This window comes from Pleurodeles waltl, chromosome 7 (assembly GCF_031143425.1).
Source record: "Pleurodeles waltl isolate 20211129_DDA chromosome 7, aPleWal1.hap1.20221129, whole genome shotgun sequence".
Classification (NCBI taxonomy): Eukaryota; Metazoa; Chordata; class Amphibia; order Caudata; family Salamandridae; genus Pleurodeles; species Pleurodeles waltl.
The window spans coordinates 1,302,680,466-1,302,824,644 of record NC_090446.1 but is presented as its reverse complement, the minus strand read 5'-3'; the positions used below and the strand labels follow the sequence as shown (position 1 = coordinate 1,302,824,644).

At 44.2% G+C, this 144,179-nt stretch overlaps 1 protein-coding gene across 1 annotated transcript; it reads left to right on the top strand.

Annotated features, from left to right (window-relative positions):
• The first annotated feature begins 61,609 nt into the window (after positions 1–61,609).
• On the top strand, positions 61,610–129,669 carry LOC138246216 (germ cell-specific gene 1-like protein). Its single transcript, XM_069200605.1, has 5 exons — positions 61,610–61,968; positions 91,692–91,739; positions 98,988–99,140; positions 108,646–108,757; positions 129,121–129,669. Exons 1-5 carry the CDS (start codon positions 61,647–61,649, stop codon positions 129,458–129,460), a joined length of 975 nt encoding a protein of 324 aa, XP_069056706.1. The 5' UTR covers positions 61,610–61,646; the 3' UTR covers positions 129,461–129,669.
• The last annotated feature ends 14,510 nt before the right edge of the window (positions 129,670–144,179 follow it).

Here is a 144,179-nt window from a genome sequence, read left to right as displayed (position 1 = left end):
CAGCAGCGAGGAGGTGCCACGGCAACCCAGTCCCCCATCAGAAGATGCCCTCAGTGATGACAGCAACTCTGGAGGTCCTGATCTGGATGAACTCCCTGGCCCATCTGGGACCACTGGTCAGTCGGCTACCACATCCCAAAGCCAGTCCACCACAGGGCCTCCCCTCAGACTCAAACACCACAGCAGGCAGCCAATTCCCCTAAACCTCTGTCCCCAGGACATGTCAATCAGTGGTGTGCCCACCTGTACAGGGACCAGAGTCGACACCACACAGCCAAGACGATGAAGGTCCTGGTGGCAGTAGGAGTGGGCACAGGCACAGGGGGCCAGGGACAGTGGGAGCCGTGCACCAGGGGGAGGCCAGGCTCAGGGAACCGACTGCCTATGAGGCACTCACAACTGTCCTGGGGGCATACCAACAATCCCAGGACAGCATGGGTCAGGTGCTCAACATCATACAGGAGAACCAGCGGCTGCAGGGGGAAACAACACCAGAAGGTCATGCAACAATTGCAGGCCTTGAATACCACCATGGCCTCCATTGCAGGGGTGCTGCATGACATGGCGAACATCATGCATGAGCACACAGCACACCAGCGGGCCCCTTCCACTAGTCAGTGTACTGACCAGCCCTCCACATCTGCTGCAGGTAGTGGACAGGAGGCCCTGCCACAGGACTCACAGGCCACCAGCACCCTTCCCCCTGCAGAAGGTGAACCACCCCGCAAACGTTCCCTGCGACCCAGACACCAGAGACAGTTGCCAAGATCAAGACCACTGCCAAGCGATGAGCCTCTCAAGAATGTCCCCCTTGTGTTCCACTCAGTCACCTTGATCACTTTGGATGGCCACTACTCCTCTTCTATGGCCCCATGGACACTGAACCCATGCTACAAACAGACTAGGCCTCTAGACTGGACTTTTCTCAACCATCACCCCACACTATTGCACTTTCCATTGTTATTTTTGTTATTCAAATAAACACCCTTGAACACAAATTGAGTAATAGTGCTTTATCAGAAAGAAATGTGCAATGTATTGAATTGTATTGAACTGCATGATCCTGGGCAAATGTTCTGTAATGTGTGAATCCATCCAACAAATGTGTCTTAGCAATCTGTAGTTATCACATCAGTACACTTTTGTTACCACACCAACATCTGCAATAAGGGAAGGCATGTATAACAGTCAATTGTGATGCAAAGGTAGTGACTGGCACAACACAACCGCCTCACAGCATTTTACTAAAATGGAGACATGTAAAGATCAACAGTCTTACCTGAGTGTCATTGGAAGTACTGCTGAATGATATGTTTCCTGTTTTCTACATCCTCCTTCTCTTCCTCCTCCTCACTGTCCTCAGTGTCCACTGCTGCCACAGGTGCATTGTGTCCCCCCTCCTCCTGCAGATAGGGCAGATGGCATCTGAGGGCCAAATTGTGCAGCATGCAGCAGACCACCACAATCTGGCAGATCTTCTTAGGGGAGTAGCACAGGGATCCACCTGTCAAATGGAGGCACATGAACCTGGCTTTCAGGAGACCGAAAGTGCATTTCACAATCCTCTTGGTACGCTCATGTGCATCATTGTACCGATTTTCAGCCCCTGTTCTCGGATTCCTAACATGGGTCAACAGCCAGGACAGGTTTGGGTAGCCGGAGTCACCTGGAAGAAGTGAGGGACACACATTAGCCATGTACAATGGCATGGGGTATGACTCCAGTAGGCATACACTGACATACATTAGGTGGGGACTCAAGCTCACCCATAAGCCACACTCTGTGCCTCTGTAGTCATGCCATAACCTGTGGGACGCTGCTATTCCTCAAGACATAGGCATCATGCACAGATCCAGGATACTTGGCAGTGACGTGGGAGATGTACTGGTCAGCAAGGCACACCGTCTGGACATTAAGAGAGTGGAAACTCTTCCTATTTCTGTACACCTGCTCATTTGCCCTTGGAGGGACTAAGGCAATATGGGTCCTGTCAGTGGCCCCAATGACACGTGGTATGTGTCCCATTGTGTAGAAGCCTTCACAGTGGGCAAATCATCAACCTAGGGGAATGCGATGTAGCTGCTCATGTGTTTGAGCAAGGCAGCCAAACCACTTCCAAGCAAAATCGAGAACATTGGCTGTGAGATTTCTGCAGCCAAAGTCACCTGGAAAGAATCAGTTGCCAGGAAATGGAGCACTGACAGTACCTGCACAAGAGGCGGAATTGCTGTGGTGCTACGGATAGCAGGTATCAGATCAGGCTTCAATTGTGCACACAGCTCTGTGACTGTGGCCCTGCCCAGACGATAGGTGAGTATGATGTGCCGGTCCTCAAGTGTAGCCAAGTCCACAAGAGGTATGTACATGGGTTCTTGTCTCCTCCTCCTATTCCTCTGCAGTGGTTGGTATCTAAGTGTACTGCCATTTGATAAGTTTTGTTTTGACCAGTGACTTTGTGTTTCACCACTGCGCATATTAGTTGCTCAATGTTCACCAGTAGCACATGGTATGTTTTGTTCAGTTTAGCCGCCTATGGGCTTTGACATTGCATTAGTCATTACATTCTGTATTCTGCCTATTGGCTTTGACATGGCATTAGCCATTACTTTCTGTATTCAGTTGAGCCGCCTATTGGCTTTGACATTGCATTCCTATTGGCTTTGACATTGCATTCCTATTGGCTTTGACATGATGTATTCAGTTTAGCTGCCTATTGACTTTGATATGCTATTAGATATTCTGCCTATTGGCTTTGACATGATATTATATATTGCATTTTGTACTCAGCTTAACTGCCTATTGGCTTTGACATGATATTCAGCTCAGCTGCCTATTGGCTTTGACATGATATTATACATTGCATTTTATATTCAGCTCAGCTGCCTATGGGCTTTGACATGATATAAGACATTGCATTTTGTATTCAGCTTAGATGCTTATGGGCTTTGACATGACACTAGACATTGCATTTGATATTTAGGTTAGCTGCCCATTGCCTTTAACGTGGAGTTAGACATTGCAGTTGAGAATCCAAGCTGTATTTTTCCAAGCTGTGTTTTTGCACAAGATGAACCAAGATGTTTTGTTCTCACAGTAGACTAGACCTGATAAGAGAGAGTACATGGGTGTTTTTCTCTTCGCTTGAGCTTGGGAACAGGAGTAGTCTTGGAGACCTGGCCAGTCTCCAAAAGGCTTGCTCAGTTTCCCAGGTCTGAGAGGAGGGGGCACACCTTTGTAACGAATGACACAGGCTGCAGAGATTCAGATTCGAATCTGCCGGACCTCGTGCTGGAGCTTGGCGCCAGCTGCCAGCAATCCCGTGTGGGTAGATGAATCTCTTTCTCGCGGCTGACAGGGGTCATCAGCTTGCAGACCTTAGAAAGATGAAGCTGTAGATAGTTCCCACACGGTGAAGTATTTGTTTTGCTTTGCATTCAATATCTTATAAATATAACCTGCTGTGTATATTGCAAACTGATATATTTTGTTTGATTAACGCGGACTTGAAAGCTACTAATTCGTCATTCATAAATATTGTGGTTGGGGAAGAATTAACAACAATAAAAGTCTTCTTTGACCTCAGAAGTGCATTTCTGTTGTGTTATGTTAGTGCTTAGAAACTAGATAAGAGGAAAGCACTACAATTGGTACCAGGAGTCGTGGGGTCGGTCATTAAGAGGTGATTAAGAGGGTGTTGACGAGTTAGTAGATTTCTAAGTGCACACTTTAAAAGTGTAATTGTTTTTGTTGTTTGGAGAATTACAGAAATTGTTTTTTTTTTGGAGAATCACAGTAGCACGGCAGACCATGTCTGAGAATGCATGTGTTGATAAACTGCCTGATGGTGCTACGAAAAACTGCGAATTGTTTTCTGTTTGGGGAATTACAGAAGAAAATGGATGTGTAGCTAAAATGCCTGATAATGCTTTGAGAAATAATTTCTGTTGTACATATGTAGAAAACGTGTGTTTTGGAAGTAATGATGACAGAAAAGTCTGGATACCTTTATCTGCTTACAGAGAAATGCAGGAGAAATGTAGGAAGTTGGAACATGAAAATAGGAATTTACGTGAGCAAATTAGCCAGGATACAATAATTCAAAATAATGCTGAAAGTTATAAAAATGAAGAATCTTTCTTGTCTCATTCCAGTAATGAGGGGGTTAAGACAGCTCCGAGCTGCACTGAGTTTTCGTGTAACACGGAGGAGAGAGCAAAGAATGTGATTTACGAGTTACCTTTGCAGAATGAAGTAAAAAGAAAGGTTTTAAAGGAAGAGACACCGAGTTTCATTAGCTTGTTTGATTTTTGGAAAAAGAATAGCTCTCATTTGAGTGAAATCCTAACACTTTTGTATATGGTCACTGTGAAAAATAATATGCAGCTGCGCGCTTGTGATTTGGCAAATGAAATAATGCAGACTTTAGGTTTCTGCGCAGTGCAAGAAGGAAATACTTATGTACATGTAATTCAAGAACAAGGGAAGAAAATAGTGCCCCTAGCTAGAATCATACAATGGATCTGGTACTTGCAAGACAGGGCTAGAGTACCACAGGTAAAAGAGTTACCAATGAAATTGTGTGCACCATTTGAATTCGTGTCCACTGGAGATAAAAAGCATGTTTGTTTTACTAATGATTCATTGACTGAAATGTTGTTTTCTGGCACAGTAGAAGGAACAGCGTTGTATAATGTGTGTCAGATTTTAAAGCAAGAGCTACGTGAGATGTGTCATTTTTACGCTGATTTTTGGTTCATTGCTAATGTTTTAGCACCTAACTGGTTCAATTACCTTGCAGATGTTAATGAGAAAAATTCAGAGAGAGAAGTGTTCACCCAGAATTCTGCCTTAGTGGGGATGGCTAAGTGGGTGCCCCAGAAATGTGAACAGCTGAGAGAAAAAGCCACTTACAGGTGGGCAGAGATGAGAGAGATGCACATTCCCCTAGATTTGATAAACACTGTGCAGCACGCACAAAAGCAATCTGTCATGCAAGCAGTCACAGAGCAGTTGGGGAGAGGAAAGTTACCAGGACAGAAATGGCAAATTGATCAGGTTTTAGGGAGAGTGATTGCTGCAGATTACCAAGGAAAAATCGAAATTATGCTGATACCTAGAAAAGAATCTGATTTATTCATACAAATTGGAGACAGAATGGCCCAAATTGGCAAAAGTGCAGTGAATGGAGGTTTGGTAAAGAATGAGTCTGCCCCAGCCCTTCTGACAGTGCAAGAAAAGGGAAGCTGTGGCGCAGCAGATAAAAACCTCAGTACTGATGTGTGGGCTGAAGCCCCAAGTGATCCTCCAGAACCTGCAGTGAATATAACAAAGGCCCCCAAAAACGTCCTGCTGATTATAAAACAGGGAAAGAAAGAGGAAGGGTGCAGTTTAAATGAAAAATGTTATTTGCAAGAAAAGTCATACTTGTTTCTTTTGCAGATCCTACCACGTTTCGCCACTGTCCCTGAGTGTGCTGTGTGGTCCTCCTTCCGGTGTGTGCGTGTGGGGTCGGGGAAGGGTCCGAACCCCCAACCTGAACCTGGCTGAGTAAAGTGCCAGCAACATGGATCCATTTTGCGCAAACTGCGCCTTCAGTTCAAGTTCAACTTGTTTGATTGCATTCTTCCACTGGAACTAAGCTGTGATTTTTTTTTTTTTTCCCTCTCGTATGGAACTCTGACTTTTGCTTATCTTCCAGCAAACCTTTCAGGTGGACCGTGCACCTTTACATGAGCAGAACTCATGCCACATCAAATTGCTAACACTGTTGAATTAGAGACTCATTCAGAGAAAAAAAATTGATCAGTCTTTTCTATGTAGATGTATCTGATGTGAAAGGTTATGAAATCAATGTGTTAATCCACTTCTATTGCTTTACAGGGATTGCTTTGATCTGATGTTTTTTTTGTTTTTGTTTGAAACAAGAGATATGTGAAACAAAAATTCATTGGTCAAAGGGCGGAATGTACTGCCATTTGTTAAATTTTGTTTTGACCGGTGACTTCGTGTTTCACCACTGTGAAACAAGAGATATGTGAAACAAAAATTCATTGGTCAAAGGGCGGAATGTACTGCCATTTGATAAGTTTTGTTTTGACCAATGACTTTGTGTTTCACCACTGCGCATATTAGTTGCTCAATGTTCACCAGTAGCACATGGTATGTTTTGTTCAGTTTAGCCGCCTATGGGCTTTGACATTGCATTAGTCATTACATTCTGTATTCTGCCTATTGGCTTTGACATGGCATTAGCCATTACTTTCTGTATTCAGTTGAGCCGCCTATTGGCTTTGACATTGCATTCCTATTGGCTTTGACATTGCATTCCTATTGGCTTTGACATGATGTATTCAGTTTAGCTGCCTATTGACTTTGATATGCTATTAGATATTCTGCCTATTGGCTTTGACATGATATTATATATTGCATTTTGTACTCAGCTTAACTGCCTATTGGCTTTGACATGATATTCAGCTCAGCTGCCTATTGGCTTTGACATGATATTATACATTGCATTTTATATTCAGCTCAGCTGCCTCTGGGCTTTGACATGATATAAGACATTGCATTTTGTATTCAGCTTAGATGCTTATGGGCTTTGACATGACACTAGACATTGCATTTGATATTTAGGTTAGCTGCCCATTGCCTTTAACGTGGAGTTAGACATTGCAGTTGAGAATCCAAGCTGTATTTTTCCAAGCTGTGTTTTTGCACAAGATGAACCACGATGTTTTGTTCTCACAGTAGACTAGACCTGATAAGAGAGAGTACATGGGTGTTTTTCTCTTCGCTTGAGCTTGGGAACAGGAGTAGTCTTGGAGACCTGGCCAGTCTCCAAAAGGCTTGCTCAGTTTCCCAGGTCTGAGAGGAGGGGGCACACCTTTGTAACGAATGACACAGGCTGCAGAGATTCAGATTCGAATCTGCCGGACCTCGTGCTGGAGCTTGGCACCAGCTGCCAGCAATCCCGTGTGGGTAGATGAATCTCTTTCTCGCGGCTGACAGGGGTCATCAGCTTGCAGACCTTAGAAAGATGAAGCTGTAGATAGTTCCCACACGGTGAAGTATTTGTTTTGCTTTGCATTCAATATCTTATAAATATAACCTGCTGTGTATATTGCAAACTGATATATTTTGTTTGATTAACGCGGACTTGAAAGCTATTAATTCGTCATTCATAAATATTGTGGTTGGGGAAGAATTAACAACAATAAAAGTCTTCTTTGACCTCAGAAGTGCATTTCTGTTGTGTTATGTTAGTGCTTAGAAACTAGATAAGAGGAAAGCACTACACTAAGTGAGCCAAAAGTAAAATGGGTGTGACAACAGGATCTATGGACACACACATCATGGTTCACAGAGTATGTATGTATGTAGGACACTAGAATTGTCTAGGTGTGTACAGTCGACACCAATGACGCACATATACATTTTAAAACTTGAGTACTAGCAGTAGGAAATGGCAACCGCCTGTCCTGTATGCAGGGACAGGTGGAAGTGACCTCACTCCACCGGCATTAGGCATCATGGCAGAAGGCGGTCTTTACCGCCGTGCAATTCCTCATTGGCTAACATGGGGCTCTATCGAGTACAGAAACCAATAATGATAATGATCATCGCCGGCGGTGAGAAGTGACCGCCATTTTCTTTCTACCACTTCACTTGATTCCTGCTTTCTACTCAACGACATCTCCACTTCCACTACGTGTGCTACTGTGGCCTGTGTCTGGAACATTCCATGGCCCGTGCTACAGGCGAAAGGGCCCCAGCCTTCCAGTCGGAGGAGTTGGAGAGGCTCGTGAAATGGGTCCTACCCCTGCATGGTCTGTTGTGTGGGCCTCCAGACCAACAGGTGAGTACATCCTGGGTACATTGCATGCAACATGGCTGCATGTAGATGTATATGTGTGCTAGCAGTGTGTCATTTAGGGGGGTGTGGCTGCAGGCAATGTGTGTGCTTGATGAGGAAGAAATGCAGTATTGTAAGCCATTTGAGTTACAGGCTGAATTATATGGTTCATGGTGTCCTTCTGTCTGTGTTTCCTCTGCAGGTCAGCGCCCATCAGAAGAAGGGGTTGTGGCGTGCCATCTGCAAGGACATGTGGACCGTGGGGGTCCATAGCCGGCGGAGCACTTACTGCAGGAAACAGCAGCAGGACCTGAGACCCTGGGCCCGGAAGACCGCGGAGGCCCAGCTGGGGACGGCCTCCCAATGAGGGAGGAGTGTCCATCGGAGCCTGACCCCCCTTATGGCCCGCATCCTGGCAGTGGCCAATCCTGAGTTAGATTGGCGCTTGAGGGCAGCATAGCAGCCACAAGAGGTCAAATACAGACTGTCTAGTATTTTGTATATGTTGCCTGCCATGGGTTTTGGGTGCAAGGTTCTAGTCAGTGGATTCCCCAATATGTCGGTTTAGCCATTCCTGCGTGGTCCTGCTTAGCTATGTAGGGTGGTATGCAGTTTTAGGTATTGCTAGGTAGCTAGCATACCATGGCAGACAGGGTGTAGTTGGTCCCAGTAGGTGTGCAGATGGTAGTGTTTGGGTTCCTTTCTGCTGTAGTACCTAGGCAATGGTATGTCACTGTGATCTGTACTGTGCAATTTAAGTCCCAGGGAGTGATGTGTATGCCATTTGTGCTGTTGGTGCTGTGATTGACCCTGGGCTCCCTTTCATTCTCCTCCACACTCTCTCTTTTTGTCATCCTGTCCATGTGTGCATTAGCATCATCTGGCGAAGGAGCAGGGGCACTGGCGAGTGAGGGAGCTGCAGCCCATGGGAGCCAGGAGGCAGAGTCCACCAACGCCGAGGGGACCAGTGGGTTGGAGGGCAAGGGGAGCACCACGGGGGAGACTGGAGCAATGAATACAGACTCAAATTCCTCCTCCGATGGAAGCTCCCAGGAGGTGGCGGAACCCTCTGGGACCACCCCAGCTACTTCATCTCCCGCCACCCCTGTGCCAGCACCGCCCTCCCAGTAGCCCCCCAACCACTTGCCCGTGCCCGTTTACCCAAGAGGGTGGGCGTCTCCTTTGCCCCAGGCACCTCAGACCTGCCCCAGTCAGCCCTGCTGCCCTCAGTGAGGAGGCTATTGACCTCCTGAGATCTATCTCTGTAGGGCAGTCAACCATAGTGAATGCCATCCAGGGGCTGGCATCCCAGATGCAGCAATGCAATGCCTACCTGGAGGGCATTCACGGTGGCTTGGATGCCCTACAGAGATCGTTTCAGGCTCTGGCCTCCTCTCTGATGGCAGCCAGTGTCCGTGGTCCTTCTATACCCCCTCCAACAACCTGTTCCTAGACCCAAAGCCTTCTCCTCCAACCCATCCCTCGCACACAGTCAGACAAGCATGCACCCAAAACAACAGACAGGACTTGCACAGACAAGCACAGGCAGCACACTTCACTCCACAAGTACACACACAGCCAACACACAGAGGCAAATACTACAACAGTCACTGCCTCCATTGTCTCCCCCTTCTCCTCCTCCCCCCTCACAGTCACATCAACACTTACACCTGCATGCACTGCATTATCAGTCCCAGATCCTGCCACCTGTACAGCCTTGCCTGCAGTCACCACAACAGCAGACACACAGACATGGACCCCACACACCACATGCACAGACACCACCACCACCACCTCATGCAGCACACCCACCTCACTTGCAGACACCACCACAACATGCATCCACACTTCCTGTTCGTCCTTCCGCACCCTGTCTGCCCCCCTCCAAAGACACATAAACGCTCCCACTCAGACACCCAACAGCCATCCACTTCACACACGCTCACTGTCCATGCACCTGCACCTAAGTCCAGAACACCTCCTCCTCCTACAACCATTCCCTCTACCTCCACTCCCATTCCTCCTCCCACACCCCACCCCACTGGTCCTAAGAAACAAATCTTTTCCCATATTGACCTCTTTCCTACCCCCCGTCCTGCCCGTAAGAGGAAAGTCCCCCCAGCCCTGTACCTCCAGCTCCCATTCGACTCATGGTCCTCCCCCCAAAAGTTCCCCCGCTACTAAAGGGAACAAGAGTGGCACTCCGGCTCCCAGTTCCAAGATCACTCCTCTGCCCCTACCCAGAAGGGCAAGGATCTGCCCCCTCCCAAACCCAAGCCCAAGGACTTCCATTGCAAGAAACCCCCCCACCCCACCTGGCCCCTGAGGTGCCTGCCTGTCATCTCCATGAAGCCCCTGCCCAGTGGAGTGCCTAGGATGTCAGGAGTCAAGTTGGGCCTTGGACGTTGCACTGTGGCCATTAATGACTTTGGACTGGCCAATCGCCCTTTCTGTACATATTTATATTTATATTTTGCTCTATTAACAATTGAGGTCGCTGTTCCCACCTAATTACAGTGGTTGGACAACAGGTATGTGTACTGGCTTTCTTTGCTCCTGGGTTATGTTGCTGTAGATTTACTCTGCAGATTGTTCTGGGTGTGTGGCATGTGTGTTTGGTATGTGTTGTGTGTGTGTGTGTGCCACTCTCCCCTCCCTCCCTTGTGTGCTAGGCAGATGTACTCACCGTTGTCATCTTCATTGGCGTTGGTCCTCCTGGACGGCCATCGCCTGGTACAGCATCGGGAACACTTCCAGTTCGGGTTCCATGGCGGCCGCGGACTCCTCTGTGTCCCTGGAGGTGAGTATCTCCTTTTATATGATGTGTTTCCACCAGGCTTTTGGTGGCGTTGCTAATGCCCCAGAAATCCTGGTGGTCTGTTATGTCATTATATGGTGGGCAGATGTTTGTCTTCCGCCAGCCTATAGGTGGCTACCGCCGTGGTCAGTGGCCGTACCGCACTGGCGGTTGGGGTGATACATTGGCTGTCTATGGGAGGGATCACCGCCATGGTCATAATTTGGTGGTCATTACCGCCAGCCTGGAGATGGTACTACTGCCATCACCGGCATGGCAGTCACCTGACCGCCAATGTCATAATGAGGCCCAATATGTCTTGTGACAGACAGCGCATGTGCTGTCTAGTAGTCTCAGCCTAATGAAGACCTGGCCACATGGCTTACAAGTACATTTCTGGAAATCCTAGACTGATCTATGCCACACTGATGAAATACAAAATGCACTACTCCATTACCATCTCCAGCAACTACAAGAGTGGGGGCTGACCCTGCTTTAAAAATTATGTGAATATTTTTTTTAAACCCAGAGTTCTTTGGCAATGTCTTCTTAGCAGCTGGGTAGACGGCTGATCTCCTAAAGGTGCAAGATGTCATGGCAATGCATCAATCCTGTTGCAGGCACTAGGTCCAGCCACACAAGTGGGGCAACATTTATATCGGCACAAGTGGGATACTTCTGGGTGGTAGGAATTTTGTGGATTCCTGCTGATTCTGGAGGTTTTGATGACAGAAATTTGAGGAAAATGTGTGATTTCAGGCAAAGTTTGACATTTGCATGGCATTGTGGATAAATACAAATCTCATGGGATTCACACAAGGCACCCCACCCTGGACTACCCTAGTTGTTAAGGTTTGAAAAATGTGCAGGTTTGCTAGGTTTCCCTAGATGCCTGCTAAGCTAGGGCACAAATCCACAGCTACCCACTTTGCAAAAAACAGGTCAGCTGTGCAGTTCTGCATCTTTATTCAAGCCTTGTTTCACAGTATTGAATTTCAGGATCAATTCATGCTCAGTTTCTGAAGAGATCCTGGTTACCCCCTCACAGGTTTTTCTTTTGTTTTTTCCAGTCCATAACAGGCAAACGTTTGTTGATGTTGGTGATTCGTTACAAAATGACTGAACAGCAGTAGTTTGATATCAGAGTTTTGGATACGTCTTTAATGTTCCTGGATCCTCTGTTGGAGTGGTCGAATGATGCTACCTATGTATGTTTTGTCACACGGACAGATGATCACGTAAATAGCAGAAGGGTTCTCACAATTGACCCATTCTCTGATCAGATCATTAATGATTGGAGTTTATATTTTGTTCTTTCCTAGTGTAGGAAAATGGCTCCCTGTTGCAGTTCCCCCCCCCCCCCCACTTTTTGCCTGATATTGATGCTGACTTGACTGAGAGTGTGCTGCTAACCAGGCCCCAGCACCGGTGTTCTTTCACAAAAAATGTACCATTGTTTCCACAATAGGCACACCCCTGGCACACAGATGAGTCCCTTGTAAAAGGTACCAGTGGTACCAAGGGCCCTGTGACCAGAGAAGGTCCCTAAGGGCTGCAGCATGTGTTGTGCCACCCTAAGGTATCCCTCACCTAACACATGCACACTGCCATTGCAGATTGTGTGTGTTGGTGGGGAGAAAAAGGCAAAGTCGACATGGCATCCCCCTCAGGGTGCCATGCCCACAAAACACTGGCTGTGGCATAGGTAGGTCACCCCTCTAGCAGGCTTGAAGCCCTAAGGCAGGGTGCACTATACCACAGGTGAAGGCATAGCTGCATGAGCAATATGTCCCTACAGTGTCTACGTCCATTCTTAGACATTGTAAGTACAGTGTGGCCATATTAAGTACATGGTCTGGGAGTTTGTCAAAACATACACAACAGTTCCATAATGGCTACACTGAATACTGGGAAGTTTGGTATCAAACTTCTCAGAATAATAAACCTGCACTGATGCCAGTGTTGGATGTATTAAAAAATGCACACAGAGGGCATCTTAGAGATGGCCCCTGTATTTTACCCAATCCTTCAGTGCAGGACTGACTGGTCTGTGCCAGCCTGCCACTGAGAGACAAGTTTCTGACCCCCTGGGGTGAGAGCCTTTGTGCTCTCTGAGGCCAGAAACGAAGCCTGCACTGGGTGGAGATTCTTCACACCTCCCCCCTGCAGGAACTGTAACACCTGACGGTGAGCCTCAAAGGCTCAGGCCTGGTGTTACAATGCTCCCAGGGCACTCCAGCCAGTGGAGGTGCCCTCCCCCCGGACGAGCCCCCACTTTTGGCATCAAGTCCAGAGGGATAATGAGAAAAACAAGGAGGAGTCCCCCCTCCAGCCAGGTCCACCCCTAAGGTGACCAGAGCTGAAGTGACCCCCCTACTTGAGAAATCCTCCATCTTGCTTTGGAGGAGTAGGACCAATAAAGATAGGCCCAGAGGGAGTGGGCACAATGAGGGTGTATCCACCCTCAGGGACAGTACCCATTGGCTACTGCCTCCTGACCCTAACACACCCCTAAATTTAGTATTTAGGGATGTCCCTGAACTCAAATCATCAGATCCCTGATGATCTACAAAGAAGAAGGACTGCCTAGCTGAAAAACCCTGCAGAGAAGAATGAAGACGACAATTGCTTTGGCCTACTTCAGAGAACCTGCACCCCAGCGATGCATCCTGCGGGCCCAGCGACCTCTGCCGACTCAGAGGACTGCCCTGCAACTAAAAAGGATCAAGAACTCCCGTGGTCAGCGGACCTGTCCAACCAAGAAAGAAGAAACCATCTTTAAAGGGACTCTCACCTCACTCCACAAGCATGAGTCCCCACCACTCTGCACCCGACGCCCCTGGCCCGTGTCCAGAGAAACCTACGACCCAGAGAGGACCCCCAAGTGACTCGACGATGTGTCCACCCTGGGCTGACCTCTCTGCACCCCAATGGCGACACCTGCAGAGGGAATCCCGAGGACCCCCCTGGCTGCGACTGCGTGGGACAAAGATATCCGACGCCTGGAGAAGCACTGAACCCGCAGCCCCCAGGCCAGTGAGAAACCGAACACCGGTGCAGCAGCATGTGAAAAAACCTTTAGGAAGTGGCTGCTTTTTTGGCTTCTGTCATCCAAATCTGCCATTTGGCCCTACAAAGTTCATTTTTAGGGTCGAGCCTGCGAGTGCATGCGCTAGTGTATGCATCTCCCTTGCGAGACTCTGCTGTGTAGATTAAAGGACTTGGAGCCTAACTGACACTCACCATCTGTTGGCTTGCATAGAACTCTTCTTTACTGCTTCGTAATTCGTCAAGGCAGGCCTGGCATAATTTCCGTTCCTCTGTGTGGAGCAGGGACCAAGCACTGATTGATTCACCCTAATTAATGCCCGTCTGTTGCTCCCAATGTGATTGAGGTACTACTTTGCTCTTTTTAACTTCTAGTGCCCTGCAAACAAAAGGCATATGACGGGCAAAAACATGCCCAGCAGAACAAACAAAATTGCAAAGTTTTATTTTTTAAAGCTAACTGTAGCCGGGTGTCAGAAACCCTGGCTACCTGCTGCGGTGACCCCCAGCCCGGCCGGTGCCCCGGGGGTCCCGCGGAAGAGGAAACGACGAAAGCAGGAAACCTGGATATCTGGGTTTCCAAACTAGTGAAAAGAGAAGATGGACAACGCGCAGCGCGCGTAGAGGAGGAAGAAGACGCCGAGGAGGAAGACGGAGCAGACGGAGGCGACCGGACGAGCGACGATGAAGATACAGGAGAAGCAGAGGTTACCGGCAAAGGCTTCCAGAACGTCAGGGAAGGACGACCCGAGAAGCAGAAACTCCGCCACGTCCCTGGAGGCGCGTGGCTCCAGCAGGTACGATCCTGCCTAAAGAATAAAATAAACGCTGTCGTGGGAAGGGAGGGGTGCGAGGAGGGAGAGGCAGAGGAGGGAGGGAGGCAGGGAAGGGATACCTGGGAGGAGGAACGCCTGCGGAAGCACTAACCACCTGCACTGGCTATCTAGGGAACCCAGGCGGCTCAGAGACCAACCAATAACCCAAGGACGCCTTGGGTTTTCCCTCAACTTTCCTATCACGCTAAACACGGTGTGGTGATAGCCTTATCATTAGGAGAAAGACGTTTTTTTTTCTGTTCTTCCCACCGAGGTGTAAATGGGACGGGACCCTGTCGTGCTCTACCTAATTCCTTTCCCTCAGAGCTGGAGCCCCGACACCAGACCCTCATCACTCACACACTCTCTCTCTTTCTCTCTCTCTCTCTCTCTCTCTACCCCCTTCCACCTCACTAACACCATCCAAACCTCACCTAGACGGACGACTTACCTACCTTTCTTTCCTTTTCCGATCAACCTAACGACGCCATCACCCGGGAGAATAACCACCAACCTCCGGGAGCCATAGGAAGGAGAAGAAAGAAGAGTTCACCTACACATAAAGACAAAGACACCGACTGTTATGAGGGCACCTGTACACTAAAATAAACCACTTCCATTCAATCACCAACCTGAGTCGCCTCATTAATCCCTATCGCTACACCCACTGCCACACTAACTTTCTTTTATTTTGCCAAGGCATCTTTTCTCACTTTCCACTCATGCTCTCTTTTATTTTAGCTTGTGAGGGCTCTTTTTAAAAGATGATGATTAACTTGTTTGAAATTTTGCAAAGCGACATTGTTTCTTTATTATGTGTAATTAAATTTTTTCTAGCAAACGTAAAGGAAATTTTCATTTCTATTAAGGACACGGAGGCAAGCAGCAGTATTTAGCAAGAACTACATTTCCCAAGATGTCACAGAAAGAGGCATATCACAACCAATCAACAGTCAGAACGACAATCTATATAATCCGTCATCTTCCCCTACACTTCCTCTTTCTTGACACACCAGTGAACCATCAGTCGCCTTTTGCTGAAGTGTTACTGAGAGGAAATCAATAAACACAGGGCAACCACCTTATCTGGAAGAACAACTCACCTCTTACAAAATTAGCGAGAAAACAACAGCATCAAATTCCAATTGGTGACAACCAGGCAAACATGCAACCAGATAATTCAAACAGTATACTTAGACCTAAAGGAGAAGCCTGACAGATGGACATCTGTAGAAAAATGTTGTACCCCCTCTGGGTTGGACGCCTTTTCGGCTGGGAGGGAATAATCCATGCCTCCTTGTCCTTAATAGAATTGAAACTTTCCTTTACGTTTGCTAGGACATTTTTCATTCTATGATAGGACCAAAGGCAAGGATTATGCTTGTTCAAAGCTTGTCCACCACCAAAGCTCCCATAAAAGTCACAGGTTTGAAGTAAAACCTCTTAAACATGGGGTCTGAGGACCAATCAGCCGCATTCAAGATATCCTTTAGTCTAGCCCCTAGAGAAAAGGTTTTAGAGGCCATGGCTCGTCTGACAGGATGGGCTCCGAACTTTGATATATTATTGCCCGTTTCTTGCATTATCCATCGGACCCACTGAGCAATGGTGAGAGAGGGGATCACTTTGAAAGGCTTTGTCAGGGAGATCAATATCTGTTGTTCTCCCGGAGGGAGATAATCTAACGTGAGCTGCTCATATGGCTTCAGACAACGGACCACGTAAAGCTTCGGTTGCTTGTCAAAACTTAGGTAAGAGACTATCTGTGAATCACTCTTTGTGCACCTAGAAACATAGAACACTACCCCTCAAGGGGAAAACACGACTTGAAACATCCAGGGCTTGGATGTCCGAAACCCTGCAACAGGACACCAGACACAGCAGCATCGCTAATTTCGAAGATAATTGCTTGTCGGAGAGAAACTCATTCCTCAGCCAAGATGGTGGAAATGTAACACCAAGTTAACATCCCAAAGCTCCAGATAATGAGGTTCCAGAGGCAAAGAGAGCCTGATCCCCCCAGCAATTTGAATATTGGCAGGTGTTCACCCACCAGGGTTCCTTGCACAGGCAGATGTCCTACCAAAATAGCTGAACGATATGAATTCACCGTCCTATAGGCAAACCCTGATCTGCCAGGGAGGCCAAGAAATTCATGATGGGTATAACGTCACACCCCATGGGATCCTCACTGCCTTGAAGACACTAACGTACCCATCTGGACCATGTGGATTTGTATCGCCTGGTAGTCCCGTTGGCCCAAGTTGTGGTAAGCAGTCACTCAGTCACTTGTGAAAGTCCTGGGTCTCTCCATCTTTTCTGGTAATCCTCCTTGCCATTAGAGGTAGACGGCCTCGGAGGACTAATGGGTGACTCTGGCCTAGAGGTTTCCATAAAATATTTGGAGCGTGGAGAAGATGGATTGGATAATTCCAGGAAAGTTCCAGAAGAACTGAAAACCACGCTTGAGATATCCACACTGGCGTGATCAACACCACTGCTGCTTGTTGCCTCCAGATTTGTGCAGAAAGTCTTGTGATCATGTTGAATGGGGGAAACGCGTGTCCCTACTCCTTCAACCGGTCCTGCAGGAAGGCATCCGTCGTCACCACCTGCGGATCCGGCTTCCAGCTGAAGAATCTAAGACATTGGTGGTCAAGGCATGAGGTGAAAAGGTCGACTGAGAAAGGACCCCAGAGTGAGTTTAGCTGCAAGAAAACCCCAGGATTTAACTGCCACAAACTTGTGTCGTGCCATCCCCTTGAACACCAGGCCGCAATGTGAATTTATGCCCCCAGAAGTTATTCCGCTAGGACTGAAATATTGCTATCCAAGCAGTAACTCAAAAACTCCTTGGCCAAAAACTGCAAGGAGTTTCGACCGGGTGCCCCCTAGGTGAGTTATATATTGTACTGCCAAGAGGTTGTCCATCTTCAACAGGACGCAACAATTCACCTTCTCCCTGGTCCAGAACCTCGCCACAAATGAACCTGCCTTTAGTTTTAGACAATTGGAATGCAGGGCCTGTTCGTCTGCCGACCACTTTCCGCTGGTGAGAGAGTCGCCACAACATGCCCCCCATCCGGACTTGCTTGCATCGGGCTCGATGATGAGGTCTGGATCGGAGCCAAAGATGGCTCGACCAATCCACGCCTACATGTGGGTCAGCCACCATCGCATTTCCATCTTCACTTCATCGGTGAGAGGAATCTGCACCGAGTATTGAAAGCCCTTGTGTAGGAGGAAGGCTTTGAGGCACTGAAGGGCCTTGTCGTGAAAGGGACCCTGAAATATGGCCTTGTTTCGACGATGAGAGAAGGCCCACTATCCGAGCCACCTAGCACAGAGACGTGGAGCATTTGGACAAGGTCTTCCTTAGTTCCTTGGAAATCTTGGCCACCTTGCTGAAGGAAAGACTGAGGGATTTGTCCACCGAGTTGATGATGAAACCCAAAAAGGTGGTTTGTCTGGAAGGCACCAGCAGTGATTTCCTGGAATTTATGACGAATCCCAATCCTTCTAAGAGGAGGACCGCGTCCTGTAGTTGGCACTGTAAGCGCAACAGGCATTGGTGCATAATGATGAGGTCATTGAGGTAAATTATAAGGCGGATTTCCCAAGACCTCAGGTGCTCCATCGCCGGCTTGAGGACCTTGGTGAAGCACCAAGGGGCAGAGGAAAGCCTGAAAGGTAGGGTTTTGAATTCGTAAGTCATAGCCCTGCACTGGAATTGCAAGAACCAACGGTAGGGAGGAAATATGGGGATTGTGAGGTACGCATCCATTAGGTCAAAGCGCACCATCCAGTCGTCCGGACGTAGCAGATCATGCAGAAGGTGAATCCCCTCCATTTTTAAATGGTGGTAGATCAACTAACGATTGAATTCCCGCAGATTGATAACCAGGCATTGGCCGCTGTCTCTCTTCTCCATTAAGAAAATGTAGTTTAAAAACCCTCTGGGATGCGGCTGTGAGTAAGCGATTGCATTGTTGCAAAGCAGATCGTCCACCTCCAGATCTATGAGCAGGTTATGATCTAGGGAGAAAACTAGGGGGCGTAGGCGTGAAGTTTGAATGGGAGAATCATAGAACTCTATGTGAAAGCCCCTTACCATTTGTAGAACCTAGGAGTCTGAGCCATTGGTGCAAAGACGTGGAGGATTTGGACAAGGTCTTCTTTTGTTCCTTGCGAATCTTAGACACCTTCCTGGAGGAAAGACTGAGGGTTTTGTCCACTGAGTTGATGCGGAAACTGAAGAAGGTGTTTTGTCTGGAAGGCACCAGCAGCGATACCTGGGAATTTATGACAAACCCCAAACTCTCTAAGAGGAGGACCGCGTCCTGTAGTTGGCACTGTAAGCGCAACAGGCATTGGTGCATAAGGATGAGGTCATTGAGGTAAATTATAAGGCGGATTTCCTAAGACCTCAGGTGCTCCATCGCCGGCTTGAGGACCTTGGTGAAGCACCAAGGGGCAGAGGTAAGCCCGAAAGGTAGGGTTTTGAATTCGTAAGTTATAGCCCTGCACTGGAATTGCAAGAACCAACGGTGGGGAGGAAATATGGGGATTGTGAGGTACGCATCCTTTAGGTCAAAGCGCACCATCCAGTCGTCCGGACGTAGCAGATCATGCAGAAGGTGAATCCCCTCCATTTTTAAATGGTGGTAGATCAACCAACGGTTGAATTCCTGCAGATTGAGAACCAGGCATTGGCCGATGTCTCTCTTCTCCATTAAGAAAATGTAGTTTAAAAACCCTCTGGGATGCGGCTGTGAGTAAGCGATTGCATTGTTGCAAAGCAGATCGTCCACCTCCAGATCTATGAGCAGGTTATGATCTAGGGAGAAAACTAGGGGGGGTAGGCGTGATATTTGAATGGGAGAATCATAGAACTCTATGTGAAAGCCCCTTACCATTTGTAGAACCTAGGAGTCTGAGCCATTGGTGCAAAGACGTGGAGGATTTGGACAAGGTCTTCTTTTGTTCCTTGCGAACCTTAGACACCTTCCTGGAGGAAAGACTGAGGGTTTTGTCCACTGAGTTGATGCGGAAACTGAAGAAGGTGTTTTGTCTGGAAGGCACCAGCAGCGATACCTGGGAATTTATGACAAATCCCAAACCCTCTAGGAGGAGGATTGTGTCCTGTAGTTTGAGCCGTAAGCTCACCGTGCATTGGTAAATAATGAGGGGGTCATCAAGGTAAATTATAAGGCGGAATCCCCGAGACCTCAGGTGCTCCACCACTGGCTTGAGGACCTTGGTGAAGCACTACGGGTGGAGGAAAGCCCAAAGGGTATGGTTTTGTATTCGTAAGTAATGCCCCTCCACTGGAATTGCAAGAACCGAAGGTGGGGAGAAAATATGGGGACTGTGAGGTACGCATCCTTTAGGTCAAGGTGCACCATCTAGTCATCCGAACATAGCAGATCACACAGGAGGTGAATCCCCTCCATTTTGAAATGGTAGTAGACCAACCAACTGTTGAATTCCTTCACTAGGAAAATGTTGCTTAAAAACCCTCAGGGATGCAGCTGTGAGCAAGCGATTGTGTCTTTGCAGAGAAGTTCATCCACCTTCAGATCTATGAGACGGTTCTGATCTAGTGAGAAAACTAAGGAGGGTGGGCATGATGTTTCAATCGGAGAACCATAGAACTCTGTGTGAAAGCCCCTTACTGTTCGTAGCACCCAGGTGTCTGAAGTAATAGCCTCCCAATTGTGAGCAAACAGGGCCAAATGACGCCTTACCTTTAACTGAGAAAGAGAGGAAACACTCACTGGTTGGAGCTCCTTGAGGGAATCCCTTGAAGGAACCTCTGAATTCTCTTCCTCGATGGCCCCTTCTGGTTGGGACGAACTCCCCAGCACAGGATGATTCTTGGCCTCTGCGGCAGTCTGTCCCCTTGGAGGGCCTTGGATATAGAAGCGGCTGGCCGGGCGCCCCCTGCCTCAACTGGCCCCAATGAAAAGGTGGGGTTGGAAAACCCTTTTCATGGAGGACTGGGTCTTATCTAGGGATGTGAAAGTAGCCACAGATTTGGCCAGCTCCTTCACAGAAGGTTCGCCAAACAGTCATCCTTGTGCCAACACTCCTGCCTCAGTAGAAGCAAGGCCGCTCAGCTTCGGGTCCACCTTGATAAGCAGCGAACTGCGCCTCTCTGTCAAAAGAGCGCAGTTAGCGTTGCCCACGACGATGACCGCTCATTTGCCCAGCCGGAGATGACTTCGGGGTAGAGCATGCCCTTGATGACTTCCGCTAGCTCAAGAATTTTTGTGAGCTGGCCCACCATGTCAAGAAGCTTGTCTTGGCAGGACTTCCACAATCTATCTATCTCTTTCTTGGGGTGCCAGATGAATTTTCGGAGGAACGTGGCCATGCGTACATTGATTTCCAGAGTGGATGCCACTTTTCCTGTTAGGGATGGCCAAGGGCATTCTGCCCTAAGTTTCACACAGATATCTTTTTCAAGAGGCATCATGAAGCGATTAGCTAAATAAGCACCAACTTTGTCCGAGCTAAACCACTCGCAGAACGGGGGTGGATCTAGCATGTCGGACATTTTCCGTTGACCCTGTAGGGGATCAACCCCCAAGGGGGCTGTCACAGGATTAGGGCTCCAAGGCCTGGAAGGGCAGCCTTGTCCGAAAAGTCCCCCTGAGAGTCAACCTTATCTGCCTCCCCAGATGGCAGGATTCCTGTGAGATCTGCGGCGTGCCTAAGCGTCCCCTGAGGTAGTCAAGAGAGGAGGAGACGGGTGCTCCAAAAGAGCCTGTTTAACCCTGTCGAAGGCCGAGAAGCCCATTACAGCCTCTATCATGAACTTAGGATGGCGCTGTATTTGTTGAACTATCTCCACCAGTGGGTCTTTCGACAGGGACTGAGGCCCTGGGAGATTCATGGAAACTGGGCACGTATAGGCCAGCTGAAGAAGTTGCCGCTCAATGGCAGAGGCCACAGCATGGTGTATAGAGACGTCCATTGTCTCACAAAACTCCGAATCAATGGGAAGGACTGAGATGGCCTCTTCCTCTATATACTCACCATTTGCCTGCATAGTGCCCAAGCGCTGTGCCAGAGCGTGAACGCACCAATAAAATAGTGTAAGTATATGACTCTGAGGTCACAGGGAATTTTGGTACCCTTAAAGGGAGTGCAGAGGTACAGAGGCAGGTCAGGTAGTCAGACTCCAATCCAGTAAAATTGGACAGGGCCAGGTTCTTTCACGTGCAATATAGACTTTGTAGCAAAAACGGTCAAGTCCTGAGGCTCCCTCACTTGGATATGTCAGGAATAAGTGCGCCTGGGGAGGGCCCAAAAAGCGGCCTCGCGCGATGTGTCAGGAGCGCAGTACAGAACTGCAAGATGGGCATTGCTGCTTCTGAATTATTAATTATGGAGCTTGAGGACTGCATACCTTGTCATATTATCAAGATATCAACAATGTAACAGCCCCAAAAATGATATTCTTACAACAATATTCAAATCTTTCATTCCATCACCAATATTAGTCCATTTCTCCCATGCTGATGCAGGTGTTGGGAGGCGCAAATTTTGGGTCCATCAGTGTCCTTTGTTGTTGGCGATATATACTTTTTTAAAAAACAAATACGTTATTAGTTAGGCAGAATTCTACCTGAGTGTTAACCCCATTGGTCTGTTTGTCGGCCAATAGAGACACACGCACACCCTCCCTGGTGCAGGCCACGACCATTGCCCGACACCAGGGAGGGGTTTAAAAATCCTCTGGTGCAAAGCACCGGAGAATTTTTTTTATTTAAAAATCTCTCGGGAGACATGGAAGAGCTTCCGTGTCTCCCTCCACCCCCGCCCATCTGTGACATCAGCGCACCGCGAGGCACGCTGACGTCACAGTTGGTTTTCCCCACCAGAGCAGGAAGCAGCAGGTAAAGCCGCTTTCTACTCCTGTGGTGAAAACAGACCCAAAAGGGCCTTCCCACCTTTCAGGAAGGCCTCATTACATATATATATATATATATATATATATATATATATATATATATATATATATATATATATATATATATATATATATATATATATTTTTTTTTTTTTAGGCAGCAATAAAAATAACTCTTGCAATTATGTTCCTGAAAGAGATCTGACTTTTGTTTAGTGGCAGTTTTGATGCCATAAAGAAGCACAGAAGGTTTATATGCCTGCTGCAAAGAACAGATCTGTATTTTATGTGAATTGCTGAGTGAATTAGTAAAGCCAGCGTTTCCTGTGCTTTTAAACAAACAAAATGTATGTGGAAGGGGGGCTGTGGAGAGATGAAGGGCAATTTTGCTGGGCGGTAGTGAGGTAATCCAAGGAGGAGGCCATGGGAGAGGGAGCCGCAAAAATGCTTGTCTCTCGGGGCGCCACCAGCACTAAAGGCTGTGATGATGGATATGTGGCAAGGTGAAGTAATAGTGTGTCTTTTTTGTTTTTTTCAGTGTCTTCAGAGAACCTGCTGATTGAGGGAAGAAGCGAAGGTAAGGTGACTGATATTTACTGTTTCACACATCACACACACACATCCACTAGCAATTTTGTCACCATATCTGCCACCTACGTAGGCTAGTGTTTTAGAAGGACAGTTTAGCTAGTAGCAGAGATGGCGTCTTGTTGGATGACTGATGCTGAAGCCAAAACTTGAGTTATGGCGGACAGCTCTGAAGCAGGATCAGAGACAGCAGATACTGAGACAGCATCTGAGGGACAGGACAATGGAGCAGAAACTGGGAGTGATTTTTTAGTTGGTGGAGTCCCATCCGACCACACCTCTTCCACTGATTCTGAGGGAGACGATGAGGACAATTGTGCTGTTTCTTCACAAGCACACTCTGTGCAGCGTGAGAACAGCTGGTTAGCCCGAACCAGAGACCAGGTGCGTGCATCGGCAAGCACAAAGAGAGTGCTCTCCTGGCAGCCCCCAATTTAGTTGAGTCCCAAATTCCACCTTTTACTGGTGACGCTGGATGTAAAGTCGATATTGCCAACTTTTTGCCAGTCGACTACGTCCATCTCTTTTTGGATGCTGACTTCCTTCAGCAAATTGTGCAGCAGACAAATTTGCATGCAGAACATTTCTGAGGGAGCATGGAACCACTCTAGGTCCCCGTTCTAGGGCACGCCAGTGGACTCCCACTTTGCTGGCAGAGTTGAAGATAGTTTTAGGAATTACGCTCAAAATGGAGTTAGTGCAGAAACCCACCTTGCAGTCCTACTGGTAACCCCCATCTTCGCACAGGGCCACGACAGGGTAGGGCCTAAATAGTATTGTGGAGACATCAGAATTATCTATCACAAAACAACCTGGTTTTGTAAGGCAGGCAACTGCATTTTGGGTCCTTGGCTCTGCGGCCATATAGGGAAACCTACCAAACCTAGACATTTCTGAAAACAAGACACCCAGGGAAATCCACGGAGGTGTGGCTTGTGTGGATTACCCCAAGTTTTCTTACCCAGAATACCCTGCAAATGTAAAACATTTTTTAAAAAACCTTCCTTGCATTTTTGTCACGCAAACTACAGGAATATGCAGGGATCCACAAAATTCCTACCACTGAGTGTTTCCCCACTTGTCCTGATAAATATGCTATCCCACTTGTATGCCTGTGCAAAGTCCCTGCATCAGGAATGGATCACCCCAGGGCCAACAGTAGCCCTCATGTAAGGACTACCATTGATCGTTGTGTTATCCATTCCTGTCACAGGCCCAAAGGCCATGCCCACCAGTGGAGTAGCGTTTTTATCGGGACAAGTTGGGGGACACTGGGTGGGAAGCAGTTTGTGGATGCCCGCATATTCCTGCAGTTAACGTCACAGAAATGCAAGGAAAAATTGTGTTTTTATTCAACTGTTTACATTTGCAGGGATTTCTGGGGGAAAGCACTTTGAGGAACCCTCACAAGCGATACCTCCCTATATTTCCCTTGATGTCTACTTTTCAGAAATGTCTGAGATTGATAGGTTTCCTTAAATGGTTCCCGATCCCAGGACTAATTAGTACACTCACCTTAGTTATCATTATCGCCACAATATGTTTTGAGACCTTGAGCCCAAAATCCACAGCTAGGCACTTTACAAAAAACAAGTCAATTTTCAATGGAAAAAATGTGATGTGCCCACGTAGTGTTTTGGGGTGTTTCCTGTCGTGGGCACTACAGGGTGGGTGAGGTACCATTTTTATTGGGAGACTTAAGGAAATGCTGGGTGGGAGGAAGTTTGTGGCTCCCCTCAGATTCCAGAACTTTGCATCGCTGAAATGTGAGGGAAATGTGTCTTTTAGACAAGTTTTGAGGTTTGCAAAGGATCCTGGGTGACAGAACCTGGTCAGGGCCCCACAGGTCACCCCATTCTAGATTTCCTTAGGTGTCTAGTTTAGAAAAATATATAGGTTTGCTAGGTTTCCCTATGTGCCGGCTGAGCTAGAGCTAGAGCCCAAAATCCACAGCTAGGCACTTTGCAAAAAACATGTCAGTTTTCATTGAAAAAATGTGATGTGTCCACCTAGAATTTTGAGGCGTTTCCTGTCGCAGGCACCAGGTGTACCCATACAAGTGAGGTACCATTTTTATTGGGAGACTTGGGGGAATGCTGGGTGGAAGGAAGTTTGAGGCTCCCCTCAGATGCCAGATTTTGCATCGTTGAAATGTGGGGAAATGTGTTTTTGGGACAAATGTTGAGGTTTGCAAAGGATTCTGGGTGACAGAACCTGGTGAGAGCCCCATAAGTCAACCCATTCTGGATTCCTCTAGGTGTCTTTTTTTATAAAATATACAGGTTTGCTAGGTTTCCCTATGTGCCTGCTGAGTTAGAGGCCAAAATCCACTGCTAGGCACTTTGCAAAAAACGCGTCTGTTTTCATTGGAAAAATGTGATGTGTCCACGTAGTGTTTAGGGGTGTTTCCTGTTGCGGGCACTATGCCTACCCACACAAGTGAGGTACCATTTTTATCAGGAGACTTTGAGGAACACAGAATAGAAGAACAAGAGTTATTGGCAATTGTCTTTCTCTACATTTGTGCCTTTCAAAAGTAAGACAGTGTGTAAGAAAGAAGTTATTTTGAGAAATGCCCTGTAATTCACATGCTAGTATGGGTACCCCCGAATTCAGAGATGTGAAAATTACCACTGCTTCTAAGCTCCACATCTTGTGCGCATTTCAGAAATAAATAGGTTTCCTTGATATCTATTTTTCACTCTTTATATTATACCAAATGAATTGCTGTATACCCAGTATGCAATGAAAACCCAATGCAAGGTGCAGGTCATTTGTTGGCTCTGGGTGCCTTGGGTTATTGATGAACCTACAAGCCCTATATATCGCCATAACCAGAAGGGTCCAGCAGAGGTAACAGTATATTGCTTTAAAAAATCTGCCATAGCTGGAAAAAGTTACTGAAGAAAACTTAGACAGAAATGGCTGTGTTTTTCAACTCCGTTTTTTTTTATTTCAACTGTTACTTTCTATAGGAAAACCTTGAAGGATCTACACAAATGGCCCCTTACTGAATTCAGAATTTTGTCTACTTTTCAAAAATGTTTAGCTGCCCGGGATCCACCATTGGTTTCACACCCATTTCTGTCACTGACTGGAAGGAGGCTTAAAGCACAAATAATAGTAAAAATGGGGTATGTCCCAGTAAAATGCTAAAACTGTGTTGAAAAATTTGTTTTTTCTGATTCAAGTCTGTCTGTTCCAGATGATTTTTTCTGCAGCACTTTTTTCCCATTTCCCCCCCCAAAAAAAACTAATTTTAGCTGTATTTTGGCTAATTTCTCAGTCTCCTCCAGGGGACCCCACAAACTCTGGGTACCTTTAGAATCCCCAGGATGTTGGGAAAAAAGGATACAAATTTGGCGTAGATAGCTTATGTGGACAAAAAATGGCTCAGCACCTGGGAGGGAGTGGAGGTCCAGTAGCTAAGGGGTTAAGTTAATAAGCAGCAATTTGTCAGAAGGCCCAACCCGGCATATGATCTCTCTAATTAAAAAACACAAAAGTGAAAGTTGTCTTCATTGCTCATTCACCTTCTGAACTCCAGCATGGGTGTTTTGGGGGTGGTGCTCGCACTTCTACTTCCAGCGCCTCTGGTCAGGACGGGTGGGGAGAGGCTCTAGGGGGAGGCATCGTCGGAAAAGCCCACTGATTCAATTGCGACCGGGATGTAAATCTCCCACAGATTGTCGCTCTCCCGCGTTGGGTAATGAAGGATATTTAATCAGCTTTGCGCTCATCTTCTTGATAGTAAATACTGCAGCCGGAAAAGGGAATCCTACGAAGGGGAGCCGTGGAGGGGGCGGCATTCTTCAAGATGCGGGGGAGGGAGGGGATAGGAATCATTAGTCATTGGGCCACCTGGCATTCTTCGCTTCAATAACGAGACGACCGTCTACGAGACCCCTCCGTCCGACTGCGCGTCCAGGTAAGGGACTGGGAGGGAAGAGACGGATGAGAGAGTGAGCCGCCCCTTCCTTTCCCCCTCATATGCAATGCCCGCCGTATTATGCAACGCTTCTATCGGACAGTGCCCTACTTCTAATTGCTCCATATTTTGCCAGGGAAGCGTACGCAATTCTAGATAAAGCGATATGCCCAAGATCACACAACGCGGTAAAGGGGGAAGCCGGAATTAGAATCCCAGTTCCACTTTCTGCAACTTGACCAATAGACCACGTGTCAATAGCAGCAATTAGTTTTCATTTGTATAAATTTCATTTCTTAATTGTTAATACATTTAAATTAGATTTGTGCGTGACTAACGCCCGTAGAAATAACCAACTGCTTACAAATAACGAAGGGGTTTGTGCAGCCTCACAAATGAATATACCGGACCGTGTTTGTACTGCTTTTGTTGGTCCTGTTGGAAATCATCAAAAATACAGACAGTTTCAGGAGGGAAGAACCTCAATTTAAAACAATGTTAAGAGATATATTTGAAAACACGTGCTAGTCAACGTACAATTCATGCATTTTTAGAGCTTTGTAATCAGAAACCGAAAGGTGAAATGTCTCAGAAGAGGCAGGGAGGAGAGTATATTGTAGGTTGCAGAAGCTCTCTTCTGTAGGCTCACTAAGAACGGGTCCCGCTTCAGTGATGGTGTCGCCAGTGAGTCTTTGGTCAGTGCCCTTCCAATGACCCACACTAAAGGTGATGGGAGGAATGCTTGCAGTTTGTCCACCCACTGCAATTTCTCAGGGTAGCATTCTAGCCCATGCTTCTTTTGCTCACCATGCCACCTCAGTGTAGACCCAGCCATATGCAAATCAGTTTTGACCCTGCTCCGCCTGGCAACAGTCAGTCCGAACAGCTAAACCAGGTCCTCCCTGAACAGGAACACAAGCAACCCAGGACTGGTTCTCCTTAGTTATGGGCTCATCAGCCGGGGTACAGTTTGGTACCACTGACACAGTGAGCAGAGACAATGAGTCATACAAGTGTGCAAGTAAGTGTATAGGAAATATTACGTAAGACAACGAGGGCATAGGGCATAGGAGTCACATGTCATCCATACTGGTAGTCATTATCTGAGTGCTATTACGTTTTTACTATGCACAGTAACGGAATTCGCATAGTGCAAGGGTGATTCAGTGATGTTTTATACTTGAAGGGTACCCTTCCAGCACAAAATTCTAAGATTGACACTTTAACATTACCCCTACCGCAATGAGGTGTAATATCTTTATGCCATTACCTTTCTACCAAAGTTAGTAGCTATTGATTAGTGCCAAAATCTATTGCTATGTGTATCAGAATGTCTATCCACCACCCAGGGTATTCCTCCTTGAGCTAAAGTAGCGCATAGTGCTACTTTCTGTTAATTTAGGACTACAGTTCAACACAATTCAGGATTTGTCCTGGAAAGTACACCATATGTAGTAGTGTTGTGATGCAAACCAGTTGCAAACTGTTAGTAAATTCACCACATAAACCTAACACAATGACTAGGGTATCAAACAAATGATATTGTATTACTACCCAAAGGAACCCTTTTTAGTAACCCTAGAACAACGAAAGATTGAGAAGGAAAAAGCAATAAGTTTCTAAACCTAAGCCTGTAAATCTGCATGCAGTGCTTTGATACCAGGGCATAGCTCAATGTGCTCTAGCAGTAGGATTGTTAGTTATGAATTCCAATTAACAAAAGGATATTTGTGCTGTGACTAACGCAATAACCCACTAAGCTATTTACATAAGATATGAGCCTTATGTTCTGCCTGGTGTACTCAACAATTTATAAGTCCAAAAGATGTTGATACATACCCTTTGATGACAGTCTTTGATTGCACCCAGGCTCTACCAGAAAGGTGGAGCAGCTAAAGTGTACACTCACCCATAGTTGAGGGTGGCAGCTGAATATTGTTTAGGAGCATAGACCTTTTCACGTGTCCCTTTGAGGATGTGTCACCGGCCTTGATTGTGCCAAACCCACTCTGGCCCACTTACTAGGGTCCTTACCTCCCATGTGATGTATGAGGTGTGGTGTGTTGCATGCACTCAGCTTGTGAGCACAGGAGTCCAAATGCAGGATGGAGGGCACAGTGTGTTGGCATGGTCTGTGGACATGCCAACCTCTACGTTCTCTGTTTGTTGGTCTCTGACACAAGCTATAGCTGTCTGGTGGGATTGGGGCAACAAGCTCTACTGTACATAAAGCTACCTATCTCTTTCCTGTGTTGTGATGGGTGTTGCCTAGTAACCAGGGAAACTTGGCTACGGATGTCTGAGGACAATCTTGATACCTCTATAATGGATGATAACCAGTCCTGGCTCTACCTTCTAGCCCAAAACACAAATAAGGATAGAATAGCCTGGGTGGAGGGGTGTCATTGTTTCTGAATAACGTTCACACTTTGATTGGCTCTGGTTCCTGCCACCAGCCCTGATGTAGCACAAATGTTACCCCCTTAAGTCAGTATCTTGTGATTCTTCTCCTGTGATTCTTCTGTACTTTAAGGAGGCTCCGTGCACGAGCCCAAAGAGGACACTTGCCATGGATAGGATCTTGCTGGTAGCTGTTTCCCCCTCCAGGCCTGGGACAGGTTAAGATTTTGGAAGAGATCTTGTTACTGCCTCTTGACTTGGAAGATGAGGGCAATCAACTACAGAGGGAGAAGAGTAATCAGGGAGACAAGTAACGAAGGCCCAATGACAGAACTGTACCTGACGTTTGTCTCAAGGGAGTGGACCCCAAGGACCTTGCTGTCAAGAAGTGCTCCAGGAAGTAACTGCTACATCGAGGAGCTGCAGGCTTGCATTCCAGGATCACAGTGTGGTGAGACCGCAAAGCTCCGAGCCTATTTTAGGCTCCAGAGGAGCCTCAAGCTACCAAAACCCTTCCCAGAGGGACATTGATGTGCCCTTCGAGTCCCAGGCCTGCATCAGCAGGCCCTGATGTCTGAACCACTTGAACAGTCGACCTAGTTCCACCTCCCCCCCTTACACCCCTAATCACTGAGAAAGTACTGGCAAGAGCAAAATAGAAACATTCTTTATTTATGTCTGACATGTTTGCCACATGGATGGACAGGACCGAACAAACTGTAGGGCTTCTGAAGGCTGCAGAGTTCACTGGCAGCCCTGCTCCCTTGGATTAACAGTGGCCATTGAGTCCCACCCTAGTACAAAAAACACACACACACACACACACACACACACACCCCACCCACCCACCCACCCCGTGGTTCTCCCTCGTGCAGCAGTAGTGCAGGCCCTCCTCACAGATTTATGTCGTAATGGAGAAGAACATAATCATGACACTATAATCAAGAAACCATCACCACTAAGTTCTCATTTTGCATTAGGTTATTCATAGTAAGTAGTGCCATAGTGTCTAAAATGTGACATCAGACTTACTTTATAAGGATAACATTTACTCTAAGCATTTCACTGAACCTCTTTTGAAGTCTAACTCTGACCCTGTTACTTTCCCAAAGCCTGACGTCACACTTGGCCCCTTTCCTTTACTCTACCCCACAACCTTAGACTCGCTCCCCACTTTGCCCACTTCGATCACTTAATCTAACACCATTTTACCCATTATTATATCCCCTTTATCTACCTTTATTTACAAAAATTCATTTTACATTGCTATTTTTATTTGAAAAATATATGTTGTGAATATGTTTATCATTATCCTAGCCGTACTTCTTTATTTCTGGATGCATAGTAACCATATTTCTTGATTGTAGTTTCATCATTTTTCTATATGTCCCGCACATACAGAAAACGGTAATAGCAAAGGCAGCAGCAGAAAAAGTCTAGTATGTGTGGAAGCACTGAAAGTTTCCCTCACATTCACAGAAGAGTAATAGCCTTGGTGCTAGCCCTGTAAGCTTCCTGTCACATATATATAACAGTGCAACACCCTTTATGGTGCTTGTGCAATGATGCATGAGTGTGTGCGCGTGGGCAGGGTAAGAGAGGGTGTTTTGATGTGAGTTGCAAGTGTGATGGTGTACCAATGTGAAGGTTCAATTCATGGCAAGGCAAGAAGATGGAACAAAGAGACAGGAGAGTAGTAGCTCTAAATGAGGCAGGTCAACCCCAGAGCTCCCCCTCTACCAAACTATTAATGAGGCTGTTAGTCTGGTAAAGGATCATGGCATGAGCCCCGAGGGATCTGGATGCCCCAGTGAGGCAATGACCATAAGAAGCCATTTTAGCCAATATTCACATTCACAAACATATTGGATATCCCCAGTAGGCAGTTTCCATTACTTCCTGCCACACTGAACATCATAAGTGTAGGAAGTTGTCTCTCTCGATGTAGTGCACTAAAATGAGTCCAGTGGATCCCCAAAGGTTTGCAGAGACAGAAATAGATAGGTCTAGTACCCTTTTTTGTGGTAGTGTGGGCGAGCAGCTAGGCTTGTCAAGGAGTCATGTTAAGCATTTGTTGTACTCACAGAGGCAATAAATAAGGCACACACTCAAAGAATAAATTGGAGACCAATTTAGAAAATTAACAGTTGCTTTTATAAATGCTTTGAACCAACGTACTTCATTATAAGATAATCAGCTTTTAAATTAAAAACACTTTGCTGTTTCAAAAATCGTAACAGTGCAATTTTCAGTTTTCAGTCTTCAATGTGAGCCTCTGGAAGGAAAACAAGAATGCAGTTTCTCAGGTAAGTACACAACTTACAACCCCAGTCTTTAGGGTTTCAGGCTAACACCAGGCAAGGTTCAGGTTTGTACCAAGTGTGCTGCCACAGCGGCACGGGGGCAGCTGTGTGCCAAGGTTGAAGTCAGAATTGGTGCTCAATGTTAGTCAATTGAAACTGGGGGGGACTGAAGACGCGTTGCTCCCAGATAAGCACAGGTGGTGTCAGAGGTTGGTCTCCGGGGTTTGAGGCAAGCACCGGTGAGCCACAAGGCAGCACCAAGCTTACACCCTCAGGGGCACAGGGGCAGTTGGGTGCAGACTGCCAACACAGCCTCGGGTTCCCAGTGTTAGTTAATGCAGGAGATCACTTTCAGAAATGGGCTGCTGTTTCTGGCCATGGGGCCAGGAGAGGTCAACCCACGGCTGCCTACCTAAGTTGAGATGCCAGGGGTTGTAGAGACACCAACAGTCTAGCTCCCCAAGGCCCAGGGGCTCTGGATGCAGGGGTGTCCTTTGGTGTTGGAAACAGCTTACTGCACAGGACACGGTCAGGGGAAGTCTTTGTATTTAGGCTGCAGGCATTGCTGTGGAGTCCGGCAGGGGTCAGCCCATGATGGACTCTGGGTCAGAAGCGCTGGGGAACCTTCACTGGTCTGGTGGATCACTTGGGCTTGGGCTGTGGGCGTCCGGTGCAGAGGTGGTTCCAGTCAGTGGTTTTGTGGTTCCTCAAGCAGACTTTCTTCTTTGGAGATGTTTCTTTTGGACAGGGCCACTGTCCACAGGAGTTCTTATTGTTTATTAAAGGCAGACAGTCCTCCAAAGGCTTTGGAGGTTGCTGGGCTGCAGGACAGTTGCCTTCTGGGTGCAGGTTTCCTTGTAGGCTGCAGTCAGGCTGGTAAGGCTGGGGCCAAGTCAGTTGGTTTCTTCAGTCTTCTCTGCTGGATGAGTTCTGTTTTGTCTGGCTCTTTTTAGGTCGACAGGAAAATGATTCTAGGGTTTCGGGGTGCCACTTAAATACTGAATTAAAGGGCATTTGTCACGGGGTCCTTTCCTCGGGATCTGCACGTCGCTGGACAAAAGGCCCACCTCCTGGCATCACCAACTCAGAAAACTATTCTAGCACAGAGTTGTGGTAAAGCCAGTCGGGAGGAAGGGAATTAGGGAAGGGAACAGCAGGGAGAGAGATCTCAAAAGGAAAGGTTAGAGCAATATGTATTTACTCATTCATAGAAACGTAAATCATTTATGGACTCCTGACTAAATGTGTCTCAGAGATATCCGGTGGAGACCTATTTTAAAATATGGGCGAAGCCCCTTGTAAAGAACAACCTCAGATTCAAGAGATGGCAAGAACGTTGTACTATGATTATACACAGAATATCAATCTTGTAACATTTATGTATTCCCAACATAAACCTTTGATCATGACTTAGAAAATATCAAAGACATAAATATGCTTTTCATATCTTAAGTTATTCAAAAAACAATGAAAACTTTGATTTGTTTATCTCCAACAATACTTTCACAGTCATTATAATAAATGCCAAAAAGGTTTTACTCATTAAAACCTAAAGCGCCTTACTTAATAAAACCAGGAAGCGCTTTTCCTCTAGTAGCCAGAATCACTTAGATTGTTGTGCCAAGAACCTTTTCCTCTTGTGAATTGAAGCACTTTACATCTGTGAACTGAAGCGCCTGAATTACCATACCAAGCGTGCTTTTACTTCTGATTACTGAAGCTCTTGAATTATCATGCCAAGAGCGATTTTACACCTGTGAACGGAAACACCCTGAATTACTGTGCACCAAAAGCGCGTTACCTCTGTGAACTGAAGTGCTTGGAATTACCAAGCCAAAAGAGCGCTTTGCATCTGTGAACAAAAACACCTTGAATTACTCGTGTACAAAGTGCGTTACCTCCGTGAACTAAAACGCTCTGAATTACTGAGCCAAAAGAGCGCTTTGCATCTGTGAACAAAAACACCTTGAATTACTTGTGTACAAAACACGTTACCTCCGTGAACTAAAACGCTTTGAATTACTGAGCCAAATGAGCGCTTTGCATCTGTGAACAAAAACACCTTGAATTACTCGTGTACAAAGCGTGTTACCTCCTGGAAGTAATAACTTTCTCCAAACTTGGATTCAGCAAGGCCTTACCGCTACGAGTACGACCAACTCATTTTTTACTACACCATGGACTTTGGTTAGTCGATACTCTGCCATTCAGAAACTCTGGACTTCCCCAGAGAAACCTCCACGAGGTCCGGCTGCATCAAAGTCTTCAAAATAGTGAGCAACGTGCTTGGGTGTGGCTGAGCTTTATAGGCCTGCCACACCCCAAGATGGCCACCGCCTCTAAAAACATGGGAAATGTAGTCCCTTCATAGGATAGCACTGATAAGTGCATCTTGTCCACCAATGCCCTGAACCTGCAGCTACGTGAGCTTTACCACAGGGCAGACAATGCTGATGGCCATTCTTGGAACAAGCAGGGATGACCAGTAGTGCGCATAAAGCGCTGCAGAGTTGCGCAGCGGAATTTTGGGCGAGACCTGGACATCGTCTGGCCTTATTCCTGACAGCATTACAGGGAGTGCCAGGTGGTAGCCAATGGGCTACTCAACTTTAGGGTAACTACACCCTTCCTATGACCACTGCCTTTGGGAAGTGGTATAACCCTATTCCTATTGGTCTAATTCCTTCCATGCAAGATGGAGGAATTTAAAAGGTAGTGTCTACTTCAGCTCGTCCACCATAGGGGTGAGACTGGCATGAAGTGGGTACACCTCCTAATTTACCTAATTTTCCCACCAGTCCTGCTGCCAAAAGTGGGGTCAGGAACCGGTGCTCAGTCTCCTCCAACATTTGGAGAGGCCTGGGGTGCATTTCAAAGGCAACAAGGCTTTTGAAGCTCCCCGCCCTGGAATTTTCATCCTGCCTGGGAGAGGAGGTCACGCATCTGCCCAGAGCAGGCCTTTGTTCTGAGCCCTCAAGAGTATTGGCTCTCATGTCAGGGGGCCAGAACTCTGTCTAAAGTGACTGCACTGGTTCTGACCAGTCAGTGCCCACTCTAGGAGTTGGTACATTTCAAGGGGGCACCTCTAAGGTGCCCTTTGAGTGCAATTATTAATAAATACATCACTGGATTCAGTGAGAGTTTATGAAAATGAGATGTTTGAAAACAAACATCCCTATTGTTAGTGAAGCCATCATGTAGCTGGGCAACTCATAATTAACAATGTCCAGCATATATACTTAAAATGGCTGCATTGTTCACTTAATATGTCTGAGAATCAACAAAGACATAGCAGGGGCATATCTGCTCACGCAGGTATGCCCTCACATGTAATATAAAATACCCTGCCTTTAGGGCTGGAAGGCCTGCCAGAGGGGTGACTTACATATATTGCATGCAGTGTGCAGGGGACAGGGCACACAGGCTGTGTGCCACGTTGTGTTTTCATTTTAGGTCTGCACCAAGACCGCAGCCTGTGAAGGCAGCACTGTGTTCACTTAGGTGAGAGGGTCCCCGAGGGTGGCACAATCTGTGCTCAGGGGCCTTCCTTTAGTACCCCATGCCCTAGGTACCATAGATACCATTTACTAGGGGGACTTACACTGGCAACTAAAGGTTTGTCAATTGGGAAAAACAAGTGTGCAGTTTTAGGGAACGAGATCTGGCAGTAGGGACCTGTTTAGCAGCGACCCAGTGAACTTTGAGTCTAAATTGCACCAGAAAGTAGGCAAAAGGTGTGGTGGGGGGTGACCATATCAAAAGAGGCACTTTCCTACATTAAGCAAGCCAGTCCCCACTACTACAGTCAGTCTCTTAAGAAATTCAGCCGGGATATCTTTGGGCCTCAGCGTCTTCCCACTCAGGAATCTAATCTGACCCCCCCCTCTTCTAATGTTTGTCTCTCATCCTAAACTAGTACTACCCATTTTCATAGTCAGACTCACTCAAGAGTTAGGCACCATTATTCCAACTTTTGACCATGTAGATCAGCACTAGAAACCTGCTTGGAGGAAAACAACTTGTCAGTAAATGGAACTAAAGGGAATATAATGGCCATTGGGGAAAATAACTGACAATCTAGTTGGTTCTTGGGAAGCACCATGATTGAGAGGGCCAGGGCTTGTAAATATGTGGGTATTTAGGTGTCCTCCTCCACGTCACACACCAAACATGGTTCGGAATTTTGGCCGAAATTAAACACTATTTCCTATATATGAATAACAGTGCTTTATTGTGTGTTTTGTTCAAAATCAAATATTGTTTCTATGTATGTGCTATATGGTGCTCCCTTCCAATAGCAGGTACAAATACTAAAGGTGATCAATGTCAAAACATTCACCTTCATTACTGTATGGGTCATCTGTGAGAGAGATTTATATTCACAATTGGCTATGGCTTTCTATAACACTTTAAAGATTATTTTTAAACACCCTAACTTTATCCCCGGCAAATTCAGCCTCAAAAACCTTTCTTTTGTATTGGATATTCAGGGCCTCATTTACATCAATGTGTCAGATTTCTTGCGCCTGCCACATATCCCCTGATGATGCCATGGATGCACTGTATTTACAAGACAGAGCTGTATGGCCACATTTTCACAGATGTGTCAGAATGTCTGATACATCTGTTGGCGCTATAGTGACGCATTGCTGAAGTTGCATTGTTAAACTGACGTGACTCCAGCAATGCAAGGAGAGTCCCATCGGAAACATCTCTGTGTCAATTTACCGCCGGTCTGACACAGTGAAGATGTAGAGCGACGCAGTGAAAAGTTGTAAATTTCACTGCATCAGTTCTACTACCCTGCATACATTATACCTGGCGCAGGTATAATGTGACACAGGCCCTTACAAACTGATGCATTGGGTCCAATGCACCAGTTTGTAAATATGGAGCAGGGTAGTGCACTTCTAGCGCCGACCACTATGTAAAAAAAATGGTACAGCGGCGGCGCAAGGGGCTTGTAAATGAAGCCCTCAGTCTTTAATAAGAGATGCTCACAATAAATAATCCAGTTTTTGATTCTGCATGTTAGCCCAGTGTTCTTTTTACATGTTGTAGTTTTGTATCATTTGATGTAACTAAACACTAAAGAATGTACTGCTATTACTACTACCATCACCATCATACCACCATCAACAGTGCACATGGGGTGGGCATTATCATGCCACGGATGCCCACTGCATGCCAGAAGTTAGCTCTATTATGCTAAAGACAGCAGAAATATGTACCATCATGCCATAAGTGACTTCACTACGCCAGGAAGTATCATCAATATGCCAGCAGTGGGCAGCATTTTTCCATGTATGCCCACCCTTTGCAGCATGGAAATGCCGTGAATCTGCCAAGAAACCCTATGTGTTGAACACACACTCCATAAAAGATAACACACACTGGGTAAATGTGAGATCACACACTCTGTAAATGAGTTCGATAAATAAATGCTAAGTATGGCCACCATTATGCCAGGCCCAGCATTATAACGAAGAGGGGTATAGGAGTGAGAAACATGTCATGACTAGCATGATATCAGGAGGTGGGTGCCATCATGCTATTGATGCACACAATATGCCAAGAAATATGACTATTATGTCATTCCCAACATTTTAGCAGGAGTGAGCGTCACTCAATCAATCAATCAATCATTTGTAAAGCGCGCTACTCACCCGCTAGGGTCTCAAGGCGCTGGTGGGGGGGGGTGGGAGAATTGCTACTGCTTGAATAACCAGGTCTTGAGGCGTTTCCTGAAGGTCAGGAGGTCCTGGGTCTGTTGTAGGTGGAGAGGGAGGGAGTTCCAGGTCTTGGCGGCGAGGTGAGAGAAGGATCTGCCGCCGGCTGTAGTATGATGGATGCGAGGGACGGTGGCGAGGGCGAGGCTGGCGGAGCAGAGTTGGCGGATGGGAGTGTGGAAGGTGAGTCGCTCGTTGAGGTAGGCAGGGTCAGCGTTGTGGAGAACTTTGTGGGCGTAGATGAGGAGTTTGAAGGTGATCCTCTTCTTGACGGGAAGCCAGTGTAGGTCTCTGAGGTGGGCTGAGATGTGGTTGCGGCGTGGGATGTTGAGGATGAGGCGTGCGGAGGCGTTCTGTATACGTTGCAGTTTCTTCTGGAGCTTGGCCGTGGTTCCCGAGTAGAGCGCATTGCCATAGTCCAGTCTGCTGCTGACAAGGGTGTTGGTGACTGTTCTTTTGGGTTCTGTGGGGATCCATCTGAAGATCTTGTGAAGCATGCGGAGGGTGTTGAAGCAGGAAGATGAGACGGCGTTGACTTGCTGGATCATGGTGAGCGATGAGTCTAGGATAAAACCTAAATTGCGTGCGTGGTTTGTGGGTGTTGGTGCGGTTCATAGGTTGGGTGGCCACCAGGAGTCATCCCATGAGGAGCGGTTGGAGCCAAGGATGAGGATCTCTGTCTTGTCCGAGTTCAGTTTGAGGCGGCTCTTCTCCATCTAGTTGGCGATGGCATGCAGTCCGTCGTGGAGGTTGTTTTTGGTGGTGGCAGGGTCCTTGGTGAGTGAGAGGATCCGCTGGGTGTCGTCGGCGTAGGAGACGATGTTGAGGTTGTGGGATCGGACGATGTTGGCGAGCGTCATTAATGCCCACAATACAATAACCACCATCATGCAATGACCTGTACTTATCACAGCTAGGCATCATTATTATACGGATGCCCACACTATGTCAAGGATTACCATGATTAAGTCAGGGTTTGTATTTTACCAAAGGGTGTGCACACACTCACAAAAACACATGCATAAAGACACAAAGGTACAAGCACTTACAAACACAGAGGCACACGTAAACACATACACATGTATGCATGCTCAAAAACACACACACACAGATACAGCTGCAGCATTCCATTTTTTGTTTGTACTAATGCTTACTTTGAGCCAGCTGTCTGCAGATATCTCACTCAGGCTAACTCATCTCTCCCTTGTGATGCTAGGGTACCACACGTTACAGTTCCCATGACAAAGATTCTATTAATTCACTACTTACAGTGGAAGTGTAAAACAACTGTTTTCTGAGAACTGACATACAGCAGTGTACCAGAGAGTGATTTTAGGTATACCTCTCTGTGATATAAACCATGCAAACTGCGAATGTCTGATGGGGCGAGCCCGGATGTACAATCCTTGAGACATGCACAGTTCATTTGTTTTAATTCTCTGTCACTCAGAGGGTCTTTAGCTGGGCAACTGATACAATGCTTCTCACCTTCAAACCCTCAAAGAAACAGGCGCAAACAATTAGGGGAGAGTCTGAAAGCAAGACACAATGCCTTTGGTTGATGAGCATCTTTTTCATCTACTCCGCACAGGTCAATCCTGGTCTTGACTTTGCCATATAATAAATCTAGATTATTGGTGTCATGTAAAACATGTCCGTTATATAATGCTAGGGAAAGTACATCTGTTGCACTGCGTCAAATTATGGAAGTAGTTTAACAAGAGAATGAGACAGCTTTTCTTGCTCATTTCGCTTCATTTTTGTTCCATCTCCCAGCATTTCTTCTCACCCATCTCTCTCTTGTCATCTTTCTGCTTCATGTCTCCCTGCCCTGTCCCATATCTTACATCGGCCATCTTCCTTGCTCGTTCTCTTATTTCAACCATGTACTCTGCCCTGTCTATTTTGTGTACTGCCTGCCCTGTTTTCTCTCATCCATACAGTCTGTCTACCACCTCTGATATGCTTGTTTTGTCTCCCTTCTCCATAGAACTTCTCTCTGGCCCTTGTGCCTCCCTCTCTGTCTTTCTCTTTCAGCTGTTTGTCCTCTCTCGTTTGTCTCTCTCTGTAATGTCCTTTCCTCTGCACATGTTCCTTCCTCTACCCATCTTTCTTCCACTCCGCCTGTTTCTCTCCATCTTGCTATCCCTCTTGTTTCCCTCTTCTCGCCGTCTCAAATCCACCCCTATGTAGCACTTTTTTCATCTCTGCTACATTTTCTCCCAGTCTTCATCTCTTCTGCTTGTATCTCTACTCGTCCCTTTCCTTACTCTTTTCATCCATCTATCTTTAGAGTCTTCTTCGCCTCCAATGCCCTATCTCCTTCCCTTGGCTATTCCCTCGCTCACTCTGTCTGTCTCTCACTATATTGCTTCCTCTCTTTCTTGCGAATTCTCTCACCTTTTTGTCTTATTGGATAAATATTTGCTATTGTTGCCTTTCTCACATGAGGAAAAAACAACACTGCTCTACTATGGCCCTCTATGCCTGTAGCAGTCTGCTGCAGAAGACATACAGGGCCTGATTTATGAAAAGTTAGCACCGCCTTTGCGTCATTTTTTGACGCAAAAGCGGCGTAAACTTACAAAAAATAATTATTTTGTGTGAGTTTGAGACGCTTTTGTGTCAAAAAATTACTCAAAGGCGGCTCTAACTTTTCATAAATCAGGCCCACAGGGTCATAACACTGGGCAGGATCTCAATATTGGTGGGTTTCCATATACTTGTAACGTGTATTAATGAATCTAGATGTAGAATTATAGATTGGGATGTTGTTATACAGTGGAGCCTGGCGTCTACGTTGGCTGTAGTACTAGGGCCCATATTTATACTTTTTTAGCGCCGCATTTGCGTAATTTTTGGACGCAAAAGCAACGCAAGCTTACAAAATACAATTGTATTTTGTAAATTTGCGCCGATTTTGCGTCAAAAAACGACATAAATATGGACCTAGGTGTCTCACGCTGCCTTCGGACAGGAATACGTGAATAAAATGTCATTGTTTCCTGAACCTTGCGGAGGAAGTATCAGTGGCGACGAATGATCAGAGCTTTCTACTGAGTGATGATGCTGATCGTTGTTTAGCCTGTGGTGAAATCAAACACATGCAGCTGAGGTGGCCACGGGGCTCCTTTCTAGGGTGAGGAAAGCAGGGGGCTATACTGCACTGCCGGGATGTGGCGCTTGCGTTACGGCCGTTGATGAAGTTGCCGTAATTCCAGGATAGAATCATCTTTCTAAATTCTACAGTTTGGGAGACATCGCCGGTTGAAGCCATGGTGAAGACAGTTTTCCAGATGATCGCTAGCTGGTGGCCACTGGCTTCTAGGGTCGTGTTGGGAGCGTCTGCCACTGTACGAACAAGTCCATGATTGGTTAACGTAGAAATACAAGCTCCAACTAGTAACAGCAACACGGAGAGACACTTAGTGGGTGCTAGAGAATCCCCAGTGAAAGGTACAGTGTCTTTTACTGAGCACCAGTCACCCTGTGACACTAAAACACCGCCGAAGGGTATTCAGGAGTACCTAAAGACAGCAGAACCTTTAAGGGTGGGGTCTTGCTTTGTGTGGGCCACGGCGATTTGTTCACACTCCTCAAATTCCAGTCAGTGTCCTTCACTCAGAGGGCCGGACTTATAGTAAGAATTGCTGCATTGTGTGTTTCTGTCCAGTACAGCTGACCTATTGAGACCAAAACCCGAGCGCTTCCAAACTGCACCAGCCAACTGAAGAGTCCCCAAAGGGTTAACTTTGGCTATAATTAACCTAATTTTTAGTGTGACATGTGAATGAATTTATAGCATGTTTGAGGTGGAAAATTTGAGCAGGTGTTCACACACCGATCGGCAAGCCTGCAATAGGCCTTCCTAAATGCATCGTGCTAGATGCAGTGCAGAGCAGTTTGTTTACGCACATTTTTCATGGTGCTTGATGGTACGTTCAAGTGCAGCACATGCCAAACATCCCTATATGTACATTTCATTCTTTTGGTACTCGTCAGAAGAGAGCAGTCGCTTTTTGGAGTGATAACTTACTGCTTTTGTTTCTTTGGTCAACCCCCCAACTGCGCTCAAGTGCAGACCACCAGCTCAGGCAACCGCTAGGAGCTCATCCTACGGAGAGAAATTTGAATCAAATTCAGCAGATGCACACTTTAATTGGCAGGTCTGCCATCGCCTTCCCAATCCATCATGGCAACTTACTGGAGGTCAGTCGTTGTGTTTGCTGCTTAGATCAAGCACATCAGTCACGGACATTCCTTTACAAAAGTCAATCTGCATTTTAGGTACTCGTCAGAAATGAGTAGTGCTAGCGAATGTGCATGACCTGTTGCTTTCGTGACTATGGTCAGAGGACTGTCAGCACTCAGATGCAGAGCATTGGCTCCCGCAAACCTGAGCTGCTCTTCCGGTGATTAGGAAATTGTATCACATTTCAGCAGGCAGGTCACACTGCCAGTGATAGCCGGGCCTCCGACAGTCCTCCCCAAATGGACGATGGTAGATGTTCTGTAGAGGAGTTGCTGACTCATGTTTTTCATAATGTTTGTTGATAAGTTTAGGCTCCTTCGGTGCTGGTCACAACTTTAATGTGTAGGTTACTCCACAGAAGGTTGCAGTCTCTGTGGGGTGAATGTCATGCTGCTTGTGCTCCTGTGGTCTAATACCAAACCGGAGGTGCAGATGGCTGTCTCAAAAGGCCTTTACTGAGTCTTCCAACCAGGAGGAGCGTGAATAGAGATTTCTCTAGCTTTATTGAAGGAAATACTGGAACTCATTTGAGACACGAAGGCGAGTATTATGCATTCTTTCATTGTTTTAATTACAATAGCATCCATGAACAAAAGAACTACATTACCCAGAAACACTAGCTACAAGGAAAAAACAATATGACATCACAATAAGACCACCAATTGAATGTCGAATAACTCAATAATTAGCTTGACTGCGAGTAGCAAGCCTTTTTTTGTGACAGCCAAACATTAAAGTTGCAAAATAGGAAAAATAATCATCAAATTAGAAAAAGACAGAATATTGAAGACGTCTATAGCCCAATTTAGAGATGAACGTATTGCAGGTTGCCAAAGGACTAAGGAACATTGGGAATCTGAGGAGTTCATTTCCGAAGAAGTCTGAAAAAATTGGAGACCAATATCATCCATGGAACAAGTAGATGAAATTGAAAAGTTCTTAGGTGAAGGAAGCTGTATTTTTAGTTGAAACTACAATAGCAAATATTGGAGGGTTAAACAAAGCGGTGAGATAATACTTACCTCTGTACTTTAATAACATCCAGACTTCCCTTCACTAAAACTAGAGAAATCCCCATTTTAGAAGTAGTGGAGGCTCCTATTATGCTTGATCAAAGTATAGACACAACAGCACTAGCTTTGTGAAAGTATTTTCATTTGACCAGACAACCGATCTAAGACTGTCCTGAAGTTCACAACAGCACGAAAAGCCTTTGACGCCATGGCTTCTCTGGCAAAATGAGCTCCAAAAATGTTAATATCAATACCAAGTAGATTCATGACCCATTTGACCCAACAAGCTAAAGTAGCGGAATAAATAGGTTTATGAGGTTTCTGGTAATTTACCAAAAGTTGAACAGAAGAGGAAAGTCTCAGATTTACGTTTGCTAATAGATAGGTTTTTGAGAAATTTCCTACACATATTTTGGGTTTTGATGGCAAATATGGATACTAAACAGAAGATAAATTTGTTTTAGTTCTTCTAAAAATTCGAAAACTTACCCCCAAAGGAGTATACTGTACAGAGGATTAATCTAAAGCTCTAACATCTGAAACATATTTCAGTGATACCAAGCATAACAAAACTGTAAATGTTGCAGAAAAATATTTTAAAGAAAGGTTATCATTATCCTGCCAAGTGAGAAACAACTGCAAAACTAAATTAATATCTCACAAATTTTATATATTGACAAAAGCCAATTAGAACATTTTACTTCCTTTGACGGACAGCATATTAAAGGATGTTCACCAACTGGTTTTCCATTGATTTGGACATGTTCTGCTAAAAAAGTTGATCTATAAGCGGTAACTATTCTAGAAGTGTAGAAAAGCAGCCTCTTTCTAGCTTGGTTACTCCCACTTTTTGGCCTGTTTGTCAGTGTATTTGACTGTGTTCACCTGGATCCTGCTAACCAGGACCCCAGTGACTGTGCTCTCTCTTCTAAATTGGGTTGCTTGTACCTTTTTCTTCCCACAATTGGCATACTGGTTTCCCATGTAAGTCCCTAGTACATGGTACCTAGGTACCCAGGGCATTAGGGTTCCAGGGGATTTCTAAGGGCTGCAGCAGTTATTCTGCCACCCATAGGGAGCCTATGCAAAGGGTTCTGCAGGCCTGCCATTGTTGCCTGCATGAAACGGGTGCATGCACCCGTTTTCACTACAGGTCACTACACCAGGTCACCAAAAGTCCCCCCTATGGTAGGCCCTCCCAGCCCAGAGGGCAGGGTGCAGGTACCTGTGTGTGACGGCACCCCTGCACTAGCAGAGATGCCCTCACAAACTCCAGATCCATTTTCCTGGACTTTGAGAGTGCAGGGACGCCATTTTACATATGTACTGGACATAGGTCACTACCTGTGTCCAGCTACATAATGGTAACTCCGAACCAGGGCATGTTTGGTATCAAACATTTCAGAATCATACCCAAATACTGTTGCAAGTATTGGAAGTATGATATTCCATGCAATCTGAGGGTCCTTAGAGGACCCCAGCATTGCTAACACCAGTCTTACAGGGTTTTCCGGGCAGCCAAGCTGCAGCCACTCCTCAGACAGGTTTCTGCCCTCCTGCTGCTTGATCCGATCAAACTTATGAAGACGGAGCAAATGATTTCCTTTGGGATAGGGAGGTAACACCCTCTCCCTTTGGAAATAGGTGTGACTGGCTTGAGAGGAGCCACTGGTTTGCTTCGCAGGGCACATTTGGTGCCCCCCATGCATAAACCAGCCCACACCGGTTCAGGGACCCCAGTCCCTGCTCTGGCACAAAACTGGACAATGGCCACTCCCCTGTCCATCACCACCCCAGGGGTGGTGCCCAGAGCTCCTCCAGATGGTTCCTGGGTTCTGCCATCTTGTTTCCAAGGTTGGCAGGGAACTCTGGGAGCATCTGAGCGGTCAGGCCAGGCAGGAGACGATAGGCCCTCCTCCTGATAGGTGCTTACCTGGTTAGGGGACCAATTCCCCTTTCAGAACTATTTAGGGTCTCTCTCTTTGGTGGGTCCTCAGATCCGGCTTGCAAGATTCCAGCAGGACTCCTCTGCTACCTCTGCTTCGACCTCTGGCCACTGGAACCGTGACTGGACCCTCCAGGAACCGACAAACACTGCTACAATGAAGAAGATTCTTCTGAAACTTTGTTTCCATGTCTCCTGCCAGCTTTGCAACATTTCCCTGGCCGTGCATCCTCTGAAGACTGCAACTCTTCAGCCTGCACAAGAAGTAGAAGGAATCTCCCTTGGAGTGAAGGAGTTACTTCCCTGCAACCACAGGCACATCCAGCAAGCAATGACTGGCTGCGTGGATCTCCTCTCATTTTGAGCTGCATGGATCCTGCAGTACGGGTGGTGGTCCGCAGTAGTACTCTTGGGCCTCTCTGCCAGCTGTCCAACTTTGGTGGAGGTAAGCCTTTCCCCCCTGCCACGCAGGACAGTGTTCCCATGCACTGTGTCCCTTGCAGCTGTAAGGCTTGTTTGCATCTTCTCCAAGCGATCTTCAGGCAACATGTAGCTACAGCCCCCAGCACTCCATCCTGCAGAGCACAGCCTCCTGAGTGGTTCTCCTGCGGTGTGGGATTCTCTTTTACAGTGCTTCATGGGCTTCTTCTGTGACTCCTGTGTCCCTGTCCTGTGGGACTCCTGTGGGTGCTGCATCTGCTCCTGTGGACTCTCTGTAACACTGAGGTTCCTGTGTCACTTCCCCTCCTGGGTTGAGTCCTCCTGGGCCTTGCTGGTCCTAGGCAGCACCACTTTCTACTAACCTCAAGTTTGCCTTTGCCAAGGCTTGTTGGTGGAATTGCTGCACCAACACCCATCTGCAATCTTCCTTCCAGCTTGGGACACCATCTGCATCCCTCAGGAACTCTTGTCCGGCTCCAGGGCTGCAGTGCTGACCTGTTCTTCATTACCGTCGACCAACTCATGCAGCTACAGCTGGGTGGGTAGTAGCTCCTACTCCTCCTGGACTCCACTGTGACTCTTGGACTTGGTCCCCTGTCTCCACAGGTCTTCTTTCTCCAGGAATCCTCCAATGGTTTTCTTGCAGTCTTGTCTGGGTGTCTTCTTTTTCTTCTTTTCCTCCTTTTGGGTGGTTTGGGGGAAAATCCAGTGTTTTACTCCTGTATTCCTGGTCGCTGGGGGATACTGAGTTACTTATCTCCATGGTTTTCTAGTACTCCCAGCTCCCCAATTCACATCTTACTTACCTAAGTGGGGGTACCTTATCAGCATTCCATTTTGTTAGTATATGGTTTGCGCTCCCCTTAGGGACACTACTGGTTATTGCTATTGCACTGTTCTCTAACCTTTTCTATGTCTGTTTCTGATTACTTTTGTATATATTTAGTGTATTACGTACCTCCTAAGGGTGGGTTACCTCTATAGTATTTTGTGGTGATTTGTCCCAAAAATAAAGTACCTTTATTTTTGTACAACTGAGTGTCTACAGTGCCATTGCATGTGCTTTGCATATCTCCTAGATAAGCCTTGGCTGCTCATCCACAGCTACCTCTAGAGAGCCTGGCTTCTAGACACTGCCTAGACTTCAATGAGAGGGGATACCTGAACCTGGTATAAGGTGTAAGTACTTTGGGTACCCACCACACACCAGGCCAGCTTCCTACAAGAAGCCTTCCCTTGAAAGACTAAGGAAGCTAGGAAATTAACAATTAAAGTCACATGAGCTGAAAAGGGATCTGAATCCCCGGCCAAACACCACTATTCCATAAAAGCCAAGCTGACTTGTAGCAAGTGGTTGTTCCCGGTGGCCAGGCCTGTTTAATGTATTGAGCAATCTCTGGCAAAATTCCTGTGGTTCTCCAAGCTGACCCAAAATCTTACAAGCAACTAGCGTTAGGGAGTTGTTGATGATCATTTTGTAACAAAAACCTAGAAGGTTCAGAAGAAGATCAGGAAAAGATGGAAGAAGAATTTGATAATCTATTTAACAATGCCAGGACTGTAGGGTATCAAGGATGATCTTGCAAAAAAGGTGTTATAAACACTAGCAGAGTTTGCTGAAGGTGCTCGTGAGCCAAGAATTGTGCAATCAGAATAAATGGAGGAAAAGCAGCATAATTTAACTGATTGGGACATGTCTAAAGGAAAGAATTTGTTTCTAATGCGTGATGGTTTTGTCTCCAACTGTAATAAAGAGGAAGTTGTGAGTTTAACTGGGATGCAAAGAGATCTATCAAATTTAGACTAAAATTTGAAGATATGTCTATGAATACAGAAGGATGAAGATGCTAATCACTGAATTCCTGAAGAGTCCTGGGGCACCAATCAGCAATGGTGTTGAGGTTTCCAGGAAGGTAGTCCGGTTGAAAGTTTCTGTTTGAGGTAGAACGCCCAATAATTCTTGGATAAATCTGTTTAGGGTTTGTACTTCATCCCTCCGAGGTGACTGATGTATCGAACTGTCAAAAGATTGTACATTTTAAACAGAATCGAACAACCGATTCTCTACTTGGCAGAGAACCTTGCGAAAGAACCTGTAAGTAATTCGAAATTGTTTATGGGCAATAAAGATTCCCAATATGAACATGTGCCTCCAGTCAAGATTTGCCCACATCACATACCCCAACCAAATCACTTGGGGTCTCATTCTAAAACAAGATTTGGAACGGTGGAAAATATTGCCCTTCTGTTCCAAGCCTCTAGCTGATCTAGTCACCAATGCAGCTCCTCTCGATATTTTGGATCTAAAGGAAGGAATTCCGAATAAACAAGACCTTTGCGTACATGTCAAATTTTGAGACTTTGAAAAGCTCGATAATGTAGGGGACATGGAAAAATGGCTTATATATAAAAAGCCAAAAGGACAACTAAACAAGCCAAAAGTCTTAAGGAAATCAGCAAACATTTAAAGAATGTTGAATTTCATTCTTTATTAGAAGAACTTTCTGTTATGGGAGATGAAGAATCAATTTGTTTGTATCTATGAGAAAACCCCAAAATGCTATTTGTTGTGATAGTGAGAGATGATTTTTCCTTATTTACCAGAAAATCTAAATTCTGAAATAATCCCAGACAAATGTTCAGGTGTGACTGAAGTTAAATGTGGTCCTGAGGGAAAAGAAGAAAATCATCTAAATAGGCAGTTAATCTTATTCCTTGAGCTCTTGAATGGACCACCCCAGATTTTATAACCTTTGTGAAGCACCAAAGTACTGAAGAAAGACCAAAAAGAAGAGTTGTGAAACAATAAACCAAAGTTCCCCATTGAAATTAAAGGTCCTTCCTGTGACACAGGTGCACCAGAATGGTTAAATATGCAGCTTGAAACTCCAATTTGACCATCCAATCGTTTTAAAGTAACAAGTCTCTTAGATGAACAATCATTTTGTAGTGGTAATAGACCACAAAGTTGTTGAAAGATTTTAGATTTTTCACTGTATGATTTTTTTTTGTTTTTCTTCTGTAGTAAAGATATTTTACTTAGGGAGCCAGATGTGTCCAATTTTGTGGGTTCAATAACCCTCTTGGAAAAAAGAGACTGAACCTCTGTTTGAATCAAATGTAATTGTTTTTGAGAAAATATTAGAGGTTAAGACCGAAAATATTGATAAGGGGTTTGGTACAAATCTATACAGTAGCCTTGGACCATTTGAAGGACCCATGGATCTAAGGTAATTGTCTGTCAAGCTGTTAGGAAATGTTTAAAACAACCCTTTATGGGAAGGGCAGGAATGAAATGACTTACCTGAAGATTGTAATCCTCTTCATCAGTAGCCTCTTGATCTGAAACCTCTGCCACGTTGGGGATAAAACTGTGGTTTGACATCCTAATTGTATTGTTGACCGTAGGTGCCTTTGTAATTAATTCCCCTTTACTGGACCTCCCAAACATATGACAGCCAAAGATTTTTCTCATGGAATACTGCATCTTATCTATAGAGATAAAAGTTGCCACGTATTTACTTAACTCCTTGAGGAAGGAATCTCCAAATCAAATGCCATTAGCCTGCTGACCCGCCTCCCTGGTAGATGAATTGCCCATCGTAGGGTCAATTTTTAAAAGGAGGCTCTGGCATATGTAAGCATTGGCAATACGTAGAATGCATATAGCTCTTTAACCCCAATTAGATAACATTTCTGGGTTTACTTGTGATTCATCCAATTTAGCTTTTTAGCTAAATCCAAAATTCTGTTAGGAGGACCACTCAAGTAAAGAAGACTGTCCCGACAATTAGTCCAGGCTCTGTTCACTCCTTTTTTAGGATATTTCTCAAACTTAGAAAATAATAATTACATGTTAGGATCAATCACAGTAGTGGCAGTTATAGTGTCTGAAAGAGAAGGACGGGGACATTCAGAACGCTATTAATTTCCAGTTGATTTATCCAGAGGAAGACTCAGATGAAGGGATACTTAATCTGCCACATTATCTAACAGGAACCACTCCAAAGAATTTGGATGATGAATGGAAGTCAGATCGAACATAGGCTCCACCAAATGATCTAAGACCATCATTTGTGAACATTCACCAACATCCGACTGAGATGTTTTATGCCTTATCTCAGGAGGTCCCTGCCAGATCCTTATCACCTTGGGTTTTTTTGGTCATTTTTTTGTTTAAATTTTAATAAAAAATCTCCACAAGATGTACAGGATACAATAATAAAGCTGTTCATAAAGTGGACGGACAAACACATCCCATCATGCTTACATTGATAATATTCAGGGAGCAACTCATAATCCAATATGGAGGGAGCAGCGGGTGTAGGGAAAAGGATATAGGATGTTAACTTAGAGCTGCATAGTGCACACTATCCTGCAGAGGAATAGCCAATGTGTGCATCACAAAATAAAACAAAACAGTAACTTTTGTAACCCTGTGGCTGGTGCTGCCATGTGCAGATAATCAGGATTGCAGGAACGTGAGTGGTAGGAGCATACTAGAAGCATGGGGGAAGACAAGTGGTTGCTCCAGGGGGAAGAAGGAGAGAGGGGTGAACCTCTATGGAAGTCACCCCAGATAGCGCAGGGTCTTGTTGATGTCTGGTGAGCAAGTGTGCGTGAATGAGTGGGTTGCCCAGTGGTACAATCTGGTCAGCCTGGGGGTTGGGGAGAGCGGATTCAGACTGCCGAACAATTTGAGAACATAAGTATCCCACATCGTAGCAACTCTACCCCCTCACAATCTACGATCATGTATCATGGTGTCTGCTTCTGCCAGAGCCCATTTGTGAGTCATGTGAAGCCAACACTTGACCATGGGTGGATGAGGGCCTTCCAGGCCATGGCGATTAAGCACTTAAAAAGGAACAATGATTGATCAACCCGTTTTAGGTAGTGTTTGGTGCATTTAGTGTGTCTTGTGGTCCCTAAGAAGTGGGTCCAGTGCTAACTGGACATCGAGTACTGTCAACACATGTTCCATCACCTGGATCCATGTGCGTATCAGCGGCGGGCATTCCCATACCATGTGCATAAATGTAGCATCTGTGGGGCCAGATCTCAGGCTTGCCAGGAACACCACCAAAAACATTTGTGCAGGCAATGAGGTGTAAGGTAAGTTTGATGCAAGGAGTTATATTGTGTGAACTTTAGACAAACATTGAGCGAAACTCACTTTGCCCGTTCCAAGGCCGTGGTCCACTGCTTAGTGGTCAATTCCATTTAAGGCAGTTATCCCATTTGGGCTTGCCCTGGGTTATAAATTCATTGCATCCCCCCTACAGTGCCTCATACAATGCCGAAATCGCCCGACGGTCCAGCCTGTGTGTTAAGAAGCATCGCAGGTGCAGTGGTAGCTCGGACTGCCCTGGTGTCCCGGATCACTGCCATGATTGCATTGTGTGCAAGAAAAAGACCTGCTCCAAGCTCGCAAAGTTCTTGCAGGCCATGGAAAGAGAACACAGCACCAACATTGGATAGTTGACCCAGTTGGGTGAGCCCGGCTTCTCGCCATGGAGAAGAACCATGGACCCCCTGCAGAATTTTCATGGCTGGCATGCTCTAAAGCGGCAGCTGAAGTGCATATGGTGTCGGTGTGAGTCTGGGTTTCATATATCAAAGACAAACGAGCATGTAGTCCTACCCATTCCTATTGCCGGACCTTCTGGTAAGAGCAGCCATTCCAACACATCTGTGCCCTTCAGGTCTGCCTGAATCACTCTACCCTCCACCGTCCCATCTCCAGCCAACCGACACATAGGCCACTGTAGTTGAGCCACTGCAAAATACAGCTCCAGGTCCTGGACTCCAAGTTCCTCATCAAGCATGGGACGCAGAAGCATGGAGATGGAAACCCATTGTCGAGTGGGTTCCTAGACGAGTTCAGACTCCAGGCTTCTTAGAGTCCTGAAAAAGGATCTGGTCGATATCAATGGCAGAGCTGCAAAGAAATATAAGAGCGTAGGAAGAACCAGCATCTTTGCTACTGATGCCTTGCCCCTGGGCGAAAGGGGTAGTCATGTCCAAAAGTGCATGGATTGGCAGTTCGAGGCCAGGACCTCATTACCATTACCATCTAGCAAGTCCATATATTTGCGATTAAGAGGACCTTTGACGGGTCCCTCTACTTATGGAAAAAGATCACAAGATCTGACAGTCAGTGCGGACTTGCACCTGCGGGGCAGTATATAAGAGCTTGACCCAGCCAAGGAAGTTAGGACCCATCCCAAGGCCCTCCAGCACCTGTAATAGACAGGACCAACTCAGGGTATCAAATGTTTTTTCAAAACTGAGATAGACCACCACTGGGAGGTCGGCCCTCCCAGACATTGCATCCATAATATGGCACAGGTACCCAATGTTGGAGTGCATCGCCTTTTGAGGCACAAACCCACATTGGTCCAAATGAACACAGGAGCTAAGCATCGGAAGCAGCCAATTAGCAAGGACCTTACTCAAGATTTTGTAGTCAATGTTCAACATCGACTGCGGGTGATTAGATGCCACCTCAAGGGGGTCCCTGCCTGGTTTTGGAAACACGACTACGACGGGTTCTTACTGTGCACCATCTGGCGAATTGCCTGGCTGATCTGCTCTATCTGGAGAAGTTGCTCCAAGTCCAACAGCTGTAGCGGGGGTCAAGCTGGGGAGTGCTACAGCTCGCAGGTAGTCCTGCACTTGAGCTGAGGAGTTTCCCTGGGGGGAAAAGTACAGCTGTTCATAATACTGAGCCAACACTTCATTAATTCCGTCTGAGTGTTTCTCCAATGTGGCCTACACTATCACATATTGTACCTATCAGGGTCTTGAGGGTCTCCTACCACAGCAACCATTCCATTGTTTCCCCAGGCGTATCACCGTCCGCATGGTGGCGGACTAGGAAAGACATATTCAAGATTGCAGAGTTGCTTCACTTCCTCCTGATATTGGCAACACAAGGCCATCAGACGGGGGTGTACATGAGGTGCCGACACCACCTCAAGCTCTGTGGTCTGCAGGCAGGTACCTAAAGTCATCATCCTATGAGCAAGAGTTGACTTAACTCTCCAAGTTGTGGCGATGCAGTGCCCCTCATGACCACCTTCAGGGCGTCCCACTCCAGTCCACAGGAGCCCACTGAACCTGCCTTCTCCTCAAAGTACCAGGACATATGTGTGGCTATACTGTCCTGTCTTGCAAGGTTTCAGTCGGAAACTGCCATGTTGAGTAGGGGTCTTAGCATCCCCCGCTCCAGTGGAACGTGATTATGATCTGAGAGCGTCCTGCCCAGGTATTCAGAACTACGTATGAGGGGACAGCAGTCTGTGGTATAGGAGAGGTAATCTAGCTGAGTGTAGACCTCATATCCTGGTGCATAGTAAGTGTACTGTGTTTTCCCAGGGTGTTCTGAGCGCTAGACATCATGCAAAGTGGACAACCTGGACCACTGCTGGAAGTGTTTCATTGTCTGGATTCCCAGTGTGACCAGGAGCCATGGTACTGTTCGGTCCAAGTCAGTGTTGTGTAAGCAATTAAAGCCCCCTTCCCACAGCCCTGGAACCTGGGAATCCAGCAACATGGTTGGGGAGAGAGTATTCAAAAACACAACCTGTGAGGTGTTGGGTGCATAAAGGGGCATGCAGGAGAAGGGACGCCCATCCAAGGTACCCTCCAGAACCACTTAGTGGCCCTCCCTATCTATCTATCTATCTATCTATCTATCTATCTATCTATCTATCTATCTATCTATCTATCTACTAGACTTCACAAACGGCACCTCTGGTGCGACCCAAATAAGGACTCCCCCATGCATAAGCTGAATATCCAGTACTGTGAACCTGCCCACTCCATTGCCTAGTAACTTTTTAAGCTCCCCTGTGGTCAGGTGGGTATCCTGGAGACAGGCGAAATTAATATGCCTGCACCGAAGGTAGGCATATATCCTGTGTCTCCTGGCAGGGGTCGCCATACCATGGATGTTCCATGTTAAGGCTTTAAAGGTAACAGCCATGATACAAGCTGTGCTTTTGGAGATACCCATGACCTATGTCCCTCCCATTCCCCCACAATCCTTCCATCGTTCTGGCCACCCGTCCAACCAGCCATGAAATAAAGAACAGTCAAACAATTCTGTGAAGCAACTCTCCTATCCCAGGCCTGAGTGACTTCTGGCCCTAAACCACAGCCCCCCCCCCCAAACAGTGCAACTGTCATGTAACAGATGCCTGCAACAAAATCATATCCATGTGAAATATTCAGTCAGGGCCAGGCCAAGAGAGGCTACTTGGAATGTGAAAGTGTCAATGTTCAATGTTTCTGTGGTGTGGGCCCATGTCAGATGGTGTGCCATCCAGCCCCCCCCCCCCAGTCAATGCGGCTTATCTTCCGGGGGGGGCGGTAACAAACCCAAGAGGGATCCAACCTTGCCAGGCCATCCATCCTGTAGACAGGAGGATCTACCTCACAAGTCATCAACTGATCATGGTTCCCCAGCAGTTGATGAGAGTGAGCCACCTGAGTCTGATCACGTATCTGATAGGTGCTCAGGGCAGAGAAGAGTGAAAGAGTTTATGCTGTGGAGGGAGGTCTCTGACACCGCTCGGGCTTGCCCTGCCGCCACTTGATCCTTGGTTGATTTTGCTTTTGGGGATCTGCATTCATGCCATCTTGGGCAACAGCACTCAAGTCCTCAGGCAGGAGGATGCACCAGATCCTTAGCATGAAGCCAGTCCATACATCTTCCAACAAGTGGAATATGTGGGTCATTTCACCATCAATCACTCTGAGCTTCGCCAGAAACAGAGCAGCATATTTAAATTCCAGTTCATGGAGGCAACGCTTGATTTTAGAATGACAACCCCTGATCGTTACATTTTCATATCACCAAGGGCTCTTGGTGCAGAACTATTGCAGCAGCAAGTCAAAATCCCAATAGTTGAGAAGGCGGGCTATATGGGCCATGGTTGGGTGCCGGGGTGGGTGGTTCATCCTGGTGTCCAATGTGCTCTTTCAGTGGAGAAGAAATTTGCACCTTATCTTTGAGAGCCGTTTTCCCCAGCAATTCTTCAAGGAATAATTCCACGGTAGGACCCTTTGAGGATTTGGGAAAGGACAACAAGCGGATATTATTCTGCCTAGACCACCCCTCTGCGTCCTTCGCTTGGTGATGTAGATTAGCAACCTCCTCTTCCATGTGGTTCAGCCGCTACTGTAGGTCCCGCATCATTGGCCTCACTGTAACCAGGGTGGACTCCACTTCTTCCACTTTGTCCGATAACTTGCGGTGATCAGCTTGGAGCAAATTCACGTCTAGTGAGACAGTGTCAATGCAGGCTTCCAGGGAGGTTTAGTATCCATGATGTCCTGGAGCACTTTGTTGAATTGAGTAGAATGAGTTTGAAGGGTCGCTTCAAAGTGATGAAGATTGTCGAGTGTCCCATCAGCAGGTGCAGAGAGTGTTGTTACCTCCATAGTGCCAGTGGGCAGTGATTTCGTGGTCTTGGGCTTCCCCATCATCGTAAGCCAGTCTGGGAAATCCTGGGGATAGTCAAGGGGCAACAAGCACACCAGATGTCTGGTGGTCGCACTAAGGATACCCGGGGTCAAGCCCTGAATAGGGCACATAATGGTGCACCACAAGGCAAAGCGAGTGTACCCCTTCAGAGGAGATCAAAGTCAAATTAGGCCAGGTGGTCTACCCCCCCACGGGAAGGCTCTTGTGGTCGTGGGTAGGAGACATAGGGTGCAAAGCAGAAGGCAGGCAGCTCAGGGTCAAGGTCAATCGAGGTGCCCCCAAGAGCATCCAAGACAGCAGAGCCCAGGCCTGTATGTTGCGGAGGTCTGAGGCAGAGAGGTGTTTGTTTTTCAGGCCAAATGAACCATTAGCACAGGAGCCAGAGTCAGAGAAGAATACATACAGTTTATGCAGGGTCACCCACATGCCGGCCGCTTATGGAGCAACATGAGGCAGGCAGCTGTGTGATAAGACGTTCTGAGCAATTTAAGGGCCAGGCGGGCATGCAGCTGGGTAGGCATGCATTATAAAGGCGGTTAGTGTGTTTAGTGTCACAACAGGCCAGGCGTGGGGCACACAATAGTAACAAACTCACCCCATCCACATTGCCACTGGGCCTCACAGCATTGTGAGTGGTCCTTAATAAGTTGAAAGTGGCCGCTGAAGCCCAGAAGAGGGATGGCACTCCACTGTTAGTGGCACAGGCAGCAGACAGTCTTCGCATCAGGCCGTGTGCCCCGAGAGATCTCCACTAACATCCAGAGCGGTCTCAGCCAGGCCTGGCTCAGCAGGATAATATATGGGCAGGCTGCAGAGCTCTCTACAATGCATCCAATGTGGCTGCTATCTTTGCCAAACACCCCCATTATCACCATGATCATTATGGAAATCATCGAAATCATCATGTGTATCTCTCAACTGAGTAATATGCTTTGGAAAAGATCATGAGCCTCTCGGGTTGGAGGACTTGATTTTTCAGGAGATATGCTCTCCATTCGTCCAATTTGTTTCTGTTAGACAAGCGTATCATTCCTTTCTCTAAGGCGACTCTATCCTTCTATCCTTCTGATCAAGGATTTTTTTAAGAGAGGCTTTCAAAGATTTAGTACTGCCAGTTACGGAGAAAGAACCCACTTGTTGTACTGAGCGCTTAATGAAACAACCCAAATCTTCCCTAAAATTATGAACCTCCTCCTCTTCATTATCACTTCCTCTTGATATCTTTAAAGAGAATTTATGAATAAATAACTAGATTAAGGCAAAACTATTTCAGCTGAAAAACCCACTTTAAACAATCAATCAATCAGAATATGTAGAGCACACTACTCACCCGTAAGGGTCTAAACGCGCTGAGGGGGTGGGGTCGGCCCTCTGTGCTTCAGTCAAAGAGCCACGTCTTTGGGTCCTTCCGGAATTGAGGTTGCAATGGTGACTGCCTGAGGTGAAGAGTCAAGGTGTTCCAGCTCTTTGTCGTGAGGTAGGTGAAGGATCTCCATCCAGTCGAGGTCTTCCGTATGTTGGTATGGTGGCTAGTGCCTTCTGAGCGAAGAAGAGAGGTCTGGCTGGGAAGTTAATGCAGTGGTTGAGGTAGGTGGGTCCTAGGTCATGGAGATCCTTGTATGCGTGGACAAGGAATTTGAAGTTGGTCCTTTTCTTGAGGGGAGCCAGTGGAGGTCTTTTAGGTGTCTGGTGATGTGTTTCCGGCGGGGGACACCCACAATGAGTCTGGCGGAGGCATTTTGGATGTGCTTTAGTTTCTTCAGGTTCTTCTGGGTGGTGCAGGCATAGAGGATGTTGCCATAGTAGAGTCTGCTGGTGACCAGGGTGTGGGTTACCGTCTTGCAGCAGTTGTTTGGTATCCATTTGAAGATCTTCTAGAGAAGTCGGAGTGTGTGGAAATAGGAGAATGCGACAGAGTTGACTAAGCGGATCATGGTGAGCAAAAAATCCAGGATAAAGCAGAGGTTGCGTGTGTGGTTTATTGGAAAGTGGGGGTGCCAAAAGTAGCAGGCCACCAGGAGTCATCCCATGCTGATGTGGAGGGTACTAGGATGAGGATATCGGTTTTATCTGAGTTGAGCTACAGGCAGCTCTCCTTCATCCAGGCGGTGACAGCTTCCATTCCGTTGTGGAAATTCTTCTTGGCAGTTGTAGGGTTTTTGGTCAATGAGATAAACAGCTGGGTGTTGTAGGCATAGGAGACAATGTTTAATCTGTGGTGCCTGATGATGGACACAAGCGGGGCCATGTACATGTTGAAGAGTGTGGGGTACTCTGCAGCTGATCTTCGTAGGTTCTGACAGGGATGGTGGGAGTCTGACTCTCTGTGTTCTGCTAGGGCCTTTCCGCGGATGCCAGCTGTGTGGAGTCTGGAGCATAAGGTGTGATGGGAGATCGTGTCGAAAGTAGCTGATAGGTCCAGTAGGATGTTTGGCCGTGGCCAAGGAGCGAGCGGATGTCATTCGTAAGGGCAAGGAGGACAGGCTCTGTTCTGTGGTTGCTCCTGAAGTCTGTTCGGGAGATGTCTAGGATGTCGTTATCCTCGATGTGTTTGCAGAGTTGTGCGTTGATGGCCTTTTCGATGACCTTTGCTGGAAAAGGCAGCTGAGAGATGGGCTGGTAGTTCTTGAGGTCCATGGGGTCAGCCGTGGGTTTCTTCAGGAGCGGGTGGATCTTAGTGTGCTTTCAGTCCTTGGTGAAGGTACCCGTCTCTATGGAGCACTTAAAAGTGTGGCAGAGCTCAGGTGCGATGGGGGTGTTGGCTTTGTTGAAAATGTGGTGAGGACGGGGAACAGTAGGGGCTCAGGAGTGGATGCTCCTCATGATGGAACGGGTCTCGTCTGTGGCGAGGGTGGTCCAGCAGTGCAGGATCTGTGAAGGTTCAGAGAAACCGAGCTGGAGGATTGTTGGTGGGCTCAGAGTATCCTGGGGTCCGAAGCTATAATAGATGTCCTTGATTTTTCGATGGAAGAAGGTGGCTTTATAAGGTATCTGAATCATTAAGAAGTATTTACCAAAAATAGAGTGAAATTGAAACTTTTTACCAAATAAAAAAAAAATTATCCCAATCTATAGGGGAATCGAACCCGGAATTGTAAACAGCAGCATTTAAAACATGTGGAAAAATATTACTAATGAAATGCACTGACTGCATCTAATTGGCATATCCATGAAGGATACTATGAGGAAATGTTGGTAATAAAGAGGCTCACTCTCAGGGGGGAAATCCACGACTCAGCGTGCAATAAAATTAAGTCACACCCTCGGGAGGATTGTTGTGTTCAAGAGAAGTCTTGCAGAGTCACATCGGGGAACGGAAGCAGCAGAGTTCCGTAGAGAAAAGGGGCGTGTGACTGGAGAGACAGGCTCCAAGCAGCTGACAAGCCCCTAAGGCCACGAAGACAGCACTACACAAAAGAAGCGAGCAAGTGGCTGTCGCACAGATGAATTGAGTGATTGAGTTTTCACACCAGACATGAAGATGAGTCCATTAGGACCGTTTGAAGGCCTGCAAGTACATATTTGAGAGCACAGTGGTGAGACAATATGAACCAAAAGTTAAGAAAGGTTAAAGGAACAATCCCAAATCACCTTCATGAACAACAATGTATGAATACTTAATAGACAAATAAGTTATAATTGTAAAATGTATATAAACCACAAAAGATACTTATCTTGACTGCGAGCAGCAAGAAAAGAGGGCTTGTCACTCTCAGTTACGAGAATTATTGAGTTATTCAAGTTAGTTGACATTTGATTGGTGTTCTTCTTGTGATGTCATATTGTTTTTTCCTTTTACCTAGTGTTTCTGGGTAATGTAGGTTGTGTGTTCTTGGCTTCTGCTGTAATTAAAGCAAGGAAAGAATGGATAATAGGAGCGTCTGGGTCTTGTAATAAAATCCATTTTCACCGCAAGCGTAGCCCATTTACATGTAAACCTACAACTTACCTACAACCATGATGCTCTCCCAGTGCATCATGGTAAATGTAGTGCAGTGTTTACTCCCAATCTTCAGTCTTTTATAAAAAAAAGTCCAACAATGGACAACATGTTACATATGTTGGCTGCTTGTTCTTTCTTGGTAAAAGGTAGCAACCTCTATGGGGGTATGTTACTTGCTGACTTTGTTCAGATAATACCCAAGAGTGCTTAGGTGCAGGCCACTGGCCTTGACAACCTTTACCAACTCTTGAGCTCAGAAGAGCACACATTACAAATGAACAGATGGGTCACACACTGATTGGCAAGTCTGCAGTAGACATTCCCAACCGCGGGTTAGGGTCCATAGGTAGAAATAGCTACTTATATTCACATTCTATAATGTGACACAAGTTCAAGTGAAAGCTGCGGGCCAAAGGGACTTTAAGAAGGGGGCAGGTGAGCGGGGAGGAGAGACAGCAAGCGCTGCCTATACCTGCCTACTGGGATTTTGTAGAACACCAACAATGATCTGGGCATCATTCCTGCTCAGGGTAATGCAAGCAGTAGAAAGATTAGAAAGTTGACACAGAGCTTCCCATGCTAGCTGATGGCTCTGCTTCCACTGCAAGACGGCAAAGGTGCCTTTTCCACCATACATGCGACATAACTGTCTTGTCTAGACACTTCACCACCCATGCATAGCAATGCAAGAACTCAGTTGGAAAGCAGCGATATGCCACGGGTCCAGTATCACATCTTCGAAAGTGTCGCTCTTGTAAAACCTCTGAGCAAAGTCTTATTTATCACAGAGGTGTAGCTGTGATAGTACAGTGAGTCCATATTGTGTTATTCACTACATTATGATGCTGCTAGCTTTCCTTGCCTTTTACACTGATTATTGATGGTGCTGTCGTGGAGAGCCATGTGCTTGCTCATAGGGAGTTACTAGCTTATCCAACTGGGAAATAAATAAATAAATCCCTAGTTTCTAGGTGTTCCACTTGTTTGGAGAATACAGAAGATGCCTGGACATGGAGTTGATAGGCATGTGTCTATAATGATGCAAGGGCATCAATTACGAGTTGCATGGTACTGGAGTATTGGTACTTTTATCCCTGTAACAATCAATACCGTGCAGCAATACCCATCCAGTATCCTGCAATTATGAGTAATCCCGACAGAATGAGGGATAACAGTGCACATAATGTTATTCTTTTTTCCATGGGGATCAATGTTCATATTTACCACATGATCGGATCTGGTGACAAATGGGAACACAATGGGCTGGTGTGGGTCAGGAGGTGAGGAGGGGGTGATGAGGATGGAGGTAGATAGAAAGGGAGGAAACAGGCTGTAATGCCATGTAATATAATGTAAGGTGGATTTGTAGAGCTCTGTCTGTCACCCATGAAGGTATCCAGATTGGCAGGGGGAAGCATTGCATGCTTTCTCCGTGCCTGTTTGAGGGGGGTGACCATTGACTATGGACCAAGGCTGGGCTGCAGTTGCAGCCCAAGCAATGCTAGGTTGCCAGCCAGAGTTTCTGGCGAGTAAAATGAGGTCAAGTGTGCCTGCATCCACAAAGTCTGGGTGAGGGAACACTCAAGGCCATTCGTGATGAGGCGAAGTGGTATCCCATTTGGAATATCCCTCCACCTGACTTATAATCAGCACTATTTTGGTGAAGCAGGAAAGGAAGAATTATAACACAGATCTTCACATAATTCATTTTTATTTAAGGAATAGTGCCAGTTATATTTATTTTCATTTTATGATTTTTACTCAGTGTTAAACTTTCCATTTTTATTCATTCTGTATTTTTTTTAGAAATTTGAACATTCATTTACAGGCTGATGGTAATTTATTCTGAATATTCTAAATCAAACTTAAACAAACAAACTTTATTATAGCCTTAGAGCCCACCGTAGTGGGCTATAAAAGCCATTAAAGGCCCACTCCAGCATTAAAGACCTGAGCTGAAGGCCGGAATAGCAAGCTACTGAAGGGTTATAAGGCTATTTGAACATTCAGCTACTAAAGGGCAGAATGTTCTAATAAATAAAACAACGTCCTCACAGAGCCCGAGGGGACTGAAATCCCCTGTGGCTCCGTGAGGCCTTTGTTCACAGCTATTTCTGTGAACAAAGAACATTGGAATGTTGACGCTCCCGGCTTTTACCAGCCAGTATAAGCCCAGAGCACACCTTTGTCACCAATGGAGCTCCCGACATTCCATTGTTCTAATAATATTTGGTTGTGATTCATCTTTTTCTTTTTTTGATACCTAAATATTTATTTAAGGCTACTGTTAATTCTTTTTATTCTAATAAAAATTATCGAACTTATAATTCAGAATACAAACCCATGTTCTACGCGTAATTGACCAAACCACACCCGCTGTAGAAAAGGGCAAAAAAATACAATCATATTGAGATGCAGCTGTGGATGTTTTGCAGATCTGATCAGCTTAGTTGGTAACAAGAAAAAAGAAACAGTTTGCAAATGGTTTTCAAAATGCCGTACCAACAGATAAGAAGACTATTTTATTAAGCGGTTCAGCAATTTTGCCAGTGAAGCTTTGCATAAAACACTATATCAATCTTCTTTAACGCTGATTTATTCATTCCATTGCTCTACTAATAATTTCCATGTAAATATCAAATACTCCTTCATATAGTACAATAGGATTAAACAAATGCCAAGAGCCAAACTTCCTATATTTACAGTACTTTGAAAGTAAAAGAAGATAGTAGCAAACGCTACTTAAAAAGCAGATGTCTGATAAACAGTAAAGCACATATAAGGAGGACACTGGAGGCTCTCGAGACTTGAACAATAAAGCATATATAAATACTGCTCACTCATAAATTTATCCACATAAGGATGAATGGCTGAATCTACCCTTCTGGGACTGAGTCCTGTGGCTTGCAGGCCTTTAGGTGGGTACTTAGCATGTTGGGTATGAAAATAATCAAGATTTTTATCAAAATAAATATTGTTATACTTGTAAGTATTATTATTACTTTTATGATTGTTATTATTAGTGCTAGCAGTAGTAGTGGTGGTAGTAGTATTAATTTAATTAAAAATAACATGATTTTAAAAAGCACTGTTATAATTTTTGAAAATCATAACTTTTACAGAGAAGTGTTTTACATGAAAGGCCTGTAGACCCTCTCCAAATCTGTGTGCCGGAGACACAATGATCAAGCTGAGCAGAAGAGCCCGGGCCCAGCTTTCAGTGATGCTAAACTCCCTGGCACTTACATCATCAGTGGGTGCCTTCTTCACTAGCTACTGGTGTGAAGGCACCCACAAGGTGGTCAAGCCACCCTGCCTTTCAGCAGTGAAGAGCAAGAACTGCCTGATGCTCAACCTCAACGGGAGCTTTGCTGAACCTGGAGAGGGGAACGGTACCCAGGACCCTAATGTGGTACATTACAACTGGGAGACAGGCGACGACAAGTTCTCCTACAGATACTTTCATACAGGTTTCTGGCATTCCTGCGAAAAGAATCTGGAAGGTAAGAGGGCACATGTGGCATTTTCACTGATTTTGAATGGCAGGCACTTCCACTGTTTTAAGATTGGCATGCATTTCCAATGTATTATGAATGGCAAGGGCTTCCAGTTCACTATAATGCCACATATTCTTCCACTGTATATTAATGGCATGTCATTATATTTGTGATATAATATTGTAGAACCTCAATAAAAGAAACACAGACAACTGTCAAGTTTCATATGAAAGGTTTATATGTGAATCACGGGGACAGGAACTGGCAGCTGCATGTCCAATTTGCAGAACTTCCATTTGGTCTTTTATTCATGAAAACCACAAAAGGCGTGAAAAGGAACATCCAATCATGATACAGAAAAATGATTACTTCATCATTATACTCAGATATATGGAGTGATGTTGATCTAAAGGTGTAACAATTACACCATTATCGAGCATCCAGCCAATCAAAATGAAACGACAACTTGTGCAAAAGCGTGATACAAGATGGCTTTGCATGCCAGATGGTGGGAGCTTTCCAAATGCGTAATGATTTTGCACAGTTACTTCCCAATCAGATGTAAGTTTTTAGGCCTTTGGCTATATATAGTTATCGATATGTCTAACTATTGCTGTTGCTGGGCAGGCGAGGCAATGCATACAACCTGAGATGTCCTTTTGTGGAAGCCTTGAGGTACAAGCTAGTAAGCAAAATACACTAGTTTGCCTGATGTCATCCAACCTCTGGGCACGTCTTGCAGGCCTTGTCATCATGGACAACCATAAGACATGGAAAAGAGACCGAAGGGATTCAAATAAAGATAAAAAAATGGCTTTCACATTCCCTTCTTTGATAATCAATGATAACCCCAATTCATGCTTACTCCTATAGTTACTACACCTTCCTGTCCCTGACCATCCTCAGCAGATGTTGGCAGGAATATATTTGTCTTCAGTGAACGTGGTTCACTCTCATTTCAACATATTGCCGGGCTGGCGAGGCCTTATTCACCCTTGCAAAGCAATCCCTTGCAACGGAGGAGAGACAAGGTGGCACAACCTGGGTGAGGACACACAATGTTACTAACATCACCACACCAATTACCAAAACGTCCACCAGCCACATTCCCCAGATCACCAGCCAGGATGATATGGATGCATATTTATCCCCCCTCCCCAGGTATGTGTTGTGCCTGTTGTTCTATGTATCTGATGCTTCCTATTACATCTTAAATGTTATTAATAATGTTGGGGATGTATGACCAGCACTTTCACTGTTATTCTATGTTCAGTGGTCAACATTTCCTTCACCATAATACACCCTACATACTTCAGTAATGGTATAGCATCATATATCGTTTTATCCTCCCCATCTGTAGGCAGGTGTGTGCAGACACAAGAGCCCAAAACATTCATTATTGTTACATATATTTTCAGCATTTCAACATATTTGTGTCCATTGTATTCTTTTAACATCTCCTTCTTGTCACCACTTTCATTATCACCTTTTATTCCATTTGCTAATCTTTGACAAGGAATACACAGTCTTAGTTGCATTAGTGGGTGGTATCTCTACTTCCATAAATGGTATGGTAATATTGTCCTCAAACACTATTACTAGTTTAGTTATTGTCATTGCCAGGACAGAGGTACAAACCACTGTGAGCACCCATGGGCAATTTTTTTGGGGCGCTGAAGAGGTGCCAGGCATTTCAACGTGGATATATTTCAAAATTGATCCATGAATGGCTTTGAAACTCCTGTACCGTTTAGGTGATGTCAGAGGTTACGAGAACTTGACACCTCAGGCACTACTCTAGAGGGCGGTTGTAACAGTGTTGCTGTTGATGATGCAGTATATGTCCATGGCCCTTGTTATCATTCCAGCGAGGGGGTGTCTTCTTGCTGTGAGAGCTGTGCATCCAAGAACTCATCCCCTCACACTTGACAGCTGTGGTGTTGTTAGCAGGAAATGAAATAGCCTCTTCCACCGAGGCTGGAAGCAGTGACGTCTGCTGTGGGCCTTGACCCAAAGGCAAGCTCTCAGTTGGAGATCAGGTCCAACAGGTGTAGTGGAGTCAGGAAGGACCTGCACCACCTGATGATGATGAGAACACAAGGCCTCTGTTAGTTTCTTTTAGTACTGTAAGAGAAAATGATCAGAGAGGGGCGCAATAGACATGCGGCCTGGAATGTGCATGGGGCGACCAAAGATTATTTCGTGGGGGCTGAGTTTGGTCACTCTGTCGGGGATGCTCCCAATGGCTAGCAAGGTAAGTGGAAGTGCATCAATCCAGGACAGTTTGCCGGATGCAAAAATGTTTCCAATCTTGTTTTTTAGCATCCTATTCTAGGGTTCAACTGTGCCCGCTGCTGGCAGATGATAGGCACAGTGCAGCTTTTGCGTGACCCCCAACCCTTTGCAGAGAACTTTAATGAAAACAAATACTGGTCCGTTTTCACAATTCAGAAGGGCTGGAATCCCAAAGCGGGGAATCCGTTCTTTCAGAAGGCATTTGGCAAGTTTGTGCATTACTGTTCCTCTTTGGAAATGCCTTAACCCATTTGAAAACACACAACAACCAATGCACGCCTGTACTTGTACATGGGTGGCATGTAGATGAAGTCAAGCTGGAGACTTTCAAATGGTCCATGTGGGGGGGTGGATGGTCAGGTGTATCAATTCCAGCATTGTATTGTGCAAATACAGTACACTGTTTGCATAAACAACCTGCTACTTGGCTGAATTTTGTGTTGGACCAACATTGAGAGAACAGTCTGATCATCCCATCCCGGCCAATGTGGGAGGGACCATGAAACAAACAAGCCATAGGTGAAGACATAGGCAAGCATATTTTACCATTGGGTCCAATCCATAAACTCTCCTCTGTCTGCACATACCCACCTTCCTGACACATTTTTATTTCCCTATCATTGGCCTTTCTTTGAATTACCAGTGTCTGACTTTAGTGACTAATGTCAATTACCAGTGTCTGGGGGATTATAAGGGGGCTCTTCCTATCAATAGCAAGCACACAATCATGGAAAGAATCATCAGCAGTCAGTTCATCTTCATACTAATCAGTTGGCAAGAGGCAAGCAGAATGTAATGGGGTACACCTCCTAATTACAATGTGTGATTCCAACAGGGTCAATTCCTACCTGGTGAGGCGTGCATTGGTGAGGTGCTGTGTCTTTGTTGTTGTCAACAGTGTGTAAACAGCATGTGGAACATGTAAAATCAAGGGGTGGGCAATCACAATATTTTCAGATTGATCCAGGAGGGCACAAGCAATCAAAGAGAAGTTTGGTATCCAGTGGTGGCAGTACCCTGCCATGTCCAGAAAGCCCCTCACCTCCTTCTGTGTGCGGGGTCTTGGAAAATGTGTCTGGCAGCAATTTCTGTGTCTTTTCTGATAGTTCGTGACTGAGGTGCTTGACGATCATTAAACAAAACTGCAATTTCTTGGGGGATACCTTATGACCCTTCAAAGCCAGATGGTGCATGTTGCCTGTGATGGTGAAGCTATCAGTAGGTCGTCAATGTACTGGATGAGGATGGAGCCTTCTGGCAGTGTAAGGCAATCCAAGTCCTTCTTTAATGCTTGGATGAAGATGGAAGGTTAGTCTGTGTTCCCCTGCATGAGCCTACACCGAGCGTATCTCTTCTGCCTGGTAATGAAGGAAAACAGGTACTGACTATCGGGGTACAGAGGTATGTTGAAGAAAGCAGAGTTGAGGTATAGCACTCTGATGTATTTGGTCGTTGGGGGAATGTTAGATAGCATTGTTGCCATTTGGGAATTACCAGAAATCAAGGAATCACTATTTTATTCAATGCATGGAGGTCCTGGGTAAATGCGGGCCCCATCTGGGTCCTTAGAAGCCTTTATTACTGGCTGTATGGGAGTGTTACAGGGGTTGCATCCCATTTCCCTTATCACACCTGCTGTTAAAGATCACACATTATTGGTGCAATGCCCTCTTTCCCCTCTTTGGAACTCTTGTATTGGGAAATGCTTGGTAGTGGTGCTCTGGCTGGACCCTGATATGTCATGGGGGTAGTCTAAACCCTGTCCCACATCATTAAGGTGATGCGCCACAACAGGGTGAGGGATTGTATCCTTCAGTTGTGGTGGAATTACAGGTGTGGCACATGCAATGAAGGCTTGGAGCAATAGCCCATGATCCCTGCTCTCCAAGAAGATGCCGTCAGTAGTGCAGTGAATAGTGCTCTCCAGTGTGCAACAAATTCATGAGGCAGGACCTGCTAAAGATAAACTGATGATGTACCTTAATGGGACCTATGACAAGCTTTATTTGAAGTTTCCTGTCAGACCGACTGCCGTTATTTGTATTCCCGAGAGGGGTGCATCTGGCGTCTGTGATGCCTTCAGCATAGATCTAGAGAATAGTCTTTCCCATTATTGCTCCCATAATATAGGGACCTGCTTGATCGACCTCAATCGCCGGAGCCATCAGGCAATCTTCTCCTTTCAGAATGTTTTGTGAGGTGGGGGTACGGTGGGTAGTACTCATATGTCATGTCCATGTCTGATGTCCACAGCATGGTATTACCAGTAGGTGGGGCGGGAGCAGGAGGGATGGGTGCATTTGTGTGCTGCAGCGGACCTGCCCTGTAGGTATTGTGAGGGTACTTTGCGGGTGGTGTGTCAAAGGCGTTAAAGGGTATGGACCTGCCTGCACATTCCTAGTATTCTGGCCATCCACTTCCAGACCCTGAAGTATTTAGTAGAAGGCAGTTGGCCCGCCAGTGGTCGGGCTGGTTGCAGTGGAAGCAATCTGTCCCTGGCGGGGGCTGTGACATTGCCCTATGTCCTCCGGATCTGCTTCAACCCTTTCCCCTTCCCCGCCCCCTTCCTCTACCTTTACCTTGTTAAAAATAATATTATGATTTCTAAAGCACGCAACTACCTCATTTGAGGTGTGCCAATGCTGGAAACAGATCTCAAACAACCTACCTACCACTTTCAGACTCTCAAGCATCCTGATTTAAACTTACCAAGTTTAAGTTTCTTCCAAAAAAGATCTTCCGATTGCACCTGACGAACTGCTAAGGGCATGGTGTTCCACAGCTTTGGTGCCAGGTAATTGAAAGAGGTCCAGCCACCTCACTTTCTTTACCTTTAGAACAGTCACCTGCAGCTCTCCTGCAGACTTTAGATTTCTTGAGGGTAGATACGGTTTTAATAGCGACTGAAGGTATCCCAGCCCTTTGTTAGCAAGAGATTGGTGACAATAAGAACAAGGCTTTAAAAGTTGATCTCAGCTCAACTGGCAGCCAATGTAATTTCCCAAGTATGGCCCCAATAGGTGCATGCCTTGGAAAATTCAGTAGAAGGCGTGCCGCAGAGTTTTGCACTCTCTGGAGTTGTTTGATTTTTTCCTGAATGACTCCAAGATGTGAAACATTGCAATAATCTAGTCAAGGCTGGATAACGGTTTTCTTGCCGTTTTCTTGCCGACTCTGGCAACAGGCACAGGATTTTACTCAGCATCTTAAGCATTCCAAAGCACTTTCCTGCCATTGCAGTGACTTGACTCTCAAAAGACATCTTATCATCAAGCCAAATGCCAAGGTTCTTAACTTTAGGTTTAGGAACAGGAGCTGAACTCAACTCCTGAGGCCATCAAGCAGTGGCCCACACATTTTCCTGATTACCTAAGGTTAGAACTTTGGTCTTCCCAGCGTTGAGCTTCAGGCAGTTCAGGTCTATCCACCTACCAACCAATGCGAGGCATAGGCACACGCTGTGTGGGTGGAATTCTGTGATAGCTTGATGATAAAATGCATATCATCCGCATACCATCCGCTTATGAAATAATGTTAAATCCATAGCGCTCGATGATATCCGCCAGCCGTTGCATGTACACAAGTTGGACTCAAACACGAGCCTTGCAGCAAACCTTGTTTCACAGGGGACACTTTTGACTGATAGTGTTTTTGTGACACTTGAAAGGCTTGTCCTACAAAAATGAAGCCATCCAGCTCAACGCTTTGCTGCCGACACCACAGTTCCAGAGCCTCTCAATCAGGATGTTATGGGACACCGTATCTAACGCAACACTAAGATGTAATAACAGCAGCGCCACAGAATCGCCCATGTCCAAAATCTGGTGGACAGCCTCTGTCACCAACAGCAAGGCTGATTCGGTGCTGTATGAGGGCTGAAAGCCAGACTGAGTCCTATGCAGCAGGTTCTGGCTCTCTAGGAAACTCGAAAGCTGTTTATTAACACATTTCTCTGTTATCTTGGAAAAGGCTGGCAACAGTGAAACCGGACAGGTTTGGGTGGATCCTGCAAAAAAAAAATCAGCAGTGGAACTACAGCCTGGTCATTGGCCATTGTTCTAGTAATACTGCTCCTGGGTGACCATCAGCCGCACTTTGTCTTTCTTCACCTTTGCCTCTTCCATTGCCTACAGATGTAGTTGGTAGTCTATGCAATATGTGGCGACAGGTAGCAGTTTCTCTAGGGCTCTTATTGCCAGCAGACAAAGGATGTTTGTAGGTGCGTCCGTAATGCGGGGCATAGGTTTTGCAGAAAAGTTGAAACAAAAGCTGGAAGACCTTCCCCTAAAGGAAGGTTGTGCATGCCGTTGATCTATTGGTAAATTTGAAAAAAGGTGATCATAATATGCATTTACTCTGTTGTCTTTCTCTTGGGTGGTATTCACTACTCTCTCTCCTGAGATCCTTATCTTTAGGTGTATTATTACCTCCTCAAGCTTAGATGTTACCAGATCATTAGGTTCCCCACCCTCCTTTTGCTCAGGTTCATCCACCAGCCAGGTCACTGTGCACTTGCATTCTTCCCACAAGTCTTTGGGCAGAATGTTATAAAACAAAATGTCTAAATCTTTCCAGATAAGATCTCCCCATCCCTCCTAGATGGTTTAGTTTTATGTACCATATGTGGGGTTCCTCACCAAATTTGGAAAAATTCTTAGTGAAGGACATAAGGTCATATCTGGACCATGAGACATGTATATAGGTTGGTGGTCCTGGCATGCCATTAGGTGTGGGTGCCAATGGCACTTCTTGCGGTGGTGTCATGAGACTGGGGTGGGCCACCAGGGGGGAGATAGCAGTCAACTGCTCCAAAACACCTTTAGTTGTTACGGAGGAGGATAACTCCGTCCACTGGCACAGCTTTATGACTGTATACTACAGCATGTTTATTATTTGGCAATTTGTCCAGGAAGGCAAGTCAGTGTCCTGAAAATTTAACTTAGCCACATCCCAGTATTACTGTGAGGGGAGGGACCGGGAGGAAGCAGTGTCACTTGCCTGCATATGCTGCGCTGAAGTGGCGCGAATCCTTAGAAAAGTGTCAAGCAAGCTTGCTTTAGCTAATCTCAGCACCATTTCCTGGTATGTTCGGTCATAATCCTCCTACAGCTGCGAAACATGCAATTTCCCACCCGCCAGGTCAGCCAGCAGTGCGGGCCACCTCGCGCCATTTTTCTTCACTATGCTTATATTGGGGTACTTTACAATGACGAAGTTAATGAATAGATGTTTGGTAAGCTACTTCGACGGTGCGTCACCAGGGTGTTAGGTGGTGGAGGTACTGGTGCCCCTCTGCCTCCTGGTAACTGTGCCTGAACAGGCCCTTCACACACTTCCTTTAGCAGCCTCATATCATGTAAATGTTGTTTGACATAAGTGCAGATATCCCACATTAGAGCCTGTAGGTCAGCCACAGTCATGGCGTGGTCGAGGGATTTATCCTCGAACTGTTGATGCCAGGCATAGTCAATCATTTTTGGTAATAATAGTGTTCTGGTTCTACATTTCTTAACCAGCTGGGTGCATTCTTCCCCCACCTCCCTAGCCCCAAGTACAGCTTCCTGCCTCATGATAAAGAGATATGGGAGGTTATCGAAATTTACTTTGCTAAGTTCCTCTTTCAGTAGGCTGTGCAGCTGTTTGTGGCTTAGAGTCCTTTCTGCTGAGAACAACTCACTGGGTTTGTCAAAGTCATTGAGAACTTTATTTCAGCACAAGCCATAAAAGTTAACAAGAAAGATGAAAGTGCACGGTGCATAAAACCAAATAAAATCACAGTCAACTGAAACCATCGTGCATTGATACAATGTTCAGATCGGGATGAGGTAATACGTGATATCTAAAACGGTATAAAATAGTAAAATATGTAAAACAACCCTGGTAGCAGCAAGGTAATACAGCAAGTGACAAATTTCCAAATAATCACTAATACTAAAAGAGGATTTAGTGAGAACTGGGCCTCACTTCAAGATGAGGAAGAAGGGTTTTCCTACTGATCAATCATATAAAGGCCAAAAAGTTTGCAACTGCACAAGCAAACAAAGAGCGGGGACCAGTTCTTAATATCCAAAGGGCAGTACAGTGTCTGCGTGTGCCCAATTGTTTGCAAATAGGTGCTAGCCAAGTATATTGTGGTTAGATATAAGTATGGCAAACAAACAATACATGTACAGGAGTTTCCTGATGACAATTTCAGCTTGGGTATGATAGAGAATCTAGCAAGTGAAGGATTTCAGAGGTAGTGATCGAACTCTGAATTCAAAATACAACTCCCTGTCCAACGGGATTGTGATAAGATCTCAGAATTACTCGAAAACACAAGTGGTCTTAAAATCAAGAAATTGCTCTGACAAAGTGACCCTACCTGCTTTTTGAGCTTCAATTTGAATTGTTCATGACAAATATTGTTTCTTTAGAAGCTCTTTAGAGGGAATGTGGTCACTAGAAAGAGGCTGACAAAGTTCAAAGATACCCAAAGAAAACAAGAGCTTCTTGATGGTGGAAAGCCAAGTACTTTTATTGAATCTGTCTGCCTCATTAGCATCCTGAAAGGTAGATCCCCGCAGTGGGCAAGCTCAGGAGTAGACCACATTCTCCTCCAAAACAGGAGGAGTCGCAGGCTAGCTTTGCATTCAAGTGGTTTCCTACCCACGTCCAATAACAAAGGGTGAAGAGGTGTACTGGGAGGGAGAAATCTTTAACGAATTAATAACATCAGAGAATACATTTGAAAGATTTTTAGCCTCTCTCCCTCCCAGTTTAGAAAAGGGCTCGGAGCCCTGTCGACCTCACGTAGGTGTTTTTGATTGGTTCGTGGGCTTGCCTAATAAAATCTGCTTGCTTTCATTAGTCGAAGGCATGCATACGTCATGCCTTTTCCGGTGGCTAGCCCTCCTCCAGCGCATCGACCAAGTACAGAAAACATGCGAGGCTCACTGTTTTCTGTCCGGCTCAGGGACTACTTTTTCTCTAATTTACTAGCGCGATTTCGCTTGGCAGAAGTCGAGCGCTTTACATACAGTAGTTAATTGCACTTTTTTGGGTTACGTACATAAATGCACTTTTGCTGATAGGTGAAAAGTCGGGTTAGGAGTTTACAACGCTATCAGCTCTAACATGAGCAAACGTGAGATCCGTTGCATTGCAAATGCTTGTTATAAAAGGCCGCCACTTCGGCACCCGGCCAAGAGTCCAGGTTTGGGGCTTCCTTTGCAATGGCATTGGCAAGAGTGAATATATATTTAGACCAAGTGTCTGGATTATGCATCAACACGTCAGCTGGGATGCCATTTGGCCCAGGAGCCCTGCCACTTGCAACAGAAGTCAGGGCAGCTGTGACATTCGATAGGTCAAACAATAAAGAAGAATGACTCAGAAGACCCACTGCAGAGGGTGATCCCTCAGAGGGAATCAGAGCACCACCATGATATAGGGACCTATAATGCTTCAACCATTTGGTTAGTGCTACATAGTGGGTTTAAAAACAGAGGTATTATCACCTCTGGAAACCAAAATCTAGTAGAATCTTTAACAGAGCAAGCGTCCTTTAAATTTTGCCACCTTTGTTCATTCCAAGCCCTTTTGACTGTGTGCAAGCTCATTTTATAGGTCTTTCTGATAAAAGGAATCTGTTCAGTATCCTTGCTTTTTATAGCCCAAGACAGAGAACGTCTAAGATGCCTGCAATCCTTATTGAACCACTGGTTAGATTCAAAAGTGTACTATTTACTAAATGAAAGGGGATTTAAAAAAAATCTTTTTATTTGAATAAACAGCTGCTCATCACATAACAATTAACACCAAGTCATGTGCATAGTATAATTCTTGCCTATCGTAGAGGGAACAACAATTACATTCCATCATCAGTATAGGATCACAAAAAAGGGGGAAATTTGAAAGAAAGTCGAAATGTGATTGAAAAATGTTGTGTGGAGTTCACTTATTGCAGTTAGATCCTCTTCACTATAAGAACAGGTGAATATTTTAGACATAGCTACTTGCAAGTCATGACTAATGGCCGGCAAAATATCCAGATGGACATCAACTTGCCGCCATTTAAAACAATGTAAGTCAGTAGAAGGCTCACTGACCACCCCCCCCCCAAGAATAGTCAGAGAAGGATCAAACCGGTTCCTACCAAAAAGAGCGATCAAGGCAAGACACAATGGATTGTGATCACTCGGTTCTTCCCACAATCACCACGCCATTAACCAAATGCCATAACCTCAAATCGATTAGAATATAGTCAAAACGACTCATGTGGTTCGGTCTGTTCAACATGAAGGCTCCCTTTGCATCTGATCTTGTACAACCATTAGTGGCCCTGACACCTAATTCAATCGAAAGAGCCTTAAGCTGCAAAGCAGCTTGAGTCCACCTTTTTACAGGAGCTAAGCTCAATTGAGAAATGGACCATCTTTCATCTTCCTCCTGCGTTATCCTGACATAATCACTATCAAGGGGCTCAAAAAGTAGTATTGAAGTCCCCTGCTAAAATAAGATAGAATTGAGTGGGGTGCTTTGCCAGAAACTCCTCAAGGGTTGTAAAGTCTTAGAAGCCAGACCACCTGTGACACCTCTAGAGCAGATGTCAAAAATAGCCGCACTGTAGTTTTTATCCGTCTAGAGTTGAATACCCAAAATGTCTGGGCAATCATTTACCAATTGCCGGATTTTACAGTTCAATGGTGCTCTAACCCACATAGTAAGCCCCCCCTGAAGATCGCCCACAAAGGCTTGGCTTTTAAATAACATGGTTTAAGAATTGGTTCAGTGATCCGAGCTTCTTGAAACAAGCAAATATAGTGCCTATCGATAATATTGGACCAATCAGGCTGGACCATTTTAGTCCTAAGACCAGCCACCTTCAATGAGATAAAGGTTAACTGTATAGAGGCTTGCGATGTGGTAACCATGTTAAATGGATACGGCTGAGCCAAAAGGGTTGCCACTGATGAGTTCGAATTGGTGACTAATAACAAATCATCAGTGGCAATAGATATATTAGCTGAAGACATCTGAGCTAAGTTGAATGGGGCAGATAAGTCAAAGTGGGTAGCTACAAAGGTTGAAATACCATTAGATTGGATGGGGGGAGTGACTGAGGAAGTGTTGGCCTTAGAATCTACTGCAGCAATACATACTGAGGAATCACATGTGCTTCGAGCCTCAGTGCAAAGTGTATTTTCAAGAGACAAAGAGGATTGCGGAGTAGATTGAACAATGGTTCTAGAAGGGCCCATTAGTCAATCAATATCCTCCAGCAGAGAGGAGCTGAAAAGGAACGCATGATGTTACATGAAGTCGTAGGCCTACTCGTCCCTGCCCCAAAATACTTTAACTGAGTGTTTGAGTTGTTTGGATCAGAGGGCCTAATATCAAGAACCCTGTCGGCCATAAGCCTGTCCCTAAAAAAGTCAGTTCAATCATATCACGATGCAAATCAATTATAGAGTTTCTCTTAGCACTAGGAATGTTGTCCTAAATGACAGAGCGGCATCATCTCACTTGTCATATCCCATGTATAGCTTTATTTTTAATGGAATTCTCATCTTCAAAGCGAATGTGAGAGGGCAATTGGGGGACATTAATCATAGCTATTGAATTGGTAGAAAAAGGATGTTTGCTATTATCCATTGAAACGGATTGATGATTTATTGCGCACAGTGGAATGGAAAAGTTTATTAGTGTACCAATTTTTGAGTGGACACTAGATGGCTTTGACAGATGGAAGTTATCATGGCGCCTAAATGGCATCGCGAGTTGTGGAGGCACAGAGCTCGGTAAACTCCAATCAGGATTTTTAATTTGCCTTGGGCCAGTGTCAGATATTGCCCCCGGCTAGCATGGCCCAAAATAGATCTTAGGGGTTGATCCGAGTGAGTTTGTCGCCTGTAGTGCTTCCCTCATCTCCAGGAGCCTCTCTGGCGAGGGAGGTTTCATATTTGTCCTGTAATAACATCCTTCATAAGAGGATCTGTCTCCTCCCCGGCTTGCTCTCCTGGTGCCCAAGACAGGGAAAGGCAGGGATACATTACATTAACATCAAGCTGAAATGTACACCAGTTTTCACAAATCCTTTGATGATGAGCAAGCATCAATGGACACTTCCACAATGCCAGCAGTTCCACGTGAACCTTCCCGTTTTACATCGCAAATCATCCTCAAGTCACGCTCACTTAAATCCCACATCCAGAATGAGTCCCACTCACTCGGGCATATTTTCTTTCCTTTCACCAATAACATTTATCCCAAGTTTCCCAGCTCCTGTGTGTCACATGTGCCATCTGAGGGAAACTGCAAATCGTTATTCCTAGCAGTCATAGGCAGGGGGTGATTGGGCAGGGCAGCCTTACTACTGTCCAACTCCTCTTTACTAACTGGTTGGCCCATTGTCTCAGGAAATATTAACCATCCCTAGTGCACAACGGGTATTTCCGCTCACACCAGACAAAGGTACAATAGGGTGTCTCTGGGACTAGTTCCCTGAGCTCAAACCTGTGGCGAACAAGAGAAAATCACATTTACACATAGGTCAGATACCTTATACTCAGCATTGTGCAAGGCTGCTAGTAAGAAGCAGAAGAGCGTGCAATCAGACCATCACTTTGGGAAAAAAGGGCACACGATACTGGCTCACCATGAAGCGTGCGTCCTTGACACAAGGTCGAAAGTGCCTTCAGAGATAAAAGGGTACTACTATACGTGCCGGTTCCCCAGTGTCCTTGCAACCAACATGAAGGAGATAGGGAAGTCAGAATAAGTTTAGTGCATGAACCCCTTTGCTTTCTGCTAGGCTCTCAAATAGAGGCTGGTAGGTGCGGCTGAGTCCATGCGGAAACCTCAGGCATCCACTGTTTGCGGTAGGCACACAAGACACTTGCAGACAGTGGTGGAGCCTTGTTTTTTTCATACATACACAGGGGGGTAACTGACCCTGATGGCCCAGGTTTGTCCTACCCATACACCAGAGGGTCATAAAGCCCTAGGAGCAATGAGGAGGGGGAGGGATAAGAATACTCACTGCCTTCCAACAGGGAAATATATAAACACTATATATATACCATGTGGCTATACTGAAAACGATAAAACAAATGTGGTATCTCAAAAGTGGTGAAGACTAATCAACAACAAAATTTAAATCACCCTTCTCAAAGAATACAATGCATGGAGAGACAAGACCTCAGGCCATAAGGTCAGAGAAAGAAGGGAGCAGCACCACTGAGGTGTCCTCAGTCCACCAATCCAGCGCACAGACAGCAGCAAAGAGGTAGCAGCCTAGGACCGTATTCTCCATCAAATGTAGAACATCAATAAAAGAAACACAGACAACTGTCAGGTTTCATAGGCAATGTTTATACATGACTCAAGGAGACAGGTCTGGCAGTGGCACGTCCACTTCATGGAACTTCCACTTGGTCTTTTATTCATGAAAACCACAAAAGACATGAAAATGCACATCCAATCATGATACAGAAAAAATTATTACTTCTTTATTAAAATCAGATACATGGCGTAATGTTGAACTAAAGGTAAAGAAATCACACAATCATTAAGCATTCAGCCAATCAAAATGAAATGACAACTAGTGGCAAAAGCATGATACAAGATGATTTTACGTGCCCAATGGTGGGGGCTTTCAAAATGAGTAAATCCAATGATTTTGCACAATTTCTACCCAATCAGATGTAGGTCTTTCGGCCTTTGGCTATATATGGTCATAGATGTGTTTTACTATTAATGTTGTTGGGTGGGTGAGGCAAAGCATACCAGGTGAGATGTCCTTTTGTGCAAGTCTTGCATTACAGACTGTTTAGTAGAGTACATTAGTTCACCTGAGGTCATCCGACCTCTGAGAATGTCTTGCAGGCCTTGTCATCATTAACTATCTCAGGACAGGGAAAAGGGACAAAACTGATTCCAGTAAAGATAAAAATGGCTTTCACAATATATGGAAGCTATATTGGTATGAAACGAGCATATTTTTTATAAGAGTCTAGTCTGTGTGACATCTAATCGCTTGTAATAAGAAAATTGCATTACTACTGTGCTGTAATAGTGTATTACATTTCACGTGTACCATCATAATGCCTGCTGCAGAAGTAGCAGTCTATATGAAATGCAGATTCATGAACAGAGCATCAACTACTACTTAGGGAAAGCTAGCATTCCACATCCTTTCTTCTGAATTACTTTTCCATGATAATTCAGTCAAATGTCCATAAGGAGAAATATAAAGTATTGTAGATTGTTTATTGCATTACTGCAATTTTCCATACATTCTAAAGGAAAAAGCCAATAGTAGTGTCTTACATTAAACGAATAAAATGTATGAGAGTGCAACAATCCATTGGCTGATTATTATCGTGCTCATTTCCACAGTTCAGGCTCAACATTTATCCTACAAGTCGTCAAATATAGGATCTCTGACATCGGAGGGCGCCGTAGACCAAGAATTTATAACGATCACCTTTTTGTTCAATGCTTTCTACTGAAAAATGTTGTACGAATTGTGAATGACAGGTGTTACAAATACCCAATTTAATGGTATTCAATTTAATGACCTCAAAAGGGTGGAAGTCAGAGTTGACTTTGTCAAGTTTCAAAATTGTTAATTGCAGCTAGCATTCAACTCACTGAGACAGAGAGGAGTGACCATGTATTATTAGGAACATCATATTTCCTACTTTTTGTAAAATTGATATTTCATGTCAACTTTCAGTGCGTGATAAAGGTATAGAAACCCTGTCCCTCTTATCGGTCTTGAACTATCCTTTTAAGAATACGCCAGAGAGAACTCTAACTAATATGTCATGTCACTCCACAGTATTACTAGTATTGTGCATCTCGACTGTCGTAAGAAAGTCACATGTATCTGCACTAATACAGTGCCATGCACTATATTTGAAATGTCTTGAACTTCCAGTATGTTAGAAACCTCACACTTTTACTCACGGGTGCTTGAACATATAGCGACCTAGGTGGAGATAACTTTGATTCCCACTACCCTGTATTCAGCCCGTTTATTACATGAAGCCCATCCCTTGAAAAGCAAAGTTCACCCCTGAAATGCAGCACATACCAGAACTTTCCACGTACATCCAAAGTTCCAACGTAGTAATACCACAGATGTCAACCTCAGTATACATTTAGCCAGGGTGGATCGAATCGTGCTAGAATTTGCCGCCCAGGGCTAAAAAATTCTATTTAAAAAAAATGCTTTTTTTAGTGTCCTATTTTTGGGATACGAGTTATAAGATGAAGGCAAGAGCCTGGCCTTGCACTTTCTAGAGAAAATGAAAACTCCAAATACCTTTAAGAAACTACAGTCATCGCTGGGTTTCTTTAACTTTGGCAGAACATACATACCTGACTATGCACAACACATAAAAACTTTTATGATCTAATTCATCCAGACTTTTAGAGCAAACACTGGACAGCAGAACACACAGGCATTCTTAGAGAATTGCAACAAGTCATGTTAAAAGCAAAACATTCACACACACGAAACAACAAACAATTCTGGTGCCATGGGGTTCATCTATGTCACATTTAATGAGGGTGACACGGTACCCAAAGCATACAAATCCAATTTGAATTCTAATGCAGAACAATGTTTTGCACCAACAGAGAAAGTTTTGACTGCTGTAAAGATGGCTGTCATCAAGGAGAGACCACCTGCCCAGGGGAAACGCATTATTGTTGTTACCCTGGTGCCAGCAGTTGAGGCGGCCACCAAAGTCAGTGTTCCAAATGCTAAAGCATTACATCCACGATGGAGTCAGTGGACAACCTCCCTGACTGCCACCGATATTGATTACATCTTTGACCCAAAACTTTGTACCCAAGAATTCCTCCAATATGAACAGGAATACCCTGCACCTACTAACTTACTACCACTTGATCAATATTGAACTGTCATTTATACTGATGGTTTAGCACAACTAGCTATAGGTACTAAGCATCAATACTCAGCTGCTTGCTAGTCGTAAGTGGGGTAGTGAGGGATGGTCTTTTCCACCCTCATAATACCTATACGTAGACCTTAGGGGACTGTACTGCACAGTTGGCACAGCTGTTGTTTTGACACTGTAACATACATATCACGGACAACCAACACTGATTGTGTGTGAGTCATACCATTGTGTTCTGTCCTACAATGATTACTTACACCACTGGTGCCTGAATATGTTCAGAGATTCCAAACATAGCACCATCAAGCACAGAAACTTGTGGGGGGAGGGTAGCTGATTATAAGGACATACTGCTAGAGGCTCACGTACTACATGCATTGGGCAATCATTTTGCACCCCACCTTAGAACACCACCATACAAGAATAAGACAATAGGTGGTACATCCTTCTCCGTTCAAGCAGCCAAACTATGGAATTCATTACCCACAACTATAAGAGCCACAGATAACTTTCTTGTCTTCAGAAAACTACTCAAGAGTTGGCTTTTTCCTTCATAACCACCATATTCAAACATCTATGTACTGCATATGCCTATGTTGATAAAAACAAATTCTGATTATGTGTCTATTTCTAGTTATGTATAGTTCTTTAGAAAATATGTATCGCTACTATGTCATAACATAACACACACACACACACACTCTTTAAACCTGTTTGACTAAGTATATTTACCCATGGTTCTAATTATGTATTGTATGTACATATATGTGTGCATATGTGTGTGTATTCATGTGTGTATGTATGTGTGTGTGTATGTGTGTATGTATATATATTTATATATATATATATATATATATATATATATATATATATATATATATATATATATAGATATGTATGTGTGTATGTTGTTCTGTGCTTGGCATGTTCGTGGGTCATTGCATGGCTCCTGGGTGGATTGTTATACTAGATATCTATGAATCCCTGCTCTCATCTTATCACACTTACCTACCCATCATCATATGTCATGTCTCTATCAATCTAGCCTCCATTCCCACTCTGACTCATCCCAAATCCATTCTACTACTTTCATCTCCTAAATAACTCGGCCTAAGCTCTTCCCTCCGCTTCCACATCTAACTCACCAAACCTCACTCTACTACCATGACCTCCCAAACAACCCTACTAAATTCTCCCTCATTTATCTCACCCTGATACAATGATCTCCCTAACCCTTCCCAGACTCTTCCCTCCTCCACCCCCCTTTACTCATCCCAAGCCTTTGGGTTGAGTAAATGAGGGATATACTCCCAATTAACACTTCTGGATTTCTTTCCTCCTCCACCCCTCCATTACTCCAGTCAATCTAACTAACAAACTCTCATACCCGCGTCTCAACTTAACTCATAATAATACTAAAACTGTACTCTTATTTCCCAATACTAATCCATCACTAATTCTTGTTGGGTTCCGGAGTAGCGTGCTACTCGCCGAAAAGCGCTTTGACGCCTCGTCAGGGGTAGTAAGCGCTATATAAGTGCTATTACAATACAATACAATACAAACACCATAATTCCTTTCGGATCGTAGTAATACAATGGTAATGCACTACATATTTGTTGTCTTACTGTGTTAGCTATAGCATATGCTTTATCTGTATTATCAATCCTTTGGACTTCCGCTGTATTAGAGGTTTCAATCACGTCCCCTGTCACAGTAAAATGGTACTTATCTGCTGTGAAAATGCCTTCCTTTTTCACTGTGCAAGTAATGTTATGTACTAATTTAATAATCAGGATGTCGTGCACTTCAACTACGTAATACTCATTCAGTTTTAATGTATTACAAAAGTAATTAACATTCATAATAGCAGTACTGTAGAAACATAACTTTTTGCATGATTCTCTTATTTTGGGCTGAATAGCTGACATTTATACTTCTATGCATTTCAGGCCTGCTGAAAAGACCCAACCGCATGTGCCTTCCCCTACAATGGAAACTAATTTTACTTTTTGATTGCCCTCATTAAGTTTTTTGTAAGTGCCGCATGGCACAAACTGTAGAACAGTCAAAATGTAAGCAGCAGTGACAATTTCTCTACTCACACTTGAGGCAAAATCTATTACATGAGCTATGAAAAAGCATACCATAGGCCAAGCCTCGGCACCTAAAACAAAGCCATTTATTCTCTATGAAAAATTGATTTACAACTATGATCATTCAGATGTAAATGTGGAGTCACAGTTTTGCACAACTGAAAAGAACAGGTTACTTACCTTGGATAAAGCTAGGTCTTTCTTGAGGATATTCTAGCAGATTCCCTACTTTCCCCAAGCATCAGACTGGATCGGGAAACTGTTCTCCAGCAATGCTTCCTCATGTCCCTAGGTAGTGCTGTGTGGTTCCTCATCACCCTGTGAAAGAATAGTGCTACATTTCGGAGCCACATAAAAGCACTAGCATTGCGCTTTAATTTGTTTCTTGTTTTTGCCTTTCCGGATCCCTGCAGGTGAAGAAGAAACAATTGTTGGTGTCAATGTATTAATTCCTAATTTGGAACCTTTTTTAGATGTTAAAATGAGGACGCTCCACAGAACGAGGAAGTGGGCTTGGCGACGAGGGTTCCAGCAGTAAGAGTGTCCACTAGAAAAAGCATTATGAAAGATAATCCTCACCTTAGAACAAAAACCCAAGCAGTACCTCCCAAGATCAGGGGTCTATGCAGTTGACACAGTCCATGATGTCCTGCAGGACCAACTAGGCTAAATATCCTTCACGCTGGACTTGGCTGTTAAGTCAGTAGTGCTTTGTGAACTCACATACCAACACCCACGTCGCAGCCTGGTGAATGTCAAGTTCATGGCACCCCATGTGTCAATTCCATGGTAGCAGACTCAGTCCTGTCAGAGTGGGTTCTCAAACCTTTAGGTGGCTGCTTCCAGGCCAGTGAATAGCATATATTAATACATAGGATAGCTGCAGAAGATAGCCATCTAAAAAGGGTCCTCTTCTGGACATCTTTCCCTTTTTTTGCACTGGAGAACTGCGCAGAAAGCTGATTGTCCACATGAGGGTTTTTGGTATGATCAGGGTCCAACCGATGAAGTCTCTTCTGTCTCTTTCGAGGGCTGAGGGGCGGGGAGGGGCACAGGATGCTGACAGGGTGATGGATTGCCCCACGAGAAAAGGAGTCACAACTTTAGGCAAGAACTCTGTCCTACTCTTCTGCACCACTTTATTCAGAAAAAGTTAGTGTTGGCAGGTTGCATCCGAGATAGTTTAGAGATTCTTTCTCAGAGCACGGCCCGGAAATGGGTTCTATACACCTTTGGCACCGAAGTCTTAGTCAATAATGCCAAACTGAGACAGAGAACTGATGAGCTGCAACTGCCCCATAACCTTCTGAACAATAGCTGAGTAATGATCAATTCTGTGAGATATCTCAAGGATGAATGGTGGAACCAAACCCTAGGAAACCACAAATATATTTTCAAGATTTATTTAAAATCAAAAGTTTATCCTAGTGCATGCAATACGGAAATTAACAGTTATAAAAACAAGCAAAATAGTGGCAATGAGATGTATCAGGAGGGGGAATAATAAAAAGTATTGTACCAACGTTAGGATGTCATAATGCTTCTTTATATCGATATCTCGAACCCCACTTTCCTCTCAGCTTACTAAGCTAAACTTAGCAGCAAAAGAGTCCTACTTCGAATTTTAAGAGATGGTTTACACCCACCTTCCTCTACTGAACAACAGGACCAATGTTCCAAAAGGAATTTGCATCTGCTATTCTTGTCTGCATATGAGCAGATAAGCCCACCAAGTAAAGGATGGAAATGCCTCTCCCTTAGCCTTTAGCAAAGGAAGGTGATTACATCTCTGCAGGACCCTTAGCCTTGAGTCCCTGGTGCGAAATTCAACCCTTTCACATCACACTCTGTTCTTAGTTTATATATATTGCATCTGAACATTGTCGAACATCTTCGAACATTTTCAAAATAAACAATCAGCAGTAAAGACCTGGCAAACTCATACTTCTGGAGAACTTTGTCTATTGTTTAAGTACAGTACACGAGAAAATGACTATTCTGCTTTTATGAAACCTTGATCATTATTTAAAATAAAAATAAAAAATCAAAGTAAAACAAAATTCAATCAATACAGGAAAACATGAATATATTCATGGAGCCTTATATGTCATATTTCAATGACTATCAACATTAATAAATGTGCATTTATATTTCAACCCTATTTTTAAATAAACAGCATATTTAATTTGAGAAGGGGGTTACCTAGAACAGAAAATATATGATTATAATGGTGCCTGAAGTTCAATCACAAGACAAGTTGTAGTAATTATGATGAGGAAGGCAGTCTTTAAAGTCAGCCAGGAAACAGAACGAGCAGTTATGCTTCAGCTTGAAAGGTGTACATCTAACAAATATGAAGAACACATTAAGGTCCCACTGTTGCATCACAAATAGTCTGGGAGGAAACTTGTGTCAAACCTTTTATAACACTCATCACAACAGGTAATTTAAACAAGGACAGTTGGTCCGACAAATGTAGAAAAGCCAAAAGCGTCAACAAATAACCTTTAAAAGTGCTCACTGCAAGGCTTTGATAGGCCAAACACAAAAAATGAACAAAAGAACATCAGACAGCTTGGCTTGTAAATGGTCAGTCTTGCAGATACCATACCAGGCCACAGATTTGTCCCATTTCTCAGCATTAATGCACTAAATGGAAGGGCGTCTGGCAGGAAGGATGGCATCCACCATTTGAGACAGCACATCAAATGCAATCAACTGCCGCCACTCAATCTGGAAAAGTAGATTGCACAGGTTTGCGTGAAGGACTGTGCCCTGCTGCTGCAATAGAAGATCCTCCCGAAGTGGTAGCCTGATCTGAAGACAGTTGCTGATTCCCTTACCACACTCTCCTTGCCTTATTTGGACCCCACTTAGATGACATAGGCCTGGTTATTCCTGAGTTTTTTTCAGAACTCGGGAAAGGTGTACAGAAGTTCCATGCTCCATTTCAGCCAGAACACATCTCCTAGTGAGTGTTCTTGTGGTAATTCCAACAAACAAAACCTTTGACACTGCTCATTCATGTTTTTTTCACAGCACTTCTGTAGCTCAATCTCTTTGTGTGCTGCATCGCCTTCCCATAAACAAGCAGATTACGTTTAACACGCTTTGCTATGTGTTCAAAGCTGTGCAGCATGTTGGCCATCCTATTATTCACTCCCTCATTCATCACAATATTCCCATACATTAGTTGTGTTCGGGTGCGGCCAACTTAGCCATTGTTTCTAGAGTGAGATTAGCTAGACAGGGTGGTCAGTCCTTCTCTTTCTTGGGCCCCAGGCAATGGAACTCTTTACCAACCTCTTTCCAACTCTCAATTACCCATCCTCAGTTCAGGAAGATGCTTAAGACCTGGCTCTTCTAGCTAAGAACATTTGTGTTTCAGTTTGTATTCGCTAGCGATGGGAAACCCCTGTGGGGTAGCCATGTGCTCTATAAACGAAATGAATTGAATTGATGCAATGGTGGTCCAAGTGGCAAGTCAACCTCTGTTGAAGGGGATGTATCAAACCCATTTGCCTCTTGTTAGTTGATGTAAAAGTTGTCATCTGTATATGGAGTGGGATGAAAACCATTCCTCTCACCACCATCATCTCCGCATGGGGATGTACTCTTTTCAGAATTGGAGCCAAAGATCATAGAGCCTCTCCTGTTGTATCCTACCTGGCAGGGGCACTGGTTCAGAGTCAGGCTGAATGACGAATTGTTGCATTTTTGTAATCTCACAGTGCATCATTCGTCAATTGAGCTGAAGTCAATTTGATGTCAGACATCAGAACAAGCACTGAATGCTCTTTTGGTGGCGTTGGGACCAGCATAGACAAGGGAAGGCCAGACGTAGCTGAAGAGAACTTCTGACAGCTACTTCCACAGCTTTCCAAATAGCATGTAGATGAACTTCATAAAAATATTATACAATTCTATTACATTGGGAAAGTCATAAATGTTCACAGTTGTGGCATTGACATGTGTGCCTACTTTGTGAGGAATGGCATGAACCTAATCTGTATTAGCAATAACACACACATCAAATGTACTAGCAATGGAAAGCAGAAATACATAACTATTTTCATGTCTATATAATTAGGTCCTGTATGTGAAAGGAGATACTTTTTTCTGCATTTGTTTTTAAAAGTCATTTTCTAAGGTATTTATTTGTCTCATTAGGAGTTTTATATAGCACTGCCTATAGCCCCAGGATTACTTCAGAGGGCTAGATAAGATAAGTGGGGTAGAGTGAAATTAGAGTGAAGGGAGGCCTCGGACTGACATCCTTCATTTGTTGAGGTATAGGTGAGTTGTAAAGGTTCAGTTTTCAGATTGTTCCTGAAATATGTGCTGTTCTGCTCCAACCTCAGGGTAGGGTAGGGTAGGGTAGGGTTCAGGGCATTCCACACCTTGGGCCCTAGACTTTGAGGATCTTCCACTCCTATTTCAGGCATTTGAAGATATCTTTTTAGGGTTCAATCCTGAAACTTTTAAGTTTAGGAATAGGAATGATTTATTACATGACTGGTTTAGTTGTCGTTTTCACTTCATTAAAGACATATTAACTAAGCAATGCCTGGCTCTTACACTTTTCTAACATATAACATCATATTCTAGTTCTGTTCATTTCCACTATATGGCATGCACTTACCACACAACAGCAATGTCAAGCACATCAATACAGATGTCATGTTGTCTGTGCTTTTGTTGTTTATTTTTCTTTTTGCTACATTGAACTTTAGTTACTGCTTTTCTGATCACATCTCTTTCCACTTTTTGACATATGTTATGCAACAGAGCTTTAAATCATCTGTAAAAGATTGTTGAAATATTCTAGGATTATATTATTTTGTTAAGCAAAACTGGGCAGGTAGGATTTATTTTATTACAAGACAAGAGGTTCATTTTATGCAGCATCTTTTCTTATTGTTTATTTGCAGCACTTAAAAACAAACCACAATTCCCATATTTCAACTCAGCTAGGCAGGGAGTGTAGGCATAGAAAACAATAAACAACTTGTATGTAGGAGGGTCCCATGAGAAACTCTCTCTTTTCTTGTTGCTAAGTTTTTCTGAATTGGTACTGTATGGCCTGAAACTTGGCATTTTGAAAAGGAAAGCTCATCGTCAACCTCCCCAATCGCTCAAGCATCACCCCACACATCAGGAACCGTCACTGTCTCCCCGTCCGGATGAAATGCCAATTAAAAATCCTCACACTTGCATACAAGGCTCTCCTACATCAACCATCAACTGAGCTTCTACGTCCCAGCAAGACAACTACACTCCAACTCATGAAAACTCCCAGAGTCCACCTGCATCCATCGCAGCAGCAGCAGAGGCCAGTCCTTTTCCCTACACAGCAGCCACCTCCTGGAACAGCCTGCACCTCCACCTCAGAAAAGCTCCCTTGTGGACTTCAGAAGGAGACTCAAGACGTGGCTTTTCAACAGAGACACAGCACCCTCAGGGCCCAGATATCCTTTGGGGGTGATACTGCTGCGCTTCACAAATGCTATGAGTGATTGATTGATTGAAAGGGTACATTTAGTTTGTTGGGTGCACTGTGTGGGTGTGAGCGTATCTGGCCCTATTAGGTCTTTAGTAATTCATTTATAAGGGGATGGGTTAGAGATTCGATGGACCTTTTGACTACGCTTAGAGTGATTCCACCATGGCTCATAACTTCAACAGCAATATTATCACATAGTCAATAAAACCTCATCAATATTTAGGAGTCAATAATCTTTACGCACCATGAGCCATTCGGCCATGAATAACCACACCTTTTAGTAAAATTAGAATGTTTATTTCCATGGATTAACAATGCTAGTATCACGTATATTAATCTCAAAACCAAATGATAAGCATATGCAAACAACACAGGCTGACCAAAGAGTCAAAGAATCTAAATTTCACCAGAGCATTAATTATTAGATATTCAAGAGCTACAGTGCAGATTAATAACATCAATAACTGAACAATAGAGATGGTATACATCTGAATTCAACAGGTGAATAAAATCAATTCTTTGTTAATAACATTTATAAGCACATGACACTCTAACTAACCCTCCAATTCGAATGGCATGTTTGGGCTTCATGCAAAAGTAATTTAGTCAAAAGTTAATTTGGGAAACATCTAACTAGGGCTCTAACAAAATGGCGGTTGCTACCTAAGAGAAAAGAACAAAAATCTACAACAAAACAAAACATTTGGTTATACCACTCCTGAATGGATCGGCAAGCTGTGATTTCTTTGTCAGTTAGATATCCGTCTGGTCAGCTTCAGCATGGGGCAGAGAAGGGGATTGGCTAAACCACTGATGGGCTTTAAGTCAACTGAACAAACATTCAGGTCAAGGTCATCAAGCTAAGGAATCAGCATTAACACATATACTCTATAAGGATAAAGCTATGAGGGGAAGAAAACATCAGGAACTGCTCAGCTCTTTAAACAGGACTGCTAAGGGATAGGGAATGGGATAGAATGGGCTGACTGGCATGACTGACAAATTCTGCAAAGTATAGTCTGGATATACTAAAGTCCATAGAGCATTTTCTCAAGCCGTCATTGGTCAGAAAATTATATGTTCACAGTTGAACCAATAGACTCTCATTTCTAAATCTATAATATAACTAGACAGTCTTTCGCATGTCGATGATAGGCTCCTCTTCTCCCGTTCCCATCATTAGCACTGTCAGGTAACTTTTCAGTTGCAACACTAGCTGCAGTCATTGCAGCCATTGTTCAGGCCTGGGAACATCAGTTTCTCACGCATCAGGTATATAATAGTAACAATTCGCAATACAGTAAATTTCGGCAGACAGTTCTTACAAGAAAGTTTAAGACATTTACAGTTCGCTTGGTCAGCACCATGTGAACAAATGAACAATATTAATTCTCTGCTTTCACAACAAATTTATGAACATTTATTTATTCCCTGAAACTTAACATAAGGCTTTGTCATCTAGGCCCAAACCTCAAAATTAATCAATGCCTAATACTTTTAAGCAAATATATAACATTAATACATTAGTATGATCCACAAATACATTCTGTTCTACGTGTGCACATTATTTAAACTATAAGCGTGAATTCTTTATTATTGTCATACATGTTGTGGTGGCCACTCAAGTGGGCACATTTTCCGAGACTCACAGTTTTCTCCACATTAGCCTAATTCATGTAAATTCTTAACTATTTATCAATGCAAACGTATAAGAAATTAATTGAGCTCTCACAATGGTGCTAATTTCTTGATTCTTTCCACATTTTGATGCTGAGCCACGCTCGTATTTCTGAGCAGTTTGTTATTTTGTGTTTCCTCAGGACGTGCAGCCGAGGAGACATGGGTATATTTATCAATTTCTTTTGTTGTATCATTGTTAATTTAGGAGACCTGTGATCGAAGCAGACACACTCCTAGTAGATTAGTCAACTTCTTCCTGAACGTTTCAAGATTGGATTTAGAGGAAGTGTGTCAATGTAAACGCTCACTAAAAGCCTTCAGTTTCACTTGACAATTTATTTGTTTGGAAGTGGATGGGCTAGCTTGCCGGGTGTGAATTTTCCAGTTTGTGAATATTAAAAGTCAGTTTTTTAGTGAATGCAATTTATTGCATAAAGGAATTTAGGGCCTGATTTTGAGTTCGCGGAGGAGTTACTCCTCACAATAGTGACGGATATGCCGCCTGCTGAAATATAAATCCAATAGAATATAATGGGATTTATATTTTGGCGGTGGGGATATCCTTCACCGTTGTGACAGAGTAACCCCTCTGCCATGCTCTAAATCAGGCCCTAGGTCTCACCTAGACGGTTTCAAACAGAATTGTTAGTCCATTTTTCAATTTTATGATGTTTTATTTTTTAAACGGTTTATTTTGTATATTCATTCAAAAGTGTGATTGAAGGATAGTCTGCCTCTTAGAAATTATAACACTATAAGCATTTATACTTCTGTAAATCATTTATTCTGACATTGTAGGGGTTCATTTGAAATACACCGTGAGTCATGGAGGTGGAAATGACAATAATATTAATGTAAATTAATTGATTAAGTGGAGGAAAAACTTTTAAAGAAAAATCTCTGTTCATTAGTGTAAATTATATGAAAAGTAGCAGGATCTTTTGAAACTGTGGTCGAAACTGTGGTCACAAACATAGGAAACTTGGTGGCAAATGCAATGTCAAGTTTATTGGCACCCTCACAGGGTCAAAAAAGTAATGAAAAATAAGCATGTGGTAGTGCTGATTAATGGGCAGGAGCATAGTAGTGGTTCAGTTCCACATGGCGATATGGAATTAAATACCTCATGGTATAATATGGATTCAAGTATGGTTGCTGATCAACATAACAGGCAATTTAATGATATTTCTCACACATGTTTGGATGATTTCCGTGCTAAGGATCACTATTATGAACGGGACGAATATCCTAATATGCCTAAAAAACAGAAGGTAGAGAAACCACAGACTGTGATGCTGGATCACAATGGTAGTCCTGTTTTAATGCTGGGTTGTTGCTGCATCCAAATTCTGCAAAATGGTTCCCTACCCCTTTTCTGGATGAAACAATTAAGAGAAGAATCAGGACTCCTGTCGATAGGGCAATCACAGCTAGGATGAAGACAGAGTGCCCTAGGCCTTCCATTCACGTAAAGCAGCCTGTGCTTGATACCAACACTGCAGCATGTTAAAGCAGAGGTAGCAAGGACCCCAAAAGGGGAGTTGACAGAGGCTCAGCATCTTGCCAAGGCAAGCTTTCAGATACTCTGGGCCCTTTAACTTTATAGGAACAAGCTAAGAATTCAGATGAGCCTAGAGGGCCATTTATTTTCTGGGTAACTTAGGGTTGTCCTTTGAGAGAAAAGGCTGAAAGAATCGACCCTCGTTTATGGGAACTTACAAGGTCAGAGGTTTACTGGAATGCTCAAGGTTCCCTGTGTGGGGACAAATTTATATAAGAAAACTGCAGCTTTGTTCATACATTTGCTTCTCTGGACAAGGGCCACTCCTCACTAATGAGGGTATTTGTGCAGGTTTTATCCAGAATCCTCAGGTACAGGGACAACTTTGATGGCTGTGCAGGATTCTTCAAGCCCAATTTCTACTACAACTGCCAGTACCGGTACAGACCAACGTTCTTCCCTGACAGGAGACGTAGTGGGCATCTCGGATTCTATAGAGGACAAGAAAGGGATGGGGAACCCAAGGTAAGAGTCGTTTTGGTTCCCTCTGCAAAGGTCAGAGGCTGGTTTGCATTTTTTGTGCAAAGGTGGCGATCGATTTCAAGCGATTCATGGGTCCTTTTTTGTGAACAGTTCAGAACAGGCTTTTAGGCTGTGCAAGTCCAGTTTACGTTTCCAGCTCCAGTTCACTTTTCACAATATAATGTGGAGGTGACATCTAAAGAGGAGCAGGATTTGCTAGTGGAAGGCCAATAGAGAGAATTGGCAGGCATCCAGATGGGTTTGTTAGCAATATGTTCTAGTGTAAAAGAGAACCAAAAAACACAATCAGACCACAAATAAATCTAGAAGATATTACATACTTTGTGCTACACAGCAATTTCAAGATGTGATGAACATCTGCCTTTGGGATATTATATTTCCAGGGCACTGTATGATGCTCTTGGATTGAAGGATGCTTATCGTACAGTTCCAATCTATAAGGAGGTCAGGAATTTTCTTCAGTTCTATTGGCAGGGCCAAATTTAAAGGTTTGTATGTCTTCCATATGGGCTTTCCACCACTCCATAGTGTTTCACAAAACTGTTAAAGCCACTGGCGACAGCCCTCAGGTCTCAGGGGTATTTGGCAGTTTGAGATAGACTGTTAGCACTGGAGCATGACCAAAACTGCTTTGAATATGGCTGAGTCAGATCTGAAGTGGCATGTTGGTCAGAAGAGGAACCACAGCAATTACCACGCAGTGCCTTTGTCACGCAGCTTCTACAACACATGCATTTTTTTTGTGCTTTTACCATGCATGGTAAGTCTAGTTAAGGTAAATATATATATACATCGTGACAGATGTGTGGTAAATGTATGCAATGTAAAAAATGTGTGGTAAAAGCCTATGTTGTAACGCCACACAACTGGTCAAAAGAACAGTGGGCTGGAATGCTACCCTGAGCAATTGCCAATGGTTATACTTGTTTCAAGCATTCCTCCCATCACATTTTGTGTGTTTGACTCCCTCAAATAATTGGCAAGGCTGGTGAGTCTCCTGTCTTAATCTATAAAGGATACCTAGGTTAAAAATACGATGTTAAGAAAGGATTATTCAGAGGTGGTGCCTGTAGATCAAGAAGCAAAAGCAAAAATGAATAGGGGGTTAGACTGAGGGTCATCTTTCCTACCTTGCCAGATTCAGTGTTTCTAATCAGATGCAAATCTCTGAGGTTGGGGGAGGAGTAAGATGTGGCACCTTCTTGATTAGAGGAAGATGGTCCAGGAAGAATCAATCAATCCACATCAAATGTTTAGAGCTTCTTGTGGGCTCCTTTGCAATCCTGAGTTTGTGAAGGGCAGGGCAAGATGCAGAGTGCTCATTTGTATGGAAATCTGACCAAGGCTAGAAACGTAAACAGGTTGGGGGCTACAAGATCAAAACTCCTGGTAGAGTTGGCTAAAGCTCTATGCGAGGTTTGTCCCCAGCAGGGAGAGGATACAGGTGAGTTTGGGGCACACTCATCTAGGGTAACTATTGCATGTAATGCCTTTTGGGCTGGTGCTAGATTAGAAGACAACTTGAGGGTGGCAGATTGGTCTAGCGTACCACTTTTTACTGCACATGAGTGGAGCATGCTGCTGATAGTGTTGTAAATATGCTTTCAAAATCCTTATATGAGCTTATTTAAGTTCACACATGTATGGGTTTCTGTGGAAATCACACATGTGGATTTCTGTGGAAAACATTTGTGGAAATCAAGAAAAGAGGGAGTTAATTGTGTGCCTGCCTTTCCTAGAGGGTGCTTGTATGTTTTCTATGTTTACATTGTCTGCCTAGTTAAGCAGGACTGTAGGAATTGTAGTTTGTTTTTAAGTTCTGCAAATAAACAGTAAGAAAAGAGATTGCATAATACGTGCCTCACTTTTCTTTAATAAAATCAGGCGTCTCCTTCACAATTGGCTAGGGGAACCTGCAGTTCTTGAAATTCCCTGCTTGTCACCTTTCCCAGTGAAATAACCTAATTTCCAGCACATGGTGCCAATTATCATTCAGTAGTTACTATCAGTATTTACTACCTGACCTGTCACAGTGCTTTCGAACTTAAACAGCTTGTTTTGTTCTTTTTGGTATTATATGATGCCATTAGAATGCACCTTGTGTTATTTTCTGTTTCTTAGTAGTGCTGTAAAAGGATTCTATTGAAATGGTTATTAATTAGCTTTATGGTGCTTTAATCAGTATCTTTATGTTACAGATGAGTTTTGCCGGAGCTTTCTTGAGCTATCACCAGACTCTGAAAAAGGTAAGACAACTCCAGATTCACTGACTATTAGCATTTGAGATAAAGTGCTTCATGGGGTTGACTAGTATGTACAGATAGGTCAGGTGTGTGCAAGAAATTTCCCATTTCCTTTTAGATGCTTCCTTTCTATTACATACACTCTGTTGTTATCACTACTTCAATAAAAAAATATTGATGGGTATTAGCCACTACTTGAACTTACATACTTACAAATTATGTCTACTATATTGCATTAATGAGAACTAAAACAGGCAGTCACAAACCATTCATAAATACCTTTGCAACTCATGTGTACAGCTCCCTCCTTTTTGAGATTCGGGGGCTTTCACAGAAAGGATGTGTATTGTAAAGTTGTCTTCATTGAACTGGTTCTTCTTTCATGCGTCTAGATGCCTGACCCGGCCTTTACCTAGAGTAATGCTATGCACAGCAGGTTAGTCTTGAGGTGAAGCACCCACCACGGAGGTATAAAAGAGTTGTGACCACCCTGGCTATTTGTGTACACTTCTGACAGAGATCAAGAAGGTAGAAAAAGTTTAAGGGCCAGATGTATGAAAGCAATTTGCATTAGCAAATGGTTTGAATGCCCGTTTGCGAATGCAAAATGCCACTTCAGAATGTATGAAAGACATTCTGAACGCAATTTTAAGGAATCGCTAAAATAGCGATTCCTTAAAATTGCGACCCTGTTTAGAGAGTCGCAAATTGTGACTCTCTAAATAAGAAATCGCAAATAAGGAATCCTTATTTGCAATTCCTTAGCACATGTATGAAGCAATTCCTAAATGCGATTTGGGCATTTAGGAATCGCTATTTACCACCAAGTTGAACTTGATGGTAACCATGTGGAAATTTTAAAAATGCATTTAAAATGCATTTTTAAAACTTACATGTAAAGCACACATGGCCTTTTGGCATGTCACACCTTACATGGTGAAAAAAATAATTTTGGGGTGCAGCAGAGGGGGCCTTAGGCCCCCAGCACCCTGGGGTTTTGCATTTCCAAAATTGCAATTTCTAGTTAAGAAATCGCAATTTTGGATATGCAAAAAATTCTCAGATATGGGCCGATAGGCCCATAGGTGCGAATGGGCCAGTATCGCAATTTGCTATTCGGTAATAGCATTTGCGATTTTTAAGAAATCGCTATTACCGATTTACAAATGTGATACATGGCATTTTGCAAGTCGGAAATAGCGATTTCTTAAAAATCGCTATTTCCGAATCGTAAAAGGCCTTCATGATGCACCTGGCCCAAAGTCACAGCGCCACCTCTCAAGACATGATTATACCAATTGAGTTTGGTGTAATGCCTTAAATGTTACTTGTCAGTTCGATTAATGTAATGCTAAAAATAAAGCAACTCCTGATGATTCTTTGTGATTAAATGGGGATCTTCACTATCCAATAAAGCACATGAACTCAGGTCATCCATCAGTTGTTTAACAGCATTTAAGCGTGTGATAATGTTATCCAAACAATGTTTTAAAACACATGGAACCTGAATCATTCCTGTAGAACCAAACATTTCATAAAGGAACTCTTTCCAAAATTATACCATCAAGCACAAGATACGCAGTGATGTTAACAAAATTATAATTCCTTTTTTGTTCTGTATGTAGAGGAATGCAGTTGCAATTCCTGAATCACAGGAGACAGAATTGGCTTCTCAGGGATAACGTTCCCATCTATCAATAACAAAATTATAATCAGCATTATAATCCACATGAGGAAAAATAAAACTAATTTCTTTTGTGTTCCTGAGTAGCGTGCTACTCGCCAAAAAGCGCTTTGACGCCTCGTCAGGGGTAGTAAGCGCTATATAAATACAGTTACAATACAATACAATACAATAATTGCAGTGGCAATCCAGATGTAAGGCTACTGCAGATGAATGTCTGTCATGGAACCAGCAACATGCAAGAAGCCATTTGTAGCATCTGCCAATTGAAGAAATACCTATTTCTCTGCTTTCTTGCATTTTATCAGTCTCAAATTCTGGATCAGAGTCAATTTCTTTAAGTGCAGTTTCTTGCAGTGGTATTATGTCAATTGAAATAGTTTGTTTTGGTGGTTCATAATAAGTTGTGGTTTCAGAAGTCGGTATGGTTGATATAACAGTAGCATGTTCACCAGGTTCACTTGCTGAAGATGGTGTTTGTGCCATATTGCCTAATTCATTACTTGATTAGTTGGTACCAGGTATAAAGCTAGAGACACAGCAGGTTTATCAGTTGCCGGAATGGCACCAATGATTTCAGTATGCTGTACTCTTCTTGGGGTAACTCCTAAAAAAGAGGGGACGTACTTGTCTGATCTGGAGGGACTTTGGAGACAGCTGAGGTCTGCTGAACAGAACTGGCAACATAGTACTTTCTGATGCTGTTGACACCTTTCAATTTTTTTGGCACTAAGAAGAGGTGGCAGGATCATAATGAGTGTGTCTTCTGACACACAAACTAGAGCAGGTGGTATATACAACAGTCCCAAGACTTGTCTGTTCACATTGTTGTGCATACGATTCGAATTATCTTTGCTACTATGGCACTTCTACAAACATGAACCAAATGTATTCCCTAATGGGCTTTCCTGTTTAAATCGAATGTATCTCCCTTATTAGGTATATGCATAGCCCTAATCCCAGGTATAAAGCCATAGGAGTGTTATCCTTCGTACAACTATAGGAATATTTAGAGGGGAAACATCAGGAGGGTTTTTGCCTTTCAATGTTGCTGTATTGCCATTATATCTGCATCAATTTTCGTTTGAGATCGAGTTATAGCAGCTACCTTAAGGGTTTGTACTACAGCACAAGCAGCAGAATAGTTTTGTTTAGTTCCAACCACAGAATGTGCAGAGCTATAGGCGTAGAACATGTGTACTCATGTATGGAAAAAATGTTTGTTTTTTTGTGGAATATTCTGTGTGTACTATACACATTTTTGAGTCTTAAGTGTAGGATCATTTTCAAATTTGACATCAGTAGCAATTAAAGATGCAGCCCACTGTACCCAATGAAGATGTCTGTAGAGCATGCACACTATGAATAATGCCTTTAGAAGCTACATCCAATGTAAGTAGGGGGAAATTATGATTATTTGTTTTCCCTGTGCGAGAGGGTGCTTCTTTATGTCTATCTAAACTGCAGTAAGAATTTTCTCAATAGGAGCAAATTGCTCCTCTGCATTGGAAAATAATTGTGATTTGTATGGTATTAAAAGTTTCCATCAGTAGCATTTAAAGACATGACCCGCTGCACCCAACAAATGTGTGTATAGATCATGCACACTGGGAATACTGCCTTTAGTCGTTGTTTCCTATGTAGGTATGGGAAATTATGATTATTTGTTTTTCCTGTGTCAGAGTATACTCCTTCTTTATGGCTTTCTGAACTGCTGTAAAGATTTTCTCAACAGGACCGCACTGGAATAGAAGTGGTATTTGTATGTTATGGAGGTCATCTGCCCCCCATTGTAAACTATATATGTGAAGCCTGAAGTGCTAAGAACAACCCTAATTACTAGGTTGGTCTTGTTCTCCTGCGTCTGTAAGTATTTAGTCTTTAACATATCTACTTGCACTCCACGCAGGACAGCTGTTTGTGTTTTCAGCCAATTCTTTTCAGAAAATGTAGGAGTGAGTAATTTATGTAAAAGCTTAACTCATTCAGCATAGTGAGGCAAGTAAACCCTTTCAAAGTTCAAAAACCCCTCCAGGGCTTATAACTTTCTCAAAGTCTTTGGAGGTTGTAAAGAGGTACATTTCTGTAGGAAGTAAAGAGCTAATCCTTTATTCTCAACAGATAATACATATCTAAGAAAGATCACACTAAGATGTAAACTTTTATATTTATTAAATCGGTCAACAGTGCCACTGTTCTATCCATCCTTGAGGTGTTCAGTCAAGACATCATCTGCAAAGTATATGTATGTCATCAATGTATGGTAATGCATCTGGTTCTACTTGTAAGATCTTCATTATTTTTACTGCAAAGAGCCTACGGCTGTTCTTATACCCCATAGTTAGATGCTGGAATTCAAGCACTATATTTGACTAAGGAATAAATTGGAAATAGCTAACATTGTTTTGTATTTTCTTCTAACTAGTTTAGTCTTCAGTCTAGTGCTGTGAGCGTTCTGAACAGAATGTGTGAGTGAGTGTGCATTTAAATTCCTATAATCTAATAATACCCTATATAAGTTACCATGTTTTAATACTAGAAAAAGAGGGGCACCCATGATAGAATGATAAGGCACTATTATTTCTTAAAATTGTAATTGTTCACTGTTGACCTTTATGTTCCGCTTAGCTTCTGACCATAATGGATACTGAGCTTGAACTTGGGGTTCACTCCTTATAGGAATCATATGTGATACAAAACCTTTGTCCCATCAGTTTTGTTTTGAGACAATGCAAGAGCTTGTTTTAAGGTCCGCTCGCATGCATATTTTTTCCTGAGTTCTTACTTCCTCATTTCAAGGTCATCATCCATATCCCCGTTCTCCTTTAGGCGGATGATGTTGTACTCATTTAAAGGACAGCAAATGGTCTTCGGATTTTATTAAATACTTTTAATACGTCTATGGGAAACCTCAGTCTTAAAACTAATAGAACAAAGTAATGTGTTATGAAGAGCGGCCTAAAATTAGCTAAAAGCAAAACATTTGCCCTTGAAGGTGTAGAAATACTTAAGGTTTTAAATGATACTTATTTGGGGATCCCCATTGACGTAGATTTTAACTGGAAATTTCTAGTAAGTGTTCGTGTAATGCAATTTCAAAGAGCCGTTGATGCTCTTTTTAGATTCTCTAAAAAGCTGGGGCATAAACCAGTCAAAGAGATTTTGACTATTTTAAAAAGTAAATACTCTTCTATTGCAACATTTGGAGCAGGAGTGTGGGGTTACGCTGACTGCTTAAATCTTCAGATAGTTGAGAACAAGTTTCTAAGAAGATTATTAACAGTCCTACAATCTACTTCTGTAATGTTTTGCCATAAAGAACTAGGCTTGAGGGACATATCTGATTATATAAAACACCAACCAATATCGCTTTGGTTAAAAATTTGGACAAATCCTGAAGCCCATCTGTCCAGATTAGTGATTCAGGACTGTCTTTCATTATTACGATTGATGGACATACCTTGACTCAGATATGTACATTCTACTTTATCTCATCTTGAGGCAGGGGAATATTTTCTTGCCCCCAACTCTTTAGCGGGTTGGGATATTATTAGATTTAAGAAAATATATTGGCATTCAATACATGATCCAAGATCAAATATGGCCATAGATAGGGTCCACAAGAAGTTGTTGCCACAGCAACTACACCTTATGTTATATTTGGATATCATTACCTCCGAACGACATCGATTTTTCCTTACTAGGCTGCGCTTGAACACCATACACTCCCTAGTGGCATTTCCCACCCGTGGTACTTTGTTTAAGAAACTTCCTCTATGCCCCTGTGATGGCAAAACACCCCAAAGCAAATTGCACTTTGTTCTTTTTTGTACTTTTTATAAGGCACCTAGAAGAAGGTTTTTACGTCCAGTTTTTTAATCCAAGGATATTAGATCCAGCTATCTTGCTTTTACCTATTTATATAACTTGGGAAATGAAGAAATATTACATGCTCTTTTAGATTATATATATGCTGCCTTTGGTATCCGAAATTCTTATTAACATTGTTATTTATTGTACATTTGAGAATTTTTTAATGTATATATTTGATGTCTTTTATGGTTTATTTATTGAACCAAATAAAGTATTTGATGATGATGATGTCACAGGCGTTGACAAATGAGACCAGAACAAGTCTTTAATTTCGCACAAAATACCCTCTTCAATTTGTATTTCTACATCAGTGACCCTATCTGGAGAGTGTATGTGTCTATTTGGTGTTTCAAGCTGTATGTATTCTGTTGATGGAGCCACTACCAGATGCTGTTTGAGAGTCTAGTGATCTATTGCCACTTCTATTGCGCTGTCTAGAAGTGCTATCACCCAAGTAGTGTTCTGCAGAAGTGTGCACAATTTCGGAGGCATTCTCTTTCGTTAAAATTAGCTTTTGACGCTGAACCTTTCTCTTCTCTCTTCACACTAACCTCAACCTTTGGTGTTGACTCTCACTTTGCTGTTTGACATTATTTTTTTTTTTTATATATTGATTTTTTCTGCAATAGTCAGTCCATCTACTCTTTGCTGTCATTTACTGTCACTAGAGTCCTGCAAAGAAAGCAAAAAACTGTTATCAGAATACTGATGATGATTAGGCGTCTTAATTTTATCACGGTCCCACAGACTATATCCACCTGTAGTGGAATTCTGCGGTGGAGGGTTTATCCTGGCTTTCTGCATAGGCTTGTGACTTTTCTCAGTCTTGGGTGCAGACTTTTCCTTAATGAAACCCTCAGAATCATTGTTCTTTGTGTTGAGGTTTTGTGGCTCCAGACCCTAAAGTATACCTGCTAACACCGTTGTTTGTTTCAGAAATAAGTTTGGGAAGCAGGAACAGCAACCAAGCGCTATTGTACTGGCAGGACCACTACTTCTTCTTGAACATGACTGAGCAATATTGTAGAAAGAGTTTCAAAATTGCCTGTGCATTTCATCCCTAAATCAATAGCAGGAGCAGCTCCATACTCACCCTGTATTTGTTTTAGCAGCCTTGAAACATTATTAATGAGGGAGTGCCATGCTCAGTAGTGTAACTACTCACAAAAATTGCTCCACCTGTGGTAAACTCTTCTAAAGGTAGTACCATTCCCGTGACACACACAAAGTGCCTGATTTAGAGTTTGGCAGAGAGGGTACTCTGTTGGAACAACAACGTCGTATCCTCTCTGTCAAACTAAAGTTGAGCCCACCTCATTTAGAGCTGGGCAGAACTTAAGTATGTCAGTGACACAGACTACTCTGTCTCCGCCATTTACATACTCCCCGACAGCCTGACGGAGGAAGGGCCATCGCGGTTTGGTAATTTATCAGCTCACCTTATTTAAAGAGGCAATGTTTTTAATTTCACACACTGCCATCCAGAACTTGGCGGTAAGTGAAACTAAAAACATGTCGCTATGTTCTTAGGTCTTTCATTTGATTTAGTGTGTCTTCTGTATACTAACAAAGTGGACATCAGTAGTCCAAAGCTATGCAATGATTGGGGCTTGAGGTATTTAACTTTTTAGAGTGCTTAAGGTGTATATGTTTGTGCTTTAATAAAGTAATCCATTTGCATTGTGTCATTACAGGGCTTCTGTGGATGTCCGTTGTGTCTGAATTCCTCTTCATCAGTTTGCTAAGCCTGGGGTTCCTGCTGATGTGCCTGGAGCTGGCCTGCTCTAGTAACTTTATCAGAGCGCTGAAGATTAATGCCTTCGCTGCAGTGATTTCTGTCCTTGCAGGTACGGAGCCATAATCCTGAATAACCTTTAACAAGTTCATGTTGCTCCAATAAGGGGGTGGCGGGTCAACCAGAGTAAATGATAGAGTAGGTCCTGTCATTGTTTTCCTTGTGGGTCTTCTCGCTCCATAGTTTGCTACCTCATCTTTCAACTCTGAACATTGTCAGTACAGGCATCCCAACCCCCTTTATACTGATCATTTTATGGCTCCCGACAAGACATATTGACTCCTTAACTTCCTTCATCCTTCCTCCTTTGACTCACCATCATGTGTTAATTATGCACTATGCGAGTACCATATGCATCATCATGGAGTTTGTAGTGGTAAAGCCTGCATAGGGCACCGGAGAGGTTCTAGGATGAGATGTGGAAGCTTGTGGAAACGTCACTTGTGGTACTTAAACAATCTCTTGAGAGTGACCAGGCTTAAACTGCCAGCTGGGTTACTCATGGGATAAATGAATAAACTTGTACTTATGACAACAAGGCAACCTATAAAGTGTTGTTGCGATTGAGTATTGGGTGTAGCTATGTCTATTTAAAGCAACATAAACTAATGAACATGCACTTTTGTCAACAAGACAATTTAAAAAAGAGTATTTTAGCAGAATCATTTGGCGTTAATATGCCTATTCAGAGCAAAAAAAAGTAGGCAAGCCTCACTGAAAATTAGCATTTTGATGCCTGTTGTCTGTTCCTTGACAGTGTTGTGGAACCACCATCATAAAGAGCTTGAGGCAGACCAGATTTCCCACGTCACTAACGGCGCATGCCTAAGAAGTCCACTTCATCTGCCTTTCATTGATACTTTGATAGAGCAGCATCTTAGTATTTCAGAGATGTGACTGTGTACTCATTCATCACAGAGGTAGGGGGAGCGCTACTGGCTGGAGCAAATAAAGCCAGGCCTGTGGCTCATGAGGTGGTGGCAGTACAGGCCCTTGAAGATGCAGTTCCGCCTTGGGAAGGGCAAAGGGGAATGTTAACCTGGACTGCTTATTTTATAATGCACCTGCAGCAGATGTTATTTTCTGACAATATTATTATCTTCACAATGTTGTAATTGTTGGGCATGTTTCATGCTTTCTTGTTTGCAGTTCCTTCGTGTTTCCAGGCGCTCTCCTACTTCTGGTTCATATTTAAGATCGGATGTTCAATTGTACGTGGCAATTGATTACACTTTGTTGCTCCTGTGAACAGGAGTTCTTGATGTTTTGAAGAATTAGGAAGAGAACTATCAACATTTTGAGGGGGTCACACTGTACCAAATTCTGTGTCGCAGTTCAGGGAATTTGCCCCACACCACTGCCTGCTGCTTCTTTCATTAGAAGCTTCTACCTTATTTTGGGAAGTCACATTGTTCGTTATGTGAATCTTCGGCATTTTTCTTTCAAGGTATAATCTTATTTAAGATTTGGCGGGCTATACGCCTTTGCGCCAGGTCATCGGAGGGATGTTCTCCGTTGCCCTAGCATATTTAGAGATCGCCACAAGGTAATTGGGGGTGCCCGTGCCACAGTGGCCACACTGAAGGCACTGAAGCATTGCTGTGTGCGCGCGCACTTCAAATACACTTCCACAGCAGGTTTCTTAAACAACAAGCTCTCAAAATGATGTATATAAAGTGTCACTAGGTCTAACAAGAATTCGGGTTAACTAATACTGTGCTCAGTACTATATATTTCACCTGTACCCAGGAGGCCACATTATGTTAAGGGTGCACCGCTCCGGTCTGTGTAGTGGCCCACCTTTAACAAGGTGCGCCGGGTGCAAACAGGAACATTGTGTCCTGTGACTGATAATGCACTGCACCCCGAACAGCTGCAATACGCACGTGCCTTGGGTCAGTCCATTAGCCTGCACTTCCAAGGAGGAACTGAGGTCTGCAGGTAGGTGCAGTGAGTGACTGAACCCGCCCTCAGGGGAATGTCTAGGGGGTCCGGGGGCGCACTGACTGTGCACCACCTTTCTTGTGGCTCGCAGTAAGCCTACTGTCGGTCTCTTTGTCACTGTGCCTGGGTATATAATAAGATGCAGGTGCTGAGGCAAAATGTTTCTCTCATTTGCATGGAACAGCATCCCCATGCAAATGAGGGTACACACTCTTAAGATAGCGGCACCACTATCAGGATCACAGAAAGCGGTCGCACAAGCAAATACAGGCCTTCTATAGAGAATGTGTTAACAATAGTGCCTTGGGGGTGCCGAAAACGGCAATATATGCCCTCTGCTCCCCCAGGGCACTGTATGTAGTACATCTCCATGTCCACGTAAGTGCTTGTGGTCTATAGGGGAAACACATCTGCAGGTCTAAAGCGACACTCATCTGCAGTAAACTCTGCTCAGTACACTAGTTTCTTCATCTCAAATATATATGGTGATCTCCTCAAGGTTAAACAGCCATCAGTCAGTAATCGCTGAGATGTCGACAAAATGCTGTAAAATGATGGAAGTGTAAGTAAGACACTACAATTTAGTTCTGCTGTTAAATGTGGATAGGAAATCCAAATGGTACTGTATTGGCATGTTTCTAGATCAAGATTGTCCAATTTAGGACAATTTTATATACGTATACCCAGTTTTCAGCTATTCAAATTAATAAAATCCTATGTAGGTAAGATTTTGATATATACAATGGTTGTTACCATAGAGATAAGGCTTCATAAAAGAATTGCCCTTTAATATTATTGGGCCAGTAATGAGTGTTACCTGTCCTAATAGAAGTAAAAGGTCCACAATAAATCTGCAACCAATACGTTTCACCGAGGGAAATTTGTGGTAAAAGCCAGGAGGAAGATTAGTTATCTCTGGGGGAATCAGATTTAGAATTACTAATTCTCCCAGTAATTCCTTATCTATCAGAGGAACCTCAGGGTTCATTGTGTCACCCGGAGTAAATCCACACCCACAGAGTTACTGGTACCCTGAGCATCAGTTCCACCATCTGTTGGGATGTAAACATTCTCCACATGTTAAAGGATGTGCAGCCATGCCCTGACTGCCTGACTGTACTGATATCTGGATCCCTAATGCTGATTTTTGTCATCAGAGGCAAACATGGATCATGCATGTGGACCATGACATAGCCTGGACAGATTGTGGCCTTGTTGGACAGGGAGGGCTGCCCAAAAAGTGCTACCTTCATAGTGGTCAGAGGGTACTACCTTTACCAGGAGCAGCATAGGGTGTAGGAATCAGAAGGTGTGAACTGGTCCTCTTTAACTTGTGTCCCTGGAAAGAGGCCTTCAGGCTCACTTGTTCAAAGTTCCGCTGCTGTGTGCTCAATTCACCTCTTGGCCTGCATCGGTTTGATGTGGAGTGTTGTGCGGCACCTTACTATTGTATCGCCACTGGGCTTAAGTGTGCTTAGGAAAGGTACAATACACGCATAATGCCATACTGTGTAGTGTGTGCACGGTAAGTGCATGTGCTGGGTGTATGTAGTCCTTTGTGTGATACAGTGTATGACGGATGCAGCGCAGTGCTGTGCAGGCATGTTAAATGCTTCTACTGTGTGTATGTGTGCCCGTCAATGGTAAATACATGGCAGGCTATGAGTTCCATTTTCGAGGCCCCAAGGCTGCCTATTGAAACATAAGGAAAGGAGGTACTGAAATCCCCTCAGACAGATTTGGTTATTGCTGCAACTGTGTGAGCTAGGTGGGAGACACTGGAGAAGGAAGATCCAGGTTTCCCCCATACACTGCAAAGGGTGCTCTTTGATTCAGAGAGAGGTCAAAAGGAAGTGGCCTAGGCACATCTCAGAAAAAAGATGGAGCTATCAACTTTGGTGTTGCTCCTTCTGTGACAGGCTGCGTTCAGGAGGAAGAGAGGAAAAAGGAGTGGGCATTTCAAAAGGAAGCAACCCCACCAACAAACTTCAAAGACGAAAGACCCTAAATCACATTTGGTGTCTGGAAATGGACAATAAGAAGAGGAAGTCGGCTTGTGCAAGAAAAAGCTTCTGCCTGTGGCCAGGACTGCGTCCCAAGACCTGCTGGTTTCCCTACTGAGTGAGGGAACATTACCCAGGAAATCCATGACCACCTGCCCTGGAGCCTGCAGCACCTACCTGTTTTTCAAGACCACTGTGCCCTGTAAGGTAGAGGAGAATACTGGAGAAAGCAAGGTCCAGTAGGGAATCCTGTTGAGTAAATTCCCTTAGTGAGGCATGAGGAAACAGCTGCTCCACAGATCGGGCTTTGTCCTGTGCAGGACAAATTTGACGATCCCTGTATACCAGAGGAGAGCCACAGTGAAATGAGCTGTGTGTACTGATGCATCGATCAGGCTGGAGCCCATGTGCAGTGAGCGATCAGTGACCCTTTATGCCAGAAGAGGCCACAATGGACAGATTGCAAGGTGGAGGTGGTCATAGCCTTTGCACAGTGAAGAGTCACCAACTCTGTATGCCAGGAGGCGCTGCCATGCAGGCAACTGCTGTGCTGATAGGGTCAGTGCCTGTGTTCAGTAGAGATACAGTGACCAAAGGGGACCACTGGAACTAACAAGAAGTGTGATCTGATTAAAAACGTCGCCAAAGGAGTGAGGCCACCATGGCAACCCCTACATACCTACACTGGGACAAGGGATTATCATCAGAAGCTTTCGATAATCAATTCCCCTACTGTAGGACAGACTATACATTTACCCTGGCAGGAGGAGCAGCAAGGAAATGGTGGTCAGTGGAGGAGCGTGACCGCAATTCAGGAGTTCGGGGATCGTTGAGTGCAGCCCACTTTGGCCATGTAGTGAACTTACTTTAACCAGCCTTTGCTCCTTCAGCAAATGCAGAGGGGGGCATGCTCAGGAGCTTCAGACACTCCGATCCTGCAGGTGCAAGTAAGACTGAGTTCGGGTCAGTCAACCCTGGGGAACCCTTGTCTACTAGACAGCGCTGCAGCGCTGGAACACTTTCAGCTTTGATTCAGAGTTGGAATGACTCTTGAGACTCTGACTTCTACTGGGGCTTACCTTGGATGTAGCCGAAAGTTAATCAGGAATACCCATGAGCACTAGCGCGAGGAGGGAGTAGGACACAGGGAACTGCCTACGAAACACTAGAGCCCTGACCTCAGGAGGACTGTGTAGTTTGTGAATGTTGTATTTCCTTTTGTGTTGCTGGAGGTAAAATAAAATACTTCTTTTATAAAAAAAAAATAGTATTTTGTGGAGTGGTGAGCATGTGTTCACCCCCATTGTATCCACAGCCTACCCACCCGAGAGAGCTTTAGACTGCTCGGACCACACTATTCCTGAGAGTCAAGTGCTGAAGGGGTAATTCACATAGTTGGTCAGGATCCATAGTAGGTCGGGCCCAACTTGTCAGTTGTGAAAGGCCTCAGCGCCCCATGGTTGGGCCCAATAGCCCCTTTTTGCCCCCTGGCCCTCTGAAGGGCCACCATCACTTAATCTGGGGCCCTTATGATAGCTCCATCAGTATTCTAACACATATGTGGTCATATCTCCATGTCACACTAAAGCTCACAGACGTAGCTGTCTGAGTTGAAACACTACTCCTTTATGAAGAAGCAAACTCATTTTGTATGTGTTAACTCTAGCATTGATTTACAAGTGAAAGCACTATGTATTTATGTCTTATTTCTGAGAGCCCATGTTAATTTTGCCTCAGGAAACCAAGGAAGTGAGGCTTCGACTGTTGTGCATATTCTTTACAGCATCACAGGTCTATATAAAGGGCTTGCACTCCTACTGTATCTTCTAACATATGCTATCATTTCAAACTGACAAAGTAGACCGGATGCTCAGAACTAGTATTGTGGGGCCACTAGTTCAGCTATCAGCGTCAATTGGCTTCAGAACACAATCAACATAAAATTCAGTGAACAAGAATTTCATCACTGCTGTGGCCACAAACCCATTCTCTATTTATGGGGAATGTATCTCTGGGGGCACTACAACTTCCTAACCATTTCTCTCCATTGATTACTTTCATCACCAGTTTTGGGGTTGGTATGGATTTAAGTGTGTTTAATCCCTCTGCCACCACTTCACCAGAGAAGGGCAATTCCCCTTTGGGCTTGTAAAATACATAGGACGGCTAATGTATAATTTATACTTAAATTCCCTATATTGACAGCATCACTGGGGGTATCTCAGCCATAAGCTTGACGTATCTGGGAATATCCTATGCTGAATAGTTTTAGTTATATGTGGAATAATTCATACTGTGGCAGCTTAAATAGAGCGTTGCCCAGCACTTTTCAAGATGTCATAAAGTTACTTTTTCTTTTGGGAGGTGCAAGCAGTACCAACAATTTTAAACTCAAGAAAACAATACAATAACATTCCCAACCCAAAAAATATCAGCAAATGTAGGAATACAAAGACACCAAAATGATAACTAGGTAGGAAGAACTGGAGACATCAGTTTTTAAAATTTTAAAGAAAAAAAACCCCACCAAAACAGATTCAAGTGTGCATTTGCAGCTCACTGGGACCTGGGCACAATTTCAGACCAATGATGGATAACAATTGTTTAAAGTCTACTTTTCTGTTCTCAAAGTCTTCCAACAGGGCAAGGTCCAAGGCTGAATCACATGAGGGTCATTAGAAGTCAGATGCATCACCATCAAGTTTCTGCTGAAGCCGTTTGCAACAAAACTCAATGCAGGACAAAGCTGGATTTTCTAGCCATTGAAGTACTTTGATGCTGAGATAGATTTGCCACCTCGCCCAGCCCAGGCTTTTACCTTCAGACGTTATCACTTTTTAGGGTCTGGAAAGCCACTAGCAGGACAAGAAAGCCGTAGCTGTAGCCAGGCAGGGTTACACAAGGATGAATAATGCTATTACGAAGTCCCACTACAGCCCTTTTCTACACATCAAAATCTAAGTGTGCTGAACCTGGATATCTTACCCGCCGCATATGCTCCCTCCTTGTTGAAGAGCCAGTACTTTGTTCTGCTCCTTCATTGGTGGAAAATGACTATGTCCCAATTTCCTCCACCTCTCGTAAAAGCTCCCCCTGGGGACTCCTGAAGCCCTCTTGTCCTCAGGGCAGTCTTCCAGGCTCAAGGCCTCTTTCCAGCAAGAGCTACTGCGGGGCTCAGACCTCTGTGGTCAGCTGGGGCCTCTTGGAGTTAAGAATTATTCTCCATTTTCTGTGTAGCAAAATTACAGTCACTCGATCCTTGGAGAGCAGGTCCTGTCCCTGGGTAGCTGCAGGAGTCAGGAGTCATTTTGTTCCAGGAGGATATTCTTTCTTCAAGATGTTTAACTTCCCAGGTAAGGGAATAGTCTGAAGGTTGGTGGTAAGGTGGCAGTTGTATCCTGCACACTAGCACACTAACCCTTGAATAGAAAATTTCCTACACCCAATCCTGACTACTTCCTTGAACTATCTACGCCTTTTTCAGTACTTCCTCTTTGCTTTAGTGAACAAATTCCAAGAAAGTCTTAAATTACAAAACAGTTGTTCCCTTCAGCAGTCTGGCGGGCCTGGTCCTTCCCTAGCCACTCCCCTATTCCGTTCCCCTAGTCAAGTGAGGTGCCCTCCCTTCTGTTAGGGTCCACACTGGTGTCCCTTCTTGCTGGGGTTGGAGCCAAAGTCTAGGATTGTTCTGGGAATGAATGAGAGAAATTTCTGCCTGCGGAACATGGCATCACGGAGTCAAAAGAAGATGTATTAGGCTGTCCGTTGTTCTGCAAATTGTTACTGTCTTCCTCTCTTATAGCTAAATGTTGTTAAGTAGCAAGTTGCACCCCTACCTTTCTGTGTTAGAAGCCAAGGCATTGTCCTCTGTAAGCAAAGTTGTTAACTCCCAGCCAGGAATTTGTATAGGACCTCTGGAACAGGGCTATGAGGTAAACTGATTCTAAACTAATTTTTTTAAGTTACTTCGCGATTACAGTAATAAAAGATCAATGTACACCATCGAATTACACTTTGAAACTAACTTGTCGTGATTTTTCTATCATTTCCCCAGTTGAAAAGAGAAACTAAGGGTTTGAATACAATTTAGGCTGTAACTGAAAAAGGTAGTTTACACACACACCGGAAACTGGGTATAATATGTTCTCACAGTAAACAACTGTCCACAAGCAATGTAAAGTATGACACATTTTTATATATTATGCACTGTGGGCGTACATGGCACGTGTTAGAGCTGACTTAACTAATGTATAAAATATTATTTTCCCACATGGCAAGGCTCCTTTCCCTGTCATTCTAGTGCTTTTAAACTTCAGACTAGCCTGAGCGCAATGGTACTCCCTGAACACATACATGTTGTTCCATATTTGGGTGATGTAAATACACACTACAACCCTTATATACTTTTAACTTCCATGCCACTGGTTCAATTTCTGCACCAAGTTACAGTGGCCTTTAGGAGAAAGGTAAATAAATAAATTGGTTGAAACCAATTTTACAGTACCCTTTTAGGGGCAGAACACATGGGATGTGGCACATATTGGCACATATTGGCAGTGTCACAGCGCATAGAACCCTAACATCAGTAAAAACAGGGTACAGATAAAGGTTAAAGATCCACGGTGACTGAGCAGAAAAAGTGAAACAGACATTCTGTAATTCCTTCTCAATCTATGTCCCTTTTAACCTTTACTGCCAACACTTCTGCTGTATTTAGTAAGAGTGGATATAGCGCCTTGAGTGAAGGGTAAAGAATAGACACTGTAATGAGCATAAAGCACTTTCCGCCTCCTCGTTGGAATTTATTCATGTTATCTCTCTCATTCACTCTCTATTGAGGGACATTTACAACCTCTGCTTCTGCTTTCTTCCAAGTATATTACATCTACATATTGGTGACTCACACAGGTGTGTACAATGACAGCAGGCACAATTTCATTAAACTATATTCTGGAAATCAGCTGCTGGAGATGTGTAGAGAAGTAGTGAGATGACTTGTCAGTGGCACTGAGATGAAGGGAAGCAAGAGTGGAAAGAAGGGGATGATTGAAGGTTTGGAAGAAGAGGTAATTGGTTTGTTATAGGTATTATGTGCAAATTTGGAAGTTGCACAGGTGAGAGAGTGTTGACCAGAAGTGCTGACCTCCAGAACAGATTCACTTGAGTTTGGTCATAGGTGAGTACCATTAAAATGGTAATTCAGTTAAAAAGGTTTGTAGTGAAAAAGGTGAGTTTGTGTCTGTGCATGTGTGTACTCTGGTGCAAATAGCTTTGTGAACTATACACATGCTATTTATAAAGTGCATTTGGGAGTATATACTTAAAGTCAGCCATGTCATGAGAAAATGATGTCCCAGCATCTCAGCATAAAATGAAACTGTGGATTAGATCTGTCAATCACATCATCACCATTTGTCATCATTGATGGGTAATTTGATTCTCACTGAATTTTGATAGGAGAACTTGGACAATTAGGGACAGCCACAGTAGCCCAAAATCAGTACATTAAAGAATGGTCTGTTGACACACTATGATGGATGGAGTATAACTGCTGAGTTTGACATTATATATTTTCTTTCTTTTTCCATTCTCTATCTGTCTTTCCGCCAGGGCTTTTAGGCATGGTGGCTCATATGATGTATATGACGGTGTTCCAGGTTACTGTTAACCTCGGCCCAAAAGACTGGAGACCTCAGACCTGGTATTACGGTTGGTCCTTTGGGTAAGTTATAAAAGGTGTCACAGTTGTAATAGAGTAGTTCCACTATCAGAGCAAAGACAGATATTCTTTGTATGCTTATAGAGTCTAGACCCAGTACTATGGAAGTTTTGAGTTTTTGTTATGTTACGTTATGCTACTAGGTGTTTTAAAGAGTAGCATATACAAACTGGTAGTATTTTAGTGCTAAAACTGTATTGGTGCATATTGAGTTTAAAAGTTGCATGATGTAAAATAAACCGTTCTTGAAAACTTCAACAATTTGACAACTGAAGGTGAAAGCAGGACCTCAGTACTAACATTCTTTACAATATGGGATGTCAGAGTTGGCTAGGTTAAACTTAGAAACAGTGGGTGACTTTTAAAATATGTTAGTGGTCAGTACTTCCGTAAAGGTTTTTCAGCATCTTCTCATCCAGACGACTGTGCGAGTGTGGTCTACACAGGGCAATCTATTCACTGTACCAGACATTAGCATGTAAGACTCTCATATAAAACAGTGGTGAGATGGCAAACCCCGGCAAACCCCCCGCAACACAAGTTGTGACTTGGATACAAAAAGGGGAAGAGAAGTATTTTGGGACCTGCTGGTGAAAATTAATGAAACACATGCTAGGGTAATCCCATGTATGCCAAGCTTTACCCTTCACTGTCGGAAGTAACATTAGATGATCAGTGGTTTCAAAGATCTAACAAAATCAGGGATTGGGTGCCTTTATAATTCAAATCTATTCTGTGATCAAAAATAAAGATAGGACCATCAGTTCAGTACTGTGTCAGGGACAAAAGCCACCATGTAGCAGATGAGAAAGACTGGGATTTTCTGAACATGTTTGAAGCTGAAGCAGGCAGCTTTTTGTAAATGTTTCAAATAGGAATTGTGAATTTGTCAAGAAAAATCAGTCAGCTCAACATGAGCTTTCATCACCAAGGGAGGTGCTACTGCAGCTCTGAAGTATTCAAATGCAATTATCTAAGATTGACTGATGACCTGGCAAGCAAGACATCCGAATTGTAGCCCTCTTTTTTTGCAAAATTAGTGCTGATTAAAGGTCTGGAAAACAATACAGGAGAAAAGTGGAATGAAATCAATAGGTATAATCTGGGTTTTTCTGGTTGTTCGTGCTTGCTACGTTTATAAAAAACTAATTTGGTAAGTTCTTACATGTTTTGGAGAACAGGGAGATGAGGGGTTCAGAAGTATTGGAACTTGTGAGTTATTGTACCTCCAAGATTCCTTAGGAGGGTTCTAGATAACTTGAACATCTTATTTGATAACTATGTTTGTAAAGATTTGTAAAGATTCTATGCCTACAATTTTAATTTTGGAGGCAAGTACAATACAAAGTGTTATCCAAGGGCCCATTTAATGTAGCCATTTCCATTCAGTCTTATGCATAGGATATTTTGCCATTCAAAGTTTTAGCATTGTGAAAAACTGGGCTGATTGAAGAAGCCCTCTTCACTTTTTGTCCCCCTTTTTACCTGATACTGGGGATTTTTTACCCTAAGTGTGCCCTGGGGACTACTAATCAGCCCCAGTGCCAGTGCTCTGTTTAAAATGGTATATGTAAATTAGCCATATTTTAATTGGCTCTGACAACCTACCTATAAGTCCCTAGTATATGGTAGGGCATGTAGGCTTAGGGAACCCAGTGTAGTCAGGGCATCGGCGGGTGCCCTGCCGTGGCCTCTGGTGTCATTGTAAAAGCATGCCTACCTTGCAGGCTGCTTTTAAAATAAAGCTAACCCCAAATTCGACTTTGGAATCAAAAGTACTTCCAAAGTCCTAAACGACCTTATTTTTACATATAGGTCACCCCTAAGGTCTGCGTTACGTGCCCCAAGGGTTGGGTGCAATGTAAATATAAGCAGAGACTTTATAAAATATGTTTTATTATCCTTGGTGAGGGAAAAACAGCCAAATTTGTTTTCTCCATTGTAGTACATTAGCTCAATAGGCTAACACTGGGAGACTTTATTAAAAAATATTAAAGTCTCATTTCCACTAGAAAATAGCTAAATATGTCAAGTTTGATATCAAATTCAAAGTTAGAATAAATCCAACAACTTGCCAAGGTTGGATTTATTATAACTAGTACAGAGAAAGAGTTTTAGATCTCTTTCTAAAAAGTTACCAAAATCAGACCTGTAGTACCATTTTCTCATTGGTCAGTCTCTGGCAGCCTGAGCCAAGCTACCTTAATGAGGTGTGAAACGGCCTGGGCTTAAACAAAGAAAGCATCTGCTGTTGCAGCAGATGAGAGAGCAGGATAGGGGTAGATTGGCCAAACTGGTTTTCGAAAGAGGGAAAGCCACTTGGGACGGAAACTAGTCTGCCCCCATTTTCTGCTTTCCCAGCCAGATGGGAGCCCCAGTAATTACATTAGGAAAGGGGCTGGAAGGAATGTGTTAGGGACACTTAAAACAAAAAAGAAGAATGCACAGTTCCACAGGAAATGCAGATTCTCACTACCAGTTCGGGGAGAAGTCAACTGGTCCCTACAAGCATTAAATACTCGGAACAAGAGCCCTCACTCACCTTTCGGTGACATGCTTCATCTTTGTGCTTTGCTCCTGGTCAGACCAGCACTGCAATGCTTGACAGGCCCCTCGAGGGGGCTCTTTGCCGGAGATCTTTTAGAAATATTTGCCAGTGGTGAGTGCAATGATGTGGGATTGGTGAAAAAACTGTTAAAATTGACTAGGGGGATCCAGAGGAATGACCTTTCTTATGAAAATGGAGCCCCTGTCAAGGTTAAAAACAACTAAGGTGGGGGAAGTTAAGTACAATGACCCAATTCCCCTCCAAGTATGTCTAGTCGTGTGTAATGTACCCCTACTCTAAGGATTGGCTCACAGGGTCAAGTGTTGTTAATCCCTACACTCCCTATTACAAACTGGCCAACATGTTTCTTGCTCTAGTAGTCATAAGGATCTATTTGCGATTCATCAGGACCTATAAAAAGAGAAACCTAATCCTCACTGTCATGTAGACACATACCATATGATTCATTGATGATATGCTAATCTAAGCAGGAACCTGGAAGTGAAGTAAGAAGAACTCGTTACTCATACAGTGCATTGACAAAAAGTAGTACAGCTCATCAAGTGCCAATAGGTGTCAGGCAACACAGTGGAACCACCTCAAACAACTTCAGTGCTCAAAGGGAAGTGAGACGTGCTGGGGACCCCATCTCACTACACAGACCTCCTATAGTAGATAGGACGGCTCTTACCCTCCTTGAATCAGATGGATGGACCCAATGGGGATAAAATCGGACTCGCGTTGTTCAACAAGTATATTAATCTGCACACATGGTTAAAAGAAAAGAGAGAACAGAAAAATTGTTACTATGCACCAACATGGTGTACGCCTCCTATAACAAATAGGAACAGATAAACACCAAATATTATGGAGGCTGAGAATCAAAAGGCTTGAGTATCTTAAAGGAGGTAAACTTAGCCACATCAGTGGTGGGCTTAGCCAGAGCCCACGACAGGAGAGATTTTCTCCATGATGGATTTCTAAAGAATGTTGCTTTCTGGTATTGATTTTTTCCACACTTCACAGGAAGTGGTCACCCCAGAGTGTGACACCCTGCATCCCATTGGTCAGGGGTGCCCCACTGCTTGCCAACCCAAGAGCAAATATATATATGGCAGAGCTGCCCAGCAATTCAGATCCTTGCTGGAAGAAGATACTAGAGAAGAAGGATTGCCCTGCAAAACCTCCGGTCTGCACCTGAAGGACTACACCTAGAAGGACTGCAGCAGCTGCACACTTTGGCTTCACCAAGAAAAGGACTCTGCCTTGCTTCAGCAACTCCAGGTGTGGAGTCCCGGTAAGCTATAGGTACAGGGGAGCTGATCAGAGTCCCCTGCATCAAGTCCTGCAAGAAGAGCCCAGCTGACGGGTGTCCAGTGGCAATTTAAAGATTCTAACCAGGTGCACTCTGGGAACTGTAGTGCCAACTTCCAAGGAGCAACTCAGAGCTTCTGAAACCTTGAATCAAGTTTGTGGACACTTCAAGGATCCAAAAATGACTTCTGGAAGAAAATCTAGCAGTTTAGACTGACCTGACGTCGTGAGCCAAGCCAGCTACTCTCAAACGTGACCCAGCCTGAATTTCAGGTTTGTCCCGCTGAATGCTTTGCAGCTCCAGACTTCCAGGATTTGACCGGGGACTCTCGGAAAGGCAATCTGACAATGCTGCATTGAAATCGGATTGCTGGAGAGGTCAGCATGACATTGAGGGAGAAATGCTCCAGAAAAACTTCTAAGCGCAAAGGTAAAACTTTGACTGAGGTCTCCCACTCAGTGTATCTGAGCAGGGCTCCATCGCAGTCAGCCTCAACTTTTGACTTTGCCCCAGACCAGATGTCCCCAATTGGCGCTTTTTGTTTTTAGCCACTAGAAAGTGTCTTTTTACATTTAAACTTTAAAAAAATCATGTCTCCAGTTCCCTCCATTGGATTATTTGTCATTTTGGTGTTGTTGTATTTCCTATTTTTACAAATTGGTGCTAGATATTTATTGTGTGTTGTGTATTACTTAATTACCGTTTTGTTGATATTAAATGCTTTACACAACTGCCTCCTAAATTAAGCCTAACTGCTCGTGAGCCAAGCTACTAAGGGGTGAGCAAGGATTAATTTATTGAGACCTTGACTTGACCTAGTGGGGGATTGTGGCCTATTGCTAATTAGAGCATTGGAACGTTGGCAGCTCCATTGAAAACAATGGAGTGCTGCGGGCTTTTACTGGCCGGTAAAAACCCGCAGCGCCAACATTCCAATGTTCGCTTTGTTCACAGCAACAGCTGTGAACAAAGCCTCACGGAGCCCGAGGGGATTTTAATCCCCTCGTGCTCCGTGAGCAATCTGTTTTATTTAATAGAACATTCTGCTCTGAGTGGCAGAATGTTCTAATAGCCTTAGAACCTGCTGTAGCCCCTTGTTAAAGGCCCTCGTCTTTGGCTCAGGCCTTTAACGCGGGAGCGGGCCTTTAATAGCCGGTAGAGCCCGCTACGGCGGGTTCTAAGGCTATAGTGTATCTACATGCCCTTACCAATAATCCACTTTCCAACAAGTATACACTAACTACAATAGGAATTTAATCACAAGCAGTGCTTGCTTCTCAGGTCATAAAGTCATAGGCGGCAAAGTGAAGTGAGCATGCCGGTGTAATCTTTTTGGACAAAATAGCTAGCCAGTTTCAAAATCTTTTCATCTTATTTGAGGGACATCTATTTGCAAAAGAAATGAACAAGTGATCTCACTAAAAGTCATTAAGGACCACCACGGGTAAAGACTAATTCCATTGTGTGTGACTTAATTCACCAAGTGAAATAGATACATGGCTGTCGAGTTACCAAAGTTTATGATGAAGGATCATCACCCTACAGATTAGAATCTCAGAAGAACAACAGGGTATCAGATTTAGTGTTGAAAGGACCAATGAATTCCAAAGAGAAAAATGTGTAAGGTGCCAGCCTTGTAAACAACAATGTGCCTAAAAGCAAAGCAGCTAGAGATACTGCTGGGTACATTTAAAATAGCCATAATTAAGTCCTGAGGGCAAAATATAGTCTTACAAGTGAGTTCCTTGTGCATAGTAGGTACAAAATATAGATTACCACGGTCTTAGAGCAAGTCATGAAAATTCCTATTTAGATGTTTTTGATTTTTTTCGATTTAGGGATTCCAAGCAGTCTAGATCTGCTTCTTGTATAATGTTATCTACATGTGAATTGTATTTAACCCCTTAGCATGAAAGTGGGCTAGTGTGGATTGTTTTGTGGGTCATATGTGCAATCTTGAAGTTGATCCTTGCTTCAAGGTGGAGCTAGTGAAGCTGCCTTAGGATGGTAGTGATGTGGTCCTCCTGTAAAAAGTCTGGTAGCAGCATGGAGTTTAGCTTTCAGTGGAGCAATTGAAGTTTTGGGAAGGCCAGAGAGTACTGCATTTCCCACATGTGCGTGTGTGATAGTAAGCAGCAGTACTCTGTTTCTAAAGTTGAATTTGGGAACAAAGTAGATGTAGTTGGCACGAGGCAGATTTAGATAGTTTGGCCATGTATTAAAATAGAAAAAATGGCATAAATTAATTTAGATTACACAGAGAACAGAGTTATGTTTATTAGTAGGCTGTTCATATGATATTATCAGATTATTCCTGAGCACTGCTCTCTTCATTATATCGCCTCCAGCTTTCTTTTGCCTCCATCGCTTTCCCTGTTTAACCTCTTCAGCTCTCTAACAAAGTAACTCTAATAACCTCATTAGCCAGATTTCCTACTTCATAATCAACATTTTCATCAGCATTGTTAAACCTGCTTTGTTGCATTATAAAACCATTAAATAGTGCTTACCCAGAGAACAATGTAATGGGGGACTACCTAAAATGCCAACACAATGCTTGGGAGGCATTTGTAATTATTATTATAATCTGAAGAAATTATTAGAAATGCATTAATATGAACTGTTAGCTCAAGTTCTCGTCCCTGCTCCCTACATGGAGAACAGAGAGATCATTGGCAGAATATCGTGTCCACTTAGCAACCTGCATAATGTGTCACATAGGGTGAGCCCTGAAAATGGCAGTGTACACATACTTGTTGAGGAGGAGGCCTGCTTGTTCACAGTCATGGATGCAGCCAACAGCTTGTCTCGCCCCACACCTTCTTTACCTCCATGTGGGTCATCACTTGGAAGTTTACAACACTGCAGTTGGAGGACCATGATGAGTCTGTCTTTGTGAGACTCATCACTGCGAGGAAGTAAGCTGATACTGGTGGCGTCATATCAAGTTTGAAACTGACCTAGGTAGAAGAGCAGATCCATGCTTTTATGTGGGAACAGGGCCAATACATTCTTTACACGACTGAAGGTAATGTCTCCTTAGAAAGTTACTCGGTGGGGGAATTATACCTGCAGTAAACTCCCCCATGTTTTGAATGTTGAGATTGAGACTACTCAGGCCACCCATACCCTATCAAAGACTTCCTCAATTAATAGATGTTAGCTTGGTAAAGGTCAATTAAGGTTATCTAAAACTAGGGATCATCTGCATTTAAGGGACATATGTATTACTGGAAATAGGTCTTTAGAGTTAATAGACCACAGGTGTCTACAAACAATAGTATGTCCCTCACTGGTCTTCAATGCTGCCACAGAAACAATACCTTAAACCTGCATTTATGGGGACACCAAAGTGTGTTCCATGTTCCAGAGGGCCCTTGTTATAGAGGGTAAAATTATACTAAGGAAAGTTGGGCTTCTTCCCAAATTCCCAAAGTAGTTCACTAGGTACGGTTATTCTAGATTTCTTCAGTTTACTCTTTCCCCAAGTAACATGACACAACAGGCTGCAAGAGGCACCATTTGCAACCACAACCATGGAAAATAAGCATCTTAAGAACAAGAACAAGAGACAGTTTCTTACTGTTTGCTTGGGTGGGGTTAATAGAGTGTACTAGAATGCAGAACCTAGACAGGAGAAGGGGTTTGGCCATCCACTTTTTCAATTCCTAATGCCCATCCCCAATGTATGTTTGTATGTGTGCGTCCCTTATGATCACTCATCTTGTACGTTCCTTCATTTTAAGTTTGGTCCTAGCAGGCAGATGGAAGTCTCATTCTATTATTCATAGATCAGAACATCCTTAAAGCTGCAGGATCTATATACACTAACACATCAGTACTTGTAGATGGTTCATAGGAATGTGCTGTTGAAGCCATTCTAGATCTCAGGATACATGGGGGAGATGTGCAATATCTCATAGTGTGGAAGGGATATGATGCATCAAAGAGCTTGTCGGAAGCAGCAACTTTTTTTTTTTTTTTTTTTTTTTACACACAACCAGGTTAAAGGCTTTTCATGCAGCTACGCAACACAAGCCACCAGTGTAGCAGGAAGAAGGAGAAATGTCGGGAGGTAGGTTATTACTGTCAGGACTTTAACCAGGGGAACACAGAGGATACATGTGTAAGAAAGTACTAATCGGATACAGAAATCATATAAGCAAGAAATACTGGAGAATGTTAAGATCTCCCACTGTATAACTAGATGTGGGCTTCAATGTTTTTCAAAAGCTTTTATACTATGCCTTCACTTTAATGACTTGTGGAACACCAGTTCATTGAATGAGATATGGTTTCTTAAGTGATAATGTAACAGACAGAACTGTAGTAGTGGATAATGAAGAGGGCCAAAAACCAGAAAGGAAACCATATATTCAATAGAAGGGAGAACATCTTAAAGCACTATGAAAATAGTTATTGTATGCTAGCTCAACTAAGTAGACCCAGGATGCCCAAACTAACAGCTAACCCATAATATAACACACCAAGTACTGTTCTAATGACTGATTGATTTTACACTGTGCTTTCTGAACCACTTAAATACATTTGTCATCACTGGTTCTTCTCAGCTGTGTAGTGAGAATATTAGGCGGAATGTCCAATTCTGTTTCTTATTCTTCAATTAAAGGGCAAGAGAGAGGGTCAGTTTTTCCTTGTCTCTTCCTCAGGCAATATAAAACATCATAGTGAAATCAGGAGAAAAAAAGAGTCCAGCTTAAATTGCTGCATCTCATTGATTCCACAAAGCCCAAATTATGGTTGGTCCATACATTCACGTTGTGCTTCGCTCCCTTAACCAGTGTTGTCATCAATTAAAGACCTGTTCAGTGGCTAGCAATTCTGTAATAGATAAAATAGTTTATTTTTGTGGGTGAGAAGGTGTGAGAGAAGAGGACTACAGATGCAACATTTCAGTCTCCAGATGTCTGAGATTATATGGCATCTATGACATACACTGAGGCACCTGTTTCCACTTTGAAAGGATGATCACAGTCGGTATGGCTAGAAACCAGATTGGATATAAATATTTTTTTCAGCTAGGCAAATGCTTCTTCTTGCTTAAAACCCCAATTAAATTTAATGTCTGCTCTAGTGAAATGAGTTATGGGTAACACAATCACAGAGCAATAGCACATTAATTGTCGATAGAAATTAGTGAATCCTAGAAACCTCTGGACCTCTTCATATTCTTCTGTGAGGACCACTAAAGAATATCTTTTACTTTATTTGGCTCCAACTGGATTCCTTGTCAGAAATTAATTCTCCCAAGTAACTGACTTCTGATCTCTCAAATTCCTACTTTAAGACTGGCATATACAGCACACTTCTGGAGCAAAAACAAAACCTCTCTCCTATATGACCTATGTTTCATCAAAGAGTTTGATAAACATCAAGACGCTATCTAAACAATTAACTGCATATTGTTAAAAAATGCTTCTAAAATACTTTTAACCAGGTGTTGCAAAGCTCCTGGGTAACTGCATAAGCCAAATAGCCTGACTAAACATTCAAAATGTCAATTTCACATGTTAAAGTAGTTCTCCTCTTATCGACTTTCCAGATTTGAAGTTTGAACTAGGTTGTATGCTTCATATTCTTAAATGTAGTTTAGAGAACGTTTTAGCAGTCCATCAACGCAGAAATTAGACCCAATGGATACCTGTGTTGGCTAAAGATATTACTGCGCTCATGACTGTCTATACATGGTCTGAAGGTGCCACTGGATTTTGGAATTAAAAATATGGACCCCAGTGAGAGAAGTTCTCATCCAAACAGTTAACTAGCAAATCCTACAATGAGGAATTACTGCATCTGGCACTAAATGTATGGACACTCATATTCCCCATGAGGAGGAACAGGATCTACACCGATCTTGCTAATTACATCAGTGAAATCTGACATTTTGCTGTTGATTCTTGTTGCAGAGTGAGGCATGCTAACGTCTGTTGTTCTGATCTTTTTCACTGAAGATGAATCTTCCTTGGCAGAATAATAATGAAAAGGTGAGGTTTCACAGAGTGGTGTTAAGCTAACACCTGCGTTTGGCTGTGTCTTCATCTGATGAGCAGCAGGACAACATTAGAGGTTGCCTAGTGGGTTTTCTTTGCAAAATTTGCAAAGCAGTTGTGCTACCTTGCTTTTATTGATATTTATAGTATCCAATAAGGAGCCCATCAACACCATGAGCTCTCCCAGTGCACATACCATCAATGGCTTTACCTGTTTTGTCATCCGAGACACTTCCTTTTAACCTCTGTTTTGCATCTAGTCCTGGACGAGACACCTGCCACAAATGTGTTTTCTAGGTGTGAGGTGGATGTGTGCATGCAGTCATAAAAGTCTCTAAAATGTCAAAAAAAACTGGGTGTGTCCAATAGTGTGTTAAAAGCACCACGCATTCATTGAGAAGTGCTGGGATAGCAGACATCTGCTCTCTCCGCCATAACTGGAATGTAAGAAGCCTGTCTGTCAGCTGTCTCTCCAGGTTAATACTGCTTTCTTTTCAGACAAAGCAATGCATATTCCGCATAATAGGGGAAAAACAAATTGAGGTCATACTTAGCTCTAGCTAGATCCTGCTGAAGATGGTCAGAGGGAGAGGAGACACATTGCCTCACTGGTTCTCTGATCTTGGACTTGAAAGCCAACCTGAGTGCTTCCTCATAAAAACCCCTACATATACTTTTCTGGCAGCTCACAATGTTTCAGCCTACGTTACAGAACCATCAGCCAAAAACAAAATTTAAAAAATGGTGAAGTGAGTTTGCAGATTTCCCTTTTCCTCTGGCAGCTTCACATGCCAACGACGCACAAACGCGAGCAATGAGGTTTAGGTCTACTTGTAATTGTACCAGATTGTGATCCGACCATCCGCCTTCAAAAATATAGCATTCAGTGATTTTAGGAAAAACAGGAGTTAATTATATAAAACACACTACCATGCATAGGGTCTCTTGGTGCTAAAACTATGACCACTAAACAGTGAGAAAATGACCATGACGATGTTTAGAAGACTAAGAAAAGAGAAAGAGACACATCTTGAGAGTTTTTCTTTAAATAAAAGTTGTTAGCAGTTAACTGAATGTTATAAGAAAGCAAGTTCACTAAGCGCAGAGCTAGTGTAGAGTGCTCTACTGCCTAAGGGAGATCTAGGAAGTGCAAAACCACTAACAACATTTGACAGAGCAGAAAGATCTAGCCATAGTCTAGTATTAGAACATTGGAATGCTGGGGGCTCCATTGAAAACAATGGAGTGCTGCGGGCTTTTACAGGCCGGTAAAAGCCCACAGCGCCAACATTCCAATATTCGCTTTGTTCACAGCAGCAGCTGTGAACAAAGCCTCACGGAGCCCGAGGGGATTTTACTCCCCTCGGGCTCCGTGAACATTTTTTTTTTTAGAGTGCTCTACTGCCTAAGGGAGATCTAGGAAGTGAACAACCACTAACAACATTTGACAGAGCAGAGAGATCTAGCCATAGTCTAGTAGTATATCCCTCAGAATTTAAATGTGTAGGCCTCTGGACCACAGAAATTCGCTACATAGTAGTGTAACCTCTTGACTGAGCATACCATGCTCCAATAATAACAGTAAAGTTAAGGGTAGAGTAGGATCTACACGATCGGGGTCCCATAGTGTCCCTATTGTAGCTGTCAGGGTGTTGTTGGTCAGAAACTGGCTCTCGTCAGTATGGTTACTCTTTCAGAGAACTTGAAAGGTCAGCAGTGTTTTAAGCTTGTAAACGTCACCTATAGTAAGAACTGCTTCTGTCCATGATCGTGTGTTATGGTGGTCTGCCAATCTGCAAAATACTGGGAGTAACCGAAGTGGCAGGGAGGGGGCATGCTGAGCGCCAGCAGCATTTTGCTGCTTAAGCTGAGTGTCCTAAGCTTGGGGAATTATCCTGGGGTCCATGAGCCACTTCAGTGTGTCCCTGCCTCCTGTGACTCGTAGGACACATGACTGCTCAGTATAGGGCACGGCCTACATCCAGCACATTGGCCATTGCATCTGTGCTGCCTCATTGTACAGTTCGTAGTAAGGGCCCCATGGTCTCCCTCTCTCCAGTGGGGCATACAAGTTATGAAGAGCCACTCTCTTCCTCTCCTTACCTCATATCAAATTGGAGAGAGCAGTTTGTCATTTGTGAAAAAAAACATCAGGGGGTGGTGTATCAGAAGTGTCGAGAACCGGTAAAGCAGCCGTATCAACATTTTTGCTATTGCTGCTCTACTTACTGGGGAGAACGTTAGTGATGTCCAGAATGACAGGGACCGATGTATGCTTGCTGTCACCTCCCCCTGGTTACCCTGCACAGGGGCATCATCCAAGTGGTAAATATTGATCCCCAGGTATCAGAAGGAAATGTATCGCCATGGTAACCCCATGTGGAGAGACTCGTCCCACTCCAGCTGTGTGAGCTTTCAGAGAGGAAAAGACAGGATTTAGTCCAGTTCAATTTTAAGCCAGGGGCTGTTTCAAACTCATCCAACACTTCCATCACCTACCTACATCTCTGAGATATATGTGGGCATCATCTTCATAAAGCGAAATCACCTCCCATGCGCCCCGCTTGGTATCTCCCATTGAGGGCCCCGCTGCTGGAACAATTCCACCAGTGGCTCCATCACCAGGGCAAATATGACCGTTGATAATGTACAGCCTTGTCTGGTGCCCATGCCCACTTGAAAGGTTGCACATATTTCCTTACCTGTGCGTACCCGAGCTACCAGGTCTGTGTAAAGGAGCTTTATCCATTTCAGTATCACGAGTCCTAGACCCATTCTAAGTAGTATTCCCTAGTGGTAGGGCCAGCCCAACATATCAAAGACTTTTTTGATATCTAGGGACATCTCCACCCTTGGGTTCAACTCTGGGGGGGTATTACTCCATGAGCCTGAAAAGATGTTGCAGGGTGAGAAAAGTATTTCTCCCTGAAATAAAGCAGTTTTGATCATGATGGACCAATGCTGTGAGGCAGGGCATCAATCGATTTGCAATTATCTTTTTCAGGATCGTACAGTCAGTATTTAAAAGGGAGAGTGGTCTACAGGCGTGCACTTCTACTGGGTCCCAGCCTGGTTTAGCGAGACCCACAATCAGCACCTCTCTCAAGGACGCAGGCAGTATGCCCCTTCCTTAGGCAAGATGGAAGATCTGTAGTAACAGCAGTATGATACTCGCCGTATAGGTCGAATAGAATTCCACAGGGAGCCATCTTGTGCAATCTGGTCGATCGGTAGCCGGACCTCATCAACCGTTAATGGTTCATCAAGAGATTGCAGCTGTAATGGATCCAGGCATGGGATTGGTAGTCTGGTAAGGTAATCCTGCAGTAGAGGCCCCTCCTGTCTCTCCCACAACACAAGGAGCTGAAATATTCAAAGAAGGCTGTGTTGATTTTGGCTTGAGTGTTAAGTATAGATCCGATCTGAGATCTAATAGCGGTCAGATGAGGTCTGTTCTTTTCTGCAGGCAGGAGCAAGTCTAGTATCCACCCCAGCCTATCCCCTTCCACATGTTTTTTGGTGGTGTATTCTGCATAGTCCAATTTCTCTAGTTTGTCCGTTAGTGCCCTGTGTTTGGCCCTGAGGGTTGAAAGCTCGTCTGCTTGTCCTACGCCCGCTCCAGCCTGTATCTCCAACTGGCATATATCGTCTTCCTTGTCTATATGTGGGCATCGTAGCTTGAGTTTCACACCATATTCAGTCTTGATACACATGTCCTACATAACCACCTTAAAGGCATCCCACTCCACCTCTCTGCCACTGGCTGTTCCATCATTTTCATCAAAGTATTGGGTGACATGTGTGCCCACAGTCTCATGATACGCGTTGCCTTGTAGGGCATGTGAATGTAACCTACAGGTGGGTATTGTGGCCCGGCGACGACCCCCAATGTATTGTCATCTTGAGAGGGCAATGGTCAATGAGTGTATGACCTAAGTACTCACTGGTAGAAACATATGGGACTGTGTTCAGGTTACAGAGGAAGAGATCTATTCCAGTGTGTAATTGGTGTACAAGGGAAGAGTATAAGTATTCCCTCAATAGCGAATGCATGGAGCATTATATTTCCTCTAGATGGTTGTGTATTAACCAGTCTACGAATGTGTGTGTGGTCCTTACAGCTGTGGTGCCCTGTAGAGGGAGGGTAGATGTATCTAGGTTAGTGTTGTGTACACAGTTAATATCTCCACCCAATACACTTGGTGCATTTATGCCCTGTACCAACGTAGGGGTTAGGGTATCCAGGAATTGAGTTTGACTACTGTTAATGGCATATATTACAACTAGTGTGATTGGTGCTCCTTCCAGCATCCCCTCCACCACCACATACCTCCATTCGGGGTCCACCATTTAGCATGTGATCACCAGCAGAACCGCTGGTGCCACCCATAAAAGGAAGTTCCAACTATCTGGCCTTTCCATCGGTGATTGAGTTTGAGTTTTGCTGTCATGTGGACTTCTTGTAGGTAGACCAAGTGGATTTGCCAATGTCTCAAACAAGAGTAAACCTTATGGTGACGTCTAAGTTTAACAATCCTTGAAACATTCCAAGTCAGGACATTATGGGGGTTATTACAACTTTGGAGGAGGTGTTAGTCCGGCCCAAAAGTGACGGATATACCACCAGCCGTATTACGAGTTCCATAGGATATAATGGACTCGTAATACGGCTGGTGGTATATCCGTCACTTTACCGTCACTTTTGGGACGGATTAACACCTCCTCCAAAGTTGTAATAACCCCCTATGTGTGGGAAGGTAATCAGTTTGATGTGTTGTCATGGCAAGTGTTCTTTCACCCCCATCTTCCCTCCCAGTATTGTCCCGCTGAGGCTTCTTCCCAATCGACACCTGTTAATCGTCATTCTACACACAAACATGAAAAAGCATTAACTTTAACCCCATCTCCCTTCCCCAGGTCAAGACAGGAACAAGTTTCACACCAGAAACAAATTTCACAACCTAACGAGTATGGAAGAGTCCATTGGGTTCTGGGCCTGGATTACCCATGAAATGTAGGGTAATATAACTGTGCCTCGCCCTTGAAGCAGTTATTGCCACCCCCCCCCCCCCCCACTAGATAGACTGACATGCAGTATATGGCAGCAGAAGAAAGGTTATAGTGTTTCTCTTCAGATGACAGTCCCTAGTCATGGGAGTGAGAGTAGGACCAAACCAAAGTTCTGGGGGAATGTGTTCTAAGGCATAGATTAACTCCCTCTCTGGTGATCCCGCAGTGTGGTCAGGTGAGCTTACTGTCTGACTGTGCTGAGACTCCAGTTCAGGCATCGCAGAAGCTTGTTACCTTGCTGCTTGCTCCTTTGTGGGTCAGCGACTGGAGGTTCTATGTTGCTGTTTCTTGCGCTTCCAGTGTCATCTGCTGTTAGGTCCCTTGAGTCTTGTGGTGGTGGGCTTAGTCTTCAGCCATTCCCAGGCCTTGACTGGTGTCTTAAAGAAAACGGCCCTCCCTGAGTCTACACTGTGCAATTCAACCAGGAACATAAGGGAGTATCCCATGTCCAACTGGATAAGCTTTTTCTTAATCAGCATGAATAATCCTCGTCTAGCTTGCACCTTTGCCGTGTAGTCCAGGTGTATATTCACTGTGCTGTTCTACAATTGCCGTGGGCCCTTTGCACGGGTAACTTTCAATATATGTTCCTGGTCACGATAGTTAAAGAGCTGTGCCACCACTGGCTGAGATGGGGCCCCCAGAGGAGAGAGGAGATGCCCTGCCCGTTATTCTAAGGGTCCGTTCAACTGAGTAAAAGTTGGGTTCTCCACCCACCCTGTACAGTAGTGAGCAACCAGTCTTTGACGAAAGGCCCAAGATGGGGCCCTCTGTTCGCCCCATGATGCGAACATTGTTGCAGTGCAATCAGCTCTCTGGGTCTTGCACTCTGTTGTGCAACATTGTTTCCTCCATCAGAAGAGCTACTAAAGGTCACAATCCAGCCAAGGTAGACTCATTTGATTCCACTCTGACCTGCAATTTAGCTTGGTCCACTTTAATCATCAAGGCTTCTAGCTTTGGACCGAGTGTGGTCTTGACATCCTTAGTAGCTAGCAAGAGCTCATCAAATCGCTCCGCAGCTGTAGGTATGGTGCTGGCCATGGCGCTCTGTGTGTCCCCTTATACTGTGTGGATTGCAGGTAGTTCCCCCCATTCTCCATGCTTTATTTAGGGCCAGGCTGTCTGACCATGGCTGCTTGGTCACTGCAACTCAAGAAGGGGATCCTGCACCCCTTCTGGCCCAGTCCAATAAACCACCCAGCCAGTGGAGCTATGCAGTGACTCACCCGCTTATGGAAAAGGTTACAAGGGGGCACAACTGAGGTACTCGTTGTGCAGCCACCCATTTGACAGCTGATTGGGCCATTCTACAGGAATGTTCTTGAGCCTCCTTGGGGTTACTGGGGCTCCCACAATTGTTGCAGCCTATCTGGATATGGCCCAGTGCCAAGGGGTGGCCTCTCCATGAGTTATGGCCTCTGCTGAAATGACGGGTGGGGATGGTGGATAACACCCCCATCATTAATTATGTCCTCTTTGAGGTGTGTGTATTTCGTCCCCTCCACCAGCCCTCCTGGAGAGGTCCAAAATATTTTAGGGTGCCGCACTATAGGGTCCGTACATCGGAAGGGCTGCGGGGACGAGGACTCACTGGGTCGGACATCTCTCTGCACTGCCCTCTGTTGTCACTGTGAGCCCCACCCAGGCACAGAGGACAGACAGTAGGCAATGCCTCTTTGGAGTGTGAATGGGATAGCCAAGCTCTGGTGCCCATCACTCAGGCCACACTCTTCACTCTTGGTTCCCATGCCCAACCAGCGGGAGAAATCATTTAAGGCTGCGGTTGCATTACTTTATGGGCCACAGCCTCATAGTCCAGTCAGACATCACTGGTCCTTGGCCCAGGGTCATTCTGGTTGCATTTCAGAGGGCCCCCACTTGAGCTTGAGTGGGGGGGCTATGGGTGGCAGGATGGTGTCAGTCGAGCGGACGGCGTGGAGCTTTTGACCGCACGTCCCTCTTGGTCACCATTTTTGTGAACTCAGACTGTGGTCTCTTTCCTGAAATGGTTTTGGAACTTCTTAAGAGTGGGGTCTTTGTTCCATATTTAACACTGGTATGACTGTCACCATGTATTAAAATCGCAAGGAATAATTGGGATTTTAAAGAAGAACATAGTCCAATAAGCATCTCAAGAAAGAATGTTTGATAATACCAGTGTTCTGTAAATAAGAGTGGAAGAGAAGGACTGTTAAGAAATAGATAAATCCATTCAAAGCACCTCTGCCTTAGCTAGGGCGGGAAATGAGCCATAATACAGGAGTGAAATGTCCTAATTGAAATGACCACTCTAGCACCCCATTTGTCACCTCAGTAATCTGGTCTAATGGACACATAATCGGGTAGTCAAACCTCAATCAGAGCAGATTCAGAGCCTGGATACAATCCAGTATCATACCTCCCTTTTTGCTCCAACGTTTTGCTGCTGTATTGCGACCATGAGTAAGGTTTGTACTACCTGCATGAGATTTACCTTTTGTACGGAGAGCACTATGATTTTTCCTTTCTCGCCTTGGTGCCTAATCTAATTAATGGGTCCCACTCTGTAACTCTGGGCAATAGCTTGCTTAATCTCCACAACGGCCCTCACAGCGCTTGGATGCCAGACTTCACCATGGGGGTGTCCAGGAGTGGGCGCCTCACAGGGAAAAGCCAGGAGGGGTTCCACAGCGGTATGCGTACAGCGCCTTGAGACCCTAACGGGTGAGTAGTGCGCTATACAAGTGCAAAGTTTACAGTTTACAGTATCTGAGCCTTTGTTGCAGATTCCTTTGAAATTTCTAAGCACTAAATTAGTTTTTCTAGAGGCTATAACTTTAGCAAGCTAACTAGAGAAGGTGGCTGTCCTGTGCAAGGAACCATCATTCTGTTTTGCACAAGGCATTAGTCTTAACCCGTTCCCTATTCTTCAGACCCAATTTCATCTCTCAAAACATGACCCTTCTGTGCCCACCCTATGATTTGCTTTATTTTGGTGGACTTGAATTTCAATCTTTGGATGTTAGGATGACAGTTTAAATTGACTTGGCTCAAACCGAAAATTTGCATCAATCTGAATATTTGTTTTTTTTTCTTTTGGACATGGTGATTTTGGTAGTCAGCCTGCAGTTTCCATTAGCGGGTGGATTTGTCTCACCATTTCTATACTTACAATATTGTAAGTATTCCCCTTTCTGGGGATGTTCAAGGTAGATCTATCTTGACGTCAGGATGTAACGTACACCACTGAAGCCCCTGTGGTGCAGGGGGCGCCATCTCCCCTGTGGGCCTCTAGCCTTTGGATGGGGTGGGAGGGCTCATTCAGACCACGGCCAAAGCATATCAGTGAGAAATGGGAGACTTGGAGGGCTTCTCATCATATTCTGCAGGGAGATGCCCATCATTTTGTGCTACACCAATGCTAGACGTGGCTAATACCTAAGCAGACTGTACATGATTGTACTTCTGGGCAAACCTATATAGCAATTATTTCCAAAGTCCAGTCTGGACAGAATGGCGGAAACAACCATTGTAGCTTGCAGTTGACACTGAGAGGATTCGTTCAATAGCCTCATCTATAAAACAAAGTGAAAACTACAAAATGTACTTGATTCATCAAGTACAAGCATTTTTCCGCCCAAAAGGCCTACATTGCTGACTTTAGAAAAAGGTTTTGGCAAATGCCCCTCTTGGTCATAACAGAACGAAGGAAGCCACAAGCTGCCCATAGAATGATTGCTTCAGTTTTTTGCTGGCTTTGAGCTTTAGTAGATTTGTACTCATCCAGTCTTGGATAGCAAGGAAACAAGTCTGGCAAGGTTGCTGGAGCTCAGAAAAGGGGCTCATGAATTTCCAAATAATCTATCATCAGCGCAAGAGACAGATTCCGGTCCTAAGGATCTGATTATTGCTGACCAAGGTCTCATGTAGACAATGACCAAAATCACTGGGAGACCCTGCAAAGGACAGTAGTGGTCTTAAATTGAAATGAAAGCAGCCGTAAATTGTTTTCGCCCAGACAGGAACGAACAAAACAAAGATGATGCTGACACTTACACGCCTACAGCCTCCAAATGGTGACTCTGTGTAGAATGATACACTTTGGGTAGGTCACAGACTCAGGAGTCGCTAAGGGACACTTGCTTGAGAATCAGAGGGTAAAGCACCATATGTAATAGTTGAGTATCACGCTGCTCACAACAGTACTGCCCCTCCCCCCAAAAAAAGTACCACACACAATCTTACAACAGTACACATTAGGACAGATGTTATACACCCAATACAGTCCAAATATTCAATTCACTGGCCATCAGGGCATCCCATAATTCTTGCTACTGTCACCTACTTACCAAAGACATACATTTGAAAAGCAATGAGCACCCATGTAAACCCAGGAAACTCATATGCAATTTGATCCAACTCTCCACTCCCACCCACGGACAGCTTTTTAAAACTGACATTCACTATAATGACCGCACATCTACGTAAAACCAGTTCAAACTCTGGTCCACAATGGAAACTTTTGGAACATCGTACCATGGCTCAACAAAAGGCGTTGCAATGCCATACCAATGGATGACCATGAGCTGTATAAATGCTAGTAGTAATAGGTTACAGACAGGACCGGAAATAGGTGAATAGCTCTAGGGCTAAGTATGAGGTATCTAGTGTGCAAGCTCTATAGACAACTCACAAATGGGCAAGTAGCACTTGAGCTTAAGAACGAATGTGTGATTGCAGCCTCAAGGTGAATAGGTCCCGCAAAGACTCAATAAATCAATTTTCTAGAGCGCTGCTTGTCATCCCTAGGGGTATCCAGCGCTGAGGTATCGCTGGTCTCAGTCACAGATCCAGGTCTTGAATTCTCTTCTGAATTCTGCCAGGGAGGATGATGTTCGTAGGTGGAAGGACAGGTCGTTCCAGGCTGTTGCGGCGAGGTAGGAGTACACATTTTTCTTTAATGATGCAATGTTGCTAATCTCTCAGTTCGGGGCACTAGGAGATCCTGAACTGAGCTCCCGAAACTTGGATCATTGTGCCTTTGGGGGGCTTGCAGTTGAATCTAGAATGCTTAACTAAGTTTCTATTTCTAGACATCACATTTTGGCTCACAGTAGAGGTTGTGGTTAATGACTAAATAAATGTATTTGGGCCTCGGCCGGTCCAAGTTTTAACGACCGTGCAAGAGTGTTCAATTTCATTTCTACGCAACCCACAACAAATGTAGGTTTTTTGTCTCGTGATTTGGATTTCTGCCCATTCCATGATTTTTACTATTGTTTTGCTATTGTTTTGGGCGAAGACCACTCAAATATGCACTAATAAAAGATGGCTGCCACCTTCATATACTTGACAAGGGGCGTATTCTGATTCAATTTGTCGAATACAGGCTAACTTGAAAATTGTTTCTTTTCTCGCCTCCTTTCTCTTTCCCTTGCAGTTTGGCATGGCTCTCCTTCACCTTCTGCATGTCAGCCTCTGTTCTCACACTGAACACGTACACCAAGACAATTTTGGAGTTCAAGTACCGCAGGCGCATCTTTGAGAAGAACGTACAGGCCCGCAATCCATTCCTGGATTCCGAGATGGTCCGCTTCCTCTGGGAAAAGTACATCTTCTCTGTCAGTGGTTCTACGGAAGACCCTTTTAATTGGCGCAAGGGCTCCACCACTTCTGTTTTTGTGGATGTTGGCAGCATCACGGACCTGCCTGGAGCTGTCAGGGATAGAGATAGAATAGAAGAAGGAGCTGAAGAAACTGATGATGGAGAGCAATGCTGATGCTGGAGTGATAGGACACAATTCCAATAGAGCTCCAGAGACTGGATGGAAAGGTTAAGAAATGGACAGGGACTATTGCTGCGAAAGGTTGATCACCATTAAATGTTTGCATTGCTACCAATGAGGAACATGTGGGGGGCATGCAATCCCAATGGTGCTATTAGAATATTCAGCCCCTGTGTTCTTCCCATCTGAGTATGAGTCATAATTCCCAAACTGTAAATATAGCCTACTCTACACGTGAATGTAAAAGTCTCTGTAGATGTGTGATGTATTTTTCCTCTCTCTCTCCCCTCTTCTCATCTAGGTTAAACGACTCCCTGTCCCAAGAGAATAGCGTGTTTATTTTCTCCTTAAGCCTCAGCCGCACAAATCAGAATTTTCGACTCCTAGCGGCCAGATGTACAAAAGTTGCTTTTCCTAATTAGCAATTCCTTATAAATCGATATTTAGGAAATTCAAAATGATATGTATGACATGTCCGATTTCCTAATAGCGATTCCTACAACGTACGAATCACTACTAGGAAATCGCTAAATAGAAAATTCCATATAATTTGTTCAAATTTGCCTATTTAGCTTTTCCAAAATAGCGACTTCCTAATAGGAAATCGCTAATTTGGAAATGCTACACCAAGAGTACCTATGGGCCTAAGGCCCCCCATGATGCACCCCAAAAATAGTAGTGGGCATGTGTGCGCTCTATCGCACTTTTAAAAAAAAGCATCTTTGGGTGCTTTTTTTAAAAATTGCACATGGTTACCATCGGATCTGATGGTAATACCATTTCCTAAATGCCCAATTTGCGTTCAGGAAATGTTTTGTACATTTACTTAGGAAATTGAAAACAGGAATTTCCTATTTGCGATTTTCTCTTCAGGGGATCACAAATTGCGATTTCTACTGGGCAGAAATCGCACTTTCTGACCACTTTAAGGGACTTGTACATATGAAAAGCCCATTTAGCATTTCTTAATGGCCCAAAATAGTGATCAATTCAGAAATGCTAAATGGATTTGCGCATCTGGCTCTATGTCTTTTATGAGTATTGTTGACCTAAGCTCCATTGTTCTTTCAGAGTACAAATCCTATTATTTTATTGCACCTTATTTTTTCGCTCTGGCATTGTTCCACCTTTGTATCATAACACTATTTGGCTGACACCATCTTGAAGGCCGTCAAAAATAGACAACTGTTCTCAAGTAAGCCACTACCAAGTCAGGAAGAAGAAAGTCTACACGCACATTCACGACTAGCCCTTAACTCACAATAGGTGTGTGTGTGGGGGTAAACATCCTAATATTCCCTAAAACAAAGCAGTACGGGGAAAATTAAATTAAGAAGATTAAGGCACTGTCTTTTATCTGTTTCTACCGTATGAATAGATGAAGTTGGCACTGCAGCTCCCTTCTTTGGATAGCTAACGTATCACATTGACAACTTTACCCCTTAATCATGACATTACAACCCACCTGAAGGCTACCTTTCTCTACTAATAAGCAATAAACGGTCTGATTAATTTAAAAAAATTGGAATAACATGATGAGCATGCTTGTGGAAAGCACTTTGTCATAGTAGTTTTTTGGTTATTTGTCCAGTGCATAAAGACGTAGAAAAGCCTTTGAAATTAACATACGATTTCCTTAATGAAGAGTTGAAAAGGCAAAGTTAGCAACATGCAAATTACATCCGTGGAAATTCTGCATTTCCATATAGTACGTGCCTTTGGAGTACTCCCAATTTATCAAATCTGCAGATCCAAAATTTCACAACGCCTCAATGCGTTTCATATTTATTACCACTCAGTATCTTTTAACCTTTGCCTAAATATTTACCTTATGGCATCCCCTCCTTCCAGAAGGAATTGTAAACATACAACTTGGAGACTTTGTGGAGGTCTCATGCTGTCTATATAGCTAGAGGAAGAGAACCAGTGCTGATCTCATTCCTCAACGATCTCCTTATGGGAGCCAAAGGCGACAACCCTGATCTTGTTAGATTTGTCAGTGGCATTTGAATTTGTCAGATTGTGGCTGCTCACTGTCAGCACATCAGACAGAGCTCCAATGTAGAGGAATATCTAATTTCTTATCTGTTGTATTGAAGACAAGCGATCACCCTTTTACGATTCAAGTTGTTGCCCTATCCACTGTTCAGTAGGGTCAGCTAAGGAGGTGCATGGGTGCCCATCATGTTCAACATTCCTATACAACACGGAGTTCAGCTTAGCTGGTCCATAAACTTACTTCACCAATGGGTTGTGATAGAGGTGTCACAGCATATGTGGCCATGTATGTATGGTGCCCGTTATGAGTTGGATGGAATCCATGTAGATGAAAACAGATGCAGAGAGTGGCAGTGATAGGATTATTCTTTGAGGTCTGACAAAGGGTACCTGCCCAATAACTCACGCAATAGTGAAGCATATGTGTTCGAAACTCCTCGATGTTCAGCTGTCTCTACTTCCCTAAGTGTGGTTGGTAATAACTTCCTGCCTCTTACATCTCACACAGGAAGCAGAATCCAAGCATTCATTTTAACAAGCCCCTTATGACTGGACTGCAGTAACGCTTTGTAGGTAGTTTTATCAACATAAGTATTCCAACAAGTAATACTGCTTCAGAAAGCGTCTCCCTGAAGTTTACCAGGATTCAGGAAGGATGACTGATGATCATGTATTCCCGCCCCCAAATGTGTGTGCTTTACTAGATTCCATTTGAGCAGCCAATCCAGTTTAAAGCTCTGCTTATGGCTCTTTACACCATTCCAAGGGTTTGTCTGGCTTTTATCATGATGAAAAATATCAAACCTATTCTCCTGAGCACTGAGTGGGAAACAACTCACCTAAAAGGCCAGAACAGTTGTAACTGGAAGGAAAAAGTAAAAGTCTATGATTGGCGAAGCAGTTTAGTTACAGATGGAGATTTGTTACAACTACCAGATTCTCCTTTTGGGGGACTCTAAAGTAACTTATATTCTTAGAGAGATCTATATCTTTGGGGATTATGAAAGACATCATGCCTTCAAATCCCATTTGGTTCTGAAACGACAGAAATCAGTATGAAGAATTCACAATGGCTAAGCAGACTGAAAGAATATTTAACTGGTCCTACAGCAAAGCAGAGTATGCATAAAGGAGGAAAAGCAGCTTGCAAGAGCCACACCATCCAGTATAGCGCGTATGTATGATGCAGTAATCGTTCCACATAGAAAGCATCAAATACCAAGACAAAAGGCCTGATTTAGAACTTGGCGGACGGGTTACTCCATCACAACCGTGATGGATATCCCGTCAACCAAAATCAAAAATAATATATTCAATGGGATTTACATTTTGGTGGATGGAATATCCGTCACCATTGTGACGGAGTAACCCATCTGCCGAGTTCTAAATCAGGCCCAAAATATCAGCTCAGAAGCACATAACACACTCCGCTTCCTTAATAAGCAACTGAAACAAAATGACAAAGAAACAATATTAGAAAATGGCCATAAAAAACAAACTACCCAAGGACAACATTATGGGAAACATTAATTTACATAACCATCCATCCATCCCAACAAGGGGTATGTATCAACATCACAAAACCTTCCATGAAGGAATTCACATTCATGATCTCTCATCAAGAGAGGCTATTTGGATAATGGGGTTTGTAGAAAATGTCTGGTTTCACATTTGCCGCACTCTTCCTCTACTGCAGATCACGTTTATTTTCATCCCCACTCTTACTACGTTGCCCACAAGACAAATCAGCACACAAACCATCGTAAACAAGTTCTATACAATAGCATCCCTTTTAATACATCCTTTCAAACCCTCCCAACTTGCCTCAGTTCTGACATCTCTTTCCTCAATAACTGAACTCTGACCCAATCACCCACCTTTAAAAGAACAACTGGTATGTTGTGTTCCTGTGGTACTATTTTGCCACCCACCCTGGCATCATCAACATCGCACAGAAACCTCCAGCCTATCTTAAGATCGGAACAAGCGCCTTTTCCCTCACCATTTGATACTGTATTTTGTTGGTACAAAACACCCAAAGGAACCTGCTTCAAAAAAAACTATTCACATTCTCTCAAAACACCAATTGGAAGTTTCACTAGCCCATTGTCCGGGGGATATCGAAAGGTAGTATGCACATGCTTGATAATCATACCTCATCACTTCTGAGACAAACTGCACACTGTTGTGATCACCAACTGCATAGGAAAAACTTTCTGTACAAACAGCTCCTTCAATGAGGATGTTTGTGACAACTTCACTAGCTAGCTTACCCTCTGGCCACTTTCAGTGACAAGGGGAATGCACCGACAAACCTTGTTGTACACACATTTACCTAAGCCAGGCCACCAGAAATCAGCCCTCACACCAACCGCCACCAACAGGTCACCGGGTTCATTAATTTAAGGACTATTTCACTCCATGTTCATAACATAGCCACCTGAATGCGAATCTTAATATGTTACATAGGAACCATGTATAGAGCAATAAAGAGCACTGTACTGCTCGGCCGAACAGCAGTTTTTTAAGTACTTTATGATTAATTCCGTGCATCCACAGTCATCCAAGGGTTGAAACACAAAAAAATGACAAATCTTTGTTTCTGAGAATACGGATCTACATTTTTACCTCAAAGTTATGCTGGAGCAGGCAGAAAGGGGAATATTTCTTCCTGAAAAGATTCTAATTATACTTTTGTTATCGTCTCACTATTGTTAGCATTAGAAAACTAAAAGTCAGTAAAATAAAGCACGATAGATGCAAAGGATGTAGTTAACCAAATGCTCTTCTCAGTCTGTGTGCAGGGTCACTCTTGTTTGCTCCATTGTCTCGAGGCAGGTCACCGGGTCTCAAGAGAAACAATTGACATTGCACACTATAGGTGGCTTAAAGATTCTGGTCTTGCAGGAAATAGCTTTTAAATGAAGCAAAAAGTTTATATTTTTAATTGTTTTTGCTGAATAAGGCAGATGTCTAGAAATAGGACAGAACACTGTAATGTCCGTTCTTCTCAGGCTTGCAGGGATGAAATCCTTCTGGACCCCTTGTGGACTTCTTTCACAGTATTAAAATATAATACACTATATAACTCAACAGGGGTGGTACTGCACCTGCAGCATCTCCATTTATCTCTGCTGAGGAGTTTAAAATGCAACTCCATTCTACTTTTCTATAGTAAAAACTAAAAGGATCTGCCTGCACTCCAACTATAATGCACTTTATTGATATTTGTTTTTTCACAAGAGAAAGAAGCAAAAAGCACTTGGGTGCTTTGACTCTAGACTGCTCCCTGCAAGACTGGGTTCACTGAGTTCGGATGAAGGGCCATGCCGCGCCACTGGAAGTGAAAATTCTGATTCACATAGTAGACTGAAGACCTTATGCTCCATTCCACTTTTAAATCAGATTTGAGACTGTTAGGTGGGAATGCCCACCCTATGTTGTATGATTATACAATGTTAATAAAAACAAATTAAATCAACTATGTTTGAGCAGACACTCAGGGCTTGTTTTACATTGCCATCTGCGCTCGTAAGTACAGGTTAGACATTAAAATAGGTTGACTCGTGGGTGCAAATTCACTTTTTGTAATTCAGAACGTGTGACTGCATACATTTCTAACTGTGCAGGCATGCTTACTCCCTCATTTTTTGGAAGCAAAAAAAAATATTTACAGGAGCTTGAAGTTGCCCCATGAAAGATCATTACAAAAGAGTGGTCTTCCAGGTAAGAAGTAGCTCACCCAAACTAAGGTAATGCAGCCTTCCTCGATTCAGGAAGAGGAAAGTCAAGTGTTAGGTTAAGACCTACAACGCATTAGCAGTTTACCAAGTGGTACAAAGTGAATGTGGAGCGGACAACTGCCTCATTTACACCCTAAACCACAAAAACCTCAATTTCACTTTACTTAATTCTGCACAGTTTATTGGTCAATGCACCTCTTCATCTGTATCCCCATCACTGCCACCATCAGTCATAAGATGTTGTAAAATGCTAGTTAGGCTACATAAGCCATGTACCTGGGGAGGCCGTCTGGCACCCAAAAGCAGAACAGACAGACATTATCTATGTTATAAAGTGTGTGTGGACTTGAAGTTGAATATCAACCTCATTGTATATTCCTCTGTGCTCGCTTCATTTGTATTACGATATGTAAAGTGCTTCTCTGCTTGGTTGCTCTTCTCTGCAGACCTACCTGGGCACGAGTGCTATTTACGTCTATCTTTTAACACTGTATATGTGCCATCTATTTCTTTGCCAGACGACACTACAGATATTGTGGCAGATATGAAAGACACAATGGCAACACATTATGTGTGTGCCACTACTGCAGTTGGTCAAAGGTGGGTGCAGAGATCACAAATTGAGCTCCCTAGAATCTTCATACCAGCCTGCGTAGGCAGGTCCTACGTGCCCACATTTACCAAACCAGTCTACCTGTTATGCTAACTATGCCGGCCCTATGCTCTTTACATATAGTTGGGAACAGATGCACATTTCCTCAATCTAAACATCCCCCCATGTTTAACCTCTCAGAAAATGTCAGTCCGCCTGCAAGGCGGGGTAAATTGGAAATTTCAGGAGACATTTTCCAGGGCTGTCTCACATGGCCTCCTGCTTCTTCAGTTGCCAACTAAGGCTGATGCAAGGTTTAACAGCCCCATCTACTAATTCCTCATAATACTGCTTGCTGAGGATAAGCACTAAACATTAGATTTAATTAAAAAAGAAATCAGGGCTGACCTTCAAACTCAATTACTAGATTACTTACCCATTACAAAGCCGGTCTGCTCCCTTTCTCTTGAGAAGACACCTTTGAAACATGAGCAGTACACTCAATAGGGGCTCAAGATGCCCCAGTGCTACCAGTCTTTCAGAGATACCAACAAGTCTGGAAGGCCAATATAAAAATCCTGCTATTTCTGACTAACTTTTCACCACTGTCAAGGACAGTAAAAAAATCATTGTAAAACATTGTCAACTTCTAAGCACTGACCCAAATACGGAGGAAGTAACACAACAGGAATTAATTTTCATGAACAAAAATAACAGGAATTTCAAACATATATTAAAGGAGATTCAAGTCAACAGAGCGAACCACAAACTACTTTTAAAAAACGCAGATTGTTTCCTGTGTTTAAATTGTATTTAGTTAAATCACCTACATTTTACCATCCTTTCACAGGAAAGCAATTTAAAATCCACCACTTCTGGACTTACATTGTTAATTGGCTTCCTTTGCCAGCCCACACCATCTTCAAAACCATCTGCATCATTTACAGAGTCGTCATGACCAACACCCCCATTATCGTGCAGACAAGGTCATTATCTCTGGGGGTTCTCTGCACGCCTTCAGCCAGGACACCATCAGACTATGGAGTGTACAAAAGTAAAAGGCAGAAGGCCTTTTCTATCTAGGCACCCAGGATTTGTAACAACATCCCTGTATCCATTAGTACCGCTCCTAAACTGCTCCAATTTAGCAAAGTGTTGAAGACGCACCCTTTTAAAGAATACATCCCAATGCATTAACAATCCACACACTAGCTACCTCTCCTATCATTATGCTTGAATTTGATCCCATACTCTGCTCCCTGGCCTTTTGGTATAGATATAGTGCATACAAACATACAATTCTTACTACGTGATGTATACAATACAAAGCCCATGTGGTAGTTACTACATAGGGCAAACAGCATGCCCTGTCAAAGTGAGATCCAATGAAAATCAGAAATAATGTACGGACATCTACAACAGCAAGATACTTTGCAAAAAACATCAGATTGCACAAACAAGATTTCTGCTCATCGATCATGTCCCTAAACTACAAAATGAGGAGACAAAGAATTTTGAAAGAAAAGGGATCATTTTGGATAGATAAATTACATTTATTAACTCCTAATGGGATGAATGAATAGAGTGACTATAAACATTTCAGTGATTGTTAGGAAACATGATTGTTTGCCAACTATCATTCCAAGATGGTAACTATTTGCTTACAAAGGAGGTCAGTGAATAGTAGCGTGGAGGAGCAAGAACGAAAGTAGGTAGATTTGTCTTTATAAAGTGAGAAAGGCTTCACCAATGAGGCTGATAGACTATAGAGACAGTTTGTACACCTGAGAAAATGTTACCTGAACTACTATGAAAGGTGTAGGCAGATTATGAGTAAGTAGTGAACTACATCCAGGATTTTGGATAGATGAAGCAATCCACTAAAACCACACAATAATAGCATTTTGCCAGAAGCTTGGGAACTACATGGATCCATTGTCACAATTTAATTGTAGCACTTTAAGAATTTTTTGTTGTTGCTCCAACATACAAGAAAAATTGCATGTTACCTTTACTTATAAAGTTACTTTATATTTGAGTGTTTACTTTAAAAGTTGGCAGCCATAGTCCTGTTTAATTAGCATTGTTCAGGTCTGATACTACACTTGAAAATCATTAATTGCTTGCAATAAATGTAACCTTAAAACGAAATGATAATTTTCTCCCTTTATTGTGTTCATGAACTATGTATTAAAGCAAGTGACATATCTTCTTGATGAGGGTATAATTATATCCTGAAATGCATTGAACATTGAAGCTAACTATTGGAACGGAAAAGTCCCTCAAAGGGGGAAGGACATGTACCCCTGCTCTGAGTCCCTCAGCTGCAACGATGTCTGAATACCTCATGCTGTTTTTTGTTGTCATGGGCAAACGGCGATCATGCATGTGCTCCATGACATTTGCCTGTTTCATGGATTGTGGTCTTTTGGACCAGGAAGGGCACCCAAAGCACTGTCCTCATGTTGGTGAAAGGCTACTGTATTTGCCAGGAGTTAAGCAACACAGCATACCATGTAGTGATCAATAGAAGTGAACAGGCCTTTTACCTACAGGCTCACACATGTAATATTCCACTGCTGTGTGCTTAACTCAATCCTGGCGTACATCAGATTCGTATATAGTGCTGTGCAATGTGTGTGTGCTATATACATGTGCTGGGCTGGATGCATCTGTGCCTGTGAATGGTAAATACATCGAAGATGTAGTTCTATGCAGTGCATGTGTATGTTAGATGCATGTGCCAGGTCTATGTGTGCCTGCAAATGGTACAATACATGGACGATGTAGTGCTGTGCTGTGCATGTGTTATATGCATGTGCTGGGTGACTCTGTGCCTGTGAATGGCACAATACAGGGAAGACTCTGATTTCCATTTTGGGAGACCGACGGCTGACTGAAGGAGCATGAGGAGGTAGAGTAACCCATCCCCAGACAGATTTGTGGATTTCTGCACTCCTGTGAGCTGTGTGGGACACAATGGAGGAAGGGAGAGCCAGGCTCTTCAGTATGCTAGAAAGGCGCTTTTTAATTCAAAGAGAGGTCACTGGAAAGAGACCTAGGCACATCCCAGGAAGGCGATGGGGCTGATAAGAGAATCATGAAGAATAGGGCTGAGGCCTTGGAGTAACTTTTTGATACAATTATCATTGTTGCTCACACCCATGTGTGAGCCTATAGTCACTCCCACGGCCTCTATTGTGAGGCTACCATATTTGCAGTCCTGTTGTGACAGACTGCTTTCTCGAGTAAGGGCAGAGCAGGGTAGAGAGCACTTCAAAAGGAAGGCGACCCCTGGCATAAACATCAATGACTCCCCACCAAAATCACATTTGGTGTCTGGAAATGGAGTATAAGAAGGGGAGCTCGAGGCTCCCAAAATGGTCAACAGTCAAGTAGCCAGACGGGATGTGCTAGAAGGGGAAGCTCTGCAAGACTTCTGTCTGTGACCACGGCTACAGGCTAAGGCCCATCAGCCTCCCAGCTTGGAGAGAAGACTTCACCAATGGAATCCAGGACCATCTGCCGCTGGAGGGTGTAGCCCTAGTGCCCGTCGGCTAGCCAAGACCAGTGTGCTCAATGAGGAGGAAAGTACTGGAGGGAGCAAGGTTCAGTGAATGATCCTGGCAACTGATTCTCTGAAGCAAGATGTGAGGAGACTGCTTCTGCATCAATCGGGTCATAGCGCATATGCAGACAGAAGTTGGTAACCTGATATTCCAGGTGGGGCTGCTGTGAAGATTACTGCTGTGCTGATCGTTCCATAGTCCATGTGGGGAGTGAAGTTGGTGACCCCGTATGCCAGGAAGGGCCACAGTGAAGATTGATGTCATGCCAATCGGGCTGTAGCTCATGTGCTGAGTGAGGACGGTGACCCCATACTTCAGGTGGGGTCACCGAAAGAAAGGCAGGGAGTGTGGTCTTGGTCGGGGCTGCCATCACGCGGAAGAGGCCACCATGATAATCAGTGTGGACCCAAACCCCGTCAGAGGATCTGCACTAGAAGCGTCAAATTCCCTCCCACCCTTTTACCTATGGGAAAAATTCAAGGGAGCATCAGAGTGTCGAGGTCATCCTGTCGCTCTGTCCCCACATAATGGAATGTGAGGATTTTGAGGACACCTGACCACTGCCCCTACAAGACCACATGTGCGATACTCACCAGAGATAGCCACTGCAGCCTCTGCGCACACTCTCAGAGACTCTGGTCGTGCAGGTCTTGCTCGTGCAGGTAGGACAAATTAACAGGCTAAAAGGCCCCAGGAGAATTTCCAGCCATGTAGCGCTGCAGACTCAGAACACTTTTGGTTTTAATTAGAGTTGTAGTGGGACTTCTGGGACTCAGACTACTGGCGAGGCTCAACCTGAATGTCGGCTGTAGTGAATGGGAAGTAAAAACTACCGTTAGCGAGAGGGCAGTGGGACTCAGGATCCCACCTATTGAAACACTAGTGCTGTGACCTCAGGGAAATGTGTGTATTGTATGTGAAAGCTATATGCTACTTTATGTTGGTATATAAATACTCCGGTTTTCATAAAAGCAAGCATTCGAACAATCATTTATTGCTGCTATTGAATGTATTTTGAATTATGAGCCTGTGTTCACACCCGTATCTACCTCCTTCCCAAGAAACCTTGGACTACTACCCAATCCGCACTACCACTGACATTCAATTCAAATGCAGAAGGGTTTCATAGCAGGTTAGCCCCTGGACATCGGATTTAAAAGGCCTCAACCCCCATGGTTGAGCCCAGTAGTTCCTGTGTGCCCCGTGGTCCTCTGAAAGGGGGTTCTGATAGGCATCAAGTGGTGGGGCGCTTACCATTTAGGAGCCTTGAATATAGGTGTGGTATTGACCATTTCAAATTTACACCAGTAGTTACGCAAAAAGCCGGCACACAGACAAAGGAAAACAAACAGTTGGGAATACACCTCAGCACCATGTCCACAGATCAGACAAAGGATTTATGTAAGGATAGACAATGGAGGGGTCCCAGGAGTATTGCTAATTGTATTAGGGACAGTTGCAGGGTAAATACAAAACTTAAAACACTAGAAAAAAGACCAGCTCTCCTATGGCAATGAAAAAACTGTTCTATTACTGTTGCAACAGGGAGATTGACCCTCCTCACACAGGCAGGCAGCTGGTCTCAAACTGCTGTAGCACAGACAGCCTCTTATATACAAAATCACACACGCCTTTATTATAAAACAGTAAATAATAATTGACTGGCCAGACATAGGCCCTCATTCCGACATTGGCCGGCGGCGGTCGCCGCCGGCCTGTCGGGGGCCGCCAGAATACCGTTCCGCGGTCGAAAGACCGCGGCGGTGATTCTGACTTTCCCGCTGGGCTGGCGGGCGGCCGCCTTCAGGCCGCCCGCCAGCCCAGCGGGAAAGAGGCTTCCACGATGAAGCCGGCTCGGAATCGAGCCGGCGGAGTGGAAGCTGTGCGACGGGTGCAGTTGCACCCGTCGCGTATTTCACTGTCTGCGAAGCAGACAGTGAAATACATTTAGGGGCCCTCTTACGGGGGCCCCTGCAGTGCCCATGCCAGTGGCATGGGCACTGCAGGGGCCCCCAGGGGCCCTGCGACCCCCCCTACCGCCATCCGGTTCCCGGCGGGAGAACCGCCGGGAACTGGATGGCGGTAGGGGGGGTCGGAATCCCCTCGGCGGCGCAGCTAGCTGCGCCGCCTTGGAGGATTCCTATGGGCGGCGGTACACTGGCGGGAGACCGCCAGTGTTGCCGGTCCGACCGCGGCTTTACCGCCGCGGTCGGAATGCCCATTGGAGCACCGCCGGCCTGTCGGCGGTGCTCCCGCGGTCCTCCACCCTGGCGGTTTGAAACCGCCAGGGTCGGAATGAGGGCCATAGATTGCAACAGAAAACCATTTGAACACCTGTGACCCCGTAAGCTCTTAATGTTTAACAATGCTAGACAAACTACCCATTCTTCACTCTAGTATGCATACATTTCTACAGCAGATACAATTTAAAAACCATGTGTACCTTATCACTGTAACCTTAAGACCTCTGAGCTGATTAGATTTCCTGCACTCATTGTCTAATCAGGTTTACAATCTGTTTGAAAGCACAGAAGAAGTGCCAATGAACCTATGTGCTTTTGGGTCATAAATTCCAACATGTTTGTTAAACATTGTTGGAAATGGCCTTCCTGCAGGGTCACCCCAAACTTTTTGCCTTCCTCCTTCTCTTTTTCTGACCTCATTTTTGCTGGCTTTAGGACTCTGCGCACTTTACCACTGCTAATCAGTTCTAAAGTGCATATGCTCTCTCCCTAAAACATGGTGACATTGGCTCATCCCCAATTGGCATATTTAATTTACTTGTAAGTCCCTAGCAAAGTGCACTACATGTGCCCATGGCCTGTAAATTAAATACTACTAGTGGGCCTGCAGCACTGGTTGTGCCACCCACATAAGTAGCCTTTAACCATGTCTCAGGCTTGCCACAGCAAGGCATCTGTGTGCAGTTTCACTGCCACTTCGACTTGGCATTTAAAAGTAATTGCCAAGCTCTAAACTCCCCTTTTTCTACATATAAGTCACCCCTAAGTTAGGCCCTTGGTAGCCCATAGGGCAGGGTGCTATGTAGGGAAAAGGCAGGACATGTACCTGTGTATTTTATATGTCCTGGTAGTGTAAAACTCCTAAATTCGTTTTACACTGCTGTGAGGCCCGCTCCTTTCATAGGCTAACATTAGGGCTACCCTCATATACTGTTTCAATGGTAGATTCTGATCTGAAAGGAGTAACCAGTTCATATTTAGTAAGGCCAAAAATCGTAGTAGAAAATCCTGTTGACTGGTGAAGTTGGATTTAATATTACTATTCTAGAAATGCCACTTTTAGAAAGTGAGCATTTCTATACACTTAAATCCTTCTGTGCCTTACCATCCACGTTTGGCTGGGTTAGTTGACAGCTCCCTTGTGCATTTCACTCAGACAACCCCAAACACAGGATGCTCAGTCACACCTGCACACATCTGCATACTGAATGGGTCTTCCTGGGATGGGAGGGTGGAGGGCCTGACACATGTCAAAGGACAGTGGCCTGCCCTCACACAATGGACTGCCAAGCCCCCTACTGGGACCCTGGCAGACAGGATGAAGCTAAAAGGGGACCTTGCGCACTTCTAAGCCACTCTTTGAAGTCTCCCCCACTTCAAAGGCACATTTGGGTATTTAAACAGGGCCTCTAACCCGAACAACTCAGACACTTCTGGACAAGATACCACTGGGGAAGAAACTCTGAACCAGAACCTGCAATCTGCTAAGAGGAGCTGCCTGGCTGCCCAAAGGACTCATCTGACTGCTTTGCTGAAAAGGACTGCTGCCTTGCTGTTGCCCTGCTGCCTTGCTGGCCTCTGGCTCTGCTGAGAATTGCTCTCCAAGGGCTTGGATTGAGCTTGCCTCCTGTTTTCTGAAGTCTCAGGGCCAAAAAGACTTAATCTCTGCAAAGAACTCCTTGTGCAGTGAAATTTCAACGTACAGCCTGCATCGCGGTGAGAAAATCACCACATGCCGAACCGGAACAACGCAGCCCGGCTCCCCGAGTAGAGATCGATGCAGCGCCAGCATTGCGACCGGAACTTTGACGCACAGCCCACTGGATTGACGCATAGCCGAGCAGGAATGACACAGCCCGTCTTCCTGTGAGAAGAATCAACACAGCACCTGCCGTGCGACAGAAATTTCCCTGCATCGCCCACTGGATCGATGCAGCTCCTGTAACTTCGTCCTACACACCCAGGATTTCTCTGCATCGTCCTCGGGGCATCCAAATACCCTGCAACCCGGAGAGGATCCAAGTCTGCGTGCCGGAAATTGACACAAGGCCCTGGCTGCGTGAAAAATATCACACATCGTCAGTGTGCGTCCAGAGAAACCGACGCACACCTCCCCGTTTTCCCGGCATCTCCTCCTCTGCGGTCCCTTGCGGATAATTTAGACGCAAACTAGGTAGTTTGTGCTTGCAAGAGACACTTAGGGGGTCATTCTGACCCTGGCGGTAAAATCCGCCAGGGCCAACGACCGCGGGAGCACCGCCAACAGGCTGGCGGTGCTCCCATGGGCATTCTGACCACGGCGGTACAGCCACGGTCAGAAACGGAAAACCGGCGGTGTACCGCCGGTTTCCCGCTGCCCTGTGAAATCCTCCATGGCGGCGCAGCTTGCTGCGCCGCCATGGGGATTCTGACCCCCATACCGCCATCCTGTTCCTAGCGGTTTTGGCCGCCAGGAACAGGATGGCGGTATGGGGTGTCGTGGGGCCCCTGGGGGCCCCTGCAGTGCCCATGCCAATGGCATGGGCACTGCAGGGGCCCCCGTAACAGGGCCCCACAAAGATTTTCAGT

Bases quoted from the DNA above. Each gene is read 5' to 3' on its own strand.
- LOC138246216 (XM_069200605.1), top strand. From the start codon at position 61,647: ATGATCAAGCTGAGCAGAAGAGCCCGGGCCCAGCTTTCAGTGATGCTA. The intron at 61,969-91,691 runs GTAAGAGGGCAC...TTTATGTTACAG, and splicing joins CTGCGAAAAGAATCTGGAAG to ATGAGTTTTGCCGGAGCTTT. The intron at 99,141-108,645 runs GTACGGAGCCAT...TCTTTCCGCCAG, and splicing joins AGTGATTTCTGTCCTTGCAG to GGCTTTTAGGCATGGTGGCT.